Genomic DNA, 138459 nt, shown 5'->3' with positions numbered 1-138459 from the left:
ACAAGATTTGAAAGCCAAGCTGAGCGAGCATTTGGTTTGTTCCCCTTGCATTGCAGCTCCCACCCTTTCTCCTCCTCACTCATGAACCAAACAACAACCAAGGCTGGGTTGAACACCAGCACTGCTCCATTCAGCTCACTCCAGTCTCCACACTGGAGTACAAAATCCCCAAGTCAGCCTTCACATCCTGCCCTAAGGAATTTTGGTCAAGGTCTTGGAGTGCCAGGACAAGGGGGAATGGCTTCCCACTGCCAGAGGACAGGATTAGATGGGATATTGGGATAAATCCTTCTCTGTGACGGCAGGCAGGCCCTGGCACAGGGTGTCCAGAGCAGCTGTGGCTGCCCCCGGGTCCCTGGCAGTGTCCAAGGCCAGGTTGGACATTGGGGCTTGCAGAAACCTGGCATAGTGGAAGGTGTCCCTGTCCACAGGATGAGCTTTAAGCACCCTTCCAACCCAAACCAGAAGCCACTGAATTCTGTTCACTGCTGAAGCCTGATGACTTTTAACTCTGCTCAGTCTCCAAGGATGAGGCACGTATATGGATTTGCGAGCAATCCCATGGAACGTGGTAATGCTTTGTTTCCTGAATTAAAAGCGTCAGTCCTGAGCCTCGCACCTACACACGTTGCAGGGTGAGTAACGAGTGAGCTTCACTAATGCCTCTGCTCATCCCCAGGGGCAGAAGAGACCAGTGGGAACCTGCCTTCCCCTCACAGCCCGGGGCCTCCCAGTCGCTGAATGAAGCACTCCCGACCCAGCCTGCGCCAGCTTCCGGGACTCAGGCTCATCAATACCTCCATTGAACAGGGACAGCTGACTTGCTCTTTCTTTGGAGAGATGTGGGTGATGGTAGAGCATAAAAAATGGATATTTATAGCAGTTGAGAAGAAAAAAGAAAAAATTTGGGGTTCTCATCCCCCCCAAAAGCTTTTGAAATCCAGTAACTACTTAGTAAAAGGAGTAAACAGCACAGCCAGATACTCCTTAAGCACCTGAATTGTGGCTCCCTACCCCACTCCCTGCACTGATTTTGATATGAGGTCATGACAAATCATCTGTATCTCCACAGAATAAATCTCCATGTACCTATTTCCAAGGAAGTTCAGACTTTCAAAGGAAAAAAAACAACAATGTAAAGAGACCCCCAGAGGACAAATACCTGAAACAGAACCATGTGCATGAAAAGTACTGTGAAAATTACTAAGAGGGTGTAAAAAAGCAAGTTTGTACTTATTTTCCAGCAGGAGAGCTGAAGCTGAAAACACACTGATGGGAGGGGAAGTTAAGGAACAGAATGCAAGGACACAAACCAAAAGGAAAGTTTGGTCCAATTCCTTCAAAGCCCAGCAGCTGGGTGTGAATGCAGCGGCTCTCAGTACGAGCCCCACAGTAAAACAAAGGAGCAGCTCCTCTTACCACTCTCTGACTCATCTCCTGCATTCCACATCAGGGAAACAGAAAAACTTTCTCCAAGATCAGCCCAAATAGGAAAGGGACCATTGCCCCAGCTCCCGTGGAGTTTTCATCACCCCCCGAAGTCAAACAGACACATTTAATACACCGAGCTCTTCTGCTCCAGACGCCTCTGCGGGTGTGTTTGCCAGGTCAGCTAAGCCAGTATAATAGGCATGCAATTGGATTTTGTGTTTCTGGACAGCAAAGGCTTAAGGGACTGAAACACGGATTGTGCCTTCCCATGGCTGATGGAGGTACAAACTCATATAGTTTAGAGGATCAAGCATCACCCAAGAGTGGTCAAGACCCCTCCTAACTAAGCCGCATCAACCCCCTCCCAGCCATTCCTGAGCTGCTTCCCACCTCCACACTCTGACAACACTCCCACTGTAATTAATTATCTATGATTTAAGAGTTCCAGGCTGATGGTTCTGCATCACAAAAGTCTCTCTACTCAAATCTGATCAAACTTCTGTTTTAAGTCAAAAAACGCAGCCATGTCTGTCTGAGCACAGCACACACCTGTTGAAATCACCACAAATATGCAGCACTCCAATATCAAAGACAGGAAAAGAAGAGCAGTAAAAAGGGCACCCAAGGTCAAAGCCAACACCAGGGCTGCTAAACCCAAGGCTTTTATCAGAAGACACCTTCCTGAAACACTTGCAAATGAAGGTGGCAGATTTCCTCCCAAAAGAAAGAAAACCAAGATCTGAAAACCTGCATTTCAGCATCTAGAACAAAGCCATTGGGTGGATTGGTGCCACAGGTGATGCTGAAGCACACTGTGGTTTGGGTGGCTTTTGGGATAGAGGGGATGAGAAGCCCTGACTCAGTCAGGGCTATATGTGACAAAATCCAGCTCATTTGGTCCAGTCCCGAGGTCTAAACCCTCCACCACTGAATCAAGAAGTGTTTTACTCACTGAAGATGCCAAGGACACAATTTATTTTTACTTTGTTGGGTAAGTTTGGGCATAAATTTTAAAGAAACTATTAAGAAAGGACAATTTGAGTGCTGTCTCATGGACACATCTCACACATTTTAAGCAAAGCAAAGGCCCCAAGGGCTTCAGATTAATTTCCCTTTTGACTTACAACCCCCTACATTTATTAGCCTTCTAGACATGTGGTGAGGTACATCCTTTGTACAGGAAACTAGAAGGAATACAGTCAAGGCTTTAATTAAAGTTCACACTCCCCCTATTGGGCTCCACTGCCACACAGGGATTTTACCCCAGGCACTGACTTCCAAAGCTAAAAAAAACCCAAATAAACTAGAAGCAGGCCCTCTGATAAGAATAAGAAAATTAAGACAACCCTTACCAAGGCATGAGGAGTGTTTGCATTGTGTGGACAACCAGTTGTAAAGTTATTTCTGGATAAAGTAATCCCTTCTGAGTAATTAATGAAATATTAGTGCCTTTTTTGGTCACAGAATCCCAGAACAGTGTGGGTTGGAAGGGCTCTTAAAGCTCATCCCATTCCACCCCTGCCATGGGCAGGGACAGCTTCCACTGTCCCAGGCTGCTCCAAGCCCCATTCCACCTGGCCTTGGACACTTCCAGGGATGGGGAGTTTATTCCAGGATGGAGTACACTGCAATCAGACAGATCCACATCCCTCCAGACAGGCAGCAAAGAAACACCAACCCAGGGGGTTCTCCCACCTTCCATCCCCATGTTGCTGTATCTATCCAAAGCTGGTTTAATTTATTTAAGATTATGGATCTTCAAGCCTTCAAGTCCTTAAAAATAAGTGCATGCAAAGACGGGTACTTTCTATTGGTGAGGCACAAGCTGGCTGAGGGGGTGTGATGAGCAGTCATGTCTGGGGTTACTTTTTCCAGCTTGAAAGTGTATGCTCAGCAGCCATCTATTGAAAAGTTGAAGTCATTCTCCATTTGGTGAAAAAAGCCCATCATGCTCCCTTGACGAGGATTTGTTCTGTGACTCGCTCAGGTCCTTCCACATGTCTGAATGCTGGTTTTCTCCCCGTTTGTCACATATTCACTAGGGATGGCTCTGGTATCCTTTAAAAGTTGCAGAGATACAGCCTCACTTCTCCCAGCTCCACAATTCGTGCTCCAGTCAGGGCGATGGTAACCAAAGACAACACTGCTTTACATGCTATTAAAAATTGGTTTAGAATACCAAAACCCCAACTATTTCTAGAAAAAAAAACAGCTGCACTGAGGTGTTTTGATTCCTGCAACAGCCTTTTTGGTCATCTGTCAATTGCTGATGCTACCTTGTTTGCACAATCAAACTCATCCCTGTCCTGTTCTCCCAGTTCGTTTCACCCAACAGTGCACCTGATTTTGGGGCACAATCCCTCCAAAACCTGCCCACCTTCAAGATAAGAAACAACCATTCCCCCTCCATTCTCAACCCCAGCAGCATTTAGATTTATTTTTACATGCCTGCTACACACCAGTGGCTCTCCATCAGCTGCTTCCTAACAATTTATTTTCAGGAATTAATTCCACAGTGATATTTCATAACTGTTAGAGAGCACCTACCAGCACCTTTCAGGTTTATTAACGTGGAATTGGAAAAGTAGCTTTGTTTTTGGTCATCTCTATGGACTGGTAGGAAGTGCTGACCTAAGAGATTCTCCCACCTTCCATCCCCATGTCACTGTATCTATCTGAAGTTGGTTTAATTTATTTAAGACTATGGATCTTCAAGCCTTAGAGCCAATAAAATCACAACTCCCTTGCACAACAGAGTCAGTGTGGGGTGATGCCGATCAAGTCCCCAACTGGTGCACAGCACACCCCACCTCAGCACTGCCACTTAGAGCAGCTGTTTTAATAAGTGCTTACGTCTTCATCTGCCTAATGCAATAACAAAATAAACAGGACAACATGGAGCCTAATCCAGCGGGGTGGAGGAAAGACAGTTAATTGTTCTGGAAAGACTGTTAATTGTTAACAGCACTGGAACAAGGCACTGGGCTCCACGCGCAGGCGCTGCCACTGCCCGGCCACGCTCGGCTCTGGCATGGATTTGCCAGGATCTGTTTACATAATCCACTTTTCCCTGCGAAAGGCATGAAAGAAAATACTCTGCGGAGAATCTGAGAGGCAACATGTTCTCTCTGCAGCTTTTTGCAACTTTTCCTACAAACTGAGCAAACAAAATGAATTTAGATCTATCAGTGATGCTCTGGAGCTGCATTAACAATGAGCATGAGGCTGCCCGGACAGAAAGGGGGGACTGAGAGCATTAACAAAAGCCCAGAGCGCACTGGCTGTGGCCAAAGCAGAGCCTGAAAGGCTCCTTTGTCTCTCTGGTCAATGCAGACCCATTCAGTGGCCCACAGACAGCAGAAAGTGAGGGTGGGAGGAAAAAGAGTCCTGTCTCTTTAGGGGATGTCTCCTCAGCTGCCAGGCTGCCGAGGCAGAGCACGGACTTGCATGGACACAGAGTAGCGCTCCAAGCACCAGTAACCCCAGCAATGTGCCCAGTGAGGACATGCTCTGCTCACACACAACCTTCCCACAACCAGGAACTGGACATCTAGTCTCCAAAAAGCCTCCAAGTGCAATATAAATAGTAAGGTATAGAAAATAACCTCTTGTTTCTGAATCTGCTGGCTTTTCTGCAGTCTCTTCCTCCCAACAAAGAGCTACTGTTCCACTCCCTGGACTGAGGAAATGTTTGTGTTCATTCTCCAAGTCCTTTACATTTAGAGACCTGCTCCTCATTTCAGCATCATTCCCCACCATGCTAAAAGCACCCGGCCTTTCACAGTTCAGAAGAAAACACATTCAGTATTGACTCCACCAAAGAAAACTAACACCCTCTTCCTCATTTTCTTAGTGCTACCATAAAACTCAGAAGAGCTCGAGAGCAAATCAAAATATCCAGAAATGATCAAAGGAGAAGAGTCCCAGTTGGTACTGGTGTCCCATTTAAACATGGACATGTGCAACCACCATTCTGAAGTGCAGAGTGATAAAGGTGAGCACCATCTCCAAGGGTCTGATGTTTGCTGGGCATGTTTCTCCTCCCAGATGTTGAAAGAAGGGTACACACACTCCCCACCTCATCCACACAGCTACCAGCACCAGGAAGACAGATGAGGTAAGATCCCCCATGTGGTGGAAGACATGGCTGTCACAGACTTTTTTGTGGCCTCCATGTCCCAACAAACACAAACACTCTACTGTAAAAACCCAAAGCCATGAATTCATTCTGAGCTGCTCTTCTCTCCCAAACTGGGCTTTTGTTGCACACCAGAGCCTCTGGGCTAAAAGTTTGAACCATCTGTACTTCAGCAGAGCCAAGGTTTTGACACAAATACAGACTCTAGGAAAGAGAGTTCTGCAGAGTCTCACCCACGTACAAAAGAAACATTTAAGTGAGCAAAACCAACAATGTATCTATTTCCACTGCTTTCATATTTTTCCATCTCTCTACACCAGGATCACCCAATTATCTTGCCCTAACCATGCTCCACACACAGGACACACACATTGGCTCAAAGGAAACTGGCTCCCTTTTCCTTTAGCAGCCTGATCTGGGATAACCACACAACAGGCAAAGCTGGCTAAATCCTGTCCTTTTGCACCACCCCATGAGTTAATCCATACGCTGCATTTAAACACTTCACATTCAGGGACGCCAATCTATTTTTGGAGATGGCCAAGGGGCAAGATATTTCTTTATACAAAGAAGTAAGCTAATTTATTTTTGCCTAAAACACAAGGGTTTCTTAACTGCAATCACAGCAACAACTTCTGCAAGAACAGCTTGTAAAGATAAAAACTTTCTTCTCCCTGTGCTGCAGCTGAACTAAAAAGGAGGAAAACCCCACCATAACCAGATTTTAATTAAACTGACAGCCCATTCACACGGGCCACAGCTCGCACAGGATACCACTTCCTTTTGGGATTTTTCAATATAGAAAAGACTCCTGCTCTTCACTACTAAGATAAAGATAGTTTTAGAGGTGCCGATCTGTTGCTTCACTGGAAAATGAAGGAAGGTCTCATTAAAAACAGCCAGCTGTTCTTCAAGTATCCAAGGGGAAATCCACTCAGAGGGACCAAGTCTGGAGATGTATCCAAACACACACCTGGCAGCACAAAGAGGCATTTCAGACACACACACACTCACACATACCCTCCTGCCACTCTCTTCCTCCACTGCAGGAATATTTGTACCTCCTTTGTTTCCTCACAGGTGGGGAATAGCAATATAGAGTAGGCAGCTTGTAAAGCGGGGGAGAGGAACTTAAAAACCAAGTCCCTTGCACAGTGAACAGCCATGGACCCGTGGCTGCTGCAGAAGTGAGAATTTACAGCTGCTCTTGCAGCACATCTTTTATTTTTCCTTTTTTTTTGGTCAGGTCCAGTACTCTCAAATCCAATTATCAAATCACCCTCAAAGGTGAGAAAGAATACAAGAGCAGAGAAGAAAAAAGAAAGCTATCCTTCGGGTATAAAAGAAAGTGATTCCTGTGGTTGCCTTGTGCAGGGCCAACAGTTGGACTTGATAATTCTTGTGAGTCCCTTCAAACTCAGGATATTCCATGATGATCTGGCATGAAATCAGGTAATTCTTTGTGCACTCAAAACTCCCATGAAGGGAACAGCTGCTACAATACACAGGCTTGAAACCAAAGCCTAAAGAAATGTGGAAACAGAGAATAAACAAAGAAAAACTTCCTAAAACACCTATTACTGATTGGCAATGACTTGGGCTTCCACTGGCAACTCTGGCATGATGAACAGCAATGGGATATAAATAGCAAATTCATTTTCACCTTCCTAAGGTAGAGCTGCTGTGCTGGTCATTGAGAACAAACCCAGAGAGTCAGTTGTATTTATTTATATTTCAAATCATAACATGCACTACATAGCATTAAATAACAACTTCTTACTCCAACGCTTTAGTGTTTGCACCACAGATAAGAGAACATCAATAATCTGCAGCAAAGTACACCCTGTTTCCAGATAAAGCAAGATGCATTTGTTCTACTTAATTCTGCTTTGTACAGTCCAGATAATACATGATTTGAGATGCAATTATGAAATGCCAGCATTTAAAATCAATCTATGATAAACGTTAATGTAACAACCAAGGGGGAAAAAAAGCAGTTCTCAAACATGCTAATACATGGTGCAGAACAGCTCTGAGATGCTGCTTATACCTGAAAATTCAACTGGAACAAAATTAAGCCCTAAGAAAAGCCACACAAAAACCTTCTTAAGGTTATTAGGGCCACTAGAAGAGCTCCAAGTGCAGAAGCCACTGAGCAGGTGGATTTAAGTCCCAACTGTAGGGCTCTTTGCTACTTTCAGTACAAATATTGCAGCCAACACTCCAGGTATAAACAGGCTTAAAGGGACAAGTAACACAAGCAAAACGTGTCAACCAAGTGAGCTTCTTTAAAGCATCATCTATAGAAGTTTCCTGGTTTATGTTCTTTGCTTTGACTAAGTGGTAAACTGCAAAGAGGGTGATGCATATTTTGGGTACAGAGACACTACAATCTCTGTTCACTCATCTCACCTTATTTCACAGCTGCCTGAGGCAACTCTGAGATTGGGATGATGTTAAAATATCGTCCTGTCCCCTGGCACCATGCAAAGTGACCCCCAGAAACTGTCTTTTCCCATGGAAATGAAAGCCTGCCTTCTGATCCTACCTGCTCCTAATGCTTACAACAGGCAGCACACCTGAGGCCTCTCCAGAAGACTTTCTCTCATGGGTAACTTCACATCCTGACTGCTCCCACCCTGTAATTGCACTGACCCAGAAACCCAAACCTAATGGACATCCTGGGCATAGCAAAGACAAGCCCAGCCTGGGAATAATGCAGAAAAAAGTCACAATTCCAGGTGACAGATGAACAACTCCTTGCTTAAGGGCAGCATGTGATGAATCAAGCAAGCTTTGGCCTTTTCTGCCCACTAACACTGAAGGTTGCAAAGGGAAATCGATATTATTACTAGACACAACCAAAATTACAATATCAGGCAACACCTGCAGCTGATCTTTACTTTTCAGTTCCTAGAAAAACTATTTTGTTACAATTCCCTTGTATCTGAGAGGAATTTAGCAAGACAGCTGCTCTGATTCTCTCTACAGTCAGGACGTGTCAAGAAAGTGAGGAAGGCTTCTTTAAAATAATCCTGATTCATTTACCTCCCATGCAAGTGACCCCACTTTCTCCCACTCAATCCTTCTGCAACCTGGCTTCTCTGGAACAGCAACAAACAGCAAACAGCCTCAGCTGTTTCACAGAACCACAGATTGGTTTCGGCTGGGAGGGACCTTAAAGACCATCCAGTCCCAACACCCTGCCAGGGGCAGGGATGTTACTCCCCTGGTCTGTTTCCACCCCTCCTGGCCTATCACTGTCTCTTAGGTTTTAATCCAGATAAACTTTCTGACTTCTGGAGCTGAAGAAAGTTACAGAGAAGAAACAGCTTTGTTCTCGCCTTTAAGCAAGAGAAAATAAAATACTCAGTCAAACCTCAGTTCCACAGAACCTCAGCAATCCCCTGCAGGATGACAGAGGACAGTTCTGCAACACACCACAGAGGGCCAAGGCCTTGAGCTCAACAAGACCCACACCCCTTGAGGCACCCACTGAAAAAAACAACACGGACAAAAAGTTCAGGATATCACACTATGACACCAGTGGCAACGAGGGCAGAGCCTATACTAAGTGATCAAAAGGTGAGGTTTAGTACCTTACCAAATGTTTCTGAGAATCATGGAGCATCCTGAGCTGGAGGGACCCAAAAGGGCCCTGCAAAGACACCTCAACAATTCCACCCTGTCCATATGCTCCTGGAGTTCTGGCAACCTCGGGGCTATGCCCATTCCCTGGAGGAGCCTGGGCAGTGCCAGCACCCACTGGGGGAAGAGCCTTCCCTGATCTCCAATCCAAACCCTCTCCTGACACAGCTCTAGCCTTTCCCACAGTCCTGTCCCTGTGCACAGAGAACAGAGATGTGCCTCCAGTGCCCCTTGGGAGGAAGTCAAATACAAAAGGAGGTGAAGTCCCTCCATCAATACCAGCTTAATGTTTTTACTGATATATCTGAGCTGCATTTTGGGTGACAACCTTCAGTGCTGCAGTGGAACCCCCTTGCTCTGATTTGCCAGGCTTTGTCACTATGTGTTTACTATGGGATGTGTTAACAGGATGAAGCTGCCAGTACCAAACTGGAGCAGATCCACTCTGTCCAACAGCATTTGGATCAGTCTGCCTTCAGAGCCATGGTATGGACAACCTGGGGAGCAGCACATCCGAATCCCCACCTAAAAATAACTGTATTTGAAGAAGCGACAGTCAATTCTAACTCCATTACTCAATTTGATTAAAACTAACATTCAGCATATTTCTTAATCAACTTGCCTACAGTGACTACCTTGAGGTTAATCTCTTAAAGCCTTTTTCAGGGGAGAGAAGATTCTTCCACCATCTGAACACACCAAGGAGCAGGCAGAACATGAAAATTATTATCCACTGAGCTTGTTCTTTCCAAAAATATTGGCAAAGCACTGGGGTATTTTTTGTCTGTTTCATAAAAACACGATGTAAAACTAAGTTAAAACAAAGTCTCAAAAATGCCCTACAGCATTTAAAAAAGGATACAAATTCAGAGGAAAGAAAGCATTCTGAACATGGCATTTCCCAGCATGGCACAGCACAGAAAAAAGTCTTTTGGATACTTTTGACTGTATTTATTTTTACAATCAACTACAACAGAACGGAAAATAAATCCACTACATAACAGAGAGATATCTTTATACTGCTTTCCTTGATGAAGTTCTCCTAGAGCAGCCTTTGGCTTCCAAGCATTTGGCAAGTGTTAAAAACCATACTTATACATGGAACAGTTCAGCAGGGAAATGACATGCCAGCTCCCGGACCCCTAAGCATGCATGGAGGCACCTCTGCACACTGCAAACCTCACTCTGGAGGCCATGGAATGCAAAGGGGCTGCCAAAAAACCTTCCAGCTGCTCAGGAAGGCATTTCTGCCCCAGCTGATAGCATCCTACACAAAGCTAATCACACCCACCCCTGGCCTAGCAGCTCAAAAGTCCTCCCTGACCTGCCACAGGAAAATGATCCTTGCTTGAAACAGTTAAACATGGAGGTGAACGGAATCATGGAATCCCAGAATGGTTTCGGGGGGAAGCAATCCTGAAACTCATTCCAACCCCTGCCATGGGCAGGGACACCTTCCATTATCCCAGACTGCTCCAAGCCCCAATATCCAACCTGGCCTTGGACACTGCCAGGGACACAGGGGCAGCCACAGCTTCTCTGAGCATTACAGAAGGGTTGGCAGAAAAAGAGATGTACTAGGAAAAATTCCTGGGTCACTTTTTCAAGCAAAGCCACCAACCCTACTAATTTCAACTATCCCAGGGAAAATGAAAGATGCTCATCCCAGATGGTAGTCAGAACCATCTCACCCAGAGAATGAGAAGGAGTCTTCAGAGTGAACAAACTGCATTGTTCAAGAAATAAAGGAAAAACAGGAATCTGTAATAGGAGACATGCATTCAAAGAAAAACATGACATACATGAAACTCCCAGGCAGTGGCCAAGAAGAGCCAGGGGGGACAGAGGCAAATCTGACATAAGGCAATGTCAGAGCCAGAACTTGTGATGATCATTTCATTTACTGAATTTTCAAGCAGAAAAAAATAAAGTAACAGCAGTAGTCTCACACTGAACAGTAGCTAAACAAGGCTAAGACTAAGCAAAACTCCCAGTAAATGCTGTAAAAATATCCAAAGCAAGGCTGTGAGTAAACTGGCTTCATGGAGGTGACAAGGAGTGACTGGGAGGAGACCGCCATGGAGAACAAGGCTTTGATCTCCTGTCTGGCCAGACACACATACCAGCCTACTCCTTTCTCGAGTAACTTTGGCTCTTGGTCTGTTTCAAAAGGAACAGGAATGGTTCTTCATCTTTCCTTTGCACTTCTGGTTGCATCAGATGCTTGTGCACATCGAGTCTGGCAGAAAAAAAAGGGGTTTTTAAATAAAATGCCACAGAGCAGAAAACACAGCTGAAGCCACACCCCCTCCTCCACCTTTCCCATTATGAAATGCAGCTGCAGTTATTTTCAAATACTCCTGAATTTCAATCATTGAGCTTAAAACAATGTGAGATAGTAAGGCACTATCTCACACAAACTGAATCACAATCCAATAGAAACAGAGGTCCTCAAATTCAGCGTAGCTGTCTCCTGACTAACAGCTGAAACAGCAGTTTCTGGCCTGATACCAGCTCAGGGAGAGGCTCTGACCAGCTCATTCCCCATCTGTGAGGCAACCTGATAAACACACTCTGGGTCTGGGGTGGGAAGTGCAGAGCCACTGCTGCTGCAGCAGAGGACACCGACTGGGAAACACACTCCAGTCCCAACAGCCCCACCAAGAAAAGAAAAATGGGATTGTTTGGGGCTTCTTTCCTTCAGAACAGTTACTTAACACACACACACGGAGTTATTTCTATCCCAAGTTTGCCCTCCACATACATAACCAGGTAAGAGCATTAAAACCTCAAGAGCCAAAGCAGACAGGGCCAGGTGACATAACTAAAAAGGTACAAACAGAGGAAGGCAGGGCAGAGGAGGAAAAGGATCTCATTGCAGAGAAAGATTCCCAAGTTTTTATCCAGCCCTTACTCAGCTTACAGCTTGAAATAAACTTCTGTGTGGGTATGAGAGCCTACCTTCCCTCATACTGAATTCACAAAGTAATACCTCCCATCTCTGGCTTCCCTGCAGCACCAGCAGTTACTGCAGCTGGAGCATGTTGTTATACTACCACAGAAGAAAGTTTCCATCCACACACGAGCACTGCATGCTCATTCATGGCAACTTTCACCCAGGAGTCTCAATTTCTGTAAAGTACTAAAAAATAGCTGACTTTTTCCTTCCTTGCATGTCTTTAACACAGAACTGCCCCTGCCCACTCACATCACACTCTATGCCCTAAAATCACAAGTACATCACTCCAGCTTGCCAGGCTTTACCCCCTACATGTCTCTGCTCCACAGGGACAGCCCCTTGCTTGTGTCCTGGGGGCTGGAGACCCTGCAGCAGCATCCATCTATTTCTGAGCCAGGTTCTCCACCTGTATAACAAGCAGGAATATCCAACAGTCTGGTATTTCACCATCTCATCCACTCCGCTAAGTTTCCTGTGGTGTCTCCAGTACTTAACACTGCGACCTCATGAGGAAATGCAATGCTCTGCTGGTTACTCTGTTGTGGTGAGAGCAGTGTTGTCACCCAGAGTGATGGTCCTCCCATCAGCTGAGCAAGGAATTCCAGAAGGATGATTCTCCAGAGTGTTGATACTCATTTCCATTCCCAATTCTGTAACTCCTAGTGGTTTTCAGCCCACAGTCTTTATTTCAGCAGTTTATCAAAATGAAATGAAATCCTAAGTACCTTCTTTCCACATGCAGAGCTTATGACTTCCCCTGGGTGAAAAATTCTGTGTCATACAAAATGGAATCCTGGGAAAGCTGGAATTCAGGGAGAGCAGTGCAACACATCTTACACTGCTGCAGAAAAACCAAAGTTCACAGAGGACTGCAGGTAGGACAAGAGCCCTGAGTCTCCTCAGTTCAACCCTCTGCACCTCTAATTTCCCCTCATAAGGAATCTCAAGTGCACACTTCACACACACCTGTGCAGGGGAATCCAAGAAAGAGTAACGGCAATGATATATTCATCCCACCATGGTCTGAAGATGAGTAGTAAATTAGTCTCTGAGCATTTCCGACTAAAAGAATTCCTGGTTTACTTCCATTGGCTCTGCCTGTTGGATCCAAGGTCAGGTCAGATGGGGCTTGGAGTAACCTGGTCTAGTGGAAGGTATCCCTGCCCGTGGCAGGGGGTGGAACAGGATGAGCTTTAGAGTCCCTCCCAACCTAAACCATTCTGGGATTCTACAGATTCAAGCCACGAACAGGGATAAAACAGAGGGAAGGCTGCAGCTGCCACAGTGCTCTCTGAAGTGATGCCACACAGCTGAACCAACACACAGGTAGAAGTCAGTGAGGATTACCTGATGCATTATCCCAGACAGAAAAGGGAACTTCATGACCTGTTCCTGCCAGGCTGCTGAGGCCTATCTGCACCAACAGGACAACCATGCACCACCTCAGGCACCATGGTTCCTTTTCTGATGAGCATTAACCCCAGCTGTGCTGATTTCAGACTGCAACACCTCCACAGTCACAGCAGGGCTTTATGACTGAACTTTCCACCTACAAACACTGCCCAGACACTTGGATTTCACCACCACCACAGCCACAAGTGCCATTGCCACCTTAAGCATGGACAGGGAAGCTCTGAGGATTGTGCTAGTGACCAGTGCTATTTTAGCAGCCTTTTTTCAAATTAACCATAGTTAAGACCACCACTGTGTATGGGAGGAAGGGAAAAATAAGTATTTTTTCCCTTAAATGCTGATGTTTTGGAACACTGCAGAACAGGAACAGGCCAAATCAAACATTGCTGGTTATCCCTAGCACCTATGACATTATGAGGGGGTGCAGTGCAATTTGGTTCACCAAACTGGTTGAAACACACGTCACCTTCTTCCTTTTTCCCCACAGTCCAGAGACATTTCAGACCCACTCACACCCAATGTGGATGATACAGATGTGGATCTTTTGTCTCCCGTTCCTAAGCAGAAACACCATCTTAAGCACAACATCATAAAAGCAAGGATGGAGTTAGACCACAAGAAAAAGCAATCCAATCCTGCGGAGTGAATTCTCCTTTGAGGGAATATTTGCAAACCTCTCCTCCCATTGGTGGAAGTTCAGCAGACTTCTCCAAGAGCTTCCAAAACATCAGTGACCTTTAGGAGTTTTAGCTCAACCAGTGAGACCTCAGACTCCCTGATGGAGATCAAGAGTTATCCCTGCTTTCAACACTTCCAAGCCTGGCTGCATTCTTCCCCCAAAACTCCTTTCAAACAAGACAGAGCTGACCTGATAATAGAGAAGCAGCTCTTCCCACTCTCTGTTTTGTCCTGCTCCCTTGTTTTACTGCTGTGCTCCAGCTTCTTTCTCCACGCCCTTCCCAGGTTGATGAATACTCATCCTGGACTATCAGATGTCTGGTAATTCAAACTTTTACAGTGCTCCACACCATAACTCTCTTAAGGCTCACACATTTCACCAGAAAGCTTTTTGCTGAGTGCTCCCACTCCTGACATCCCACGCATTCAACAAGACATTCGGGACAGAGGTCCCAACTATAAAACTCATGTTCTTTGGCTGCCAGGATGGGAATTTGGTGACAGTACAATTCATTCATTTATTTTATAATCCTAGCATCAGCCTGAGTGGATGAACTCTGATTTGGCTGCAGCGAGGCAGGGAGGGGGCTGTGCCATAGGCCAATTTTTTTGGTGAATGCCAGCGATGCCAGGTACTGCTGCCACGGCCACCGCCTTGGGACGGTGTAGTTTGGGGCAAAATGGGAATCATTTCAAGTTAAACGTGGTGTACAACCTCACAACCAAATACTGAAATGCAAAGGAATTTATTTGTCCAGATTAACTTTTCCAAAATTAATAAACTGTTTGGGAATGAAATCAACTAAACTAAGGCAAACAGCTTAAACTCATCAAAACTTAGGCTTTGCGATATTTGCATATCAGCAAAAATTAGGTCTTTTTGTCTTTCTGGAGACAGACATAAAAGCACTTTGAAATCTACTTTAAAACACAACACGAAGGAAAACATAAAACTCAAGTTGGACTGGTTGACAGCAGAATTATTTGCATTCACAACTCTAAAATACAAAACACCAAGCCCAGAAAAACTTTATATTTGGAGAGTGCCCAGTGACTAGTATTTATAACTGTATGAGCACTAATGAGAAAGAGTGACACAAATTGAAGCTGGTTTTATATTATACAGCAAGTGGAACTCAAGATGTCTCACCAGCTCAAGAAATACTACACCCAAAAGCACCTTCCATAGGAGCCTTGCCATGCCAAAGCTGCTGAAATGCCCTTCCCAGCACACTCCAGAGTTCAAGGTGCACCATGAATTCCACATTAAAAGTCACAATAAACAGGCTTTAAGCTTTTTTTTTTTTTTCAGTTCTTGAATTCCCCCCAAATAAGTGGCATAGGTTGCTCACCCTCAGCTACAATAACCCTGCTCAGTTCCCTTGCCAATACAACATATTGAGTTAGACCAATGAGTCAGCTGCACGTTGCAAAACCAAGTGTCCAGTGTGGAGCCTGCACATCACCCCAAACGGGAATTCAAGACTTCCAGAAAGTTTTCAGGCCATATTTCAGCCTGAATTTCACAGCAGACCTGTCAGTTCTGTGGAAGATCTCATGGCAGCCCCATGACAGATGGGCTGGATCTCACCACTCAGTAGAAATGCACTTTTTTTTTTTAAAAGGTCCTTTCCTTAGGATGCCTAGGAGCCTTCCCAAGACAATCACTGAGTAAAAAAAGCTGAAAGTAGCATCACTAAAAAAAGTCTTTCCCTTTGACGCACATAGGAAGATCCTCCTGCTTGGTCTGAAAGACAAGACTTCTCTCAGTTTTGCCTTTTGGCAAGAGAACAAATTAAGGCCAGAAAGAGCCAGTTTCAAGGCACAGTAACTTCTACGACTTACTAAGAACACATAAAATGGAAATCAGTTTTCAGACCACCATTAGCAAAGTGATAGCACCAGCTCAAATAGATTTTCACCCATCATCAGTGATAAAGACACTGCAATAAGATTCCTCTGACTACTCTGAGTAACTCAGTAACTCAGACACCCTCACGTGTAAATCAAACCAAACACACGATCATCATCTGGCAACCCCAAACAGAGCAGCCCTGCAACATTTATTAGTTTCCACCTTCCAAAAGCTTTCCAAACTTAAGAAAATCTGTGTTATTTAAGACCTTTAACTGCATTAATTGCTCTTTCCTTGGCGTTTTCACAGCAACAAGAGCAAACTCCAAGCAGTGAAATTTCTGTTCCCACTATATTCAGTCTCCTCCCCTGCTAAAATCAGTGATGCTCTTTGCGCTTCCAACTTTTACAGCTATTCCTGTGTAGATACTCTTACCCCAGAGCATGGGAGCCTCATTCCTGCTGAGCTCAAGCACTTGGAAAGGAGCAGCTGCCCGCTGCACCTCGGCAATCCTCACCCATTTCAACACTCCATCAACAGACTTAAGAGAGCACTACCGGGATTGGTCAAGGACCGGATAAGTTTTATTTCCAAGACACGCATTCTGGAAGCCACTTGACTTTTTTTCCAAGCCTATCTAAAGCTCTAGAAATATTTTAACACTCATGTAGATAAAGAAAACACGAAGTTGTTACAACCGACAACTGAAACATCTTATTTTTGGTGACAGAATTTATTTAAACCTCATACAATCTTGGTGTAGGGAAACTTGTCCTTTTCTCTTCACCTCAACTACCCAGCAAACAAAGCTAAAAACAACTCCTTAGGTACAATCAAAATACCGAGCATGTAATTTTCCTTTCAGGAAAGAAAAAAATCATGCTGTCCCATTAACCTAGTTACATGCCCAGCAGCAATTTGACTCAAGTCCCATCAGCAACAGCATGCCATCACCTATACCAAAAAGAGGGAGCATGCCCTGGGACACCTTCCAAACGTAAAGAATAAACCAGAGGAATAACATGCACCATAAAATTTCACTAGCCTAAAACTTGATTTTGCTCTCCTCCCTTTGATCCTTTTCTTTTTTAAGAACACATTCTTTTTAATTCTTCCAGCTGTTCCATACCATCAGCTCCTATTAGGGAGGCAAAACAGAGTCCAGGGTTTGGGAAGAAAAGCTGTGCAGAGAAGTCCTTGAAATCACAGCAAGTGTAAAACACTGCACCCTGAGAGTCTCATCAAATGTATTCCCCTAAAAAACAAGAAAAATTAGTTCTCCTGGTTCCTCCAGACCACGGGGCACACAACTCCTCCCCCCACTTGTTCATGCCTTGGAACAAACACCAGCTTTCTCTTCCCCATTCATTCCAAAAAAGCTTTTGCAATTGCTAGAAACTACATTCAAGTCACAGATAAAGTTTCCTACCAAAGCAATGCAATGCCTGCAAAACAGTGATACTACTCATCTGTAAATTCCCAGAGAAAAAATTCCAGTAACTTTAATCATATTAGTGGATTTAAGCACAACTAAACTTGACAGGTGACTAGCCCTGAAATTTCTGTATTAGGAGAAAAAGAAAATACAGGTTACCTTTGCCTTCTAAAGGGAGATCACTGCTAACTCCTACCACCAAACAAAAGTGGAGTCAATGCACCAGTTGAACACATCCCAATGTTTGCTAAGGACACGGAAAAGCCTTTCAGCCTGAAAATTATGGACAAAATCCATTCACACACAGATAAAAATCCTTCTACATCCCAACAACTAAGAGGGAAGTTACTTATTCTGTGTCTCCTGCTACTCTCTCAACAACTTCTTACACAAACTCTGCTCCCAAATCAGAACTGCTCCTTAAATACAAATATATTTAAATGCATAAAGCAACCTTCTCTCACAGACCTGCCACAGAACATATACAGTCCTGTCCTTGGATGTGAGAAGAAAATAAGCCACTTGAAATCACATTTTTAGAATGGTTTTCTCCAAGAGATTTCACCACAAAAATCTTACAAAGCCGGTAAAGTGACATACCTGCGCTCTAACATGATTAGCTTTTGTCATTAAATAAATTAAAGCTATTGCTGCTTGAAAGAAAGATGTGCCAAGGCAGGGAAACAGCAACAGGGGAGATAGCAGAGAGGGCTTAAGGCACTTAATTTTTTGGCAACATGCTCCCCAACCCGTGCCCATTCCTCCCCTGCAGAGGAGCCACCACCATGGAGCAGCAGGAAGTCTCTTTTCCAAGCTCTTCTCCCGCTTGGACCCTCCCAAGATGTTTCATCTCCACAACTTCAACACTTCTAAAGAGAAACACTTCCCATGCAACACCTCTGCCCCATTCCCTTCATCCAGCCAAGAACAATCTCTCCTCAAGTCAGAAAAACAGAGAGCAAGGGACACCTCTGCTCTCAGCCTGGTCCCTCCTTGTTACCTCTCACCATGCGTTTCCTTTGGGGACCCTAAGGCTCCCAACACCCTCCTCACACGTGGCTGCCACTGGCACCTTGCAAGAGGATTCCCAGCTGTGCTCTGACAGATGGCAAGGCTGCACAGGGAGTGCCTCTCACACAGGGACTGCTTCTCATGAGAGCCACGGCCATGCTCTTCAAGCTGACTTTTGTGTCCAAGCAGCTTCCAAATGTCTTGTGCTCAACTTCAAAGTCATCAGACAGATGTCAACAGACAAACCCCAGACAGCACAGAGCTGCTCCCTCACATAGGCTGGGAAAACACGGCGTTGGCTCCAAACTTCCAGAGGGGATCACAGCAACCTAGAGACCCCAACTCTTCAGTGCACAATGCAGATTCTCTTCCGAGAAAAATTACTGGACACTTTCTCCTCCAGCTCAACTCTTTGTTCACAGAGAGACAGCAGAGAACCCCACACACCCAAATCCTCCTCAAGAATCTAGATTTAGCCAGATCTCTAAGGCAGGCCTAATCTGGCCTGGCCTGCATCCCAAAACTGGGCAAGCACTGCCAGGAACTCACCCCAACTTCTCACACAGCCTCAGATATTCCTGAACATCATCCTGTATTTCTTGCTGTCCTCGAAGGCTTTGGGAAAGCTGCTTGCATCCAGAAGATGCCACCCAACACAGCAGGAACCAGCACAGCACTTCCTGAAAGGGACTACAGCACAGTTAGCTGAACAATCCAGGAAAAGCCAAAACTAAATTACTGAGGCAATGTTAGCAAACACATTTCCTTGCACAGCAATGATGGAATTCATACAGAGATCAGTCTTCCAAACACTGACCCTTCCTCTCTGCTTCTCGGAAATGAAATTAACAAGGAGGAAGAGGAAAAAAAAATTAGTAACAGTCTATTGACACCCACCCTGAGCTTGCCACAACCTGCAATAGCCTGAGGAACACCCACTTTTTCAGAGTTGCCCAATCCCACACAAAAGCAGTCAAAGGGATAGATTAAAGTTTACTGGTACCGGCACACCAATAACCAGGAACTCCCTCCAAATGTAAGGAAGTTGGGAATAGAAAACAAAACCCTACCAACAGCAGCCCTGAGCAGCAGACAGCTCTGATTTGGCTCTGACTGAATGAACAGTGTCATATTAACCAGCAGCTAGGGGACCTCAACCCAGGTGCCATCCATCGACCTGGCTGTCCCTTACAGGCCGATGTTTGCCCATGTCTAGACTAGGAAGAAACCGGTGACCTGATAATATTGATTCACAAAATTTATTCACAGCACAGGGACTTTTGAAAGAACAGCTAATGTAACACACACAAAAAAATACCTCATTCCTAAGCCAGAGAGTAAAGAGCAGGGTGGAGAGCGACACATGTCAGAAGTGCCATTGAAGCAAAACCAAAAAGACCCACCGTGCCTTGCAGCACCTTTGTTACTGCACCTTTTTATGGAAGAAGTCTCACTCCAGACTTCACTGGAACTACTCCTGCAGAGTCAGTCTGGGAGTCAAAGACAAGGACAGCAGATTGGGATTTACTTTTTATAATATCCCTTCTGTGTGCCACTTCACCCTTGCTTGTCCTTTCAACCCAAATAAGGGTAAGATATCTGAAGGATTTATCCATACTGACAACTTTTGAGCACAATTACTGCCTGAAATCAGGTCTGGCTGAGTACTCACCACTACCAGAGCCACAAAATTATCCTAACTTACTTTTACACTTCTTGAGGCCCCTGTATTAAGGAAATTCCTCACAAGTCTGTCTTGTCTTAGAGTAGCACCAATACCTTCCTATTTAGCGTGAAACATAATGAATGTCACATCCAGACATTTCTGCTCTTCATGTCCATCCACCTTCTCTTTCTCTCAAAAGTATTATTTTCTAAAAAAATTCCTTCTTTCCCCTGTATTTTAATTCTCTCTCCCTCATGCCTCATTACATGCACAAGCTGAACACTTCTCTCTCACACAATTCTTATTTTTTTCTGATTACACAGGTATTGTTTAATTTCATGATATGTTAAGTCTGAAACCACAGGTATTTCCAAAGTTACAAAGTTCACTATTAAGAAACTGCATTGGTTTAAAAAGCTCAAGTCAGAGAAACCTGCAACTCTTTTATCTGCTGTGAGGTAACAGTGGCTTAACAGTTGTCTCAAAACACAGAGAAGAAAAAGAAACCAAAGAGGGCTAAAAATATGGCTGAACTCAGATGACTCCCTGTACTCTCCAGTAAATCAGGGATGAACTCTGCTCCCCAAGCCTCACTCAGAGCAGCACTGAGAGGTAACAGCTTTTGTTTATAATCAAATACAGGTTTTGGTGGAGAATAAAACAGCCAGGGCACCTGAATAAGCATCAAAAATAAAGCATTTGTATATATTCCAAGCACAGATCAGTAGTTTAGGAGTTAAGGAGAGATATTGGTCAAACACAATGCTTTAAAAACAGGCATGTCTAGAAATAAAAATGAAACTGTGCTATTTTAACCTCCCCACTTCTATAACACCAACTTGTCCTAGCTATATAACACTTCTTCCTCCCTCTGTCGCTCCTGCTCAGGGTGTCCAGGTGGGTCCCCAGGACGGGGACACACTGCCACAGACACTGCTCCTCCAGGAGCTTCCCCAGGCTTTCCAAGCCCTTTTGTTTTTAGGCTGTGTTCAGAGTAAACCCAAACTTCATCCCTCGTGTGCCTCATGCAACACTCACCAAAAGCAACAGCCACAACAGCACAGTCCCTCATCCGACCCACCAGGCTGCCTCTCAGCAACACCCAGAGAAGCACCCCAGGGAATAAAGTGCTTTGGAAAGCCGAGCACAGCCTCAGAGCCAGGCAAATTTCAGCCATCAAATGACAAGGCATCCAAGTGACACGTTCCCGATAAAAAAGCCCCATCCCAGACAAACCAGCACCTTGCTGGGAAAACCAGGTGGGCACAGCCTGTGCACACTGGCTGGCACTGCCACTCCAACACTTGCCACATCCCTCAAAACTGAAGCAAATTGTCCCTGAGCAACAGTTTTACTTACCACCACCCCACTGGCTCTACTGACAGCACCTTCCCACTTTTTTATTCCTAAAGCACCAGTTGGAATTACAGAATACCACAAATCAGGCAAAAATCAGCCAACAAAGAGAACGTCCAGGGATTTTCACTTGACCCAAACAAATCTGTAACATCAACAGTCTCGTGATTTAAGCAATTAATTTCTTGTCATGGCAGGGATGATTCTTGCTGGAAGCTCAAGAAAACAATGGACCCACTAAACTGATTATAGAAGGGCTGGGTTTTCCCACCTCCAAAATGAAAGTGAGAGCAGGAAAATGCTCATACACAGGGAACACAGTTCTGAGAGCACAGCCCCGGGCACGAAAACCCTGCACTTCCACCTTAAAATCCAACATACCACCAGACATGGATAGGAAAATACACTCCCGACTGTCCCTGCACCATTCCCGGATAACATAGCATTGAGGCATTTCACAAAGTGTGTTTTTCACTTCCAACTCCCCCCAAAACTCCAGGGAGGGGGGGAAGAGAACAGCCCAGTTTGCCACGGGATGCTGTCGGACGCTGGAAACAAAACCTCAGGCCGGCAGGCACTTTCCTGCTGATCCCTGCAGTATTTCCCTCCTGACTCGGGGCCTACTCGCAGCACAGAACCGAAGACCTTTAAAAAACACTCGCAGTCCCCGCCGGCCTCTCTTTGTAGCAGCGGCTGCTTTGGTGGGGGGATTTTGGGGAGTGGGAGCCTCCTCCTCCCCATCACGCGTGGCCTGGCAGGGAAAGCTGCTTAGTGAAACGTTCCACCTGAGATTTATTCTCACCAATCAAGTAGGAAAAATAAAATAAAATAAATCACATGAAAATCGTCCCCAGCTGTCAATAAAAATAAAATAAAAAAAACCCTGGGTTTAAATTCGCCTGGAAAATCAAAACCAAAGCACTTACCTGGGCAGGACCAGAAGCAAAACTGAAGAACGATTTATAATTAAAAGTTTACCCTTGGGGTCACCGCTGTTTTGGGGGAGGGGGAAAAAGGACCCCCCGGAAAGGGGTGAACCTCCAAACCAGTCCACTGGGGAGGTGGATGGCCCCCCTTTCTCTGCACCATCCCAGCAGGTGCAGCAGCCCTTTTTAGGGGGCCCCACACACGGACGCACAAAAAGGGACCGGGAACCCCTCAATAACCCCCACTTCACACCTCCCTGCCACTGCGGGGCCCCGCGACCCCCAATCCTCCCCAGGTCTGGACGGCCCCACGACACCTCACCCCCCACCGCCCCCAGGCCTGAGGGGTCCCCGCAGCCCTCACCACCCCCCTAGGCTCCGCTCACTGTGGGGAGGGGGTGTCACCCCCGAACCCCCGGGGGGCAAAGGATACTGCTGGGGCGGCTGTGGCGGCAAGGCCCTGATGCTGGGGTGGGGCGCCGGCGCCGGGTGAGGGGGAGCCGGGGGGGGAGGCGGCCCCGCCGTCGCCCCGCTCCCGGGGCCGGTCCCCGCCGCCGCCGCCGCCGCGCCGGGTTTCAAAGCCGCCTTCTGCGGTAAACTCATGGCCAAGCGCAGCCACCACCCCGCGGCGGGGAGCGGGGCCGGGGGAAGCCGCGGAGCGGGCCGGGGGAGAGCCGGGGCAGCGCGGCGGGCCGGCACCGGCGCCGGTCTCCGTGACAACGCGCCTCCCGGAGGGCTCGGGAGAGGGGCCGGCGGGGAGGGAGGGAGGGGAGGGAGGGAAGGGGGGGGCGGCTCAGGCCGCGCTGCTCATGAGCCGCCGGCGGCGGGGGGTCGCGGTCGCCCTCGCCGGGGGCAGCGGAGCCGTTCGCGGCGGCGGCTCGGGGGCGATGCCGGCGGATTATTCCTCACTGGAGTAGCGGAGCATCAAACATGGCGCTGCGGCCGCCTCCAGCTGTCCGGCCGGGCGGGCGCTCGGGTGCCTTCGGGCCGCTCCGGAGCCGCTCGGCCCAGAGCCGATCGGTAACCTTCGTCTCTTTCCGGAGCCGCTCGTCAGCCAGCACCGCTCGGCAAATCTCGGGTTCTTCCGGAGATACTTTCGCGGGCGCAAGCGCCCTGCCCTACTCCCCCTCCCTCCCCGCTCAGCCCAGCACCTCCCGTGACCCCCACTCTCGATGAGCTTCGGCTATTTCCGGAAGACGAGGCCGTGAGACAGTTCGGGAAGTTTCGGAGGAGCTCGGAAGAGGGATTCCCGCCCCGCTCGTAGCTCTCCGGAACTCCTCGGTAATCTTCGGAATCCGTCGGTATCGGCATGGACGCAGTTTCGGGCACACTCGGCTCGGCGAGACTTCGGCAACTCCTGGCGGTGAGAGATTGGTCCGAAGCTGTCAAGGGGCCCTGGGGTCCTAACAGCACCCACCCCACTGAGGGCTTCACCTCCCCGAAAACTCACCCCCAGCTCCAATTCCTGGCTTCTGGAGAGGCTGGAAAGGGCAGGGCCGCAGCCCCCCCGAGGCATCGTGAGGGCCGGCAGCCCTGAATGCGACATGGAAGCCTGAGACTCCTGGGACCCCATTGGCTGTGAGGGGTCCCGCAGAATCCACCCTTCCGCGGGCAGGAGGAAGGGGCTTACGTAAAAAATCTCAGCCCCAGCCCCAATTTCCAGCTCCTGGGGCAGCTGATGGGCCACACTGTGGCCCCTCATGAAGGGAGACAGGGTGGCTGTGAGGGACCCTGGGGACCTCCTGCCCACCTGTGGCAATGGGGCCCCTCCAGACCTGCCCTTGTGGGGTGAGGTGTCCACCTGACCCCATGGTCACATCAAGCCATCACCCCTCGAGGGTTGCCACATCACGACCATGTTCACCATTTCACACCTAGACTGCAGAACCCTCCCCCTGGCCACCACCTGAGCTTGGTAGCAGCCAAGGTGGTCTGTACCATCTCAGGGAGATAAAAAGAACCTCAAAACAGATTCCAGCAGCTGCCAGATTCTCCTGACTTGTCCTGCCTTGGCGCTGGCTGCCGAGGGTTCATTCCAAGCTGCTGGCACCTTCCAACGTTCCTGCCATACCCCACGTCCGAGGGAGACGCTCCCAGCACCTTCACTGTGCCCACGGGTATTGCTGCCCCAGTCATGTAGCCTGGGGTGCTGCTCTAGGAAACCTTCCCAGAGTTTGTTTGTGTCCTGTCTGCTGCCAATTCTGAGCAGCTGCAAGTTTAGGAGGAAGATAATGTTTTAATTCAATCACACATAAACCCTTAAACGTGAAAAGCTTCTTTTACTGATGTGAACAGCTCTCGTGGTGGTGTATTCAGGCAGTAACCAGAGAGTAGCTGGTACAACCACAAGATGAGAGAACAGGGCTTGTGCCCTAAAGAAAACCAACCTCAGGAGTCACATCTGTCTGTGCAATGGTCCTGTTTCTACAAAGAGAAGTAATTTTGAATTTTAAATATAAATCTGAAGGCAGAGAATCTGGACTGGGTGTTGTTCACTGGAGCAGAACTCAGCACAGTGAGCAAAAGATAATAGAAGGGTCTTCAGTACATTTTCCCTTTGGAGTCAGACTGAGTTATCAAACAATGGGGTTGTGCAGGGCAGGTGTAGGACACACAGGGATTGCAGTGTATCCAGAAGCTCTCCTTCCTCCAAGGTGTGGTCTCAGAAGGAAAGCTGGGAGCTGCCATGCAGGTTTCCATTATAAACAGCCCTGCAACTGGAATATTTTCTGACTTACTCGGGTGCTAACCCTGAGGGTACAGCCACCTCCTGACCTGCCAGCAGGCATCAGTGGGGCAGGGGAAGGTGACTCACATGCTGCTTAGTGTCCCTTTCTGTACCCTTTGTTCTGCACTGGGGTAAGGGAAATACCTGGGAGGAGTGAGCTCATACATACCTCACACTGCCTGCAGGAAATGGGGGAAATAGGAAACTGAGATTTCTTTTTGAAGGAAAAGAGCCCAACCAAGCCCTGCCAGCCTGTAAAAAGAAGTCCTGAGTGGGGAGTATTTCCATCTGAACCCAGGAACAAATATTTAGAGGGGGCTCTGGCTGTTTCTTTTTGAGTCAGTTTTCCTCAGCAGCCTTCAGCCTATCGTATTAACTGATTCTCCACCAGGAAAACTGAAGAGAGAAATAAGAATGACCTAAAAAAAAAAAAAAAAGGCCAAGTACTCCTCCATTCCTCAAAAATGGAAGACAAAGGAGGAACTTCTCTCATGGTATGGGATTTGCCCAAGGATTAACACATCTCCCAGCCTCCTAGCGAGCTGCTGTGTTCACAGCACACCTCTCCTGCTGGGAAGGTAATTCTCCCTCCACAGCTGGTAAAAACCTGGCTGTTACTACTTGGAGGGTGCAAGTAGAGCTGTGTGTTCTGGGGGGGCTGGCACCATTCCATGACCACCTTCTGGCACTGCCATTCTCTGGGTATCCCCTTTTGCATGGAAGGAAATGAATCTCAAAAGCAAATTGACGTCCATGGCTGCCTCCATTCTACAGAAATAGCTGCCTGTAAACACAGCTGCAAAAGAGCTGCTGAACTCCAGGATCTTTGGTCATAACCATTTTTTGCCTGTAAAAAAAATATGACATTTTAACCATATTATCTGCTGAAGCTCCCAAAACTTACTGGAAGGAACCAGGCTCCTGGCTCTGCCTTAAAACCCTTTCAGAGTCAATGTCTCCCAGGCCTTTTTTCCCCTTCTTTTTATTATTTCCTGAGAAGAAAACACAGATATGTCTTCCTTCTACCCTACATAGGATGATTTGGCCAACAAATCCTGCAGATTTTGGAGCCTGAGGGAGTTCCAGCTGGATTCACACCCTTCTTGCTGCCTCTCCATTTTGTTTTTCCTCCTTTTTCCTGCTAGCTTCATTAGCACCTGAGAACCAATGTTTCACTGTGGGCAGCTGGAGCCTACAGTGCTGAGCTCCTGTTTCAGAGCATCACCAGCCCTTTTTCCAGTCCCACCAGTCTCTCGTGTACCTGCCACAGCAGAGACTCAACCCTACAGCACAAAGTGCAGTAGGAATGCTGGAGCTGTTGGTAAATGTAGGAAAATACAGGACTGAGGTATTACTGGAAAATGGCTGTTTTCCTGAAGAGAAAACCGTAAAGTGAGAAAAGTGTAAAGCACAAAGGTCTTGGGAGTGAGTCAGGAGATACAGAACCTTCTTCTTGCTCAGCTCCAAGTGAAAACTCACAGTGATCAGAATGAGCAGATCCCAGCTGCAAGGTGGGATTTAGAAAACCTGCTCCCCACCTCCCACTCCCCATCCTCCTGCCTTTCAGGAAGGTATGGCTTGTTCAGGGAAGCTTCTTGCCCTAAAATCTGGTTGTCCCACTAGGTGACCTCAGCACTGTTGTGATGTGTCAGCAGTTAGATCCTCCCTGGAGGGAACAAAATGGGAAGGAGAAGGGCAGTTCAGATGGTTGGGTTCAGCCTCTCACCTCTCAACAGCTGTCTCGGCCCCACCAAACCTTTAAACAGCCCCCATTTCCAGCTCCCTTTGGAGGCTCCAGCATGCTCCAGGTGCCTGCTTTCACCCAGGAAAGTACAGCAGTACCTCCCTCTTTTGGCACTCCTGCTTTTCCAGCACAGATCCTCTTCCAAATACCTTCCAGACAAAAAAAGACACCCAACACTTAGGGAAAAAAAAAAAAAGAAGGGTCCTGCTTGGAACTTTCCCCATTCCTCCCCCTGCCCAGGCTCAGCCCTCAGCAAATGTCTCAGCCCTCCAGGGCACAGCTGAGCACAAAATAAAACAAATACCACCCAGGACCAGGCAAGCCCACACCAGGTGCTGGCACAGAGCAGGATGATTCACCTCCTTCCTGCTCTCCCTATGCCCAACAGCCTCCCAGGAAGGAAAACTCCCACCACTTGCTCCCAGCCCAGCATGGGCAGCTTTGACCACACTGTCCCCCACCACAACACAGCTGGTGGTCACCCTTGAAGTCCTTCCTGCCCTGGGGCTCTCCCTGCAACTAAGCCCCAGAGAGCCAAAGTATTTCCTTTTCGGATGGTTAAACCATTTCTAACAGCATCTCCATGTGACACCTGTTCTCCCTTCCCTGTTCCTTGCAGCTGGGAAAACACCCTCTTACCCCAGTCCCATTCTATTCCTCTTTGCCTTCCACCCAGGCTGCTCCTCTGTTTCCCTAGAAATGCAGGTATTCCACCACAATTTAAACATGTGGGGCCACATCCAGACCAAAACAGGAGGACTCTGGTAATGTCACTGGCTCCTGCCAGCCAAGTACTGAAGTGTGCAGGCAGCGATTTTCTCGGCTCCACTGCCCTCTGTGGGTTTGTGCCATTTCCAGGCAGATCTCAGGAAAAACAATGGCCACAGCCACTCTCCAGCACTGCAGGAAACCGACGGCCTCACACTGAGTCGTGCAAGCAGAAAGTGAGTGCTATTACTACATTTCTATTCCATCTGGGTGAGAAAACACTATAAAAACAGTCAGAGATGTATTTTAATGTCTTATTTATGCAACATCCATGTCCCCAGCTCACTGCTGGCTCAGTCCTGCCTGTGCCAGCAGCAGGGACACTCTGAATTCCCAAAAGTTTGCTACTAGAGGGCTGCAGCCTCCTAGTTTTGTCCCCAGTTCCAGCTTCCGATAACAATTCCAAGGCTAAACAGTAAAGAAGTACCCACTGCTTGATTAATGCCCATCAGCCTGCCAGGTGCTGGGGTGAGGCTTGCAGGGAGCCTGCAGTCCAGGTCCTGCCTTGCATTTTTTGGGCAAGCCTGATGAAGCCATGGAGCATCTGCTCAGAGTGAACATTGGCCTGTGTTACAGAGCTGGCAGCATCCCACCAGTATCACCAAACCATAAATAAGGGAGTTTGGAGAGAGACCTGTGTGGGGCCTGTGCTCCTGGATCCAACCATAGCCCAGCTGGCCAAAAACTCTCCTGGGAGGAAGGAAAAGCACCCAGGAAAGACCTCCTTGCTAAGGAGCTGTGTGGGGCCATGCCATAGAGATGGAAAGCAAAGAGCCACCTGCAGTGAGAGTGAGGTTTTTGGGAAAAAAACCCTGGATTTAGCCTCCAACAGAGGCGCCAATCACCAAGCACAGGCTGGGAAAAGCCTCCTTGGCTCAGTTTTGTCAGCATGGGACAGTCTCAGTGGTGTAGACAGGGAGAAGAGCACAAATAAAGGGAGGCACACCCTCCTGCTATAAGAAAAAAAAAAAAAAAAAAACTTTGAGTAGTGATCAGCTACAAATCCAGTAAAAAGTATTTATTATTTCAATTACAATAAGCCCCACACGTACAGTGAAAAAATAGTTACAAAAAACCAGCCCCTTCCATCCCTCCCTTTACATATAAATATTAAAAATCCCTCTATGTCTCTGCTTTGTCTAAAGCAAGACAAAGCACAGCACCTGAGCTCTTGTCAGTGCTTTCCCCTCACAACAAGTATTAAAAACATCCCTTTAAAAAGTCTCTCAGCCCCATCCTGATCACTTCTCATGCCAGTGCCAAACCAGCTGTGGAGGTACGGAGTTCTGGTGCCACGTGGTGCTTTTGGGGCTTGCAGTTTCCCAGGCAGAGAGCAGGCTTGCCATGAGAGAAGCAGTGGCAGGAACCGCCTGCACTTGTCTGGGAAGCTTTAGAGCCAGGAAATCCTGGCTGGGCTGGCTTCAGACGGGATAGGAGGGAGAACAGGATGCTTCATCCACCCCATAACCACCTTGGTTACATCAATTTTTCCCTTTACACTCTGAAATTAAAGCTAATCCCAGGAGCTGCAGCATCCCGGCACAGCCTGTGACTTGCAGCATCCTCCAGCCCTGTCCCCAGGCCTGCTGTCCCTAATTTTCTCATCAGCAACCTGTGAGGATAGTCCCTCTCAGAGAAACACAGGATCCAAGACTGAAAAGATATCCACAGCCCTACCCAGCTTCCCTGGCCAAGGGACTGTCACCAAAGGATACTGCACCTACAGCTTCACTAAGTAAAAAAAAAAAAAAAATAAATATACTAATCTTTTACTAAAAAAAGGCTTTTAAATGCATTTTCCCTGAAAATTTCCAGTGTATTCCACAACACATGAAAAAAATATATGTATTTCTCCCCCCGCCCCAAAAAAAAAAAATCTTAAAATATTTTCCACCCTTGTGTGCGCATCTTTGGAGAGAGGGTGGTACATCAGGTGTATTTAGACACACAGACCTGCCACTCTTGGGGGTTCCCTTTATCACCTTCAAACCAGAAGGGTTTTCTGGGCAATGGGTCAGGCTGGAGCACTGTGTGTGTAAATACAAGCAGTGCCCACGGATGCATGTGCCACAACACTTGGCCTGGTCACGGTGGGAAAGAAGAGACCATTTCAGAAGTCATTTCACCAACAAGCAGGGGGTGAGGAGTTTTCACAGTGGATTGAACCTTGGACAATGCCAGGGGTGCAGACACCGCTCTGGAGGAGGAGTCGGGCTCTCCGTGGCATGGAGAAGTGGTTTGAGCCTCAAAGGACTGGGGAAGCTCAGCTGTTGGCAGAGGACAGAGCAACCAGCCGCTGGTTCCCTTGGGCACTCGCCCATCACCAGACCTCACACTTCTTGATGGGGTTCATGGGGGAGCCTGGGGGGCAGCTGAAGTGCTCCGCAAACTCTGGGGAGTTGGAGACAGTGCCAATGACACGGAAACGCGAGGGGCTGTGGGGATCGGTGATGAGCCCTTCATGCGAGCTCTCTGGTGTCCGAACTGAGCACCACACCTACAAATGGAGCACAAGGGGCCCGAGTACTGACACCCATCACCACGGGGGCCAGCTCGCTGCTGAATCCAGCCCCTCTGCCTGGGTGATGGGGGTCAAGGCAGCTCAAGCTTCAGCTTTGTCTCCCTCTGTACCCAGCACCATATCAATCTCATTCTCCATCCACTACATCATTTCTGGAGGACTCCATTTTGCTATCACACCCTCCCAAGCCCATCTGAGCGTGCTCCACCCCCAAAAATCTACATGCCCATCCTCCTGCCTCCCAAGGTCACCATGTGACCTACCTGTGCAAAACCAACAAAGAAGAGCTGGTAGTTGGTGAGGCCGAGAGTTGGGAGTATTTCTTCATCCCCATTCTTTTTCAGCCAGTTTTGATATGCCTGAAAACCAGGCAGCACAGAGGACTCAGGAAACAACACAAACCCCCACCACAGCATGCCCCCCTTTGAATCTCCCCAGCCCCGTGGTCCTACCCGATAGGCAGCCTTGAGGCCCCCATTGTCAGCGATGTTCTCCCCAAGGGTGTGCTTGCCATTGACTGCCTCACCATTGACAGTGTAGTTGCCGTACTGTTCCACCATGCACGCTGTCTGATGCTTGAAGGCCTCCACTGAAGAGTTCTTCCACCAGGCACGCAGGTTGCCATCTTTGTCATATTCCCGGCCTGCAAAAACACAGTGGAATCTTTATCTCATACTGACCAGCCCTCCAGCTGTCCACCCACCTGGCTCTGGTCATACCTTGGTCATCAAAGGCATGTGTCAACTCATGGCCCACCACCACGCCAATCCCACCAAAATTCAGGGACCTGCAGGAGGGTATTGCAGAGGTTAAGAAAGCAGCCTCTGCTCTCTACAGCCATGAAACTTAGCCTAAGATTTGGATATAGGAAGAAAGCTGGGAAACCTGTCCTCTCTGTTTTCCCATGGCTCTTACTTGGGGGATGCACGGGTGTAAAAGGGAGCCTGGAGGATGCCAGCAGGGAAGACAATCTCATTCTTGGTGGGAGAGTAATAGGCATTGACCGTCGGAGGTGTCATGCTCCACCTGGAGGAACACAAACATGGCCAACATGGCAACATAAACCATCACCAGTATTTGCTCCAACATCCAATTTTGTTGCAAAGCGGTTGTCCTAAATTTATCTCCCCAAAACCAGCACATGCTGGTGGACACCAAGTCCCAGTGCTGCAGATATGCTGATATTCCCCACTGAGTATAACAGGGAAGTGGAGCAGAAGACTTACTGGTCCCGGTTTGGCGGTTTCCGGAGCTGGTCAGCCGTGACCCTGGCTGAGAAGTTGTAAAACTGCATGACGTTCTTGAAATAGAGGTCGGACACAGCCTCATACTGCAAAAAGAACAAGTCACGAGTGGTGTGTGGTGATTGCACCACACTCCCTCCCTTCACAGTCACATCTGAGCCCCCAGAGCCAGCAGAGTTACAGCTTCTCCTGTTTCTACTCCTCTCCAACATCTACGGAGTCTCTGGAGGGCACTGAAGCACTGTTATAGAAAATGGTTCCTTTTCCCAGGAAAGGATCCCAAGAGCCCCAGACACCCCAGGACTGGCCCACAGATCTTTGGGAAGTCTCTAGAGAAGGGCCAAGGACATCAGTGAGATCCTTCTGGAGGAAACCTGGGGTTCAAGGCTGCCCTGGTGATATGGACACATCCTGTAGAAAACCCAGGGGACGTACTGACCAACTGACCAACTCACATCATTAAAGACTTTATCCAGCTCCTTGGGGTCCATGATGAATTTAGGATAGCCGATCATGTTGTAGATGGCATCTGCCTGGAGGGTGACAAGGACCACAATGCTTTCAGTGCCAGAGATGGAGGACAGGCTCACACAGTTCCACCATACTCCACCCTCACCCTCTTCCCCAGCGCAGCCACCAGTGCCTCACCTTCTCTTTGGCTGATTTCCTCGTCTCTTCATCCATCCACTGCAGGGTCTCCAGGCTTTCCTCGAAGGCAGTTTTAATCTCCGCAATCATTTCCTCTGCCTAGACAAAACAAGGCAGCACAGTGTCAGTCGAGAGCTGGCTTCCTGTCCCAGAGAGGTCAGTGACCCTCACACCACAGGGAGGAAGAGGCTGGGAGGCCAAGACAACACATGGTGAAAAGCCCAGCACACAGAGATGCACAGTGAACACGAGGACAAAGAAACATTGTCTGCCTCGACAGTTCCAGCATTGTAAAGGCTTTCCCAGCACCAGGACTCACACACTCCTGTCTTGGGGACGTACCACCTGCTTGCTGTCCTCAGCAAAGGTGGCCTTGACAAACATGGCCCCCAGGGCGAAGCCCAGGTTGTTGTCTGTGTCACTGATGCAAAACTTCCAGCGCGGGAGGCAGCTCTGCATGGGACAGGAGGTGCTCATCAGTGGTGGCATGGAACACAGCCCTCCACATTTCCACCCCTTGCTCCACCTGGCCCATCCAAACTTCTGCACCCCAAAAGCTGCCCCCCATCTTTATTCTTTGGATGCCACACGACAGGGCCTTGACATAAAAAGCCATCGCCATTTTAATTCAGGGCACTGGGGACTTCACCCTCACCTTCTTTGTCCCATACATCACTTCCATGAATTTTTCCTCAGCATCCCGGAAGCGCTGGTCAAGGAGTGGGCTGGTTTTCCGCACCAGGTTCCAGATCATGTAGTTGTTGAGGAGACTATGGTGAGAGGTGGTGAGTAGGCAGCAGCACATTGCTGCCCACCCTGGGTACCCAGGTCTCCTTACAGGCTGCGGGTTCTCACCACTTATCCGTGGCCAGGATGAGGTCAGAGACCTGCTCCAGGTACTCCTTGGCATAGACCACAACAGGCTCTGACTCGTTGAGCTCCACGGGGTAGAAGACCGTGGAGAGGAAGGGCATCCAGTCCACAGCTGGTGCCAGCTCCTGCAAAAGCCACAGTGCTGTGATGGACTTAAAAACCATCGCACGGGGTAGAAGCTGCTTCTAGAGCTGGAATTGGCTGTATTGGTCCCCATTTCATGGATTCAACTGATTTTGCAGAGGCCAGTTCCCACAACAGCAACGTCCTTGAAAGGTTGGAGGGGAGTAAACAATTTCCTCCCACAAAGAAGGAAAAGAAAGTACGGTGGGTGTCAGAGATGTTGGCCATAAGTCATTAGAGGGCCTTTGGGAACACTGGGAAGTGACCGGGCTGACATCCAGGAGCAGCAGTGCTAGAAGGACATAAGTGCTGCAGTAGGATGGCTGCCAGCCCCAGTGGTGGTCCAGAGGCTGGGAGGAAGGGTCAGGGTAGGATTTCCCCAAGGAGGACATAGGCCAAGCTGTTGCACAAGAGCTTTCCAGGCTGTGTCAGCTGGTGTCAGGATTCCCAGAGGAGCTGTGTCACCTCCATCCGTCCACCCCACTTCCTAAACCACAGCAGAATGGGGAAGCTTGCCAGCTCCATTCCTACCTTTAGGTCTCCTGCTGTCATTTTATGGTAGATGACCTCCTCATCCCGGTGCTTCTCCTGCGGGATGGTGATGTTGGCCAAGGCTGTCTCAAACTCCAAGATGTGCTGCATCTGCTGCCGTGTTGACTCCTCATCGATGCCTCCCAAGAACATCCCCAGCTGCACCATGTAGTTCAGGTACCCGGTGAGCACCTGTGTGGTCAACAGGTGGGATCAGCATGGTGGGTGCCACCCACCCATGGCATCCCCCCAGCCAACCCACATTGCCCCCAACACCCTCACCTTCTCATTCTCTGTCTTGTTCAGATAGTAATCCCGTGATGGGAGGCCCAGCCCCGACTGATCCACCTGGATGACGTTGCTGTTGGAGTTCTTGGAGTCGGCACTGACATAGATGGAAAAGAAAGGCGAGGTGCGATAATGCGCCGTCACCTCCCGCAGCGTCTCGTTGAAATTGTCACCAGCACAGGTACCTGTGATGTTCCAGCCACCCAGCTGCAGACAGACAGCAACCAACTTTCGAGTAAGAAACAGCCACCTGAAATTGCTTCAATATCCCCTCAATATCCATCCCAGGGGGGAAACATCTTGCAAGGGGGCTAAAAAGCCCCATTACAGGATTATAAATGCCTGTCTCTGCCTGCCTGACCTGGGGGATGCTGTTCTGCAGGATGCACCAAGAATGGAGTATGGAGGGTGCTGGGACTGCCCATGACTGAACTTTTCTCCCCCACTTTGCAGAGGGAAGATGGCTTTTCCACAAGGACTAGGACATACCTTTTGGATGAGTTCTATGAGCGGGGTGGCACTCAGCTCCTCAATCTTGCTCTCATTCATGCAGGCTTGGTAATAGCGCTGTGCCTTGCGCTCTGCCTCGCTTGACACATTGGCCGTGGTGTTTTCTGTGGGAGGTACCCAGGGAGAATCACATGGGGCTCCAGGGATGGGCATCCACTGAAGCCAGAAGGATTCAGCCCCATTTTGGGCAAGGCTAGGCTCCAAAAAGGTGCCAAGGATTGTCCCAGTAGTCCCCACCATGCCCCCAAAGGCATCCCACTGGCCCCATTCCATCTTGGCCTCCTGCCCCCTGTCTCCTTTCCCACCCACAGTGACTGCTCCAACTCTTTGGGGACAAAAGATAAGGAAAAAACTAAAAGCATTTTTATTTTTCCAGCAGCTTTGATATTTCCAGCATCATCTAGCTCCGGGTGCTGCCCTCGCCTCTGTGCTGGTACCCCCCAGCCCAGTATTATTTATTCCTGCAAAAAGGAACAATAAATCCATTTTTCTTCTCTGCCTCCAAAACCTTCCTTTCATCTCCCCAGCTGAAAATCTGCTTCCCCAAAGGGCTTTTCGGGTTTTTAAAATTTATTTTCCTGATGACACAGCTTGCACCTTTGGCTTCCCAGCTGTGTGGTTTTATTAACTAAAGGTCCCTCAGCTACAAGGAATTCAAGGAAATGCCGAACGCGACCACTTGGCTGGAGGCCCAGTCTCTTCTCCCAGTAAAACCAGTGCCAGATTTCTGCTAGAAAAGCCGGGGACGAAGCTGTTCCCGCACCACCCCGTTTCTCTCAAAAGACAACACTCTTCCCAAACCTTCTCTTTCCAGATAATCAGCCTGGCCCAGTGTAAAGTGCTGATAAGGAGCCAGTTGTTTGCTCAAAACTTGAACAAACCGTCCCTGGTGGTTGATTGGATAAGGCGCTCTGCTTTGCTGCTCGCATGCAGAGGCTGAGCCCAGGACCCTCCCTTTGCCTGGGGAGTTTTGGCTCCCAAAAAATGGCCCTATGGGCAGCCAGCCCCCTCAAAAGGCTGCTCACAAAGCCTGGAAGTTATAGAACAGGAAAAATGTATATCCTTGGGGTGATAATGGGACATTAGTCTCTGGATGCAGTCTGGAGTGCAAATCCTGAGTTTCAGAGCTCCTGGGAATGCCACCATGGGGTTTACAGAGCAGAGGCCTTTTCCCTACTCAGCACCAAAGACTAGCAACAACACAGTCAAAAATCTCAGGACCATCTAGGAGAGCAAACACAGCCAGGATCTGTTTCTCAATGTCCTCACAGACTGGTGTGACACTGGAGTTCAATTCCAACCTCATATTCCCATGCATATGTTTTTTGTATCCCCTGCACCTAACAGGGCCCCTGGGCATTCTGGGGTCCCACTGCTCCCATGCACTCACCCAGCAGGTGCTTCATGATGGCCTGGTTGTGCTCCCAGAGGTTGTTGAAGGTACCCCAGCGCGAGTGACCATCCGGGAGGGGGTTGGCCTTGATCCAGCCCCCACAGGCATAGCTGAAGAAGTCCTCGCAGGGATTCACCGTGCGGTCCAGTGAGCTGAGGATGGAGCTGGTGATGGAGATGCAGGCTTCTGACAGACACACGGCAGGTGGCCCTGGGAGGGCAGGGACAGGTTCAGCTCCTCTGCTGCAGCAGGATGAGCGGCAGCACCACAGAGCATCTTGCCCTGAGCCAAAGGGTGCAGGCAGATACCCCACCTGGTGCCTGAGCATCCCACTTTGTACCTCACCACCCTGCTTTAGGGTAAGCAATACAGACTAGCATGCTGACCTATGTCTGAGCATCCTGCCCAATCATCCCACCCCAGGGCAAGCATCTCATCTTATGCCCAAAGATCCTGCCCAGTCGTCCACTCTGGGGTGAAGGATGAAGAGAAACAGTCCATCCTGTGCTCAGACATCAAGCATTAGGATAAAGGAACAGAGAAAACACTTTATCCCACATCTGAGCATCTCACCCTGGGGTTAAAGGGTGCAGGTGACCATCCTGTCTTGAGCCCGAACATCCCACTCCACGCCTGAACATCCCGTTTGATACCCAAGAACCCTGTCCTGGGGTGAGAGGCATAGGTAAGCATCCCACCTTGCACCAAATATCATGTACTGGGAACTCCCCAACAGCGCACCCCGGTCAAGGGGGCAGGATCCCTGTGCATTTGTTTGCTCAAAACTTGAACAAACCACCCCTGTCAGTTGCTCGGATAAGCTGCTCTGCCTCAGTGTTCACATGCAGAATATGAGCCCAGGATCCTCCCTTTCCTGGGGGAGCTTTGCCCCCAAAAAATGACCAAAGGACTTACTGGCTCTGTACTGGAAGATGAGTACAAGCAGACAGGTCATGAGCAGCACTGCCAGCGCTCCCACCAGCACCACCAGCTGCTTTTCAGCACGTGTCCGCTCTGCCCAGCACCCCCGGCTGCCCCGTGAGCTGCGGAAGTTCACCTGTGGGAAGAGCAGCGCCGTCTCCCCACTGGCAGAAAAACTCACTGATGGAACCCCCATTTTGCTTCCCACAGCCCAGGGCAGAAATTTGGCCCCAGCAAGGGATCAGTCATGGACTGGGCTGGGAAAGGCAGCAGCTGCCTTCCAGAAACCAGGCAGGAAGGGCGGCACAATGGCAGGAAAGGGAGTGGGACGAGTGCTTTGGAGGGCTCACCTGCTGTCCCGTGCCACCCTGAACCCCTCCTCAAGCACAGCATAACCCCATGGCTGTCCCCGTCCCCACTGCCGGCATTGGGACAGGGTGGGGGCTGCATCGGAAAGTGCTTTAACAGGATACTCCCATTCAGCCGACAAACGTCCCCAGGAAACATCTCAATGTGACGGCAAGTGGAGACAGCCCCGCCGGGAGAAGTAAAAACACATTTAGGGCAGAAACCACCGTTCTAGAGACTGATGGAGTTGTGATTGGGGCCAGGACAGAGAACATCTCTCCAGACCTGAACCTTTCCTGGTGAGGCCAGACACTGGCAGCCATGGAGCTTTTTCTTGCCACCCATGGCCCTCTTTAAGCTGCTTTCCCACTGCTTGGGAAGGAATTAACTTAATCTCCTTTTGTGTGTGGACAAAACTTCAGTGCTGTGATAATTGCTCACCCCAACCATGCTGGGAAGGGGTTTGGCAGCAGAAAAACTGGGAGGAGGGATGCTGAAACAGTGGAGGCAGGATATGGCCCTGCTGCCTTGCTGTGCCAGAACGGGAGCAAAGGGCAGCAGTGGCAGGAACCAACATGGCTCTGCCCACACTGGACTTTACCCTGCAAGCACTGGTCCGAGGTAGAAAACCCTTCTGCACCCCCTTTGCTGCTTGCCAGGACACAAAATCCCATTTTTCCTCCCTAAAAGACACATGAAGCTATACCTGAAAGCCATTGGGGTATCCATCACCTTCACCAAGGGAGTCCAGGGGGTCTTCATCATCCAGCGTTGCCCGCTTGTAGGTCGACATCTGCATGGGGAGATCAGCAACAGAGGTGCTCAGTGGCTGGGGTTGAAGAAGAGGATGAAGAACAAGGAAGGTTTACACACCTTCTAAAGCCACCTCCTCCTCCGGGGAGCAAAATCCCAAATGGCTCTGAGGCAGTAAAGCACTACACAAATGTCGGAGGATGGTTATGGAAAGTAAAGAGGGCCGGAGCCAAGAGCTGAGCAAAGCCCAAACCCGCCTCACTTTCCCCCGGGGCCGGGTTGTGCAACCTCCCCTTCAGCCTGGAATAAAGCCGATCCACCTCCTCCCCGCAGCGGGGAGAGGGACCCCCCTGTGCCAGGGAACCCCGGCGTGCCAGGCACCTGGGAAAGGCTGGCAGCAGTGAAAACGGCTTTTCACCCTGAAACTACCGGCTCGCTCGTGCTCTACGCCCTATCTGTGAACCCTACGCACCGTGAAACACCCGGAGACGTCCCTGCAAGCACCCAAAGTCGACAGCACCAGGAATTTCAGCTGTGGACGGGCTCCCTCCTGGCGCCGTGTCCTCCGGGCATTATCTTGTGCCTGTGCCCAGCTCTTATCTCATCCCCGGCAGAAAAACAAGGAAAACTGCACGGGTTGGCAGCCGGCCCTTAATCATGCCGCCGCCGCTGTTTCCTTCCCCCTGGCACTGCCCTGCCATTCAGCCGGATTGTCTCCCGACGGAGCAAACAATCCTCCACTCCCCACCGAGGGGCTGAGCACCCCAAACTCCACCCTGACCCTGCTACCGATGGCCCAAGCGGCACCACTTACAGCCCTTCATCCGCGATCAGCGCAGCGAGGGGATTTACACCCATCTGGATGTCCCTATCCCACTGCCATCAATCCCAAAGGGACTGATCCAAACCCCGCACAGCTGTGCCTCAGTTTCCCCTGGCAGAATGAAAGCACCGGTTCTCAGCCTTGTTTCCAATAGCAGCCTTCCCAAATCCTCCTTTGCACATTTAAAAACAAATCGCATCCTCTCCCTGGACCCCATCTCTTCCCCGAATCCCAAATCCCAGCCTCAGTTTAATTAACTACAAAACACACCTGGGGGGAAAAAAAAGGGTTAAAACGAAGAGGTGGTTTCCCTCCTTGGTTGTACCGAAATCTCTGTTTGCAACCCCAAAATCTCCCTTGTGCGCCCGCCTGGAGCCTGAGAACCGTGATGCGAAAGAGCCTCAACTGCAAGATTTTATCGCGGGAAAAATCTCTGTTTAGATCCTATTTTTTCCCAACCCCTTTCACTTTTTTCCACCTATTTTAGTACTTCGCACATGGCTGAAATCAGCAGCTCCAGGCACAAACAGCTCCCCACGCGGTGGGGGGGATCCATGAAGCCCCTATGCTCTGCAACATCAAATTCCTGAAATCCCAGCTCTCACTCCATTTCCTGAGGAAATGCAATTTTTTTTTTCCCTCGGCGATCCCCCACCCTGCCTACCCCAGCCTGAAAACAAAAGGAAAAAGACCAAAAAATAATCCCTTTCTGTTCTCCTTTCACAAGAGATATGTTAGTTCAACCCTCTACCAGCCATCACAGAATCCAAACTGAGCCCGAGCTACCCCAAAACACCGCTGAGAGGCACCGGGATCGATCCCCAGCATCCTTAATTTGAAGAGAAATCGGGTCCGGGAGGTATTTTTAACACCCATATCCTCCATATTTGGGACACTGTAGGACCTCTGGGTGCTCCCCACCCCTCTTCAGCACGTGAAGCAGGCGCACCCCTTTCCTGGGCGAAAAACTGGGTAGTTTTTTCGTACGCCTCCCCCTTCCAAAGCGTTATTTGCTTCAATGAGAATAAAAATGTCTTTTCCCAACTCCAACAGGGTGGGGGGTACCCAGGGGTGCACGGGGGAGGTGTGGGGCATCCAAACTTTAACCCCCACGCAAAGGATTTTCACTCTCTTTACAACTTATAAAAATCTCACCATTACCTTAAATGGCCTGGTTTTACCCCAAATCGCTCCTTCGCTTTATAAACAATAAGCCCCACGTGCTCGGAGCCCGCACACCCCCAGCAAGGCTCGGGGTGCCCCGGTACCGGCGAGGGGCTCCCCCGGCGGAGCAGAGCCGGGCGCTGGGGGCCCCTTGAGCCTCCACCGGATGCTTTCAATTCCCGTCCGGGCGCCATTTCGGAGCAACCATGGCCACGGTCGCGATGGCGATTGCTCGCCTCCTCGCAGCCCCTCCAACCCCCCCACCTCCACCCTGAGCCCCCATGTCATCCCCGCGCCCCCCAAAGCCCCGCCTTGCAAAGCGGTGCCCACCCGTCCCACCCCCAGCACCCATGGGTGCCCCCGCACCTCCACAGTTCGGAGTCAGCGCCCAGCGAGGCTCAGCCTACTAATTAGGATGTCCGGGGTAAATAGCAACTCTCGGTGTTAATTACGGGTTTGGGGGGGAGTCCCCAGTTTTGTAGGGTGTCCCGGCTGCAGATAAATTAGTTTTTAAAGAAAAGCTAAAAAAAAAGCAGCAAAGAAAGGGTTAAATAAAACAAAACGAAAAAGGAGGAGAGCAACCCAACAACCCAGTTTGGGGGTGTTCGAAAACAGCCGCACAAAAGTGGTTTCAGATGGGTGGAGGGTGCCCTGCTCCCTTTGCAGAGGGAAACACGGTGCAAACCCCCGCGAGTCTGGGTCAAAAGTAGATTTGGGGGCGGCGGGGGCGGGTTCAAGTGGAGCACCCACTTTGTGGTCCCCACCCACTGGCCACAAAGAAAACGCGGCGGAGGGTGCCCGAGTGGGGCACCTGGGGCTGCAGTGGGGGTCCCTTGGGATGCAATGGGGGATCCCTTAAGGGTCCAGTGAGGGTCTCATGGGAGTCCCTCGGGGCTGCAAAGGGGATCCCCTATGGGATTACAAAGAGCATCCCATCCCGGGAGATGCATCACCCGCCGCCCCGCTTCGGTCAAGCACCCCCTACTCAACCACGCCCAGATTTGGGATGTCGCTGCCCTCCCCCCCTCCCCCCCCACTCACCATGGCTGTCACCCCACTCCCACCGGCCCCGGCCCCGATGGGGCGAGCACCCTCTGAGCCCCGGCACCGCTGGTGACGCCGCCGCGGCCTAGCGAGGGTGGCGAGTAAAGGATGTACCTGGGATGGAAAACCAATGGGGCCGCGGAGGGACGGGCTTCCCGCACGCCTCCTTTAACTCTTTCGGGGGCCCCGAGCCCCGTTTGGGGGGCCCCACATGCCCCCTCGCTGCCGGCAGCATCCCCCCGAGGAAGCCCTGGCTCCCTGGCCGGGGTGGATGTGACGTCCCGGGGCGAGCGTGCAAGGCACGATCCCGGCGGCGGGCGCTTGTGCAAGCGCGAAAGCACGTGAGGCTGCAGGGCCGCGGGGGGAGCGCACGGAGCTGCGAGCGTGCGGCCGTGCAAGCCTTGCATTGCAAACACACGAGCGTGTGTATCTCAAAACCACGCGTGTGTGAGCGAGCGGTGCCACCAACAACCCGGCGCCCGCCTGTGAGACGGCACACGTGCAGTTGTGCAAGAGCGTGCGAGAGCTCGGGGCTGTGCTGCTTGCAAGCCTGCATCTGCATGCGAGAACACACACACACACTCGTGCATGCCTGCAGTTGAGCAACTGCCAGCCTCAGCTTCCCCACTGCACCAAAGGCTGCATTGCCGCGTTGTCAGGGATGGGAACACGCGGTGCCACCTCCCTGCCCCCCGCGGTGCCTCCACCCCTGCACTGCCCCGGCGGGCTGAGCACTGACACACTCATCACACCCACGGGGCTGCAAATCGCTTTTGCTGGGCTGCGAAAGTGCTGAGGGGTACAAAGGGGTGGAGAGAGAGGGGAAAGGGTTCCGGAGGGACTTGGAGGGTCCGCAAGACGCTGTGCATCGCGGCAGAGTTGGGGCTCCCTTGGTTGCGCCCCGAGGCTCCCGGGGAGCGGATTTTTGGGCTGAGACCGCCACCTTCTGAAAAGGGACGGGCGGCTTCTCAGGTCACGGAGCCCCCCGGGCTGGTCCCACCATGGGGAAATGGGCGCAGGGCTGCGAGTCACACGCAACGCATACACTCTCCGTCCTCGTCATCAAGCCGTGTTTATTATAGTACCTACGGTAACGCCGCGGGATCCCAGGAGGGATCTCTAGTGGGCTGCAGCAGGAGCCCGTGTGGGGAAACTGAGGCAGAGGGACGTCACTCATCTCCATTACCCCCACCCCAACCCCTCGCTGATGCTGCTAGCACGGTTTGGGTGAAATAATGCAAAATGCGGCAAAATACAATTTTACCCCACCACGAGGGACCCGAAACTCCCACGTGTGAAGCGGGGGAGGGCTGCTCAGCACTTACAGCCAGGCTTGGTGCACCCCAGTCCTCCCAGTATAACCCGGCAGAGGGCACCAGTACGCCCAGTTTATGGCCTTTTCTCCCCCCGCCCCCCCTCTTGCTGGCAGCAGGGGGAGGGTGGAGGAAGGGGAGGAGGAGGAGGAGGTGAAGGCCGGGTGTGGGGGGATTTAAGGGCTTGCGGTCCCCCCGGCCCGGCCTCCTCCCGCTGCCCAGAGGGACGTGGGTGTCGGGACCTAAGTTAGTGCGGGTACGTGTGTGACAGCCCCCATCCCCGGTAAGGACCCCCTGGGACCACCGCTGCCCTCCCGGGGGAGGGAGGGTCTCCGGGGAGCGAGAGCTGAGGGGGCGTGCAGCGAAGGGGAAGTGCCACGGGGATGTGGAGCTGATGGGGACAGGAGAGTGCCATGGGGACACAGGAGTGTGGTGGAGACGTGGGTGTGCAACAGGGGCACGGGTATGTGGTGGGGACACAGGGGTGTCATGGGGACATGGACATGTGATGGGAACGTGGGTGCACAACAGGGACACAGGCATGCCACGGGGATACAGATGTGGTAGGGACACGAGTGTGCGGCAGGGACATAGACATGCAGTAGGGACACGGGTATGCAACAGGGACATGAGCATGTGGCCCACGGGTGGGCACACAGACATGGGATAGGGCCAGCAGCAAGTACATGGATGTGTGATGGGACGTGGTCATGTGGGTGCACAGCAGGGATAGACATGCAACCGGGATACAGGTGTGTGATGGGGATCAGGACATAACGGGAACAGGCTGGGGATAGGGACATGGGGGTACCTTAGGGACATGGGGACGTGGTGAGGACACGGGTGTGTGATGGGATTGCATATGTGCTGTGGAGCCATGGGTATGGGATGGGTGCACAGACATGACAGGGACACATGATGGGGACACATGAGAGGTACACAAGCACATGATGGGGACATGGCCATGTGATGAGGACCTCACTGTGCCACAGGGGCCGTGCCGGCTTCCCCCAGCTCAGGTTGGTGAGAGTGAGGTGACGCCTCATGGGACTAATGGCCAGGGGAGGGAGGGGGGTGGTGCAGAGAGGTAATAGGGTTGGCATGTCCCCTGGGGGCTCACATCGGTGACTGTGCAGGGAGGGGATGTTTCTTTCCATCTTCGCTTGGCTGACCCCGGGGCAAAGGTCTCGGTGAGGAAACTGAGGCACGAGCAGGTGCCACCCACTCTGCAGTTCTCTTCTGGCAGCACCCGCTCAGCGCCACAGAATGAAGGCTCTGTTTGTTCTCCTCCTCGCTCAGCTCTGCTCGGCATCGCTGGTCCCAGGTGAGTGAGGTTTGGAGGGGCAGCACCCCAAAAGTGGGTGCTGTTGGGTGCTATGAGCCTGGTTCCCCTGCAGAGAGGGAGAAGGACCCCGAGTACTGGCGGCGGCAGGCACAGGAGACCCTACGGAACGCGCTGCAGCTCCAGCGCCTCAACCAGAATGTGGCCAAGAACCTCATCCTCTTCCTGGGGGATGGTGAGATGGGAGGGGAGCACCCACTCTGGAGCAGGGACAGCAGGGCTGGGGATAGAGGGGGGTGATGAAGTGGGTGCAATAAAGTGGCTCCTGTGATAAACTGGGGCTTTGGCACATTGGGTGTTGTGGAAAAATAGATGCTGTGGTGAGTTGTGTTCTGGGATAGACTGAGTGCTGGGATCAACTGGGGTTCCAGGAAGTTGGGTGCTGGGGTAAACTGGGTGGTGCAATTAACTGGATTTAAAAAAAAACAAAAACGTGTGCTATGGTAAATTGAGTTTACAACAAACTGGGTGCTGGATAAACTGGATTTGCAAAAAATATTGGTTGGTGCAATCAGTTTGGTTTGCATTAAGTTGGGCGCTGGGGTAAAGTGGGTGCTGGTATGAACTGCATTTAGCATAAATTATGTGCTGCAATAAATTTGGTTTGCAATGAAATTGGGTGCCGGGGCAAAGTGGGTTGCAATGAATTGGATGCTGGCATAAACTGGGTGCTGCAATGAACTGGGATCACAGTAAACATGGTGCAGGGATAAACTGGGTTGGCAAAGAACTGGGTGCTCAGGTAAATTGGTTTTGCCATAATTTGAATGCTGGGATAAACTGGGATTACAATGAAGTGGGTGCTGGGATAAATTTGGTTTGGGAAAAAGAATAGAGTGCTGGGATAAACTGTGTGCTGAAGTGAATTGGATTTAAAAAAAAAACGTTGGGTGTTGCAAAAAACTGGGTTCTATGATAAACTGGCTTTGCAATGAAAAGTGGCGGCTGGGATAAACTGGCTGCACAATGAACTGGGCTTTCAAAAAACTGGTTGCTACGCTAAAGTGAGTGATGGGATAAACTGGACCATGAGCTAAACTGGGTGTGCAGTAACCTGAGATGAGCGGGGTTTGCGTGGAGCGGGTTGTGCTGCCCGGTGCCGCCGGGCTGTCCATGTGCGGCTGACGCTTTCCCGCAGGAATGGGCGTCTCCACGGTCACTGCCGCCCGCATCCTCAAAGGGCAGCTGCAGCACGGGCAGGGTGAGGAGAGCCTGCTGGAGATGGACAAGTTCCCCTTCGTGGCCCTGGCCAAGGTGAGCCCCCCGGGGACATGACACCCACCTCATGGTCACGGGCGGGCGGCATCGACCGAGCCGAAATTAGGTCAGGGGCGGCCGAAGGGAGCTGGCTCCGGTTGCCGCTGGCCGTGCCAGGAGCCGGCCGTGGGAACGGGGGGGGGGGGGGGGGGGGGAGAGAGGGGGAGGGGGGCAGGAGGAACCCGCCGGCTGCGGGACACCACGGGACCCCCCCCCCCACACACACCCCCCCCCCCCCCTTCTCCTGAGGTAGTTTTGCTGAACAAAGCATTTTAAAATAATAATTAAATTTTATGTCAGCAGCTACCTCCATTCACCCCGTGGGGATGCCCATGGCAGTGGCTTCTATCTTCCTGCCAAAAGATGGACTGAAAAAAGGCTAAAAGTAGCAAAATGCAGGGAGGGGAAGATGTGCCACCACGGTGGAGGCAGCAGGGAATAAAGAGAAATAGAGAGGGGACACAGGTGGGATGGGGGTTTGGTGCAGCCAAACAGCACAGGGAGGGCAGCCCCAGGGTGGGAATGATGGTGCTGTCAGTGGCAGTGGTGGTGGTGGGTGATAACTATGGTTGTTTATCTATCTCCCACCTTCCAGACCTACAATACCAATGCCCAGGTGCCTGACAGTGCGGGCACGGCCACTGCCTACCTCTGCGGTGTCAAAGCCAATGAAGGGACACTGGGGGTAAGCGCTGGTGTCACCCGGGACCGCTGCAACACCACCAAAGGCCAGGAGGTGACCTCCATCCTTCGCTGGGCCAAGGAGGCAGGTGAGGGACTGAGGGACTCCTGGCAGGTGGTCAGGCGGGCGGTTTTGGGGGTGTTCTCACCACTGTCCCCTGAACTGGTGGTACAGGCAAGGCTGTGGGCATCGTCACCACCACGCGCGTAACCCATGCCACACCCAGCGCTGCCTACGCCCACTCTGCCAACCGTGACTGGTACTCAGATGGAGAGATGCCCCCAGATGCCCTGGAGGGTGGCTGCAAGGACATTGCCCGGCAGCTGGTGGAGAACATCCCTGAGATTGAGGTAGGTATGAGGAAGGATCACACCAGGAATGTGTCCTAGAGTCAGTGGGGCTGGTACCAGGACAGCCTGGGGTGGGGGTTGGAGCCACCCAAGGGTGGGGACAGGGCTGCGGATAGATGTGTGACCAGGACCACCAATGATTGAAGGACCAGGATTCCCAGGAGATGCTGGGCTGGAAACACAAGTGGTTGAAGAGCCACAGCTCCCAGGAGATGGTGGGCTGCAACCACCAAGGGGTGTAGGGTCAGGACTGTGTGTATAAATGTACACACCCCTGCAAATTTGAGGCTGAGGACCAGGATTGTGGATAGATATGGGGCCAGGACCACCAATGCATGAAGAGTTGGGACCCTGATGCAATGGTGGACTGGGACCACCCATAGGTGCAGAACCAGGACAACCCAATGGTGCAGAGTCAGAGCCCCCAGCAGATGGGGGATCAGGACCACCCATGGGTACAGAGTTGGGACCCTCATCAAATATGGGACCAGGACCACAATGAGTGAAGTATCAGCACTTTCAGGTGGGCATGGGACCAGAACACTCAAAAACAGGTCTGGGACCACAGGCACCTGTAGGACCAAGCCCCAGACCCACAAATCCATCTTAACCTCCACCCTTCCCATAATTCCCAAACTCAAAACTCTCCCTTTCCCCCCCCCCCAGTTCTGCTCCTTGCTGTGGATTTATGCAGAAATTCAGCACTGTAAATAAATCTTCCTCTGTCCTTCAAAATAACCCCAAAGCAAAACATCCCAGCCTATTATTTAGCTCTTTAATAGCCTCTTTTGCTGTTTTTTTCCCTTTAATATAATTTTAACTCTGTCCCAGGCTGGAAATAATTATATAGTGGGGAAAAGTCTTTTTTTCCCCCCCCTTTTTTAGTTAATAATTTTGGCATTGGTGTTTTGCAGCTTTATAATTCACCTTCTACGCAGAGAAAGGGAAAAAAACAAAACAAAACCATAAAATCTCTACTAGGTTATAAATAACAGAGGCTAAATAAATCATGTTCCAAAGCAAACAGGGATTACCACGGGATGGGGCTCCATCCCAGAGGGTTCATGTGGGGATCCCGATGTGGAGCATCCTTCTCACAGATGGGGAAAAAAGATGTTCAAAAAGCCAAATCCCTGCTGGAATTGGTTATTTTTGTCCTGTGTTTTAATTAATAGGAGGAAATTCAGGGTTATTTTGAGCGAGGTGAAATTCCTCGGATGTTTTTGCCCACAATGCCAGGGCTTTCCTGGACATCCCGCTCCACCCCTTCGGGGTCTTCCCCCATTAAACCCCAGCTGGAGGGGAAAGCTTAAAATTATTTTAAGTTATTTAAAACTACATTTACTCCCGTCTTTTGCAGGTGATCCTGGGTGGAGGGCGGAAATATATGTACCCCAAAAATGTCAGTGATGTGGAATATCCCCACGAGGAGAAGCATCGGGGCACCCGCCTGGATGGCAGGAACCTTGTCCAGGCATGGCGGGAGGCCAAGCCCCATGGCAAGGTGACAGGGACTCTCTGGGGGTGGGAGTACACACACATCTCCCCACTGTAACCCTACAGAGCCATTGCTGGGGATGGAATATTTGGGGGGTGTCTGCAGGGATGGCAGAGGCAATGGAAAGGTGACAATGCCTGTCCCCTGTCCCCAGGTTGCTGAGTACGTGTGGCACCGGCGAGGGCTGCTGGCACTCAACCTCAGCCGTGTCGACTTCCTGCTGGGTGAGTCCCTGCACGCAAGGGTGCATCAGCTGGGTGCTGTCCCACAGCAGGACCCCTGTCCTGTCCTGGGGTGCTGGGGCAGCTGCAGTGGCCAGTTATCCTCCCAAGGGTGCTGCTGCCTCCAAGGGATGGTGGTACCTGTCCTGGACATGCTGGTAGCACCCAAAGATGGTTCTATTTCTGTGGGGATGCTGGTGCCCCCCCAACAGATCCTGTTACCTCCCTTGGGATGCTGGTACCCCAAAGGGATGCTGTTACACCCCCAAGGGTGGTGCTACTGCTGCCCCCAGGGATGCTGGTACCTCCCAAAGAGGCTGCAATTTCCCTAGAAATGCTGGTGCCCCACCCTGGGTTTGCTGGTGTGCTCTCAAGGGTGCTGCTACTCCCACCCTGGGACACATTTCCCTCCTCGGGATGCAGTTCTTTTGTCAGCAGTGAAATTCCCATCCCATCTGGAATGTGGAATCCAGCTGGGCAGGAGGAAGGAAGGGTTGGGATTTTACCCCGGCTTCTATCTAATCTTCCTGGATCCAGTGGTGTGTGAAACACTTGAGTCAGCACGAGGAGCAGGATTTGGCCCCACCTTTTTCTTTTGGTGGGAAAAGGATGTCCCCAGCAGTGTCCCTGTCCCCAGGCCTCTTCGAGCCAGGGGACATGGTGTACGAGCTGGACAGGAACAACGAGACAGATCCATCCCTCAGCGAGATGGTGTCTGTGGCCATCAGGATGCTCCAGAAAAATCCCCGAGGGTTCTTCCTCCTGGTTGAAGGTGGGGGGTTCATGGGGGTGCAAAAAGGGGGGATAAAAGGGGGTGATGCAGTGCAAAAACCGGGGTGAATTCAATGAAAAGAAGGGTGCAAAAGGAGAATAAATGGGGTGATGGGGATACAAAAAGGGGAGGATAAAAGGGGGTGATGCAGTGCAAAAAGGTGGGGAATTGGATAAAAGGGAGGTACAAAAAGTGAGGACTGGAAGGTGCAAAAAGATGATAAAGGGAGTCATGGAAGAATAAAAACAGGGATTAAGGGTGATGGTGCAAAAAGAGGCTAATGGGGAGATGGGAGTGCAAAAAAGGGAATGACAGGGAGGAAGGATAAAGGGGTGATGGGGGATACACGAATGACAGATAAAGGGGATACTGGGGGTGCAAAAAGAGGGGTAACAGGCAAGGAAGGTGCAAAAAGGGAGGGATAAAAGGGGTGAAGGTGGAGTGCTGAAATGGATAAAGAGTAGGGGGATGAAAAGGAGGAATAAAGGGGCTGAAGGGGGTGCAAAAGGGAGGATGTGGGATGTAAGAACGGGGGAGTAATGGGATGATGGAGTTTGTAGAAAGGGAATAAAGGGGGGTGCAAGACTGGGAAGAGGAAGGCAATGCTGAACGGTGCCGGGTTCCACAGGCGGCCGCATTGACCATGGGCACCACGAGGGGAAGGCAAAGCAGGCACTGCACGAGGCAGTGGAGCTGGACAGGGCCATCGGGCTGGCCTCGCACCTCACATCCACCCAGGACACGCTCAGCGTTGTCACTGCCGACCATTCGCATGTCTTCACCTTCGGCGGCTACACCCCCCGCGGGAACCCCATCTTTGGTGAGCCCTGCCTGGCCACTGTGCCAGGGACAACCTGGGGACATCGGGGGGGGATTCCATCCAGCTGACTGTGCCACACCACCAGGTCTGGCCCCGATGCAGAGCGACGTGGACCGCAAACCCTTCACTTCCATCCTGTACGGCAACGGCCCCGGCTATAAAATTGTGGCTGGAGAGCGAGAAAATGTCTCTGCCGTGGATTTTGGTGAGTATGTTTCGGGCCAAAATTCTTTAAAATCATCCCAGGCTGGCTAAAATGAGCTGTGTTCTTAAACGATTCTCATTTATGCTGTTTTCCCCCAGCACACGCCAACTACCAGGCACAGTCAGCCGTGCCACTGCGGCAGGAGACCCACGGTGGTGAGGACGTGGCCGTGTTCGCCCGTGGGCCCATGGCCCACCTGCTGCATGGGGTCCACGAGCAGAACTACATCCCCCATGCCATGGCTTACGCTGCCTGCATCGGCTCCAACCGAGGCCACTGCAGCGCCGGCGCCCGCCCCGCCACCCCCCTGCTCCTGCCCTTTCTCGGCCTCCTCCTCCTCCTCTGCTAAAGTGCCTCTTGCAAATCACCGAGGGGGATTTATTTTTAATTCATCCCCCCTTTTTATTTTTTTTGTGGACAGCAGCGCCCGGGAAAGAGGAGAGAGAGAACAGAGAGAGTCAGTGGAGCAAAAGCAGCGGTGGTTTAGTGCTGGGAGCTGCCTCTGTAAATATATGGTTCCTTCCCTATAATTAGCAGCGTTCCCTGGCCTATCCCAAACCCACCGTGGGATCTGGGATGGCAGCTGGAGCCTCGGTGGATAAAACCCCCTCTTTGAGCGAAATGCGATGGGGCTGGGTCCCAAAATGCCTCTGCGGTCCCTTGGCTGAGGACTGGACTGGTGTCCAACTCATCACACGTGGGGGGAGCCAGAGACCACAAGAAGATGGGGAAAAAATTAACTCATCGCGTTAATTTGTCCCTAAAGTTGGGTTTTGTTGTCTCGTCAGTGATTTATTTTGCTTTAAAATTCTTCGGGTTAAAGTAATTTGCTGCCCCGAGAGGGATTGGGGAGGGGCTGGGTCTGGGATTATGGAAGGGGAGGGCAAAGGTAGCAAAGCGGGGATGTAAGGGGTGGGAGGTCCTGGGACACGTCCACTTCATTAGGGTGAGGTAATTAGGGGGGTAGTTAGGGGGTAGAAAGCGCTTGTGCAGCTGTAAGGGTGCTGGGAGCCTGAGGGTTGGGCAGGGAGAGCGACCCTGGGTGTGCAAAGGGTGGTGGGAGCAGGCAAATGTCACCGTGCAAGTGGGTACAGTGCCTTTGCACATGCAAATGTCACTGTGCCAGTGTCACTGTGCACTTGCAGACACTGCCTGAACTGAGCAAAAGGTGCCTTGAGTGTGCAAATGTCACAGAGATGTCATGGTGCGTAGTGCCTTGCATGTCCGGGTGTCACTGTGCTTGAATTCTGCTTTCCATGTACAAAAGTCACCGTGCACGTGTGACTGTCAGAATGAGTCACCACGCAGTGAAAATGTACACTGCAAACACGTTCAAAAATCACTGTGCTGGTGGAAATTACCCCTGGCACGTGCAGAAATTCCTGTGCACACCTGAAAGCCCCACAATGCCCATGAGTTCCTGTGCTTGTGCAAATGGCTGAGAAAATACTGTCCTGCCTTCCCCAAATCCCCCAGCTTCCTCCAAACCACCCCCCCCCCCCCAAGCCCCCCCACTCATGTTTTATTCATTCACCAATTTTATAACTACAAATCCAGTTCCTGATTAACCAGGATCCTTCAGAGCGGGTGCAGGTGGTGACCCCAGTAGGGCTGGATTTGGGGATGCTTTTTTCAGTGCCCTTTGTTCCTGCCCCCCCTCAGCAGACCAAGGCTGCTGGCACTTCCCAGAACTCCGGCAGCCCCGAGCTATGTTTAACCACTCCCGGGGTGCCATGTGGTTTTCAGGGGTTCATTGGGGTGGGAACCACTTTCCCTTGGCTGGGGGGTTGGCAGGATGCCGGTGGCCACTGAGGCTGTGGCCAAATGCTGCTCCTGATGCCAGGGTGACCAGCAGAGCCAAAAGACGCAATTTTCTGGGGGAGGCAAGGGCATCTCCTGCCATATTTTGGGGTATTTGCAGAACCCCAAAAATAGGGACTATCAAAGAAAGGCTTTGCTTGGGCTGGCTGCTATGAAACCCCAACATTTGGCTAAATTACCCCCCCAAAATGAGTGTTTTTACATTCCCCACTGATGTTTGGGGTTTTGGGGACCCCCTAGATATTGGAGATACCCCCCCCCCATAGCGATAAATAAACCTTTATTTTATACAGGACTCACAGGAAACACAAACACAGGTTGGGAGGGTGTGAAAAAATATTCCTCCCCCTCCCCCCAGTTCCAGCCTCTGGCTCATTCCAGAACTTTTTTCCCTTAAAATAAAGTGGGGGAGGGGAGCTCCACTTTGGGGTTAGCCTAGATTTGAGTCCCCTCTTTTTTTTGGGGGGGAGGGGATGAGGCTGGGGTTGAACCCTTTTAGGGTCATGGCAGAGGGGATCCCCTTCGTGATGCATCATCCCCTCACCCAAGGGGTTTTTGGGGTGACAGAGATTGTCTAGAGGGGGGCATATCCCAATATTTTTGGAGAGTCCCCCCAAATTCTGCACCGGGGATGATGGCTTCAGCTCCTGGCATGGGGGTGGCACACAGAGGGGACGAAGCAGTGACACCCCCACGGGTAAGGGGGGTGACTAGGAACCCTGTGGGAGGAACATCAGTGAGGGAACCCCAGTGGGGGCACCCCCATACTACACTGGTGGAGCGGGGCAAACAGCCTCACCGGATTATGGGAAGGCTGCTCCAGCTGGATTTTGATCTCAGGGTAGGGGGGGTCAGGTGGGCAGCGGCCTGAGGGAAGGGGGGGCGGCCATCAGCACCCCGAGAGGTCCCCCAGCTCCGCGCTGCCCCGAGCCGGGGGTGCTGGGCTACCTGGGGGGCTCTCGGGGGGATCATCCGGCCAGGGGGTGTCAGTGAAGGCGTCGCAGTGGCTCCCCGAGGGCGAGCGGCACTCCTGAGGGGGCGTGGAGGGATCAGAGGGGTGCTGCTCACCCCAGACTGCCCCCTTGGATCCCTGCCCGGACCCCCCGTACCCGTCCCGGGTCGCCGGGCTCCTCCGCAGCGCTGCCGAAGCTGCTGGAGCTGGAGGAGGACCGGGAGAAATCCGGCGGCTCCGGCTTCTCAGCCCTGCCAGGGACAGTCCCCAAGGCCACAACAGACTGGCACCGCGCCTCGTGGCCACCACCGTGGCCCGCTGCAATGCTGTGCTGGCCCCGGGACACCCTGTCCCCACACCACCCCGTCCAGGACACTGGATCCTCATGTCGCCCTATCCCTGGCATGCCCCAGCTCCATGCCACCCTGTCCCCAACCCACCCCACCCCATGAGGTCCCAGCCCCATGCAATCCTGTCATCATACCCACCTGTCCCCATGCCATGTGTCCCTGTGCCACCTATCTTCATGCCAACCTCCATCCAAGTCACCCAAGTGTCACTCTACAGCCCCCTGCCACCTTCTCCCTGGGACATACAGACCCTGTGCCACTCAGCCCCTGGGTGAACCTGTCCTTGTGACGCCCTGTCCCTCTGGTGTCTCATCTCCATGCTGCCCTGTGCCAGCCATCCTGGTGCCACCTTGTCCCGGCGTCATCCCATCCCTGTGCCACCCCATCCGGAAGTCACCCCGGCCCACTGCATTCCTTTGCCGTCCCATCCCTCCAGTCCCTGTGTCATTTTCACATCGCGACCCTGTTCTGGTGTCACCCTGTCCTTGAGCTACACCATCCCAGTGTCCTCCAGTTCCCATGTCACCTCATCTTGGAGTCACCCCATACCGGTGCCACCTTGTCCCCCTGCCACACCATGCCAGTGCCTTCCCGTCCCCATGTATTCCCACCCCAGTGCCACCCCACTTCAGTGCCCTCTTGTCCCCGATCCCGGTGCCAGCTGCGGGACCTGTCGGGGTTCCGGCGGCTCTCGGGGGAGCTGTGTGTGGAGCTAGAGCCGTCGGCGGTTGCGGGGCTGTCCCTGCGGGGAGGCGACGGCAATGAGGTGACAGCGGGAGGGGACAGCGGGAGGGGACTGCGGCGGCGCCGGTGCTCACCTGCCGGCCGGCGCCTCCTGGATGCTCTCGATGCCGATGGCGCTGGAGCGGCGGGAGCCAAGGGGGCCGGGCCGCCGCCGCGACGGGCTCTTCCCTGGCACCAGCAGCGCCTGCGGGGCGCCGTTAACCGGGGGGACACCGGGGAACGGGGAGACACCGAGGGGGGAGAGCGAGGTACCCACCTCTTCCACCGAGCCCAGCCCGATGGCGCTACCGCGGCGTCCCCGGCGGCTCCCGGGCACCAGCAGCGACTGGGGGCGGCAGCGCGTCACCGACCCGGACCACGGGAAGGGGAGAACCGGGCACGGGGGGAACCGGACAGCGGCGGGGGGGGGACCGGCCAGCGGGGAGGGAGGAGCTGGGCGGGAGGGCGGGGCCAAAGTGATAAGGGAGGGGCTTGTGGTAAGGGGCGGGATTTAATATGCGGGGCGCTGTCGCGACTTGGGCGGGGCTTATACCGACGAGGCGTGGCCTGGGGTGCAGTTTGTCGATAAAGGGGCGGGGCTTGCGGCCAAGGGGCCGGACAGGGCCGGGAGGGGGTGTGGCCTGGCCTGGGCCTCAGCCACACGCCCGCAGATCGGCTGCGCGCGCAGGGGGCGGAGCCATAAAAAGGGCGTGATTAGTGTTGAGGGGGCGTGTCCTGGGCGGGCACTCACGGGCGGTCGCGGGAAGGGGGCCCGGGTAGGCGAGGTGGCCCCGCAGGCCTCAGGGCAGGGCTGAGCCCCGTAGTGCTGCGTGCGGGACCCCCGCGCCCCACCTTGAAGGACTCGAAGAACCCCGGGGCGGCGCCGCCGTTGTCGGGGCGCTCGTCGTCGGGGCCGAGCCCCAGCATGGCTTGGCTGCGCGCCTGCAGCTCCTCGTGCAGTGTCTCCAGCAGCGCCGCCCGCGTCCGCTCCTGCGCACCAGCCCCGCCCTGCTGCGCCCACGCGAGACAGCCACCCCCGCACACACAGCCACCACACCCCCGCAGGACCAGCCCCCGCCCTGCTGCACCCACGCGACGCCGCCCACACCACTCCGCAGCCCTGCACCGCACCGCTGTCACGCACCCCGCGCCCATCCCACACCACACGGCGCCTCCCCTCGCTGCTGCCGGCCCACCTGAGCCCCACGATAGCCCCGACCTGGGGCAGCACCCGCCTGCCCAGCCCCCACGCTGTGTACAGCTCCCACAGTGGGCACAGCACCGGCGGCACCTGCGGCCACTGCCCCGTGTTGTTCCCCATGCCTTGCCCAGCCCCTGTGGGTGCCCCAGCACGCCGTGCCCGCCCCGCACCCGCCGTGCCCGCACCTCCAGCTTGGCGAACTTCTCGGCGCGGTAGCAGGCGTACTCGGCGTTGATGAGCTTTGTCAGCAGGAACTCCTGGAACTCGGGGCCCTGCGGGGTGGGGGCGGCCCTGGGTGGGTGCACGGGTGTCCCCAGGGACTCCCCGGCGGCACCCACGGGCACTCACCTTCCTGAAGATGGCGGGGTCGGGCAGCGGCGGGCCAAAGAAGGGCACGTCGTCCCGGGCAGTGACGGAGACCTGTGGCGGGTGGGGGGTGACGAACACCCCACGGGCCCCCCATGGGGACAGGGACACTGAGGCACGGTAGGGTACCTTGTAGAGGGTGCCCTGGGTGCCCCCCTGCTCCAGCTGCACCACCACGAAGGCGTGGAGGAAGTTGGAGGCAATCATGTCAGGGACAAATGGTGTGTTCTCATCCTGGAAGACGATGGCCACGATGTCATTGCCAATGTGACGCTTCCGCTGCAGCTGTGGGGACAGGTGGATGCAGAGGGACACAGGGGACACAGCAGGACACCAGAGACAGAGGGTAGTCACACCAGGAGCATCAAAAGGAATGAAAGCCCCTCTGCTGCACAGATGCACCCCAGCACCCATGGGTACCTCACCAGCACTCTGCATCCCAAAGATGTTTCCCCACACCTATGAGGGCCATGCCATCTCCTGGGCCCCACAGATGCCCACCACCACCCATGGATGACCCAGGAGTCTCCTCCTTTCCGTGGGACATCCCCAAAACCCCAACAGCCCTTCCACCCCATAGAAGTGCCCCAGCACCACCTCCAATTCCTGTTCTCAAGCACCCAAGTGTCCCGCTCTGTTCCCCCTCCTTACACCCCCCCAGGACCCATGGGTGCCCTTGCCCACCACAGACAGTCCCCAGCACCCATGGGTGCCCACCTGCTGGGCATCCCCCTCGGTGTAGGGCAGTTTGGTGGAGACGTGGAACATGATCTCCTTGTCACGGAAGTGGCAATAGACCGACTCGCTGCCTGTCTGCCCATGGGTCACATCCAGCCCCCCTCGGAACCTGCATGGGTGGTTGCGTGGATGGGTGGGATAGGCACCCTGACCTTGTGGGTCCTTCCCCCCCCCAGCATCCCCTCACGCACCCCTTGAAGTCCCGCAGCTGCACCCGCTGGCCCAGGACGTCGAGGAATTCGGTGAAGGCGGGGCTCTCCTCCGTGGTGCCGAAAAGCTCCTCCTCGGAGGTCTGCAGTGGGGTGGGGATTGGTGCCAGGACGTGCCCAGGGACTCCCCCTCTCCCCAACACCCACCCACCCCACCCCATACCTGCCCCAGTTTTTGGTAGATGACCCCAAATTTGAAGTGGTTGCTGAGCACGTGCTCATCAAAGGCGAGGATGAGGCGGGATGCCTGTGGGGTGGGGAGGGATCAGAAGCTGAGGAGGGGCACCCATGGGTGTCCATATGCCCCCTCCCTACACCCCGTTCACCTTGGGATAGAGCACGGGGTAGAAGCGATCCACATTGACGTCCTCACAGACCAGCTATGGGAAGTAGGGTTGTTGCCATGGGGGGGCTTGGGGCTGGGGGCACCCATGGGTGCTGCTGGGAGGCGGGGTTGCACCCACCTTAGCCATCTGCACCACGTTGGGGAATTCGGCCAGGCAGGAGATGGGCACCACATCATGTAGGGTGCGGGCACGGGTGCTGCGGAGCAAGGAGGGGGTCAGGGGGGCCCCCAGGCAGCTCCCATGGGTGCCTCCCACACCCCGCTCACCGCAGCAGCAGGTGGAGGTGCTCCTGCTCATCATATTTGAGGGAGAAGACGAGGTGTCCCAGCGCTGGGTCCAGGGAGTAGTAGTTGAAGTGCTCCTGTGGGAAGGAGCTGAGCAGCCATGGCCGAGGGTGCTCGTGCCATGGGACACCCAGGTCCATGAGCACCTGTATCTACAGGTACCACTTATGGGGCACCTACATTCAGTGAGCCACACAACCCTTGGAGCATCCAGGTCCTCTGAACACACAGACTTATGGAGCCCCCATGTCCATGAGCACCCATGCCAGGGACTCTCTTCCCCATGGAGACCCAGCACCCACCTCCTTGACCATGTACCCCATGGAGCACCCATGTCCACAAGCAGCCATGTGCCAAAGCACCTGGGTTTATGGGGTCTCCATGTCCTTCCAGTCCCATAGAGATTGCACCCTAAGCACCCTTGACATTGGGGCAGCCATGCCCCAGGATACGCACATCCATGAGCATCTGTGTCCATAAGCCATAGGGCTCCCATGTCCATGGATACACACACCCACATCCATGAGCATCCATGAATAGGAACACCCTTGCCATGGGGCTTCCATATGCATGGACACCACACCCACATCCATGAACACCTGAGCTTACATGGTCCCCATGCTCCTCCCCATGCATACCCATGGGATATCACCCCCCCACCCCAGATCCCACACCTGCAGCATCCCAGGGCCTCACCTTGCCCAGGAAGTGCTTGCGGTAAATTTTGGCTGTGTGGTTGCCCTCCAGCTTTGCCCGGGTGCCAGGTACCAGTGTGGGAGGCGAGTCAGGGGCCCCGCTTAGCTGGTGGTTGGTGCCCTCAATCCAGTAACCCCCAAACTGTGGCAGGAGGATGAGGGGGAACGGCCCCTTCCGGCCCAGCACCTGCGCCCACAGCTGCAGTGGGTGTTCTGGGCACCCACCCACCAATCAACCCAGCCACCAGTGGCTCCCACAGCCCTCTCTGGAGAGGGGTGAGTGCTCTACCTCATGCACGCTGGGGTAGGGGATGTAGTCCTCCTCTGTCTGCAAGACAACAAGGTGGTAACCCTGGCACCCATGGGTAGTGGGATGGGCGATACCCATGGTGGCACCCAAGGGTTCTGGTTGTGTGCTCCCCACCCCAACACCTACCTTGAGTGGTGGGGAAATGGCATGGCGCTGCTGGGCCATCCTGCTGCCCTGTGGAGAGAAGGGCTGTGGGTGCCTGTCTCCCTGCCTTGGGGTGGGCATCCTTGGGTGGAGGGGCATTCATGGGTGCTCACCTCGGGGTTGGGAGGTGCTGCTGGCTGGAGACGCGTCTAGGTGGTGTGAGTGGGTCCAGAGGGGCCCATAGCGCTTCCTGGGGGAGAGGAGAGGTCCCCCACAGCCCCTCTCCAGGCCACCCGGCCAGCAGCCTTACCTCTGAAGCCAGATGATGGCAGCAAGCCAAGTGACACCCTGCCGGTGCCAGGGGCCAGCGGGGCAGGAGTGGCGGGGCGGGGTCACTCCATGGGGGCTCCTGAGACCCTCCCAAACTCATCCCATCCCCACCCCCGGGCCGAAGGGCGCCCTCTGCCGGAGGGAGGCGGCGGCGCGGGGCAGCACCACGGACAGCGCCTGAACCCCGCAAGTGTCACCGACCTCCGTGTCACCGACACCGTGAGATGTGATCATGCCCACGCCAGTGTCACCGACCTCTCGCCAGTGCCATCCTCCCCATGAAACTGTCACCGACCCAGAGCCACTGCCACCAGCCCCGTGCCAGTGCCAACCCTGCCCGTGAAACTGTCACTGACGCCATGCAAGCACGATCATTTCGTGCCAATGTCACCAACCCTGTGCAAGTATGATCATTCCCGTGCCACTGTCACCAGCCCCGTGCAAATGTTGCTCTCCCCGTGGCAATGTGACCATTCCCGTGCAAACGCCACTGTCCCCATGCAAATGAGACTGTCCCCATCAAACACAGCCCTGGTGCAAATGCGACCCGGCCCTGTGCAGACACAACGACGTGCAAATGCATCCCTGGTGCAAAAGGGACCCTCGTGCAAATGTCACCATCCCTGTGCAAACACGACACTGGTGCAAATGAGCCCCGTCCCTGTGCAAAGACAACCCCAGTGCAGGTGTGACCCGTCCCTGTGCAAACACGGTGCTGTTGCAAACACAACCGCAGCCAAGCACAGCTCTGGTGCAGGTGTGACCCGTCCCCGTGCAAATACGAACCCGGTGTCCCCGTGCCAATGCGACATTGCCACGAGTCCCCGTGCAAACACGATCCTTCCCCGTGCATCCCCTGGGCCGTAGCGTGACCCTGCCGGGCGGGGGGTGACCCTGGGGGGCGTTCCCCTATCGCTCGCCACAGCCCCAGCATCCGAAGTGGGGGCTGTCCCGGGAGGGTGGGGGAGCACCGGGGCGGCGGGGGGGAGATGTTCTAGATGTGGGGGCCAGACTGGGGGGGCGGGGATGGGGAGATTGGGTTTGGGGGAACACGGGAGTCAGACTGGGGACACTGGAACAGGGGGAGCAGATGATAGGGGGGGGGCAGAAGAGGGGGGCAGGTTTTGAGACATCCGGGAAGGGGGGCAGGTTTGGTGGGGGGCAAGTTGTAGGGTGCAATTATGAAGAAGACATTGCAGGGGGACAGGCTGGGGAGCCAATGGGGGGCTCCTCCCCAGCTTCCCGCCCCAAGCCTGGTCTTTTTCCCCAGGCCCGGTGCATTTCCACCCCCCCCCTCCCCCCTGGTACCGGCAGTGCTGAAGGTCACGGGCGGACGGACCTCCGGTGCTGCGGCGGGGATGAGGGGACATCCCCAGAGGGGGGGTCTCCGGGGGGACCGCGGTGCCCGGTACCCGCAGGGCGGCACTTACCGGGGGCGGCGGGGCCGGTCGGTCCCGGAGCGGGGCCGGTACCGAGCAGAGCCGAGCGGGGCCCCGGCGCTCACTGCCACCGCGCAGCGTCACGTGCGGCGGGGCGGAGCGGCCCCTCCGGGGGCGGTGGGACCGGGCACCGGTACCGGGAAGCGGGCACCCCTCCAGGGAACGGCCACGGGCACCGGGAGCAGACCACTGGCACGGCACCGAGAAAACAGCACCGGGAACTGAGATCCGGAACTGGGGATCCCCCTCTCCATCCCTGATGTCACCCCCGGGACCGCCTGGGTGTCCCCTCCCTCCCCAGCGCCCGGGTCCCCGCAGAGCAGGGGACACCCCCAAACGTCTCCGTGTGCCCCAGGGACCCATCTCCATCCCCTGCCCGCGGCCGGTAGCCAGGTACCGCTCTGCCTATCAACCACATCTACCCCCCAAATTCGGCTCACGGGGTGCCCCCCACGTCTCTCCCTGGGACCCCGAGCTGGCTCCCCAGTTCCCCTCTTCTCACCACTCCGGTGGCTCCCGGCAGACCCTGTTCATCCATAACCCCCATCCCTGGTACTCAGGGACCCCCATCTCCATGCCTGGTGCCCAAGCCCCTGCTCTCACACCACTCCATCCCTGGTACCCCAGAAACCCAATCATCTGTAATTCCCTGGAGTACCCAGAGTACCCCCCAACCTTAACCCCTCCTTGTCTCACACCCAGGCTGGCCCCCATCCATACCTGGGACCCCCACCCATAACCCCCCCATACCTACAGCCCCCCAGCACCCACCCCATTCCTACCCCCTCCACAGTCTAATGCCCATACTCAGGCTTCCTCCCAAATTCCATCCCTCCCTGGCACCCAGGATCCCCTTATCCCCCAAGGCCTCTCTCCTTCCCCCATCTCCAGCACCTCTTTATCTCTTCCAGGGGCTCAGGGAGGCACCCTGGCACTGGCACACGGGAGGGGCAGGGACCTCCTCCAGGGACACACCAGGTGGGGACAGGGATGTATATGGCAGGGCCAGGGCCACCAAATGCAGTGCCCAGGCTCCACAAAACCGATTCCCTCGCTTTGCAAAGGAGTGGGGGACTCCTGCTCCAGCAGGGTCCCTCTTGCTCTCACCCCATCCCACAGTGCTCACATTCCTTTTTTGGGATAGCTCCAAGTAGGATTTATGGGATAATCACCTCCACCTTGCTCCAACACCCTCAAGCCCACACGTCTGCAGTGTAACGAGGCTGCCACAGCTCCAATGACAACTTTAATCCGATAATATTTGCAAATGACAGACAAAACAGGAATAGGGCCTTGGCTCACACCCTGTACCTGCATCCTCCGTAGGATCCGGCGCTGCCGGAACCGCCACAGCCCTGGAACACCACGCAGGATTCCTTCCCACAACAGTGTAAGCTCAAGGAAGAGACTTTTTTATATATAACATTAAAAAAATTAACAGCAACTTGAAAAGATGGAATTTCCAAGGAATATATACACAAGCGAGTGCTTCAGGTTGGGAAGAAAAGCCTCCTGTGGCTTTGGCATGGAATTAGCCATGTCTATACCTTAGGAAAGAATCCACGGGTTCAAACTGCCCCAAAAAAATCACTTCTTAGGAAATTTAGAGCTCCTCAAATGCTGCTGCTTCACCCCCAAACCCAGCAGGGACAAGGGAGGAAGGCACCGGGCAAAGAGCAGCTGGAATTCTTTGCATAAAACATCAGAAATAAAACACTGGAAATCAAAACTAGTGGGGTTTTGGGGATGGAATTTGTGGCCCCCACCCTCTTCTTGTATCCCAAATTCCTGCAAACCTTAAAAAACATAATGGATGTAATCTCTGCATTGTATTTTTCTGTGGAAACAAAGGAAAAGGTTGGAAAGGAAGAGAATCTCTAATAAAGAAATCCCTTGGCAGTGCCCAGTGTGAATCAGTCTGAAACTGGGATACTGTTTCCTGCTAAATATTAATGGAGAAAACTTTGCTGGAAGATGTTAAAAAAAAATTTAAAATTAGTGCATTGCTGAAAAATGAGGAGAGAGGAGTAAGAAAAACTCTTCCCATGGGAAACACAGCACCCACCTGCAGCCCCTTGCCAGGTCTGACTGCCCTGAGCCAGGAACACTCCCAGCAGCGCCAGACTGGAGGAAGATGTTCTCCAGAGTCATGAAAATATCCCAAATTTCTAAAAAGCCAGAGCACAGGATTGTCCAAGGTGTGGAAGTGATGGCAGAAGGATGCAGAGAGGGGGTGGCTCCCAGCCACTGGCAGGGCTTTGGAGAAATCCCAGCTTCCCTTTTGGGTTAACTAAATGAAGTTTTGTTGTCTGAAAGCGCTAGACTTTCCTCACAAACTCACAATTCCTGTACTTCCAATACTGGACAGAAAGTGTAAGAGCAGATCAAAGACAGGATTATCCTAAACAGTTACTGGAGAATGACCAGGATGGTCTGGATCTACTGGATCATGACCCCTCTGCGGCCAGATCGGAGGACACACAGGGCCACCCCTTGTCCGAAACACACCAACTGCTGCTCAACTTCCCAACCTTCCTGTTCTTAATTAAATAAACCCGGGAACGTTGTCCTGAAGCAGGATGTCCTTCAGTGCAATCTGCTTTGACATAAGGCATTTGTTTTGTTTTTTGGGGAGCAAACGTCTCATGATGGATTTTTGCCTTCCGGAAGAGTCACAAAGTACTGTATCCACCTGTTTCTATTCTTTTAATGCCCTAGCATGTGACAAATCCTCTTCCCTTCTGGTCGTCCCTCTTGGAAAACCATCAGTGGCCGAGTAAACCAGTCCCTGGGAAGGAAAGACACCACCAGGAGATGAGGAGGGAAATGAGATGGGAGTGATGTGAGGGGATACAAAGGGGGCAGAACACCTGGACTCACCTTTAAACCCCTCTTCAGGCATACAAACTGGGATGGAAAGGGAAGGAAGGCATTAGAAGTCACTCTGAGGATTCCACAGCCAGTAACAAGGAAGCGTCACAATCCCCATTTTCCACCTTCCCAACCCAAATCCTTGGCCACAAACCCAGGCCCAGCCCTTCCCCACCTCTCTCACCTTGCATAACATCGTCCATGGCAGCGTAATCTGCAATGGGCTCATCGGCCTGGAAAGGACATCGGAGCAGGGAATTAACAAGAGCAGGGAGCCGGGGGATGATTGCTCAGGAGAGGAGCAGGGAATGGGTCTCTTGCCCAAACATTGGGAACTCGATGGGACAACTCACTCCCTAAGTTAGTTGTGTTTTGGGTTGGTACCCACAGAACTCAGCAGCCAAATCAGCTACAAGGCACTCTTGGAAATAAAAAAAAAAAAAGGGGGGGGGTGTTTCTCTTCCAAAACAGAGATAAAAAGTATTTACCTCCTCCGAAAAAAATAAAATTAGGGGTATTCCTCCCCCAAAAGAAAAACAATGAGGATTTTCCTTCCCTAACACAAAAAAAATTAAGGCATTTCCTCCTTCAGAACAAAATACAAAAAAACCCCCTCAAATACCCAAGGATATTCCTCCTCTGAAACAAAATAAGGATTTTTCTTCTCCAAAACAAAAAACAATAAAGACTTTCCTCCCCTAAGACAAAAATACATTAAGGATTTTCCTTCCCTAAACCAAAAAAAATGAAGGATTCTTCTCCTCCAAGGAGCACAACAAGGAGCTTGTTCCATTTGTCCCCAGTGCCACACACAAGCCCATATAGTTGTCTTGGCTCTCACTGATCCTGCAGCATTCCCGAATCCCACCCTGCTGGTACCTTGAGCAGGATCACGGACTCAGGGATAACTCCAAGGCTGCCCAGCGTGGCTGTGTCATCACTCAGGATCCTCCCATCCAGGGACAGGTTCTGGTCAAAGGGGGCCACAGAGAAGGCGTGCATGATCTGGAGGCACACGGACACCTCATCCTGGGAACTGCGGCACCTCTCGCCCCAACACCCATCCCCACCTCCTGGGGGAGTCAGACCCTTCCCTGCACTCCCATGCTCCTCATTTTGTGTTTTCTGCCTCGTTCCTGGCAGGTGAGCTGGCCTCACCTGGATTTTCAACTCTTTCAGGGTCTGGTTGGCTGACACCAGCAGCGCTTTCTCCCCCCGGACTTTCCGGTGCCGTGTGCTTCTCCTGATTCCCTGCTTTTGGTAAGTGATGTAGCTCTGCTGGGAGAGCTTCTGGCGTTTTGTGCCGCCATTGGCCTGGAGGCAAAAAATGAGGAGATTGAGTTGTTTAGGGATAAACACAAGCTTCCCAGAACCCAGAGAGTGTTTTGGGCCAATTGGTCATGCGAGGGAAGGCAGGAAGCGATGGCAAACCTCTTGGAAAGCCAACTGAAGCATGCAAGTGTGGAGATGACCAAAGGATTTGCCTTCAAACCTCAGTTCCTAGTCCTAATGCCAGCATGGCGCAGATTTCCACATGCAGATGAATCCTTATGCATATTTAATCTCTCCAAACGCAGCACTGGTATGGTTTGACCATTCAAATGACAATTTAAGACACTTTTCCACTGCCAGTGAGATGCAGAGGAGGAGGGTGGTGATCCCGTCATGTTGACTCAAGAGGATGATACAAATATCAAGGAACCTGATGGGATTTTTTCATGTCTACCTGGTTAAAATCGGGATCTTGCTCCCCCTCTGGCTTGTTTTCCTCCCTTTCCTCTTCAGCTTCCGAGCTGCTCACATTGAGCTCTGGAGCCGCGTCCTTCATTACCTGGAGTCACAAAAATCATTCTCCGTAACCATCAGCATCCACATGGCCTGTCCCATCATGGCAAACAGCTCCAAGAGACCTCTGGGTGCCACTTCTACCCAGAGAGCCCAGGAATAACCCAGGGAGCTGCTCCATGAGCTCTGCAAAGGTTCCTCCACCCTCCCCACCCATTGTGGAACCTCAGTGGGATTCAGCTCAGGAGTCCCTCTCTGTGGAATTGCAGGTGCTTTCTGTCCTCCTCTCCAGGCAAAGAAAAGTCTCGCAAACCCTGGACTGATTCCCTTCCTATCAGCTGGTTGATCTAAGTGTATTACAAAAGCCTTGACATGGAGAAAGTATTTTCTGTGCATTAAGACATTTATCCACCCCTGTAGCAGCCTGGCAGGGGCACACAGCACCATTACTTATGGGCTGGAGGCTGTAAATAAATGAAATCTAAATAATTTACACAAATACAAAAATAAAAAGCATGTTCAGGCCAGTGAAAGCCACTCCAGGCACAGATTTGCCTGAATGTGAATTCCCAGCTATGCTGTGGCTGGAACTGAGCTTTGCAGGAGCTCAGGAGATCTGGATGCCAAGAGCTCTCTTCTCTATCAATGTATTTACAATTAATGATGCAATTCCAGCTCCCAAACGTTCCCTAGAGCCCTCTGAATTCCAGCAGTGCCACCCTACAATGATTTTATCTGGATGAGGCTTCCCTTTGCAGGACCATTCACCCCAAGGAAGAACCAGGTGGTGCAGAGGAGGGAGGAAAAAGGGTGAGGGGCTGAGAAACACCCCCTGATTTTGCAAAGCCCAGCAGGAAGGGCACAGTGGCTCCCAGTGCTGCCAATAGTGATCCTGGCCAGCATTCCTGCTGCTTCCCATCCTGCTGAGGCTGCCCTGTTACTGGGGGATCTCATGGGCCCATTCTCACTCCCTCTCTCCAGCTCCAGCTGTTCCACAAAGAATAGCTCCCTGTTTTTTTTGCCAGCCCCACGTGTGAGCACAGTCCTGTCCAGTGCCAGAAAAACACATCCACAACATCCACAACATCCAACCCTCTCGTGCACCCGAGCTAAGAGGGATTCAGGCTGAAAGCTCGTGGCTGATAGCTCCAGACGGTGCTGCGTAATCCACATCTCACAACCAAGGCAGGAACCCATCCAGTCTCTAGCACCCTGCGGTTCCCTGGCCTCCAGCGCCTCCCAGGGATTGGCAGGGATGTGGAAATCAAGAAAAGGCCAAAAAAAACCCCACCCCACACTCCAAAGGTGCAGAGACTGTCTTCATCTGAGCTTGCCCACCCTTGGCTTCCTTCTTAAGAGCCCTAAGGAGGGGGGTTTACCAGAACCAGCTTTGGGCACTTGGAGAAACAGTTCTAGAGCTGATCCTGACACTTAAGATCAGTGAAAAAAAAATTTGCAGCTTGAGGGGATCCAGAGAACCATCTCCGAGTTCACTGTCTCAACAGCACTGAGAGGAAGATCTCACTTCTATCCAGGAATAAAAATGTCACTTGAGCAACAAGAAAGGAAATGACAAATACTGGAGGGGGAGGAGAGCAGACAGAACCTGGGAACACAGCAAAGACAGAGAAAACAGCTGGGAGCATCCCTGAAAACACAAAGGATTTGGTTTGACAAAAAGGAAGCCTCAAGGAGATGGAATTTTCAAGAGCCAAAATGTCCTAATTTGCTGTTTTTGCCAAAACTGCCCAAAGCTGCACAGTGGGGGACTTCTGCCCTTACCACCACCATGGACCAGCAGGATCCCCACCAGTTCTGGGGACATGGGAGCCATGACAGCCCCCTCAGGGCATTCCTGGGATACCTACAGCCAGGCTGACCAGGAATGGGGGGAGTCCTTACCTTTTTATTATCCACCACTTTGTGGATGTAGATGGTGGCCTGGGTGTATTCGCGCAGGTCCCGCTGCTGCTGGCACAGGAGCCCTTCCCGGCATTCAGGGCACAGTTCTGGGCAAACACCAAGGGAAAAAACATTTAATTGCTCCAGCTTCTCAGAGACCCCAGTGCAGGGCCTCTCACTGCTAACTGAGAGTGAATCACATCAAATCCCTAAGTAGTTTTGGCTGGAAGAGACCTTTAGCATCCCATCCCACTCCCTGCCATGGACAGGGACACCTTCCACTATCCCAGGTTGCTCCAGGCCTTGGACACTTCCAGGGATGGGGCAGCCACAGCTTCTCTGGACACCCTGTGCCAGGGCCTTGCTGCCCCCACAGCCAGGAATTCCTTCCCAATATCCCATCTCTCCCTGCCCGCTAGCAGTGGGAAGCAATTTCCTGTGTCCTGTTCCTCCAGGTTCTTGTCCCAAGTCCTCCAGCTCTCTTGGAGCCCCTTTAGGCCCTGGAAGGCACTCTTAAGTTCTCTTTGGAGCCTTCTCTTCAGGCTGAACAACCCTAGCTCTCCCAGTCTGGCTCCACAGCAGAGGGACTCCAGCCCAGGAGCACCTCCATGGGCTCCTCTGGACTTGCTCCAGTGGCTCCACATCCTTCCTGATCCTTCCTGTGCTTAAGATTCCAGAGCTGGACACAGCACTGGGGGGGGGGGGATCTGCCAAGTTCTGCGTTTCCCACAGACCCCCTCAGACTGAAGTTTTTATCCCCAGGGAGCCGTTTCCAGGAGCAGAGGTCACTCACCGGGCTCAGAGGTGTAGTGGACGCTCTCAGGGCCGGCCCCACCTGCCTGTGTCCGGGTGATTTTGATGACATGATCCACGACAAAGAGCTTTTGGATCCTCTCCCACTCGCTGGGCCATATCAGAGCTATACTGTGCAAAGGAACAGGCAGGTACTTTATGACATGGAAGAACCAAGCTCAAAAAATCCTCCCTCTTTGGCTTGTTGGTCTGTCAATGAAAGAAAAACTGCAAAATCTATCCAAAACCCAGCTACACAGGAGGGCCTGTACTCCCAGAAAAAAACAGGCTGTCATTAGTGACACTTTTGTGCTCCTGTCGTGCCAGAGGGATGGATGGAGGAGGAAAGGAGTGGAAGATTTCCTACTTTTAGTGCTGCATCACTGCAGAAGCAAGGCTGTGGAGCATGAAGTCCAGCCCTGCAGCCAGCACTACAGGGGGGAAGGCTCAAATTGGAAGGAAGCAGGATGTTTCTGCATCCTGGCCGAATCCAGGATGCTTATTATCAGGAACAAACCAAGCTGAAGGAAGCTCTTTTTTCCTGACCCAGCATCCTTGGACAGTTTAAGTATTGCCTTGCAGGAAGGCTGAGGACACTTTGAGAAAGCCTCGGTGTTAATTTTGAGGGAACAAATTACTCCTCATCTTGCTGTAGCTCAGCAGCAAAGCATTCCCTTGGGAATGTTCTCCCGAGGCTCCTGGCAAAAGGAAAGTGTGTGAAGGGGAGAAACTCACTGTTTGGAGTCTTCTTTGGTCATGGAAGCAAAGGTGAACATAAGCCCCCCGTGGGGACAGAGCAGGACACTGTTTGCTATGGAGGACACGGGGCTGCAGCGCGTCGGCCTCCTGTAAAAGGGAAGAGGTTTGGAAAACTGGATCAGGTTATCCCACCAAAACCCCCACAATTCTTCAGGATGCCAGGAAGAAATTACAGGTGAGTATTTACACAAGGCATTCCAACAAGGAGTAGTAAATACTAGTGATGAGGAAATCAGATCTGCATTCCTCTGCAGTGCAGAATGACTCTGTCCAGCAGAGATTTCCATCTCCAGCCTGAGCAGTGACCTTTGGGATACAGCTCCAGACAGATGAAAAAACTAATCAGCTTACCGCTAATCCGACCATCTGGTTGAGACACAGCAAACAAAGAAATTCAGTGTCTTACAATTGATACAAGTCCTGCAAAAATCAGCTTCATTGTTTCCATGAGTTCACTGTGCTGGGAGTCAGAAGCAAAATATTATCTACGGTCCCCAAAATAAGAGATAAAAAACACCAAAACCCTCCAGCCAAGTTACCTGACAAATTTCCTCCATTCTTCTACAAAGAACTGCGAAACAACATACAGCTCATCTGTCTCCTGGGGGAAAAGGAGGAGGAAAAAGGATCTTTTTAATGAACCCAACAATGACTGTTCAGTTTTTAGGCAGCGCTCGCTCCCTTCAAGACCTCAGTGCTGGTTTACCATGACAACTCCATCCAAGTGGGCTGCAAAAGCCAAGAAAAATAATTCGGAATCAGGTACTAAGCACTGCCATTGCTAATCTTGTGTTTATTATGAAGTTACTTGAGCTTTTGATCCAATTACTTTTAATTCCCAGTGGGATGGGACATTTCCCTGGAGCAGCCAGGACTCCTCAGCGCCGTTTCTCTTTCTGGGGACTCAGCGTCCATCTGAAGCTGGTGAATCTCTGCACTCCCACAGGCATGGGGTGAGACCACTCCAACATCCCTCAATTGCTTCCAACATCAAAATCCACAAGTTTTTCCTTTTGGCAACAACAGGGATACAAAACCATAGCTGTGCACCAAATAAGAGAGCGTTTTTGGGATAATATGTGCTTTTTTTTGTCCCAGTCTTCCTTTAAATTGTTTGCTCCTGGACAAGAAACTGCACAGCCCCCAAGAGCTGGGTGACAAAATTACTCCATGCTCTCCTCTCCTTTATCCTTACCCCTTTTTTAAAGACAGATTTAAGGGCTTGCTCCGCCTTTCTGTAGGAAAACTCAGAACACCTAAGGAATATATATATACACATACATATATATACCCTTTTTAATTTCCCTTCATCTCTTGATTTCTGCTTGTTTTTCACTCTGCTTGCTTTCCTCCCCGAACCTCAACTTCTTTGCATGAGGAAAACTCCAAAGGCTTGAGAGGATGATCCTCAGCGCTCTGCTATGAGGCTCCCTTGGGAAATTCAAAGGGAAAGGATGATAAAAAGGGAAAGAAGGATGTAACCCTGCTGGTGGAGACCCTCCTATGTCTGACCCACAGTGATGAGCTCCCACTTTCCATTTTCCAGCTCCAAAAGCAAATCCAATCAGATAGAACCTTAACCACCACTGGCAGGACCTGGAGCTCTCCAGCTTGGAACAAAAAGAAAACTCCTTTTAAACCATTTTGTGTGTCTTTGTTTCTGAGCCATGGATCTGTGCTTCCTCAATTTTTATTCCCAGCATCGAGGAGCAGTGAGGGATGGAGGCAGACACCTGCCAATGCACCTTGGCAGGACTGTAGAGTCAACCATTAATCAGCACCATGAGACTCCCAGGAACCAAGGACTGGAATCAACAGATCATTCTGGGCACCTCAAATCCCCAGGAATTCCTGGAGAAGCTGCAAGTAGAGGGTTTGCACAGCCACTGCTGCTCTTTGGAGGGCTTCAGCATTTTAGGAAGCTCCCAGAGCTTTTGGGACATAGGACAATGCTGGAAAACACCTGAATTTTGCCCAAGCAGCAATAAAAGGTGTTGATGGAGAAAAATTCAGGTGTGGTCCAGCATTCCTCCTCCATGGGAAGGCTGATGGAAAGCTGAGGGAAGCAGCTGTGCTATTTCAGTCCTTCCAGGGAGGGATACAACTATGGCAGCAACATTGTCACTTCAGCCCAGTCACAGCTCCCTTGGCACACCAGCCATTCTGGTGGCTCTTCAGGGCCAGCACAGCTAATCCAGGGAAATCACACCTCAGCACAATACTGAGAGCTCTGCTGGCACACACTGAGTGAATGGTTATGGAATGGTTTGGCTTGGGATCCCCTTCCACGGCCAGGGACACCTTCCACTATCCCAGGTGCTCCAAGGCAAGTCGAACCTGGCCTTGGATGCCTCCAGGGATAGGGCAGCCACAGCTGCTCTGGGCAGGAGAGGGATTAAAGCCAATAAAAACCCTTCCCAAGCCTGGCTACATTTCCTGATCCCCCCCTTCCCTACCTGAGGCCAGCTGCCCAGGCAAGGTCTGCATTTATCATGGAACAGGTTCTGGAGAGAAGTCTTCTGCTCACTGGCCATCATTTTATGCAGAGCTTCATTTTCCTCCCCTTCACGCTCCAAAATCTGCAGGAAACAGTTAATTATGTCCCAGTTCCCATTCCCAGCTGCTACTAAAGGTGACTTTATTCTTCTCTGTGGCACAGGGTTGTATTAAAAAGGAAAACCAGAAATACAACTAGTATTTACATTCAACAAAAGGGGAGTATTTGGCAAATACCTTGCACTGGGAACAGCACTCTTTATTATTTGGGAATTCGGGGGCTTTTGGAAAATATTGCTTTAGTTTCTCCCAGGCTTCCTTGGAAACCACTCTCCGCTCATTTTCAGAGATGCACAAGTCACCTGCAGGGAGAGAATCAGAGAAAGACTAGGATCACAACATGCTCAGGGACATTTTGCAGCCCTTGATTTAAGAGATTACAAGGAACAAACATGGGGAAGAAATCCACATATTTATCAGCTAACACCAGTCAGCAAAAACCAGCAAAGTCACCTTCAACTCCTTCCTCGCTTTTTTTAGACAGAGAATAGTAACAATAACAACAACAACAACAACAACAATAACAACAATAATCATTTAATTCCTAAAAAAGCCCTTTAGATTTCCAAGATCATGGCCTAAGCAGCTGATCAAACACAAGCAGGGATGTGGGGAAAAGCCAGAGGGCACAGGACTACAGGTTTCTGATCCTGGCTATCCACAGCTACATCCTCATGGTGACTCCATTTGCTGAGCCTCAGGATAATAACGCTGTGTCCCATGAAACCACATGCCTTTCACATCCCTGCAAACCCCAAATTCCCACTGTAGAATCTCAACACAGTTTCATGTGCCCTATCCAAGCACCTGAAAATGTGGAAAGGACAGATTTTGCACCCTAAATCTGCTCTGGGGAATAACTGGATGTGAAGATACCAAGCAAGATTGACCAACTATCCCCCAGAACACTTATTTATCCATCAGGATTGTTTATCCTGATACCAGGATTATCCATTCCAATGTTCAGGCAGCTCCAAGACCCCAACAAGGATTTCTAGAAGCCATTTGTGCCTGTTGTCTCAGGGGTGGAAGCAGGAGGCACACCCAGGCACTGGGACACCATGTGCACGATGATGACATGTGCTGGCCGGATATACAAATCTTGAAAAAATAGGAGAAGGCTCTGGGATCCAACCTGCTGCCCACTTGCAGGGTTGCTGATGGCCAAGGGGAAAACACAACCACATTTCCCTCTGAGACAGCAGCTGGGAAGTCCCTGTGCAGGGAGAAACACGAGGAGCAGCTGTTGTGACACCAGGGTGCAAACCGGATTTGGGAATATCTGTGCCTCAGGGGGGACAGCACCAGCAAGAGGGAAGGAAAACAGCAACTGTGGTGTCCAAAGGGCACAATCCCTTATTATCTGCTTTTCTATAGCCTGGAGAGATGCAGAGAGAGAAGAGGGAGAGAAACTCCTTCCTTCCCACCCTCTGGCAGTTCTTTAACATGACAAGCAGCTCCTCAGGCCGAGGGACTCCCTCCAGCCGAGCCTGGACTTTGGCCAGCCCTGAAGAGGGAAAAATAGCAATGCTCCCCTCCTGCTTTCCCTCTAATAAACAAAGGTCAGGCCTCAACGCAGCACTCGTCCACTTGAGCTTCATCCAACAAGGCCAAGTGGCTCCGGAGGCTGGCCCAGAATGCTGCCCAGAGCCAGCGAAGATGGGGAAAAAGGGAGCTTGTACAGATAAGTGCCTTGATACATGATTAATGAAAACAGAATTAATATGGTGAATGAAAGAGGTGGAAAAATCAGCTCTGGGTGTGCAGGGCACAAGTGTTTTGCCATCTAGAAGATGAACCCAACCACTGCTGACCCTGCTTCCCACTCCCATCATCCAGGGATGTGTTTTGGGCATGGACAGCAAAGAAGGCTTAACTTGGTATCTTGAAAAAATTCACTGGGATCAGGCAGCTACTGGAGAGTGAAGAATTGCAGCAGGGATGCAAAAGGAGCTGTGAAGGGAATGCCCAGGTGGCATTCCTGGAGGCCAGCCAGCCCTCCCAGATACAGCACTGCCTTTTCCAGAGCCTACCATGGAGGCAGGAACCTCCTCCACCACAAAAATCAGGCCGTAGGAACAAGACTACAGATTTGCTGATCCACTCCAGAGAGTTTTTCAAGGTGGAAAGCTTGTTTTCCATCAGTAATCAGAGGTTAACTCAAAACAACAACAAAAAAAAACCTGTCCTGCCAGCAGACCCTTATTTAGTATTTATTTTGCTATGACCCCAAGTCACAGATCAACCAGCAATTTAACACCATACATTTTTCCAAAGGCCTACTGGCCTATTTTTTATCGTGTCTGGCTCCATATATGTTCCATCCCTATGCTCCATGCTTTTGTTGAACAGCAGCAGTCTCGAGGCAACAGGAAATGCAGAGTTTAAGGCACTGAGTAACAGCTAAAACAGTGACAAAGTGCTTAAACACCGTGCTTGAAAATGAGATTTCTCAAGCCTTCTCCAGGTTCTTGACTAGCCCAGATGACAGGAGGTGTGTAGCTCATCTATGCCATTTTTCCTTCTATTTGAGATAAGATGGAGCCTCCCCACAAACTGATGCTTACAAACAGGACCTTAAGTAAAAGCAACTGATACCTCACATAAACAGCTGCCAAAACACAGCACGTTGGGAAATCGATATCCAGGAGTGGTCCTGGCCCAGGTGCTGGGTGAGTGCTCCTGTTTTAATATAAACCAGGATACTAAACGGATACTCTCAGCTCTCACCCGGACTGATTTACACCACAACTTCCTCCTACTGCTTTTAGAGCTTCCAAATGGCTGCAGAGCTTTGGTGCTGCCCATGCAAGGAAGGGAAGCTCAGCATCTGACAGCTCTGCTTGGCTGAGTCCTTACAGAGTCTGCCTGCAAGGAAAACTTCTGAGTGCAAGAAACACTAGGAAAATGAGAACTCGGCACACTTTGGCAGTGACTCTTCAAGCTGGCCACAGTTGGAGCAAAGGCTACAAGGTTAATTTGTGCAGCAGTGGGCAACAAGGGAGATATTCAGCTCTATCCCCTGGAAAGACTCACCATGTGGGCAAACGATGTCTTCATTAAAATTTAACTCCTCTTCCTCCTCCCTCTTCTCTTCATTTGATTCATCTAATTAAAAAAAAAAAATAATAGTACAGGAAGATAGCGCAGAGTTCGTCTTCCAAGGGAAAAAAAAAAATCTTACAATGAAAGGAGCAAAGTTGCCTTTCAAATTACAGAAAACCCCCTCACCCAAGGGCAAATTTGGAAAAAAATTTGTTATTCTCTGATGTCTTGGCCTCTGGGCAGCCGGGATTACAGCCCGCAGGCCACATAGGAGGGCTTTGAAGTGCATGGAGCACAAGCCAAGCCTTTGTGAGATTACAAAGGATGCATTTGTTAGGGCTGGAACACCGCAGGGGTTCCCTTCTCCCAGACATCTCTGAGTTTAACCTAAACATAAGCCTAGGTAAGAGCAAAAGGAGCAGAATTCCTGGCAAAATTCCTGATCTAAACCAGATGCTGCAAAGCGAGGGGGAGCCTGCCAGGGGATGACAAGCCCTACATCAATCTCTAAATTAGTTAAAGTCAAGTGTTGCCTACTGAATGGAGCATCATCAAGACAATGATGTGTCAGCAAGAGCCTCTAACGAGCTGCCTAACGAGCAACTTGGCTTGTGAGTAATTCAAGTGCACTACTGGGAGTTGCAACCTGTTGTGAATCAGTCATCCCCCAAGGAACGATGAGTGGTAACTCAGGACTACCCTTTTCTCCGTGAGTGCTCCTCCTTATCAGGGGGGCTGAGGTGTCCTCCAGCCTTCGAGCCCAAGATCAGTGTCCTGAGTTATCATTCCCACTTTGATTCCAACGAGCTTCTTACCCAGTTCAAAGAAGCTCAGTAAGATTTTCAAACGTTTAAAGAGCAGAAGGCAAATAAAACATCCATGTATTCTCATGATATTGGAACAGAATGGAATGCAATTCATGATATTTGTTCCTAGGCTGCATTTTCCCAGTGCTGCTGCATCAGCTGTGCTATTTTATCCCTCAACCTTCACAATAAACATCATCATCATCCCTTTCCCAAGGTAATTTTCACGTTTCTTCCTTCCCTCTGCTCTCTCATTCAGAGAAAAGTAGATGAAAAGATCATGTGTCTGGGGTGGCAATTTCACACAGCATTGTAAAAGCACTTATCACCTCATCTCCCCCTCCAGCATGAGGATCACCCCGCAGTTTTTAAGCTTAGCAAAGAAAAAGCTCCTTAAATTAAGGCCCTTTTTTATTCGACTTATTATCCTTTCCTCCCTACTCATATAAGGGGAACAAAACAGCTACAGAAACCCCTAACATGTCTTTTGTTAGGAGGGATCAGGCAGAGCTGGTGAGTCTCTACAGCAGCAGAAATTAGGAACTCAGGAGTAAATACCTTTGTTTTGCGCATTTCCATTCATTTTTCCATTACTGTGCTCTGCATCTTCATCTTGCTCATTTAACTGCTCCAGAGCCAGCTGACGCCAGCTTCTCAAGGATGCCTTTCCAACCCAAAACCCGTCGTTCCTGCAGGGAGACAACAGCACTGGTACCTCCAAATCACAGCTCCCTTCTTCAGAGCCCAAACAGGGAAATCTTTAGGAAAAAGCTGCTTTAGCACTTCTAAAAAGCATCTTTGACAGCATTTGAGACTTCCATACCCCTTGATTGTCATCTTCAGCAGGTTGGTCACAGTTTTGTAGTCCTCGTTCAGCTGGTTCTTCAGCCGCAGGATTCGGCACCTTTCCACCACACAGTCCTTGCAAAGTGCTTTGACTGGGGGGGGGGGGGGGGGGGCGGGGGGACGGAAGAAACACAGTTTTTTACACTATTCATTGCATAATTTATTGCACAGGTGGTTTCCTGCTGGTTTGAAGGCCCTCAGACATGTGTGTACCAACTATCCTGCCTCAGGATGGGTGATTTCATGTGTAAATGATGAAATCCTTGGGGTTACAGCCACCTCAGGCCACGTTTAAAGCTTAAAGAAGCATAAAATACTTCAAACAAGGTGTGATCTGTTCCACTGCTTCACAGGTCCGCTCTCACAGCCCAGCACCCAGCCACAGGAGGAAATGCCAGGAAAACAAACACCTGTATTGTGGCACTTTGCCAGTTCCACCCAGAAAAACCACTCTCCTGCAAGGCTGCACTGGACAAAGGAAGTAGAAATCGCAGCTGGGTGTGTACTTAAGATTTTCAGCCTGGATCAAGAGGAGAAGGGAAGCTTCGTGTCCATCCTTTTACCCATCCCTCCCTCCCTGCCAGCCATACTCAATCCACAACCCTGCAGGCAATCTTCCACTTGACTAATAAACCTTGCCCTGTTTTTCCCCACAAAGGCCGCCTGCGTCACATGCAGTTTCTTCCCTAGAAGCTCCCAGTAGGAACTGAGCTAATTTGGTCTCAGTGGGAGTTACTGAGCAACTTCCTAAAAAGAATGAAACCTGGGGCTTGCTTGATGAGGGGATTCCAAAGCCTGGAGGAGTTGGGCTGACCCTGAAAAGCAGAATGTGTGGTAGATACTTCCACAGAAGCAGGCTAACAGGTAAGTGCTTCCTTGGATGAGGTGACAGACAGGAAGGGGTATTTCTGGCCTGAATACTCCATTAGACCCAGCCCACACAGGAGCTGTGGGTGCTGCAGGCACAGAAAATAATTGTCAAGAGTTTGGAGTGTTGCATGTCTAAGTTTTATTTTCTAGAATCACCTTCAAACCTTCCAAGTATTATGTTTCCTTAGCCAAGTGCCCCATTCCTCCACAGCAATTCCTCCAGGCACAGCCCTTCCCTGAGCAGAGCCCAGGGCCAAAGCAGACCCTGTGATCACCCTAAATGGGTTTGGGAAATGGTAACAGAATTAAGTGATATTAAAAAAATCTCCTGGAAATAAGGCAGCACTAAAGCCATGCACTGGAATATAGTTATGATGATAAAGGATGGCTGAAAACAGGGCTGGGACCAGAATAAGGCTCCAAACCACATCCCAGGAGGTGACTTGGAGAGGATGTTACCATTGAGCCGGGGCCCTCCTCCATATCGCCGGTAGAAGAAGTCGGCCACATATTCTGATATCCTCTTCATCAGGGATATTTTATCAGGATGGAGTTTGCCATGGGAGCACAGGCAGGCTGTGTTATCAATAGGTTTGGGAGGAGTGGACTCATCCAGCCACTTCTGCAGCCATTCCAGAGAGATGAAGTCATAGGGGGAACCTGGAAGGGAGAAACCATAAAGAGAAACAAGACCATATATGTCACCTCCAACACCAGGTGGTATTTAATAATTAGTCTTAAAAATGAACAGCAATCACTGTTGATTAAATCTCTGAGGTACAAGTTTTCAAAGGTCTGATCCAGTTTCTCCCACCCCATTCTGATCTCAGTGTCACAGATTTGGAAGACAGGAGCTACGTGAGATTAAGATATGCAGATCATTTTGGATTCAGCAATCAATATGCACCAGCTCCAAAGACGAATGGGAGTGCTGTCAAACCTTTTGGGGATTACTGGAGAGCAGTCAAGGAAAGGGGAAGGTTTTCCTATCATTCATCAAGGGACTGATATAATATTTAAATCATGATCATATATTACAGGCTTTTTCTACAACAGAGGGAGTTCACTGGGGCAATCTGAAAATTAAAGGCAACAATAGCAGAGACAAAGTCAGTGCTCCCCCTATCCTTTCAGCACCCAAATTTTCAGAGTCTCTTACAATTTTAGGTGAGAAAATGTTAAAATTTACACTGCAAATGGAAAACTTGCTTAGATTTTTTGCTGAAGCAGAGCAGCAGGCTTGCCCCTGTTTGCTGTAAGAGAAGTACAAAGCTGAGATTCAGGAGCAGGTCAGTGCTTGTATGAGCAGGTTGGGGTGAAACCCCTGTATCTCAATACTGAGGCACAGTATCACTACATAACGCTTCTGTGGTATGACTGGGAAATTAGGAAGAATTCAAACCCATTCTGTGCTGCCATAAGGGCAGCTTTGAAAGGGTGGGGAAATGCACCCGTTGGTGACATTTATAACTGAGCACAAACACTTCATGTTTCCTAGGGGGGAGCAACAGAGAAGTAAGAGGAAAATACAGAAGACAGGAAAACACTGTCTCCAGCTTGCACTGGAGCTCTGTGAAGCCTCTTTTCCTCCACAGCCTCAATGCACAGTGTTTTGATCTTATGCAATGCCCTCCGCAGCCGTGACCTCCAGAGAATTGCATCGCTGTCAGAACTGGTTTGCTAGTTTGGGATGAAACTGCCTCCCCGAGAAAGGAGGGTTTTCTGGGGCAGGCTCCACAGAACTGGCAGAAAACATGTCTGCACAGCTGCAGAAAGAGCCCCAAGCTCCAGAGAGATAGGACCAGAGCAGTGCTGGAATGATGCTCCCTCCAGCTGTGCTGGAAGTGCTGTGCCTGTGATGTGCCAGCAGCAAGCAGAGGGTGCCTCAGGGCAAACTTTTAGGTCCTGTCATCTCTAAATTGGGGCAGAAGAGCTTCACCTGCACTGATAAAAACTGTATTTTTTGAGATTTATTCCACTGTCACCTCAGAACTGCCAAGAGCAAACTCTTCTGTTCCTGCTGAGGAAAATCACACTGGAACTGTGCTACTGTTCCTTTTCACAGGTGACTTGCGGCAGGTATATCCCTCCAGCACAACTCTGATCTCACAATGACATCTGAGTGCTGCTCAGGCTCATGAGGAGCTGTAACAGTGCTCCAGAGTTAAGCACCTGCATTCCCAAACTGGAGAGGCAGAAGTTTACAGCAACAGGAGTTTGCTGTTGGGCTACTCCAATCTTGTGGTGGACTCTAAGCATCCAATAATAAAAGCTGAACAGTGAATTCTCTTACAGGCCACACAATTAAACCCACTTTCAAGTCTTCAGTTATAATTATGCAGCAGTTTTTAGGAGAGGTACATAGTGAAGACAAATTCCCTGGGCTGGATGGACAGAGCAAGTTTTGAGGGAGATCGGTGAGAAAAACAAGGTGAGAAATATAACTGTGTGCTGAGGCAACAGGACATAAGGAGGAAAAAAAGCTTAATCCCAGTCTCCCTACAAAACTGAGAGATGGAGCAGTGAAAGACTGTCAGGGATGGATCCAGTAATTTTCTGCTGGAGGTCAGGCATTCTCTTAGCCTGTTACCTGTTGATGAATTGGGCTCACCAGCTCCCAAACCTGCCTTGAGCTGGCAATTTGGGAGCAGGCAGTTATTCCACCTCGATGCTCCTAAGGAGCTAAGCTGCTCACCAGGCAGAAGAGAGTCACAAAGCTTGAGGCTGATGGATGGAGAAGGAGCAGGAGGGAATTAGCGATGCCAGAGGCCATCAGAATGAGAAAAGGAGAAAAATAGGTTAAGAAAGGAAAAGAAGCAAGGGAAAACAAATGTAAGCATGCATGAAGCTCTCCATTTGCAGAGGGCTGCAGGAATGCCTTCCAGCAAGGCCATAGGAGTTGGGAGTTAGTCACAAATCATTCCTAAGCTTAACAGCTCTACTACAGCAATACTCCACAATGTCTTACAGACCAGCTTCAGCGGGTAACCTTTGGTAGAGCTCCTTCACCTCCTCGTGTTTGATCTTGCCTCTGGCCACGCTCTGTTTGCGCATCTCAGCCATTTCGTTGCACCACTCCTCAAACTTGCAGTTATCCCGCTCTACCAGCTCCTGCAGAAAAGCTTGGGAAAGAAAACAAACCCAGGAATTGAAGGGAAAATGCCAGCTATGTTAATTACCATGGGTTATCTGGGGATAACGAACTTAAAAATTCCCTCCCATAGCCTTGCCCCTTGCCGGGCAAGGTCTTTCCCCAAGCCAAGCACACGGACATTGCTCTCTGATACTGACTGTTGCAGACGATTAAATGCAAAGTTTTGCACCCAAGAAAATAATTTACTCGGGGTTGGTTGCAATGTTAAGTGCAGCTCATCTGTCCTGCCTCATCATTCCTGAGGGGAGGGTGGAAAACAAAAGCTTTTTACCCTCTGGATACACCCAAAGCCTGTCATGACTTGTAAACCGTAGTTGCAAACCCAAGGGCAAAGAGCCCTCAGGAGATGGGAGATTAGCCAGGGCAGATCAACAGAAAGGTGAAGGAAATGGGGATTTTTGCTGCCACTGATGGAAAAACCGTGAACAAACCAAACCTCAGCAGGGAAAAAAGAAGATAAACCACTTCCCTCACAGGGCTGGTGGGAGGGAGTGGGGGGAACCTCTGCTTATCTGAGGCTTTTTCCTATTTGGAATTATTCTGAAGAGCTAAAATATCTCCAAAAAGATTAACTCTTGACCAAAATATCCACCTAGGGAGAATATTCAGTATTAAAAAATAACCAGCGTAACCTCCTTGAGATCAGATCCAAGTTATGTCTCTCCACTGTCCCAGAAAAGCCACTTTTCAACAGCATCAAAGCAAAATGCCTCAAAATTACAGTTCCATGAAACCTCCCCACAACCACAGAGTTCGACTGCTGCCCTTCACTCCCTGTTCCCTGGCACGATTCCACTGGAAACAAAGGCAACCGCGGGACTGTGCAGGAATCTGGAGTTGGGTGGGGAGTTTTATGTTGAGTTATTGTTTTGGGCAGAAGGGTAGGAGGAAAGGGAGAGCAAGAAAGCTCAGCAAACAGGCTGAAAATACAGATCCAGTTAGGAATAGTGCTAATTCCTGAAGTTTTATGTCTTGGAAGTTGTGTTTTAAACAGGGGGGGGGGCTTAGGAGAGGTTTGGGGTGTTATAAGGTGTATGATTTACCCCCTCTGCAGAGATCCAAAAGGACCTGTCACCTCTGCTGTCCCCACTCCACAGAAAAATGAGTGAAGGGGGAACACACCTCAGCACCAGGGGCCTAATTAGTATTTCTAATCAAGGAGAAGCCAAACAGGAAATATTAAATCCACACGTAAAGCCCACAGGGAGTTCTGGCACCCCCATAATTCTAAAGTACAACATGAAGGCACTTGGCCCAAACTCCCATTCGGGGCTTGAAGCCTCTTTATTTTCATGTCATTTATTCCTGATGTGGCAAGGCTGAAGCAATTGCAGAGGGAACCTGACATCTGTCAGGATTATTCACCTCCTCGTGCATTGCTGATGACATTTAACCACACTCTTCTCCCGCACCTTAGGAATCCAAGCAGGATTGCAGTGGAGAATCCCAGTGAGGTGATGTCCTCTTAACTCCTTCCCAGCTTGACCAGCTGGGTAAGAAAGCAATGTCTGAGTGGGATATGGGAAGGATTAGCAGTTTAATGTGACTTAAGTGCTGGGAAAATCCAGGGGTTTCACTGATCAAGACACCAAGGTGCCACACAGAACTTTTGGGGCTCATGGCAGTCAAAAATCATGGAATCCTGGAGGGGGTTTAGAGAGACCTTGAAGATCATTCTGTTTCATCCAGGCACACCTTCCACTAATCCCCACTGCTTCAAGCCCCATCCAACCTGACCTTGGACACTTCCAGGAATAGAGTAGCCACAGCTGCCTCTGGGCACCCTGTGCCAGGGCCTTACCAGCCTCACAGCCAGGAATTCCTTCCCAATATCCCATCTAACCCTGCCTCTTGCAGTGGGAAGACATTTCCTCTTGTCCTGTCACTCCATCTCTTGTCCCAGTTCCCTCTCCAGCTCTCTTGGAGCCCCTTTAGGCACTGGAAGGGGCTCTGAGATCTCCCTGGGGCTTTCTCCAGCTCTCCCAGCCTGGAATCAGAGCAGAGGGGCTCCAGCAACTTCCTAGCCCTAAACGGGGTTTCAAGCAAAATTCGTCCTCCTGGCCCACCAGCCCTAAACGGGGTTTCAAGCAAAATTCGTCCTCCTGGCCCACCTGCAGCACTGCAGGATGAGCTGGGTCCCTGGGGTCTCACCTGGCACTTGGACTGTGAGGGATTTCTCACGGGCTTGCAGCCTGTATACCAGCATGTAGGCATTGCGGGAGCAGTGTGTGCCCTTCCCACACTTGGGCTTACGGGTCTGGGATTTTGATGGCTCCGCTGTGGAAACAAAAGGCAAAATCTTAGCAGCACATGAGCTCCTTCCCTGATCGTCCATTAACAGGATGAGTTTGCCACCCAGCCAGCTTCCCTGTGCCAGGCCTCTGTGCCAAGCACTGGGCTTGGCATGACTCAAAATTGTATCCCAGAGAAAGCCCAAAATCTCTCCAGCCTTTCTTGGTAAATCAAAGGGACTAAATTTAGGAGCCTGCTCAGAACCTCCCTTCTCAAGAGCCCTTTTTTTCTCCCCAGTGGAACTTCTCTGAGCCAAAAGCCACTCTTGGAAAAACATCCTTTCTCTGTTTTGCCTCTTGTTCTGCTGTCCTGACTCCAAAGAAAAGAGTCAGGGAAAAGAATTGTATTTACAGGTGATTGTGGATATGAAAAAAAAAAAACCACAGCAAAGCTTGTAGAAAGCCAAGAGCCATGGAAAGGGTTATTTTTGAGCAGCTGTTAGGAGATGTAAAGTTGTGTTGTAAGAGCTGCTGTTTCCAGATGGATTCTCAGGCAAGGAAAACACTTCTCTGCAGCTGCAGCTTCAGAAATCAAACTATTAAAAAAAAAAAAAAAAGGAACAATGTTCCATAAGTCAAACTCTAAATGAACCATTAAGTTTCTTTTTCCCAAATTCTGAAAACGTTCTTTCCCCCCCCCCCCCACACACCATTCAGCGGACTTCCCAGACTATTTATCTGCATTTTATCCAAGAATTTTCCAAACTGTTCCCATCTCCACGGCCCACAGTCTCCCCGCCACAGACCTCCACGAGACCTTCAGTTTATGTTACCGACCTTCTCTTGATATTACATGTATTTGTAACAAAGAAAGGCCTCAGTTTTGCCTGGAACATGCAAATTACATCAAAACTTGATAAAAATATGGAGTTCTCAGCTTAAAGAGGCTCCTGAACACACTTTACTTCTATTATCAAAACAGCCTTGAATTGAAATATGAGAAATAAGAACATTTACTTGCAGTTAAGCTTAAAACTTTATAAAATTGAGGTCACAGCAGTTTATTTGCATCTCATTTTGTTGCACTGGGTGAGTGGAAAGGGTAAAAACAAAGGCTGAACTGCTCTTGGTGCCTTTGAGGGCTCAGTTTCCCTGTGCACCACTAGATGTCCGGCCAGCTCCAGCCTGGGCTGGCAGCAAGCAGAGGCAAGAGGAATGGGACAGAGCTGCTGGCACAGGCAGGATCATGGAATCTCTAAGGTTGGAAAAGCTCTCCAAGATGATCAAATCCAACCATTAACCCAGCACTGCCAGGTCCACCACCAACCCATTCACGTTTTTAACACCTCCAGAGACGATGACTCTACCAATGCCCTGCACAGCCTATTCCAATGCCTGACTACACCTTCTATGAAAGATTTTTCCCAATATCCAACCTAAACGTCCCTTGGCACACACATCCCTCTCCTCCTGTCCCTGTGCCCTGGAAGCAGAGCCCAACCCCACCCCCAGCTGCCCCCTCCTGTCAGGGAGTTGTGCAGAGCCAGAAGGTCCCCCCTGAGCTTCCTTTTCTCCAGGCTGAGCCCCCTCCACCTCCTTCAACTACTCTTCAGAATTCTCCAAACTCTTTTCCTTGTGCTCCAGACCCTTTCCCAGCTCCACTGCCCATCTCTGGACATATTCCAGCACCTCAAGAAGCATCATGCATGTGAGAACAAGGAAATGGGAGACGGCTGATGTTCCATTACACCAAACCAAAGCACCACTTGAATCTGCAGGTCTTTTTTTCTCTAAAGATGCCTTAAATAAACAACATTCCATAAATTCCAACCACAGCAAAGCATCCTGGTGGGTAAGAACTCCTGGGAGTGGACTGCTTGCACTGCAAGTAAATTTCTTAATTTCCCCAGTTTTCCCTGCCGTGAGCACCTGCACTACAGAACACTGAGCTACTACAAAAGCATTTCAACTCCAAATGAGCTGCTCTTATTTACTGACTGCAGAGTGAGAAATCCACAGGTCCAGCCTCAGCCCAAACTTTCCAAAGAATCTCCAAAAAATCCAGTGCAGGATCATGGTGATCTGGGCAGCACACAATGAGCCAGTAAAACAGAAAAGCACCAATAAAAAAGCTCAGAGTAAAAAGGCAGTTTTAGCTTCCAAGTTGTTATTTGGATAAAAATCCTTTTTACTGCTCCCAAGTAAAACACTCAGTGGAAAGAGAACCATAATGTGTTAAGGAAACTGAAAGCATTCTCCTTATCTGTTCCAAGGAAGTGGCATGCGCCTGTTGCTCCCTGATAGGAACCTGCTGCCCGTGTTATCAGCATCTTATCTGCCAGAGAAATACTAGAGCAGCTGATTATGAGGTGTAAACACTCACACCGGTCTGAAATGAAGCAAATCTGGCTGCGATCACCAGGACTGCTGTTTCCCAAGTCCCTCCAAGCCTGACAGGCCATGTAGGAGCGTTCTGGGGAGGAGCAGGAGGCTGCATCTGGGGATGCCCGTGGTTTTGGCAGAAAGAGTTATTTTAAAAGGGCACTCACAACTGAAAGGTTTTACCTAGATCTTCCTCAATCCCCAGCTGCAGTTTCTTCCCCTCCATCTTCTCGATGTCCTCATCGTTGAACTTGTACCACTCGCCTGTCTGCGGGTCCTTCACATGGGCAATGTAGTGCCCGGAGTAGGCACTTACTCCACGGTGTATGAGCACAGCGCTCAGCTCGTAAACGTACACACCGTCTGCAAGGGAAGAGCACTTACACACAGCTCTGCAGCCAGCAGACTCATCCTTCCTGTCCTTAAACTTTGAGTTTCCACAAGGCAGTAAAGCCTGCACTTGAACTCACTGCTCTTCAGGACATTGCTAAGAGGGTTGTGGCTTAATAACAAGGATGTTGTTTGAAATACAGGCTTCAAATAACTCTTGACAGAATTTTCAATCAAAAAGAGGATTCAGAGTAATCAAAGAACCCCAGAATGGTTTGAGTTGGAAGAGATTTTAAAGCCCATCTTGCTCCACCTCTGTGCCATGGGCAGGGACATTTTCCACTATCCCAAGTTGCTCCAAGCCCCATCCAACCTGGCCTTGGACACCTCTAGGAACGGGGCAGCTACAGCTTCTCTGGCACCCTGTGCAAGGACCTTACCACCCTCACAGGGAGGAATTTCCTCCTAAATAGAATTACAGAGGAGATCTGCCAAGAGGCAACGGGCAAAGATAACAAAAAAGTGCCCCGAACTCACTTTTTTGCTCCATGAAAGGCTCCATGTCCAGCAGCTCTGAGAAGCCGATGTAGGTGTTCAGCTTCTTCTTGTGGCCAGTTTGTCTGTGTGGAGGCAAAGCTTTGGCTTGGGGCACAAACAGCTCACACCCCAAAATACCTCCCTTGAACCCCTATGAGCATCCCCTGAGAGCCTCAGACACCCTGTCACCCCTCAAATTAAAGCAGGAAGAGCAAGGTAGGTGACTTCCCCAATAGTTTCCAGGTAGTTTCCACTCACCTGTCAAACACAAAGCGCATGAGCTGCAGGTTGAGGGTGCAAGGCAGGCTGAGCAGCCGGATCTTCCTTGTGGCATTTTGCTTGCTCTGACAAGTCTCACAAAAATAGCGATTGTCCCCTTCTAATTTTTCTTCCTAAGTGTGGAGAGGCAGAGGGAAGTGTCTTGAGAACATGTCAGCATTAAAAGGTCAATTGAGCTACACAACAGCTGGAGAATGAGAAGCACCAAAGTTATTTTAATTATTTCAGTCTCTTCTCAGTTGCTTCCCAAATTTTTCTGGGTTAAAGACACGCCAATGACTGTGCTTAATGGCAAGGTCATAGCAGGTCGCTCTCACTTTAAGGCAAATTTTAGACTGAATCAAGCCCCATTCCAAGTTCTCGGGTCTCTTACTCTTGCTTCTCGTTTGACTGAGTTGGTTTATACCAAAGAAAGTAATTAAATCGCCCCTTTTATGAGTTCACATGGACGCAGTTAATGTTAAGCCACATTTTAGCTTGGAAACTACAACCCTCTGTTCAGCTACCCAAAACCCTGCAGGAGTCACTCACTGCCTAAGCAGCTCCATGGGCAGGATTAGGCCAGAGGAAAATTCCAACCCCCCCCAAAAATGTCACAGGGTTGTTTTGTGTGAAGGAGGAGCAATCAAATGCCAAGTTCACCAATTCAGGAATTTAATCTGTACACCCAAACCAGATTTTTTTCACAGCAGACCTTCCAGGCAGAGCAACTGGTTTGCTGAGTGCACCAGAAAGAAATGAGCTCAGGGAAGCGGTTCAGGTTAGCTCTGTCCTAAATAGTTTGAGTGGAATCCACACCTTAGCATGCCAGAGCTGAACTTCAGATCCAGGCAAATTTTTAAAACTGAACTGAGAGCACTTCCAGCTGTTCCTGAAGCTATTCCCAGCACTCCCTGGTAGTTCTGAGAGCACATTTTTTAGCAGGGAATGTCTCCTGTTGCTATGCAGATGAGCACTGACACAGAAAACATGGAAAGCAGCCGTTCTCCCAGTGCCATCTGTGACAAAGCAGGCAGACGCTTTTCTCGTAACTTTCCTGGCAAAGTATTGTAACTAAAAATGCAACTTTAAAGTGCTTTTTAAAGCCATAACAGGAGCATGCAATATCACAGAGCCTTTCCTTGCTCTGTGCCTCAATCCTCATTTTTTGGGTCTAAAAAAAAAAAAAAAAAATTTCACTTGGATCCATCTCCCTGAGCCAAGTTGGTGGCTTTGCTCTGACACTGACCTCAAAGGCTGTGAATTGGAGGAAGGAATTGAAATTCCTTGCTAAAAATAGCAGGACTCCAACCCCAAAGAGCTCATACCTTGAGGAATTCTGTTATACAGTCTGTCAACTGCTTGTGTCCTTGGATGTTTAACTCCAGCTCGTAAAATTTAGACACCAGTTTAGATTCTCTGCCACACTGGTTGCAGCTGGGATAGGAAAGAAGACAAAAATATATCTGAGGACAGGCCAGGGCTCATGCGTTGGAGCTCCCAAGCCTTCAGTAAACTATTCCTTGAATAAAAATAGGACAAAAAGTGAAGTCAGGGCTAAGGAGATTCACACCTCCACACCATAAAACTCCAGGAGAAGTTTTAAGCAGCTTAACAGCACCCACCAGGACCTGCCACAACTTGCATGCACCATTTTATGTTATTTTTAAGGTGAAATTCACAGCTCTGAGAACACAGGAATGAAAATACAACACCCAGGATGCTGTTTTCTGGCTGCCGGACCTGTCACTCCATTAACTCACTTGCAGGTTTAGTTGGTAAATTTTCATTAAAGGAGTAAAAGCAGCTGGAGAACTGCCACAGCAACACCAAACACACAGGAAAATGAAAAGGTAAACATTTCTCAGAAAGTGTTTCTGCTGCAGCTTAACTGCCTGCTCTGGTTGTTAGGAGAGATCTTCCCCTCCCAAATCCTTCTAAAAATTTAAATATTTACAGAAAGGGTATTGCCAAAATTATTACTTACACTGTGACATAGGCATACTCTCCACAAAACTGCTTTTGCACAATGTTCCGGACATCTGGGTTTTTCTGTTTGGACAAAGTATCTTCCAGCAGGGACATGAACAGCTTGGAAAACTCCTGGGCATCCTAAAAGAGAAAACTAAGTTCATTAACAATCCACCACAGCACAGTCACAACTCTGGCACTAATTCATTGCTAATTATCCCAAGCCCTCCACACAGGCTACGCCAAGGCTCTGTGCACAGCATGGAGAACTAAGGAAAACAGAGGAATTTGGCTAAAAGGACCGTGAGGCCCTCTGTGTGGGAGCACAGCAGGAGCTGCCCTGGCTCCTGGCCAGCCCTGCTGGGGGCTTTGACTCCTGCCCTGCTCCTCCCAGGATTCTGGAAGGGATAAAAACCTTCCTGTGGAGTTTTCGAGCCCCTTGATCCTCATTTTCACAGCTGTCTCTGCTCAGATGAGAGGTGAGAAGAGAAATAAAAACACCCCAAAAATGAGAAGCTGCCTATTGTTGATCTTGGTGACGCTCCAGAGCTTCCCCACACCCAGCTCGGGGCCTTTCTCTCCCACCCTGGTTATCTTCTTCTAAAAACAAGGTTTTGGCCTCTCTTGTCTGCCCTCTGGTGTCCCTGGTCAGTTTCCTTACCCTCCTGACCCTCCCAAGGAAACACTGGCAGTGCTCTGGTTCTTCCTCCAAAACCTCCCATTATCTTTCGAAGTGGATTTCCAAGCCGTGCTCCTCTCCCACCAGCTCCTCTCCCAGCTCTCTCCAGCTGCAGCCCCACAGGGCCCTGTAGCACTCATCTCCCACATGCTCCCCTCAGATCTTGGCTGGCTCCTGGTGATCCACCTCACCCTGAGGATCTCCTCACCACCCAATCCCCTGGGAGGAGCAGCCCACGAAACACCTGCAGGATCCTCACCACAGCTCTGGCTCCCACCTGACCCCATCCCATCGTTCCTGGTCTTCATCCCACCACTCCCTTGGCTCCTCCCCATCTTCTGCACTCATCACTTCCAAGCCTCATTCCATTGCTCCCTGGGCTCCTCTTTATATCCCTGTACTCATCCCATTGTTTCATGTCCTAATCCCATCACCTCCTAGGCTCCTCCTGATTTCTCTGTCTCCATCCCACTGCCCCTGGGCTCCTCCTGATCTCTGCATCATCATCCCATTGTCCCATGTCCTGATCCCATAACTCTAAGGGCTCCTCCTTGTCTCCCTGTTCTCATCCCATCATTCCCTGGGCTCTTCCTCACCTCCCTGGCCCCATCCCATCACTCCGTGTTCTCATTCCCTCACTCCCTGGACTCCTCCTGATCTCCTTGGCCTCATTCCCTTGCCCCTTAGCCCCATCTATCATTCTTTGGGCTCCTCCTATCTTCCTGTCCTCATCCCATTCCTCCTTGGACTCCTCATCTCCCTGGCCCCATCCCATCATTCCCTGGGCTCTTCCTGATGCCTCTGCACTCCTGACATCCTGGTCCCCCCTCCTGCACTCTGGGAGGGGCCCAGAGCCCCACCTCCCCCTTCATGTGTGCACCCAGAAGCCAGACCCAGCTGGGAGCTGTCCAGTGACTGCCCAAGGGTGATTCCCAACTTCTGGAAGTGCCAGGAATCCCCTCCCACACACCTGCTGCTGCCCGGTGTCGAGCCCCAATGCTTTGACAAAGCCTGAAGGGTCGATGTAGCGCCGCTTGCTGTTCTGCAGCAGAGCAAACAGGTACTGCAGGTGCTCACAGATGGTCTGGGGCTCATAGTCTGGGAAAAATAAAAGGCACAGCAGGAATTCAGGGCAAGAACGGATCACTCCGAGTATTTCACCACCACTAAAAGCGACAGGGTTGGAAGGTGGTTTGAGTTGTCAGGAAAACTGAAGTCGATCATGTAGGTGATGACAGCAAATCCCAGCACAAGCCAAACAGAAAATAATTCAGGCTGGAAAAAGCCCTTGAGATCATCACATCCAAATGTAAATATTTACATTCTGCAACTTTCAGACAGGAGTCTCTGCTCCCAGAGAACAAGGGACAGGATGAGAGGAAATGAATTTGAGTTGCATGAGGGGAGGTCGATGTAGGATATTAGGGAAAATTCCTCAATGGAACGGATTGTCAGGTACTGGAACAGGCTGCTCAGGGCATAGGCGGACTCACCATCCCTGAAGTGCTCAAAAACTGTCTGGATGTGGCACCTGGGTACATGGGTTAATGGTGGGCTTGGCAGTGCTGGGGGAATAGTCAGACTGATGATCTTGGAGGAGTCTTCCAACCTTAGGGATTCCATTATTCTATCCTGCAGTGCCCAGCATGAGCTGTGAGTGGTTTACATGGCATGCACCAATGACCCCAAAACACAGCTTCTTCTTTAGCCCAGAAGGTGAAACATTATTTACAACTACCATGAAACCAACAGAGCTGAAGTGGCTGCATTGACCCAGAGCTTCCCCAGGGAAAGCACCCAGGAGCAGAAAAAACTAGGAGCCTTAATCCTCTCTGAGGCCCAAATTTCAGCCCTGTCATGGGGTAAGTGCAGCTCTGTGACAGCACAGACCAGCCCTGATCAACATGTTCCACCCCCAGCACCACCACTAGGCCACTTTGCGAAGCAAGACCAAACCAGATCATTATTTTCAACCAGCTCAGATCACTCTGATCTAAGACATCACTTGGATTAAGGTTGGTTCATTCCCAAAATCCAGATGATGGCTCCAAACTAACAGTGCAGGGATGGCATGTACGGCTGCAGCTTCACCCATGAATTCTCCTGATAAACCTTATCTCAAAGTGCAATTTTAGGAGGAAAGGAACAAATCCCTTTCTGCCATGCACCTGTGTCCTTGGGAACACCATCCCCGCAGGTGCTGGGGCACAGGTAGAGTGCCTGCCGCAGCTCCAGGTTCAGGAACCACATCTGCAGGAAGGTGTTGACGTAGCACGTGGCACCAAGGTTTGTCAGGCCCACAAACGCATTCTGGGGGGACAGAAAAAGGGTCAGGAAAGGTCACCTCCTCTGGTCCCCAGCATCTCCCTGGGCCCCGAGGTGGGGTTTGGGGGTACCTTCTTGCGGCGCTCACAGTTGGGGTCATCAATGTTGTGGAAGCTGTTCTCGTCGATCTCGCCCAGCCACACGTGCTCCCCGATGCCCACCAGGCAGTTGGGGTTCCCCCGGCAGTTTCTCCTGGGGAGCCAGATCCCAGCTGTCACCCCCATGTCCCTTGGGAGCTTGGAGGGGTAACAGTGGGGGATACGAAGAAGTACATAATGTCGAATGGGATGAGACATGGAACATTGCCCCCCCACAAAAAAACAGTGGCTATAGGTGAGGAACGAGGTGGAGAATTAGAGAGATCTTCAGATCAAAAAAGGGACCCTAGGGACAAGTACGGGACCAAAGAAACTTCCTTTATCTGGGAAGCCAGGCAGGAACAGGGCTTGCCCCAACTCCAGGGTGAGTGCCATACTTCCAGCCAAGGAGATGAGCTCCCTACAACCCACAGGGACCCCTGTAAGTAGGGAGCCAGGCAGAGGGATTCCTACAAACCTGAGGCGGGACCCGTTCCTTTAATCTGCGAAGCCCTATAAAAGGGGAGGGACAAGAAAGAACAGTGGCTCCCCACAACCCCATGGGTGCTCTCCTATATCTGAAGAGCCCAGCAACAACGGGTCCCCCACAATACTAGGGCAGTACCCTGTATCTGGTAAGCCAGGTTAGAAGGAGGCTCTGCCACTCCAGGGGAGTTCCCCTGCATCTGAGGAGGCAGAGAACGAGAGGGGTCCCCACAAGCCGGGGGAGGCGGTCGCCTATGTCTGAGAAGAGAGGCCAGAGGTTCCCCACCAGCCCAGGGGATTCCCCTGTATCTAGGCAGCCACACAAGGAGACTGCTGAGGGCCGCCCCAGCCCCGGGGAATGAGGGTCCCCCAGAAGGGAACAAGGGGGAGCCTCCACCGACCCCGTGGGACCTCGGCAGGGGCGGGGTATGCCCTGCGCCTCATAGCAGAATAGAACACGGGGAGACACCCCAGATCCCAAGCGTGCTGTCGGGGGGGTTCGGTGTTCGGCCCGGCCCCGCGGTACCGGCAGGCGCCGCGCTGGCAAGGCTCCAGCCGGACGCGATAGGCCGCCTCAATGTGCTCCTGCGCCACCGCCTCGGGCGGCACCGTCTCGGTCCAGCGCCACGCCGCCTTCTCCAGCTGCAGCCGCGGCGCCATCGCTCCTGCCGACACCCCGGGGCTGCCCTGCCCGGGTCCGGTTCTTGCCCCGGTCCGGTCACGATCTCTCCCGGCCCCTCCCACCGCCCTCAGGGCCGGTGACGCCACGAGCGCGACGCCGTGACGGCGCGAGGCGCTTACGTTCACAGGCCGCGACGCGCGGGGCTGGGGGCGGGGCTTCCGCCAAGGGGGCCTGGCTTGGGCGCGCCAGATACAGGCTCGTGCCTGTCGAGGGGAGGGTCTTGAACCCGTCAGGAGCGTGACTTCCGACCACCAGGGGCGTGGCTTGCACGAGCCGTCGGGGGTGTGGCCTGTTGCAATGGAGGCGGGGCTCGCTCGCCATGCGGGCGAGGCTGGTGCTCTGGGGGGGGCCTGCACGGCCGGTGGGCGGGGCCTGCGGCGCGGGGCCGCTCTGGGTCCCATCGACACCCCGTCATCTGCACCGCGCCCCCCAGAGACCCCCGCCAGACGCCACAACAGCGAGGAACCCCCTGAACTCCCACACCCCATACCGCATCCCCCCAGACCACACCCCCCGCACCCCAATACCATAACCCTTCCATATCACACCTCCCTGTACCATAACTTCCCGGGCCCCGTACACCCCTGCACCTCCACATCGTGCCCCTAAATCCTCTCACTATACTCCCTCTCCTATACCCTCATAGCACCCCTCAAACCATCTCGCTCATACCATAGCCCCTGCACCCCAATACCAAAGCCCCCCTATATCCCCACACCACACCCCAACCCTCATGCTCCCCATCCCATCGCTCCTGCACCCCCATATTGCCCCGGCACAGCCCCCAAATACGGCAGCCACACTGGTTGTCTCTCCTTTAATAGCTGTCCCTTCGGGGGGGGGGGGGGGTCCTACCAACACCCCGATTGTTCCTCGCGCCCCCACCCCGCCGTCACCCTGGGCCCGGCCACCCCGGCACAGTTTCGGGGGACCGGTGGAAGGGGGGTGTAAACATTTTTGGGGGTCCCGGCCTCCCCCCAGAGTCAACCCGGGGCAGGAAAGCACCATTTCCTCCTGGTGGCTTTTTTTTTTTTTTTTTTGAACAGAATAAAATTGACCAAATTCCCCCCAGACTTTGCTTCAGGGTGGGTTAGGAGGGGCAGGGGGGCACAGGGGAACCCCCCACAGCACCGTGCCGGAGGTCGATGGGGTGTTGGGGGATCCCGGCGGACTCCAGCACCAGTCCCCGCACGCAGCCTGAGATGCCAGAGCTGAACTTGCCCGCTGTGAGGGCGCGGGGGTTGGGGGCACCGCCTGCAGGGGGACACAGGAGGCACTGGGTGAGGGGCACCCACTGGGCCCACCCATATTCTGGCCTGCGACACCTGCCCATGTCTGTCCTGCGTCCCATCAGGTGTCCCCACCCCATGTTCCACCATGTGTCCCATCCTGCATCCATCCCACATGTCTGTGTGACCATCCCTGTGTCCCATCATCTATTCCACCCTGTCCCATCCCATGTCCATCCCATGTCCAATCTCATGTTCCACCTGGTGTCTTATCCCAAGTGTCATCTCATGTCCACCCTATGTCCCATTCTGTGTCCATGCCACATCCCACCCCATATCTGTGTCCCACCCCATGTCCATCCCCTGTGCCATACCATGCCTCACCCCGTCTATCCCACATGCACCTCATGTCCATTCCACGTCCATCCCACATCCACCCTATGTCCATCTGTGTCCCAACCCATCCTCCTCATGACCCTATGTCCCCCCCGTGTCCACATGTCCCACCGTACCCACGTAGATGCTGCCTTCAGTGTTGGCCATGATGTTGGATCCGGGTGATTCCCCACTCACTGGCTCCTCTCCATCCACCTGGAGCTGCCCATGCCGGCCCTCCCTGTGGGGCACTGTCAGCACCTGCACCCCAACCCTACCCCACCCACCCCACACCCAGACCCCTGCCCACCTCGTCACCATCACCCGGTGCCACTCGCCATCATTGATGGGGTCTTCAGAGGTGATGGTGGCTTCGCCACTGCCTAGCTGGTAACTGTGGGGGGGGGGGCATGGTGTCAGTGTGAAGGGCACCTCAGAAGGCACCTTGTGAGGTTCAAGAGACCCCTGGGTGCCACATGTCATGCCAGGGGACCCTGGCTGTCCCCTCACCTGAACAACAGGTGCCCATCCTTCAATCCAAGGCCAAGGAAATCTTTGGCTCTGCCACCCTCACCGGGCTCCTGCAGGCACAGCGAGGTGTGAGCGGGGGGGGCACCTGGACCCCCGCCCGAGGGTCTCTCAGCCCAGTGCCCTCCCTGTTACCCTGTCCCCTCTCTCACCGTGCCGTGCCACAACAGCAGCCCCTGGGCGCTGTGTGTCCGCAGCTCCAGCTCGATGGTCTCGGGAGCCTCGGGGGGGCTGTGAGGGGAGGACTTGGGTGGTGGGGAGCAGCACCATACAGAGTGTAATGCCATGGGGGGGCGTGCAGCACCCCAAAACGGGGGGGTGCCATGGCAGAGGTGCAGCACCCAGTTTGGGTGTCCTGCGCCACTCACCCACGAGGGAAGAGGTGCCCGGGAAGGGCCAGGTATGATCCCTCCTGGAATGAAGCGCTGAACTGCCCAGGGGCATCTGGGGGAAGATGGCGGATCAGGGGGGGATGGGAGGAGGGGACCCCACCCACAGTTTGGGGGGGAAAAGGGGAAACGGGTGCAGGGACCCACCGCCACCCCCACTGCCCTCCTGCCAGTCCAGCTCCAGCTCTGCCAGTGCTGAGCCTATGGGACAAGAGGGAGTAAAGGGGGGGGGCATGTATCCCCTTGCTGTTCCCAAGTGCCCCCCCACTATGTTCCTGGGTGTCTGCAGTTGTTCCAGGTTTCCCCAAGTATTCCCCAAGCACGTGTCCCTGCCATGTACCCAGGTGTTCCTCTGTATCCCCAGTCAATCCACAAGGGTCTCCAGGTGTCCCCAGGTGTTACCCCATGTCCCAGGTGTCTCCAAATGCTGTGAGACGTTCCCATGTATGTCCCCCCCATGTCTTCAAGTGTCCCTAAGTGACTTCCTCCCATGTCCCCAAGTGTCTCCCCATGTTCTCAAGTTTCCCAATGTCCCCACACATCCCAAACTGTCTCCAAGTGTCCCCAGGTATTTCCAAGTATCCCCAAGTGTGTGTGTGCCTTGTGTCCCTATGTGTTTCCTTTGTTCCCACCACATCCTTCAGAGAACTGAGATGTCCTTCTGTGTCTGCAAGTGTCCCCAGGTGTCCTCCCTTTTCCCTCCATGTGTTCCCCCCTCACTGTGCTGGCAGTGTCCCAGCATGCTCTCCTTGGCCCTAGGTGTCCCCAAGACCTCTCCCCATGTCCCTGTGCTGTCCCCTCACGGTGCTGGCAGTGGGCCCCGCTGTGTCCAGGGGGGCAGTGGCAGGAGCCATGGACACAGGAGCCACCGTGCAGGCAGGGCCGGGAGGGGTGACAGCCTTTGGCCTGCTCCTCCTCCTCCTCCTCCTCACAGTGCGGGCCTGGAGATAGGAGGACATGGTCACTGGGGGTGACGGGTGAGTGTGCACAGCACTCATGGGCACAGCCCCCACGGGCATGCTGGGCACAGGTGAGTGAACAGGTATTCAAACAGGTGTGCATTGTATGAGCACATGGCACAGGTGAGTGCAGTGAGCAGGTGTTCACTGTATGAGCACATAGCACAGGTGAGTGAACAGGTGCGCACTGCGTGTGTGTGCCCATAGAGCACAGACACACACAGTGCACATGCACACACACCTATGCACACACACACAAACGCACACGCAGTTCATACACGCGTGCAAACCGCCCCCATCCCCCCATCCCATCCCCGCTCTCACCCCGGGTCCCCAGCCGACACGGGGCGCGGTGGCCGCAGGGCCGCACCCCCCGGCTGCGCAGGAACCGCTCCCGCAGCTCCACCCGCTTCCCGCTGATGGACACCTGCGGGGACACCGCCCACCGTCACGGCCCTGTTGGCGGGGTCCCTTACCAGCCCGGACGCCAACGGGTTTCCCCCGCCCCCACCCCCGCCAAGGGGAAGCCAGTGAGGGCCACCTCTCCAACGAAGGGACATCAGCAAGGGGACACCAATGGCACCATCCCTCAGCCACGGGTGTCATTTCCAACCAAGCGGACACAAAGGAGAGGCGTCATCAACCCAGTGAGAGAACTTCAACAAGGGGATGTGAAGGGAAGTCACCTCCCCAACAATGGGAAGGGGACACCGCCAACGGGGTCATCTTCCCAAGGAGACACCAAGAGGTGTCACCCCCCCAACAAGGGGACATCAGTGGGGGTCACTTCCATCCCCACCAAGGGGATCATTCCCCCAATATGATGGAATCCCCTCCCCACCTGAGGGGGGTCACCTGCCCACCAAGGGGACACAAGGCGAAGGTCTCACCTCTCCAATGCAGCCATGGAAGGAGGCGTTGGTAGGTGGGCGCAGAGGGGGCTCGGTGCCCCCCAGGTACAGGGGGCTGCGCAGGTTGAGCCCCTGGCTCTTGCCAGGCGAGGAGCGCTTTACCGGGGCGGCATCATCCACCACCAGTGTCCCATCCTTGTGAACACGTTCAGCTGTCACCCAGTGCCACTGGCCCAGGGCCACCGGCTCTGCACTCCGCAGCACTGCTGGGCCTGTGGGGATGGGGGATGGTGTTATGGGGGGCGCTGGGGGATGACCAGGGATGTTCGCAGAGCTGAAATCTCCACAGTGCCCTGTGCCACCCACCTGAGCCCAGCTCATAGCGGAACTCGAGGTAGCCACCGATCATGGCCAAGGCTACGAAATCCTCAACAGGGGCAGCTTTGCCAGCACTGAAGAGCAGGAGCCCATCGGGTGCCAGCGGCAGGAACTCAACCTCCAGCCGCAGCTCATGGTGCACGTTGGTGAGGGGTGGGTATGAGATGAAGGCTCCCTCCTCATCGAATGATGGCACATTCACCACCTCACCTGCACACCCCAGTCAGTGCCCAGTGTGGGATCCCCCCATCCTCAGGGTGGGACCTCCAGCTCCATCCTCAGAGCAACATCCATCCACAGCCTTCATACCCAGGGTGGGACAGCCAGCCAGCCAGCCAGCCAGCCAGCCATCCATCCATCCATCCACACATCCACCCATCCACCCATCCATCCCAACCTTCATCCCCATGATGGGACCAAATAATCCATCCCAGCCTTTATCCCCAGCTTCCAACCCCACAGTGGGGCTTAATGTCCAACCCCCATGGTGAGACCCAACTAACATCCCCAGGATGGGACCCCAGCCTCCATCCCCATAATGCCCATCTTTCCAGGCTGCTCCTTATCTCTTGCCACTACCCCAGGGTGGTACCCAACCCCACCCCATCTTTATCCCCATGTCAACAGGGTAGTCCCAGCCTGTCCCTATCTCTCTGGAGTAGTCCCCAATCCTACACCCACTTCATCAAGGTAGTCCCAGCCATGTCACCATTTCCCTAGGTGGTCCCCATCCCCATGTCCCAGGTTGGTGCCAGATGTGTCACTGTGTCGCTCACCCTCCGTGCACCTCTCCCCAGTCTTGCCCAGGTGGCAGCGGCAGGTGTAGCCCTGCCCATCCAGCCAGTTGACACAGGTGGCATCAGGCCCACACGCCTCTGTAGGGTGAGAAGACATGAGTATCCATCCTGAGGGGACGCTGGGATGATGTCCTCATGGAGGGAGTGTTGTGACCTACCCGGGTGACAGTGCAAAGCCTGCGAGTACTCGCAGTTGCTGCCAGTGAAACCGTGGGGACATCGGCAGACGTAGGTGCCACTCTCATCGTCCTGGCACACGCCGCCGTTCTGGGTGAAGGGTGACATGGGTGTCAGCAGTGGGCAGGGATGAGAGGGTATTACCTCCTCCCCTCCATCCTCACCTGGCACGGCCGGTCCTGGCAGGTGGGACAATTGGTGACACCATGCGCCTGAAGGTCCATATCCCCAAAGGCCACCTCTTCCCCTTGGATGCGGAGCTGGCGCACACAGCCTGTGGGGTGGTGGAGATGGGCAGAACCGTCACATGATGCCCAATGTCCCCTCAGTCCGGTGCCCCCCTAAACCCCTCACTCACCCATGAAACCCCGGCTGAGCCCCGTCTTTGCCACAGCGCCAATGTCAGGGTACCCCCCCAGGTAGAGCTCCTCATTCAGATCCAGCCCTTGGAACTTCCCCTGCAGGCACAAGAGGGTGGGCACCACCTCTAGCACCCTTGACCCCCACCCTACACCCCACCCCAAAATGATACCTGGGAGGTGCCGTTCACAGTGGGGTGCCTGTCCAGGCCCAGTGAGCCCCAGGTGAGGTTGCGGAGCAGCCGCACAGTGTGATACTCGCCCAGCCGCAGTGCTGTGGGGTGACGGATGGTGGCCATGCCCGAACCAGCATCAAACCTGATTTTTTGGGGGTACAAGGGGTGTGGGTGGGTGCTGGCACCCATCTCCCACCTCTCCCATAGCACCCACTCATAGGCCTCACCTAAATTCGGGGCGTCCACCCACCAACCCGAAGGAGATGAAGTCGGCACCACTGTTCTTCCGCTGCCCGTTGTAGAGGAGAAGTCCTGAGGGGTGGCAGGGGATCAGATGGGACAGACCCCTCTTGAGGTGGGGGACATGTCCTAGGGAACCCCAAAAACCTCCCAAAATGGAGGAGAAACCCCCCATAAACTGGAGGTTCTCAGATAAATAGAGAACGGGAGATAAAGGAGGGGAGGGGGAAATGATGGATGGGACATGAAGGGGGACACAGAGGACACAATGGGGCCCACAGACTCACCATCGGCAGCATCAGGTCGGAAGGTAATGAGGATCTCAAACCTCTTGTAGGCGTCCTTGATGGTGGGCAGGGGGAGGAAGGAGCGGGGTGACAGTCCAAAATAGGGGACCACATGCTCTGCAGAGATGGGGGGGTAAGGAGGGGCAGGGCACATCACCCCCACTCCCATCCATCCATCTGTCCCTCTGTCTGTCCTCACCTTGGACCTTCAGCACGTAGTAAGCTGTCTGCTGGCCACGGTGGTTGGTGGCCACACAGGTGTAGACGCCAGCATCCTCGGGGCGCACGGCTGGCAGTGTCAGCACGTTCCCCTGCACCTTGGCACCCACCGGCAGCTCGCCCTCCAGCTGTGGCAGAGTGAAGGGGAGTCAGCTCTCCCACAACCCCTGCCACTCCCACCCTCCACCCCTCCATCGCACCTTGCTCCAGGTGATCTCTGGCACTGGGAAGCCAGATGCCAAGCACGGCAAAACAGCTGCTGATCCGAGGGACACCTCCTTCACCTCGGGCTGCCCGGCAATTTGAGGAGCGGCTAAGGATGCACGGAGGTGTCACCACCCTGCGGTGACACGGTGTGTATCCCCACCTCTGTGTCCCTCTGTTCACCTTGCACGTGGAAGATGACATGGGACTGGACAGTGCCCACAGCGTTGGTGGCGGTGCAGCGATACTGCCCGGCATCCGCCCGCTCCACCTGCTCGATGGTGAGGGTGCCAGCACGGACCAGCACCCCGGGGCGGATGTGGCCTCCCACTTTGCTCCAGGTGACATGGGGATGGGGTTCCCCCAAGCCCAGGCACTCCAGCTCCACTGTTGTCCCTGCCAGCACTGTCTGCACTGCAGTCCGGATGTTGATCAGGGCCCTGGGGAGAGCTTGGGGGACAGTGGGAATTTGGAGTGAACTCCTGACACAGGGAGGTATTGCAGTCTGGCACCCGAGTGGGAAACAGGGAGAAACGGGGTTCTTTAGGGCATGTGGGACAATCGGGGTGGCTCTGGGAATGGGGAATGGGGCAAGGTCAGACATGTTGGGAGTCCTTGTGAGCATAGGGAGACATGTGGTGGTCATGGGTGTGGGAAGAGATAGGGGGCTGGGGTGGGTGTGGAGAGAGACTGATTGTGTTGGGGTGTCCACAGTCATGGGGGAGGGTGGGGGGTATTGGGGTGCCTGCAGGTTTGAGGAGAGATTTGAGTCACCATGGGCATTGGGAGCTGTCAGGGTGCCTGGATGTATAGTGAAATGGAAAGTGTTGGGGTGACCCTTGGTGGGGGTACATGGGGGTCCCAGGATGCCCTTGGTGGTGGGGGACAGGTCAGGGGGTGGACATGTCCCCTGGTGCCAGGGTGATGCTCCTACCCTGAACAGTGAGGGTGGCCCGGTCCTCTGCCTGCCTGCCCAGGGCACTGGCCCGGCATACGTACACGCCCTGTGCCCCAGACGCCAGCTCCGGCATCCTGCAGGGACACAGCCAAGGTGAGGCACCCCACAGGGGACTGGTGTGGGGATCCCACCTCCCTGTCCCGTGTTCCTTACCGCAGCACCCCATCCCGCACGCTGTGGGTGGGGGGCAGCTCCCCACCTTCCTTCAGCCACTCCACATGGGCACGGGGGTCCCCGGAGACAGAGCAGGCGAATTCGGCAGTGCCACCCACCCCCTTGACGAGTCTCCCTGGTGTCACCCGTACCACCAAGGGACCACCAGTGATGTCCCCACCTTCACCAGCACCACCTGGAAGGGATGCAGAGCCCCAGTGGTACCCAGAGGCACTTGCATCATCCCTGTGAGATGCAGAGCCCCGGTGGTACCCAATGGCACCACCCAGGCAGGATGTGGAGCCCTAGGGGTACCTGCCAGGACCAGGACTGCCTGGACAAGATGCAGAGCTCTGAGGGCACCCGGCAGCACTGCCACCACCCAGTGCGGAGCACCAATGGTACCCAGGCCAGGGATGGGCTCACCATGAACAGCCACACGGGCAAAGGCCTCAGCGCTGCCGACGTGGTTGGTGACGAGGCAGCGGTAGGTGCCCGTGTCAGCAGGGGCTGCGGGGCTGAGGCGGAGGAGGCCAGCGCGCTGGGCCACGCGTGCCGAGAGGCTGCCGTTCACCTTGTCCCAGGTGTAGTGGAGTGGAGGGGTGCCATGGGCCAGGCACTGCACCTGCAACGTGTCACCTGCCCGCACCGCTGCGTCCTCCGGGAGGATGGTGGCATATGGAGGTGCTGCAGGATGGGTGGAGCTGTCAGCCGTGACAGGGCCAGGAATGGGTCAGTGGGGAAGGAGGGTGTCTGGTGAGGGATGTATGGGGTAATGGAGATGGGTGTGTGTTGGGATGGATGAGATAGATGATACACAAGAAGATGGATGCAGGAGTCAGGAAATGTAGAGTTGGATGTGAGCTGGAAAGATTGAATGATGGATGAATGTACTAGGAATGGGTGGATGGAAAAGGTGTGAGAGGAGATGGAGAGATGGCATGTGCTAAGATGGACAAGAGATGGGTGGATGCACAAGGATGGGATGCATGGAGGGGTATGAGAGGAAACAGACAGGAATGTCAGCTGGAGTGGATGAGCAATGGACGAGTCCACCAGGAAGGGATGGATGGAGGGGCATGAGAGGAGATGGAGAGATGGATGTGAGCTATGATGGATGAGAGATGGGTGAATTCACAAGGACGAAATGGATGGAAGAGTAAGGAGATGGGGAGATGGATGTGTGCTGGGATTGATGAATCCACAAGGGAAAGACAGATGGAGAGATGGACATCAACTGTGATGGATGAGTGATGGGTGAATCCACAAGAAAGAAAAGGATGTTAGAGTGAGGAGATAGAGAGATGGGTGTGTGCTGGGATGAATGAGATGGACCGATCCATGAGGAAGAGATGGAAGGAGAGATATGAGCAGAGATAGGGAGATGGGTTTGAGCTGGGATGGATGAGCCATGGATGAATCCATGATGGATAGATAGATGGATGGATGGATGGATGGATGGATGGATGGATGGATGGATGGATGAGAGAGCAGAAGTGGAGAGGGACATGCACAGGGATGGGACAAGAAGGTGGACACATACACAGGGTTGGTGATGGAGCTTGAGGAGAATGAGTGCAGCAATGGAGCAAGGATGGTCCCATGAGGAAGGGCTGGATGTAAGGGTGGAAGTGGTGATGGAGGTGGCCACATGCAGAGGAAGGACAGGTGATGGCCACAGTGGAGCTGGCAGCAGGAACCCAGCGGCATCCCAACCCCTTGCTGTCCCCTTCTTACTCTCCACATCAAGGGTGACAAAGATTTCGGTGGAACCGATGGGGCTGCTGGCATTGCAGATGTACTGGCCCGAGTCCTGCTGCGCTGCACGAGGGATGACCAGGCTGCCGTTCACCACGCGGTGCTGCCAGGGCAGGGGTGCCCGCAGCTTTGACCACTCAATCTGGGGCACTGGGTCACCTATGACCACACCATGCCCATCATTGTGGTGTCAGGTACTGCTCAGGACCTCCCTACTTCACCACTGTCATCCAGGCTCCCCATACCTCTGGCCACGCAGTGCAGTGTGGCGGTGTCCCCAGCCACCACGGTTACAGTAGATGGTGCGGTGACCTCGGGGGCCCCAGGGTGCTGCTGCGCTGACTCCACGCTGACATCCACTCGTGCCTGCGCTGAGCCCAGGGCACTATGCGCCGTGCACACGTAGGTCCCGGCGTGCTCCAGCTTGGCCGGTGAGAGCTGGAGGGGATGGGGTGGGGATGAGCACCGGGCATTCCTCAGTGCCCCATGGTGCCCCATAGTACCCCATGGTGCCCCCTCACCTGCAGGATGGCCTGGCTGTCCATGTGCAGCAGCGTCTGGTGCTCCACCTTCTGCCGGGAGCTCAGGCGGCTCCAACGCACCAGTGGCCGCGGCTCTCCCTGGCCCAGACACTCCAGGCTCAGGGATTTGCCCTCCTTCACTGTCACGGGGCCTGGTGGCATCACTGACACTGTGGGGGCACCTGGAGAAGGAGGAGGGCATTGGGGTGGGGATTGGGACACCACCATGAAGGGCACCTGGAAGGTGCCTGGCCATAGGGGCACCCATCACCCTGGGAACATTGGGAGCATGGGAGGAAATGAGCGTGAGTGTGGGGATGGGGACAAAACATCTCAGGAACATCCAAAACCCATGGAGAACATCTGCATGGGAATGGGGCACCACCACTCCAGGAGCACCTGAAGCATGGAAAGGAGATGGGGATAAGGCCACCATCACTCCAGTGGTACCTGAAGGACACCAGCATGGTGACAGGAAGACCACCCTGAGGGTACCTGGAGCACATGGAGACAGGGACAGGGCCATCCTGGCCACCTCATACCTTGCACCACAAGGTTGACAACGCTGCTGGCAACACCAAAGCGGTTGGAGGCCACGCAGTGGTAGGCGCCCTGGTTGCCCACATGGGCACCAGTGATAGAGATGACTGATCCGTTGGCACTGATCTTCACATTGTCTGGGCAAGGAGGAGCTATCAGCACCAGGGCCACCCTCAGGACCATGCCAGGGCCACCCTGGGGACTGCCATACCTTGGAGGTGTTGGCCAGGTCCCACCCGCCAAGTGATGTTGACAGGCTGGGCGCCATCATGGACACGGCACTTGAAGGTGGCACCTTCACCTGGTGCCACTGCCATGCTGTGTGGGTCGATGGAGATGATGGGGCTCTGCAGACCTGTGGGGGACAAAGGGACAGAGAGGCCACAAGGTCCCTCACATCACCCATCTCTCCTCAGCCTCCTCCCTCATCCTGTGACCACACTCACGGTAGCTGGAGCTGTCACGGGAGGTAACAGTGACAGAGACAATGGCCTCATGGGAGATGCTGCCAGTGTCAGCTCGACACACGTACTCTCCTGAATCAGCCACGGAGAGCTGTGACAGCCGCAGCTGGGACCCTGAAATCTGGGGACAAAATAACAGGAGGTGGTGGCATCACCCAGCCATGCACAGCAACCACCATCCCCCACCCCACCCTACTTACCTGGTGCTTGGCTGGGAGAGCCCCACCGCGCTTGTACCAGGTGATGGTGGCCTGTCCCTGGCTGGCCACCACGCAGTCCAGGTCCAGAGTCTGTCCCTCAGTGACAGAGGATGCTGAGGACTCAATGTGGATGGGTGGACTGATGCCGGTGGCTGCATGGGCAGGGTTGAGGGTGAATGGCCCCAGTGGTCCCTGACACCAGTAGGAACCTGTCCCCTGGAGGGTGGCACTCACAGTGGGATGGATTGTCTCCATCATCGATGGTGACAATGAGGGATGTCTCCTGTGTGATGCCACCTGATGTTACTCGGCACACGTACTCCCCTGAATCGGCTGCTGTCACCTGGGGGATACGCAGGCGGGTACCTGACACCTAGAGGGAACAATTAAGGGACAAGTCAGCGCCATAGAGCAGGGGATGGGACAAATTCAGAGTGACCCTCCCCTGGTCCCCTACCTGGTGGCCAACAGGCAGGGAGCCACCACGCTTGTACCACATCACAGTGGTGGGGCCAGACCCCGCCACCACGCAGTTGAGGTCCAGGGTTTGTCCCTCGGCGATGGCCGAGGACAAGGACTCGATGCGGAGGGGCTGGGAGATGCCAGAGGCTGGGGGAGGACAGGGAAAGGGAATGTTTATCACCAAGGTGGCACCCAACTGTTCCCAAGCACTGCTCTCTCTCAGACTCACTGTAATAGGTGTCAGCATTGCTGGGCACAGTGACAATGACAGATGCCTCCTGGGTGATGGTCCCCAGGGTCACCCGGCACACGTACTCCCCTGAGTCAGCTACTGCCACCTGGGCAAGGCGCAGGCGGGTCCCCAACACCTGGGGATGTGACAAGTTGGGGACACATCAGCACCTGATGCAGGGTTATGGCCTGCAGGGGAAAGCCACCTCTCCCATGTCCCACCTGGCTGTTTGGTGGCAGAGCCCCCCCACGCCGGTACCAGGTGACATGGGGATGACCCTGTCCTGCCACCATGCAGTTGAGGTCCAGTGTCTGTCCCTCAGTAACAGCAGCAGAGGAGGTCTCGATCCTCACTGGTGGCGTGACACCAACAGCTGGGGGTGGCAATAGGGTCCATAGGGTCACTACTGTGTCCTCACCACATCCCTATGCTACCTCTCACCCATCCCAGTACCATAAGAGGAGCCTGCGCCAGTCTGGATGGTGACGATGAGAGATGTCTCATGTGTGATACTGCCTGATGTCACCCGGCACACATACTCCCCTGAATCGGCTGCTGTCACCTGAGGGATGCGCAGGCGGGTGCCCGACACCTGGAGGGGTGACACACATGAGAATGGGGACATAGACCCCTCAACACCATCAAAAATCCCTTTTCCATCCCAAGACACTCCCCTACCTGGTGCTTGGCTGGGAGAGACCCCCCACGCTTGTACCAGGTGACAGTGGCCTGTCCCTGCCCGGCCACAATGCAGTTGAGGTCCAGCGTCTGTCCCTCGGCCACAGAGGAGGATGAGGACTCGATGCGCACCGGAGGGGTGACACCAGTGGCTGGAGACAGAGACAGAAGGGTCACCCCAAGGACTGCGGCACTGTCCCCCAGTCCTCAGTCACTTCCTCCCGTCCCCACTCACGGTATGTGCTGGCACTGCTGGGCTGGATGGCCACCATGATGGAGGTTTCCTTGGTGGTGTCCCCGCTGGTTACCTGGCACACATACTCGCCCGAGTCAGCCGCTGTCACCTGCAGCAGCCGCAGCCAGGAACCGGACACCTGTGGGGGACACAGGGGTCACATGGGCCACTAGCTCTGGCAAGGGGTCATCTGGGATTGCACTAGGCCACTTGAGCTTGCACAGAGCCACTCTGGGCTTATATGGGCCACCTGGGCTGATATGGGGTCATTTGGGCTTTCTTGGGGTCACTTGGTCTTCCATGAGGTCACTCAGGCTTCCCTAGTCATGGGGCCACCTGAGTCTGCACAGGACCAGCCAACCTTGCATGGGGTCGTCAGGATTTACATGGGTTCCCCAGGAATTACACAGGCCACCTGGTCTTGGCCAGAGCTGCACGTCATCCCTATCCTCCCACTTGGTGACATCCCCTCTCCATGTCCCCTACCTGGTGCTTGGCTGGGAGGGTCCCCCCGCGCCTGTACCAGGTGACAGTGGCCTGCGCAGGGTTGGCAATGACACAGTTGAGGTCCAGGGTCTGTCCCTCGGTCACAGGGGATGACAGGGACGAGGACTCGATGTGCAGCGGGGTCGTGCTGCCTGGGGCTGGGGACCAAGATGGGTTAGAGACTGTGACCACCACCATGTGTGTCACCCTCCCAGGGACACTGGGAGCCCCCATAGGTAATCTCCCATGTCCCCTGTCCCCACTCACAATAGGCTCCAGCACTGCTGGGCTGGATGGTCACCATGATGGAGGTTTCTTTGGTGGTGTCCCCGCTGGTGACCCGGCATACGTACTCGCCCGAGTCGGCCACTGTCACCTGCAGCAGCCGCAGCCGGGAACCAGACACCTGTGGAGAAGGGACATGGGGGTTACTGGGGACACTTGGGCTTCCACAGGGCCACATAAACTTGAATGGGACTACCAGGGCTTAAATGGGGACACCTGACCTTTCATGGGCCACCAGGGCTGGCATGGAATTTCCTGGTTTTGTATGGGGTTACCTGAGCTTACAGGGGCCACCTGGACTTCCATGGTACCATCTGCATTCACATAGGTCACCTGGGCTTGCCCAGGTACAGCTGGCCTTGCATAGGCCAGCAGGACTTGCATGGGCCACCTAGGCTTGCCCAGAGGCATTGGGCAACTGCACCCACCCCCTTTGGTGACATCCCCTCTCCATGTCCCCTACCTGGTGCTTGGCTGGGAGGGTTCCCCCACGCTTGTACCAGGTGACAGTGGCCTGTGCAGGGCTGGCAATGACACAGTTGAGGTCCAGGGTCTGTCCCTCAACCACGGCAGAGGACGGGGAGTCGATGCGCAGGGGAGTTGTGTTGCCTGGGGCTGGGGACCAAGACATGAGGGTGACACTAGTGACCACAGCAGGACCTCGCCAGTATGGGCACCTGAGCCACAGCTCAGTGCTGTGACACATGAGGACCCTCCACTGGCACTGCCACCCCCTGCCCCCACTCACAGTAGGCACCAGCACTGCTGGGCTGGATTGTCACCATGACCGCGCTCTCCTTAGCCATGGCCCCACTGGTCACCCGGCACACGTACTCGCCCGAGTCAGCTGCTGTCACCTGCAGCAGCTGCAGCCGGGAGCCAGACACCTGTGGAGAAGGGGACACAAGGGTCACCAGAGCCACCTGGGCTAGCACAGGGCTGTGCATCAACCCCAGCCACCCTTCGCATCATCACCCTGTGTCCCCCACCTGGTGCTTGACTGGGAGGGACCCCCCACGCTTGTACCAGGTGACAGTGGCCTGTCCCTGGCCGACCACAATGCAGTTGAGGTCCAGGGTCTGTCCCTCGGCCACGGTGGATGAGGATGCCTCGATCCGGACAGGGACACCTGAAGTTGGTGATCCTGCAGGGGAGGACAGAGCTGTGACCATCTGTTAGGAACCAACTTATTCCCTCCAGTGCTGCTGAGCCCAGCCTCACCATAGGATGAGCCTGATGTGGCCACAATGGTGACAATGACAGATGCCTCCCGGACAGTGGTCCCCAAGCTTGCCCGGCACACATACTCCCCTGAATCAGCTGCTGTGACATGGGGGACACGGAGCCGGGACCCTGAAACCTGCAGTTGGGAACATGCTTTGGTGTCACACAGCAGGCGACAGGGCAATGTTTGGGGTGCTGCCCACCCTGCAGTGCCCTACCTGGTGGCCAGCAGGTAGGGAGCCCCCACGCTTGTACCATGTCACGGTAGCAGAGCTGGGTCCTGCCACCACACAGTCGAGGTCCAGGGTCTGTCCCTCAGTGATGGATGGGGACGAGGATTCAATGCGGACAGGTGGCGCCACCCCTGTGTGAAGCAAAAGGGGCAACATGGGTGGGTTGTAGGCGCCCAAAACCATCCCCAAACACCATTGGTGTCCCCCATCCTCCTCACCTGGCACCACGGCCACCTCAATAGCAGCGCGGGCCATGCCAGTGGCGCTGGTGCCCACGCAGAGGTAGATGCCACTATCAGCTGCCGTCACAGCAGGGATTACGAGTGTGGCGATGTCACCATGCTCTGCACGGGACTGTGGCAAAAGGACAGGTGTCAGTGGCATCTGTGGTGCACGCACACCCCCTGGAGCACCCACGGGTGCCAGCACCCCTCTTACCTGCGGTGGCAGGGTGTCCCCCTGCTTCTCCCAGGTGATAGTGGCAGTGGGGGACCCCAAAACTCGGCAGTAGAGCCGTACCGTGGAGCCTTCCTGCACCTCCGTCCGCTCTGGGCTCACCTGCACCTGTGGGGTGCCTGCGCCTGCGGGGAGGGGGATCAGGGTGGTGCTGGGGGCAGTGGCAGGGTGGGGACAATGGGGGTGACATGAGTGATGCAGACGGTGAGGGTGAAGGGCACCATGGTATGATGGAGGTGATCAGGGACATGGATGATAAGGGTGATGAGAGCAATGGAATGATGGAGATGACAGTGATGATGGGAGTGATGAGGGTGTTGGGGGCAATGGGGACAATGGGAACAATGGGGTGGACAGAGATGATGGAGATTATGCAGATGATGAACATGATAAGGGTGATGGGAACAGTGGAAAGATCAGGGATGATGGAATGATGGAAATGAGAGGACAACAGGCCATGAAGGGGAAGAACAGTGGGGACAATGAGAGTGACAGGGATGGTGGGGACAATGAAGGGTGTGAATGGGAGGTGACAGACAATGGTGGAGGTGATGGGATGATGGGAACAAAGGGGATGATGAGATGATGGGATGTTGGGAATGAGGGGGATGGAGGATGGGAGGTGACAGGGATGATGAGGATGACAGGGATGATGCAGACCATGGAGACAATGGAGATGGACAATGGAGTTGATGGGGAGTGACAGAGATGATGGGCGATGTTGGGAGCAAGAGGGAAGATGGGGACAATAGGGGTGATGTATGTGACAGCAGTGATGTGAATGACTGGGGTAATGGAGATGATGGGGACAATGGGGTGACAGAGACAATCGAGATGATGGGGATGGGATGAAAGGGACAGCGGGGTGACAGGGATGATGGTGATGCTGCTCACCTTGCACATGGAGGAAGGCACGTGCCGTGTGCTGCCCGACACTGTTCCGTGCCCGGCACTCGTAATGCCCTGCGTCAGCAGGCTCAACAGTGCCAAAACGCAGTGTCCCACCCTGAACCACAGCCTGTGGTGGCAGAGCACCTGCAGGGACACGGCCTGCCATCACCCCTGTCCGCTGTGCTCTCACACCCGGTCCCACCGTTCCCCTGTCCCCAATGGGCACCTACCGAGCCACTCAAGGGTGGGCTGGGGGCTGCCGGTGACCACACAGCGGAACTCAGCCGGCTGCCCCGGTGCCACGCTCAGCTGCACCGGCTCCACGGTGGCGGTGGGGGCACTAGCGGTGCCGGCTGTGGTGAGACCCGGGGGGGCTTAGGGCTCACCAGGCCCCCCCCGGTGCTTTCCCCAGGCGGTGGGGCAGTGGGAAGCAGGGTGGTGTGGCACAGCCAGCAGAGGGGTGCATGTGGAGCCCCAGCATGCAGTGGGTGGGGGGAGTGTGAGGACCCCCCAGGAACCCTCCCCTGGTGACTTACCTGGTCTGTGCCCCTCCATGAACTCAACGGGTCCATAGAACATCTGAGTCTTCGAGGCAGCTGCAGGAGGGGGGTGGGTCTCAGGGGAGTGAGCCCATCACCCTGGAGTCCACAAACCAAACCTGCCCACCACACTGGTGTGCAGGCACCAAACCTACCCGTCACCTTGGCATCTAGGCACCCCATCTGCCCACCACCCCAGCATCTGGGCACCATCACCACAGAGCCAGGGTGCTGAGTGTGCCCATCACCTGAAAGACTGGGCAACAAGCAAACCCATCACCCTGGTATCCAGGCACTGAATGTGTTTATCACCCTGGTATCTGGGCATCGACATCCAAACAGCAAGTGTGCCCATCAAACCCAGCATCTGGGGGCCAAGTGCAACCACCACACCAGTGCGTTGGCACTGTGTGTGCCCATCACCCTGGTGTTGCCCAACACCCCAACCCCATGGGGTGAGCCACAGTGTCAGGGCTCACCCTGGACATAGAGCGTGGCGGTGCCCTGGTCCATGTCCAGCATGTTGGAGCCGGTGCAGACGTAGACTCCAGCATCCTGGGGCCGCACACCACGCAGCGTCAGGATCCCATTGAAGTCCACTGCGCCTGCCGGCAGCGTCCCATGGTTCTGCCGTGTCCACACCAGGGTGTAGGCAGGAGACTGGAGAGAACAGAGGTGGGGAGGCCTGAGGCCACTGGGATGGGCACATGGCAGGGGGGGCACATGCCCAGCTCTGCACTCATGGGGGAGAGGTGGACACCAGGGATGTCCTATAGAGCTATGTAAGGACCCAGGAGCGCTTGGGGGGGATCCATATGGGCACAGCTGTTCCCGAACCCTGGATGTCCCCATGAGTACATCCTTGGGTGTCCCTTTGGTCTGTGAGACCAGGTGAGCACCCAGGGGCATCTCCACACCCTGAGTGTCCCTGCACACACCTAGGGGTACCCTGCAGCACCCTTGCCATACTGTGCCCCCTTCCCCTCACCTTGCTCTTAGCTGTGCAGACGAAGGTGACATCGGCACCAGGCTGCACCTGCTGCACCCGCTTCTCCTCCACGGTGACAGTGATGGGCTTGTCAGGGGTCTCTGCACCACATAGAGAGGTGAGCCCTGCTCCTGCCTCCTCTCCGTGCATGTGCCCTCCCTCGGTGACAATGACTTACCGGTGACAATAACTTCGGCGCGGCTGGAGTTGCTGTGCTGGAGGTTGCGGCAAGAGCAGATGTAGACGCCGGCTTCCGAGGGCTGGATGCTGGGGAAGTGCAGCTCCTCACCTGGGGGGTGACGCAGGTGACACCCCACACCTTGGGAACACCCTGATGTCCCCCCTGGAGCCACCCAGTACCTTGTCGGCGGCTCTGGGCACCCTCGGGGAGGGGCCGCCCGTCCTCTCGCATCCAGTGGTAGTAGAGCGGGGGGTCCCCGGTGGCGTGGCAGCGCAGAGTGACAGCGCTGCCCTGTGGCACCGTGGTGCGCAGGGGGTGCACGCTCACGGCCAGCGCAGGCAAGGGCCCCGCAGGGACACAACCCTGCCCCCACACCGTGGGGTCACCTGTGTAACCCGGGGCGCAGCTGCGGGGAACAATGGGGGCACAGGGTTTGTGGGAGCACAGTGGGGTGCGAATGGGAGGACGTATGTTGGGGTGGGTGCTTTGGGGTGTGTATGGGGATGAGTATTTTGGTGTACACAGGGTGGGTATATTGGGGTACATAGGATGGGTATATTGGGGTGAGCACATCACGGTGAGAACATCAGGATGAGTTTAGTGGGGTGGTTACTGTATCAAGGCGGGTATAAGGGTGGGCACTTTGGGGTGTCTCTATTGGGATGAGGCCATCAGGTAGGTGCACTGTGTATTGGGGTGCATATGTCAAGCTTAGCCCTTTAGGATGCAAAATCTGGGGTGAGCTCATAAGGGTGAGTACATCAGGGTGGGTGGAGCAGGAGAACATTGGGGTGGTTATATTGGGGAGCACTTTGGGGTAGGTCCGTAAGAGGAAGGCCATCAGGGTGTGTATATCAGGGTGGGTAAACCAGAGTGCATAAACTGGCATGAGAATATTGGGGTGCATATGTCCGCGTGAGTATATAGATGCTCTTTAGAATGCATATATTGGGGTGAGCTCATAGGGGTCAGCACACTGTAGGAGTACATTGGGGTGGGTATGTGTGGGTGGACATTTGGGGGTGAGCCCATCAGGGTATGTGGGGGTGACGCAATGGAGGTGGGTTTTGGGGATATGTATATGGGTGGGGGGGTGGTTTGGGGTGGGTATATGGCAGTGAACCCATCAGGGCAGGTATAGCAGAGTGGGTATATGGGGGTGATCCCACGGGGTGGGTTTTTGGAGAGGTATAGCGGGATGGGGTTTGAAGGGGGTATACCAAGGTGAGCCTGTGTAGTGGGATTTTGGGACAGGTTTTGGGGTGTCAGCAGCCTCACCGCTCACAGTACTGCCCAATGTAGCCCGGCTCACAGGCTGTGCAGCGGTACCCGCCGCCTCCCAGACTCTCACAGGTCCTGGAAAACCTGTGGAGACAGAGCACATCTGAGGTGAGGGCACATCCCTTCCCTGGTGCCCCCAGCCCAGCACCCCTCCCCCCCTCCCACTGCAGGCACCCACTGGTTTTCAGGGTATGGGAGGGGACAGGCACAGGGCTGGCAGTCCTCTGGGGTCCCGGCGGTGGCGTCTCCGTAGAAGCCAGGGGCACACTGGTCACAGAAGTCCCCTGCCGTGTTGTGCAAGCATCCCTGGAGGATAGTGGGGGCACAAATTTGGGATGTCATGGCTAGGGTAACACCACAGCCCCCCCCCCAAAACGTTCGGAATCTGGGGCCTTACAGAGCAGGTGCCGCTCTCAGGATGGCAGCTCTCAGAGTGGCCGTTGCACTCACACAGCTCACAGTGCCCCAGGTACAGTCCCCCACTGGTGCGTGTGTACCCTGGGGCACAGTCCTGCAGGAAGGGACAGCCTTGGGATCCCCCATAGTGTGGGAAGTGGTGTGGGGAGGCGTGAAGAGGGGGCTTGGGGGACAGATGGGTGATGGGGGTGCTGGGGGGTGGTGAAGAGTGATGAGGGTGATGGGAACAGTGCTGGGGGGAGGATGGAGGACTGATGGTGATGATGGGGGGATGCTGATGGGATGATGGAGGATGATGGGGTGATACGGAAGGAGGATGGAGGGGTGATGGAGGGTGCTGAGGGTGATACTGACGTGATGGGTGGTCTGGGGACAGATGGGTGATGATGGGGGTGCTGGGGGGTGATGAAGAGTGATGGGGTGATATTGGGGGGATGCTGAAGGGATGATGAGGTTGATGGAGGGTGATGCGGGTGATCCTGGGGATGATGGGAGGATGCTGGGGATGCTGAAGAGTGATGAGGACATGAGGGAGGGGACTAGGGGACAGTTGGATGATGATGATGGGTGTGCTGAGGGGGTTGATGGAGGGTGCTGGGGTGATGCTGGGCAGGAATACGTAGGGGTGATGCTAGGGATGATGGAGAGGCTCATGTCAGGTCATGGGGGGGCGGGGGGGTGATGATAGGGTATGATATATGGGAGGTGATGGGATGCTGGGGATACCAGGGGGGGATGCTGGGGGCTGAGGAGCAATGATGGGACACCTGCTGGTTATGATGGTACAATGATGGAGGGGTGAGGGGGAAGTGCTGGGGGGATGATGGAAGGTGAGGCTGATGGGGTGATGATGGGTTTGGTAGGGGATGACATGATGGAGGGATGATGATGGGGGTGTGATGGAAGGCATGATGGGGGATGGAAGGTGATAGTGGGCATGATCAGGGGATGCTGGGGCTGGTGGTAGGATGCTGGGGGTTGTTTGGGGAGATGATGAGGGGATACTGGGGAGGAGGGTGGGGAGGTAATGGGGTGACACTGGGAGGGGTTGGGCTCACCTGGCAGGACAGCCCATGGTATCCAGGGGGACAGCGACATTCCTCCACCTCAGGGGCTGGGGGCAAGCCGGGCTGGGGGGGCACGGCTATGTCCATGGCCACATTGGCAATGGCAGCCATGGCTGTGCTCGTGGAGTAGGTGGCTCGGATGAGGATCTCATCCAGATCAGCCAGTGCCATCAGCAGGTGCTCCCGTGTTGCTGGCTGCCCGTCTGGCCGCTGCCAGTATTGCTGCAGGAACACAGGGGTTAGCAGGGGACACACTGTGGGAAAGGAGGACATCAGGGACAAAAGCTGCCCACCACCTCCTACCTCCCGAAAAATTATCTCGAAGGCCTGGGGGGTCTGCGGCGGCAGGTCAGGCTGGTAGGCCACCAGTGTGATGTCATTGCCCTGTGGACAAGGGGGCCAAGTGGGTCAGGGGGTCCTGGTGTCAAGCTGGTGTATTCCTGTCCCACCCCGGCCAGCACACCCTTACCGTGATCTGGACGTCGGCGTCGGGCAGGGGGGCTCCCTGTCCCCCCGGGGTGTAGGTCAGGGTGTAGCGGAGCCAACCGCCATAAGAGCCCACCTGCACCGGGAGACGAACAGGATTGGGATGGAAGTGGGAAAGGGAAGGGGTGGCATGGCATGGCATGGCATGGCATGGCATGGCATGGCATGGCATGGCATGGCATGGCATGGCATGGGCAGGGCAAAGGGAAGAGGATAGGCATGATGGGAACAGGGATGAGGATGGGGAAGGTGGTGACATGAAATAGGGATGAGGAAGAGGAGAGGGAAAAAGGAGAGGGGAAAAGGGAAAGGGAAAAGGGAAAGGGGAAAGAAAAAGGACAGGAGTGAAGAAGGGAAGAGGATGGGATGGGGAAAGAGGAGAAAAAAAACAATGGGGATGATGATGGGAACAGGGGATGGCACAGGACAGGGATGAAAAATGTGAAAAATATGAGAAAACGGGAAAAGGGAAAGGAGAAGGGGCAAAGGGGGAAAAGACAAGGTGAAAAGAGGAAAAAGAAGGAAAAGGGGAAAAGACAAGGTGAAAAGAGGAAAAAGGAAAAGGGGAAAAGGCCAAGGGGAAAAGGAAGAAGAACCACAGAGACAAGGAGGCTGTGCCCACCTTCCCCCCTTGACAGTGCCCAGGATGCCCACAGGGAGGGGGTGTAGCCTCTGGCAGGGCATTCCGGTGGCTCCCATGGGCACCCTTGTCCTCCTGGGGGTCGCCCTGTTACCTTGTCCCCCTGGTAGGGGGGTGGCAGCTGCCAGTAGTAGGAGTCAGGGGGAAGCTCCCCAAAGCGCTCGTAGGTCAGGTGGGACTGGTGGTGCCCCAGCTGCACCCCAAAGCCGCTGCCCACGCGGGTGCTGCGCTGACGGTTCACCAGGGCGAACCCCCGGGCATCCCCCGGGGCAAAGGACATCTGGATCTGCAGGATCAAGGGGTGAGAGGGGTCTGGGACATGTGGGGACACCCTGGGGACATGTGGGGACAGCAGGGTACACTCACGGTGCCACGGGCGTAGGCAGTACTGGTGCAGTGCTGAACGATGCCCATGCAGAAGCAGGGCAGGCACCCAGCTGGCTCATCCCCACTCAGGTGGAAGTGGTGGGGACGGCACGTGGCACAGTGGGGACCCTCCACATTGGCCTAGAAGGGGAGACAGCGTGGTGACATTGCCCTGTCACCCCTCCCAGGGTTGGGGACACACACACAAGGCTCACCTTGCAGTGACACTGCCCGTTGGCATCACAGCCCTCACCGGTGCTGCCACGTGGATCACACTGGCATTGCACACCGGGTACACCAGGCACTGAGGGGGTGACACACAGTCAGCCATAACGCCCCTTGGTGCCACCACTGGGGACACCACTTTGACCCGGCCCTGTGACACTCACCTTGGCACGGTTCTCCACGCAGCGGGTCCCCCACATACCCATGAGAGCACCTAGAGTGAGACAAACCAAAATGAGGCAGTGAGAGGAGCATTCACCCCAAAAACACCCCCCACCCCACCATGGCATCCCTGTCACCTTTCACAGAGGCGCCCGCTGTGCCCTGGGGCACAGCCACTGCACGTAGGCTGCCCGTCGGTGTCCTCAAAGCAGATCTTTGTCACCCTGTGGAGGGGACAAAGGGACAGGTGACACCCAGTCAGTGTCCTCAGGGATGTGAGAGACCACAGAATGGCACCTACTGGGTGTCCCCATGGGGACTGTGGCAGGGACAGGGCTGGCAGTCACCCGGCGTGCCCCGGGTGGCATCTCCATAGTAGCCAGGTTGGCACTTGTCACACTGGGGACCCTCCGTGTGATCCCGGCAGCCCTGGAAAGAAAGGGAGTGATGGCATTGGTGTCCCTGCCATGGGGGTCCCCAGGGTGTCCCCTGGCTGTCCCCAGCTGACCTGGCAGACGCCGGTGTCGGGGTGGCACTCGCTGGCATGGCCGTGGCACTGGCATGGCTCACAGATGCCCAGGTAGAGCCCAGCAGTGCTGCGGGTGTAGCCGGTGTCACAGTCCTAGAGGGGACACAGTGCCAGTGAGGTGGGACAGAGCTCAGTATCGCCATGGTAGCAGTGAGGGGACCTGAGGGTCTCACCTGGCATGAGGCCCCACGGTACCCAGGGGGGCAGGCGCAATCCTCCACTTCCAGTGCGGGCGGGAGGCCAGTGGCATGTGGCACTGCCACGTCCAGGGTGACATCAGCCAGTCTGCAGGGCCAGAGAGGAAGTCAGCACTGCCCTGCTACTCTGCTGTGTTCCCTCCTGACTCCACAAGGAACTCACCTGCTCTCCTCTGGCTGCTCCGAGTAGGATGCCCGGATCATGAACAAGTCCACATCAGCCAGGGCCATCAGGAGGTGCTCACGGGTGGCATCATGCCTGTCAGCGCGGCGCCAGGCGCCCTGTGCCACACCACAGTGACATGGGGGTTGCCATCCCCCACTGCACCCAGCCCAGCCCCTGGGGCATCCAGGGTGACCTCCCCATGGCACCCAGTCTGACCCCTGGGGCCCCCAGACCAACCCCTCCCCATCACCCAGTCTGACCCCCTACCTCCATGGCCCCTTTCACTGGGTGTCACACAGGGCCCCTCTCACCTCACGGATGGGGACAGAGACAGCAGTGGGGACACCAGCTGGGGGGGTGGCACTGGAGAAGTGCTCCAGGAGGATCCCATTGCCCTGAAGCAGGACATCAGGGTGCCGGGGGGGCAGGGGAGCGCCAGCCGGGGCCCAGTGTGTCACCGTGTACCGCAGCTCCCCGCCATAGGCTGTCACCTGTAGGGACACTCAGCATGGCTCGGGGTCACCCGCTCCCCAAACTGGGCAGTGGGGACATAAAGAGGCACAGAGGTGCCCCCAGAGCAGCTGTGTCACCTTGTCCCCGGTGAAGGGTGCAGGCAGCACCCAGTAGTGAACGCCCTGTGGAAGCTCTCGGAAGGCATCAAAGTGTAGCTGCCGTGGGGACACGAAGTGTGGCACAGCTCCCACCAACCGTGTGCCTGACAGGTTGGCCAGGGGCAGCGGCGCTGAGTCCTCAGAGCTGAGCAGCACCTGGGAGAGGGATTGTGGTGGGCATGGCATGACACTACATGACATTACGTAGCACTCATTGAATAGCATCACATAGCACAGCATGGCACTATATGACATGATGAGGCATGTGTATGTTTTATGACGTGGCACTACATGGCACGACATGGCATGGGTGACATGACATTATGGTACGGCACAGCACATGACGGTGCTCTATGGCATTACATGGCATGGCACATAGCACGTGACCTGCCATGCAACGACATGGTAACATGTATCATGACAGTACATGGCACGGCATGGCACCATATGGCATGAAATGACATATAATGGCACATCACTGCTTGACACAGCAAGACATGGCAAGACACGGCAAGACACAGCACAACATGGCATGGCATGACACAGTATGGCCCAGAACTTAATGGCATTTCATAGCATGGCAAGCCATGGAATGACACATCAAGACAACAACAAGACATGGCATGATGTGGTCCAGGATGGCACAGCCTGCCCCAGCCTGTCCTGTGCTGCAGGGTACCTGGTGGCGGTGCCAGGCAGAGCTGGCACAGGAGCGGGACAGGCCCATGCAGAAGCAGGGCAGGCAGCCCGCAGGGTTGGCAGCGCTCAGGTGGAAGGTGCCAGCGGCGCAGGAATCACAGAGCCGGCCACGGACGTTGGGCTGGGGGCACAGGGCAGGCATGGGTGAGCAGGGAAATGGGTGGGACTGTGTGCAGAGGGTGGGATGGAGGCTGGGGCGATTGGTGGGACTGGGTACCCAGGGAGCAAGCTGGGTGCCATGGGGGGTTGGACTGAGTGTTAAGGGGGACTGGAGCGGGTGCCATGGGGGGTGTTTTTATTGAAGCTAGGAGAATTGGACTGGGTGCCCCAGGAGTCAGACTGGGTGTTATGGGGGATTGGAGTGGGTCCTAGTGGGGGATTGGGCTGGGTGCCATGGGGCAGGGGGTGGGATTGGTGCTGGATGGATTGGTCTGGGTACCCCAGGGATTGGACTGCGTGCTATGGGCAGTGGGACTGGGTACTATGGGGGGTGGGACTGGTTGCCTCAGGGGATCTGACTGGGAGGTTGAGTGGGTACTATGGGATAAAGGTGGGATGGGTGCTAGGGCAGGGACTGGGTACCTGGGACCAGGCTGGTGCAGTGGGAGATGGCAACGCCCAGACCCCCATTGCCCTCCCATTGTCCCCACCAATATTGCCCCACTGTTCCCCCAGTCCCCTGCCATCACCTTGCAGCGACAAGTGCCACCCGCCTCATCCTGGCCCCCGCGGGTATCACACTTGACGAGCTCCTGGCCTGCAGGCAGTGAGGGTGAGGGTGGGGAGCACCCAAGGGTGCAGGGATCCCCCCAACCAGCACCCTCCACTCACCAATTGGGGTGCACTTGCCACCCGGCTGGATGGGGTCTCCCTCATAGCCTGGGGCACACCTATGGATGGGTGGGGGACAGGTGGGTGATAGGTGGGTGATGGGTGGTGGGGTCTCAGGTGGGAGGCTTATAGGGAGGGACCCCCCCCACCCACCTCTCACAGCGGCGGCCGGCATATCCAGGGGCACAGGCATCACAGGTGGCCTGGCCATCTGTGTCCAAAAAGCATGACTCTGAGAACCTGTGGGTGACAACGATGGTGATGCCAGGGCAGTGACATCAGGGGCTGGTCCCTGGGGTTGGCACCCACCTGCGAGACGGCTCAGTGTAGGGACAGGGACAAGGGTGACAGGCAGTGGCTGTGCCCTTGGTGGCATCGCCGAAGAAGCCAGGTTTGCACTTCTCGCACTGGGGACCCTCTGTGTTGTGCTGGCAGTTCTGGGAGGGGAGGACACATATCACAGGGGAGTGGCGATCCTGCGTTCTGTCCCTGTCCCTTTGTCACCTCGTCAACCCTTCACTCCTTACCAAACAGTGCCCAAAAACAGGATCACAGGTGCTGGAGTGGCCATGGCAGCCACAGCCAGAGCAGGTCCCCAGGTAGGGTCCCCTCGTCACCCGCTCAAAACGGGGGGCACAGCGTTGGCATGACAGCCCCATGTAGCCCACGGGGCACCTGGGAACAGAGCAGTGTGACAGTGGCATCACAGCAGCAGTGGTACTGAGCCTGTGACCTTGCTGCCAGTAGTCACCTGCACTCCTCAATGTCACCAGACGGCCCCAGGCCAGTGTCCGCAGTGCTGGTGATGTCCATGGCCACGTCGCTGAGCCCCACACTGGCCATGCGCCCATCGTAAACTGCCCGGATGAAGATGCCCTCCAGCCCCTGCAGCACCAGCAGCAGCTGCTCCCGGCTCACTGGGGTACCCTGCTCATCCTCCCAGTGGTCCTGTCAGGATGGTGACAGCAGTGTCACAGCAGGATTATAGTAATGCTGGCATTACCCACCTGCCATCACCTGCATCAGTGCCCATCACCAGCATCACTGCTACTAGAATCACCCAGCCACCACCAGTATCACCCTCCCTTCATCAGTATCTCCTTCCCATCACTGGATTCACAACCCACCCATCTCCACTGGCATCACCCACCCACCCACCACTATAACCAGCATCACCCGCCACTATGACCAGCATCACCCACCACCACCATCATAACCCACCCATCATCAGCATCACTCATCCATCACCACCAGTATCACCATCACCATCCCTTCTCACACCTACCTCAGTGAGGGGCACGTGCCGCCGGTTGAGAACATTTGGGTGGGTGTCACCAGCACGCGCCTGCAGCTGCCGCCCATGGCCCCACAGCAGCAGGTCGGGGTGGGTGGTGGGCTCAGGGGGTCCCCGGCCCAGCCGGTACCGCACCCCATAGCTCAGCGCTCCCCCGTAGGCATCCACCTGGCAGCATAATGGGCTGTCAGCAGCTGTGCCACTGGTGTGCCCAGCCCTGACCCCACCCCAGCATCACCTTGTCCCCAAGGAAGGGTTCTGGCAGTGCCCAGAAGGCGTCTAGTGCCAGGAAGCGGCGGGACAGGTCCAAGAGCTGGAATTCCTCAGTGCCCACATCCACATGGAGTTGGGTGGCTGAGAGCACTGGTGAGGATGGTGCTGCTGGCACTGTCACATTGACACCTGCAAGGAAATACTCAGCCCCTGGTGGGTCCCCTATCCCCCTCCCTTGTCCCCACAGCTCACCCTTGAAGTCATCGGGGCGGTTGAAGCGCAGGTGGAGGCGGTGGCGATGCCGGGTGGTGGCGCGGCAGGAGGTGGTGATGCCAAAGCAGAAGCAGGGCAGGCAGCGGGATGTCCCTGTTACCTGGAAGTGGCCCTCAGGACATGGTCCTGTGAAAGATGAAACAGCAGATGATGGTCACAGTACCACTGTGGGACTGGTGGCATGGAGGGGGGAGGGGATGCTCACCAGGGCGGGTGACAGTGAGGATGCTGTCAGGGATGCCAAACACCATGCCCAGGGTGTTGATAGCCTCACAGGTGTAGGTGCCTTGATCAGCTTCTTTCACGTCCCGGATAGTCAGGGTGCCCTGCCCAGCCTCGCTCACAATTGACACCCTGTTGGGCACATTTGCTACCCAGGGTCTGGCACAGGTGGAGCCTGGCATACCTGGGAGCCACACACACACACCACGGCCAGCACACACAGCACCTGACACACCTCTTGCTCAACACACCTGGTGCCCTGCCTACCGAGTACACCCAGTGCCTCCCACACCCAGTACACCCAGTGCCCCGCACACCCAGTGCCCAGCCCCTCACAAGCCTCTCCCATTGAACAAGCCCCGCCCACCACAGGCAGGTTTGGCTGTTAGCCACGCCTATCTGCCAAAACCCCACCCACACAGACCACACCCTGCACACTAGTCCCGCCACCAGTCTGGCCCCCACCATCTCAGCGCCCGAAGAAACCCCGCCCATACAGGCCCCACCCCAAAATAAAGCTCCTCCCATCACAGACCACACCAATTACAAGTTCCTCCCATGGAAAGCCACGCCCCCTTCCTCCAATCCGCAACCATCACCCCTTGAGCCCCGGCCCCGGTCCCGCCCACCTGTGGCTGCTGGGGGTGTGTCCCCAGTTCAGGCGCCAGGTGACGATTGGGGTGGGGACACCGGTGGCTACACAGGTGAAGGTGACGGTCTGGCCAGGCACTGCCCTCACCGACTCCCGCGGCAGCGTCACCACCTGTGGGGGCACTGCCACCGCCACCGCCACCCAGTCATTGTCACCACCACCGGCACCACCCGCACCACACAGCACCCCTGGGGGACAGGGACTCTGCCACTGCCACCCCATCGTCACTGCCACTACCACTGGCGCAGTCACCACCTGCCCCAGTTGTCACCCCTGTCATTCTGGACTGCCACTACCATTGGCACCACCTGCCCTGCTGGCACCCCAGAAAAACTGGGACACTGCCACTGCCACCCTGTTATTGTCACTGCCACTGGTACTGTCTGGTCTGTGCTGTACCACTGAAAAATGGGGACACTGTCACCGCCACCCCGGATCCACCCGGGGACATGTTCTTTGGCACTGCATCTCCAGATCAGCTTGAGGACAGGGTCCCCAGTGTGATATCCAGCCTGGTTCCGTGACATGTCCCCAGCACAGCACCACCTGGGGGCAAGCTCCCAACACAGGGTCCCCAGCCCGATGTCACAGCACAGGCTTCCCAGTGTGGCACTGCCTGGCAACAGGGTCCCCAGTGTGGCAGCCAGCACTGTGCCACAGCGCAGGGACCTGGACACAGCATCCCCAGTATGGTCCTGTGGCACTGGGCACAGCACAGAGTCCCCAGCCCAGTGCCATGGCACAATGTCCCCAGGCACAGTGTCAAGAGCCTGCTACCATGGCACAATGTCCCCAGCCCTCTGTTATGGCACAAGGCCCCCAGGCAGTGTCCCCAGCTTGGTGTCACAGCAAAGGGTCCCTGACACAGTTCAGACACAGTTCAGACACAGCCCTGTATCCCAAGGACAGCTTGGGCACAGTGTCCCCATCCTGCTGCCAAAGCACTACATGCCCCCAGCGGCACAGCATCCCTGGCACAGCATCCACAACCCAGCCTTGGTCCCCATGTCCCCTCCCTGAGGAGCTGTCCCCTCTGGAGTCACTCACCACATCCAACCTCATCACTGCGGTCGGGACAGTCGGGCTCCCTGTCACACTGGTAGCTGGCACGGATGCAGCTCCCACTGGACACACACTGAAATTCCGCTGGTCCACATGCCTCACCAGGCGCCTTGGTGGCTGCAGGGGGTTCCAGCACAGTATCAGCTGTGTCCCCACATCCTCACACGTGTCCCCAAGCCCCCATACTCACGGCAGTCACTCTCATCAGAGCCGTCACCGCAGTCATTCTCGCCATCGCAGAGCCAGAGCTTTAGGGCACAGTGCCCATTGTCACACTTGAACTCATTGGGCTCACAAGGGGACGGGGTGCCTGGGGAGCATGGGGCAAGTCAGCACCCAGAACCCCAGAATCAATTAGGTTGGAAAAGACCTTTGAGATCATTGATGGCCACACCATTCCTGATCCAGACCAGGTGCCATTGACCTTCTTGGCCACCTGGGTACACTGCTGGCTCATGTCCAGCCTGCTATCCATCAGTGCCCCCAAGTCCTTTTCTGCCTGGCCCCTCTCCAGCCACTCTGTCCCCAGCCTGGAGCACTGCAGGGGTTGTTGCGGCCAAAGTGCAGGACCTGGCACTCAGTCTTGTTAAACCTCACATCTATGGATTTATCCCTTGGATCCAGTCTGTCCAGGTGTCTCTGCAGAGCCCTCCTACCCTACCTCCAGCAGATCCACACTTGCACCCAACTTGGTGTGGATCTCAATGCCCTCACCCAGATCATCAATAAAGATACTGAACAGGACTGGACCCAACACTGATCCCTAGGGGACACATCTGGTGACCAGACACCAACTGCACCATCTCTCTGGGCCTGGCCAACAGCAAGTTCTTAGCCCAGCACAGGGTGAACCTCACCAAGCCATGGACTGCCAGATTTTCCAGGAGTTTGCCATGGGAGATAGTGTCCAAGGCTTTGCTGAAGTCCAGGTAGAGTCCCCCAAACCCTCACCATCCCCAGGACCCACCACAGGCATCCTCGTCAGAGCCGTCGGCACAGTCGCGCTCTCCGTCACACAGGTAATCCCGGGGGATGCAGCGCCCGTCCCTGCAGGCAGCCTCACCACCCTGGCATCCCTCAGCCGCTGGTTTTGGGGGACGTGGGGTGAAGGGGCGCAGGGGGGATGCTGGGGTGGTGCCCACGGGGACAGTGCTCAGCGGGCGTGTAGTGGCTGGGTGGGCGGTGCTGGGGGGTGGCCGTGGGGGGAACTCTGTGGGCAGATAAAAGGGGGTTATGGGAGGACTCAGGAGGGAATGGGGGTGAAGAGGGAGGATCTGGGTGGGGTTGGAGGGAGGGGTACAAAGGGGGTTTATGGAGGGGTGTAGGGGAAAAATGGGGCGCAGAGGGTTGTAGGGGGGAAAAAAGGGGTGTGAGGAGTGTTTATTGGGGCATAGGAATAAAATAGGTGTGCAAGGGCATTAAAGTGAGAAATGGGGATGCAGAGTGGTATAGAGGGGTATACTGGGCAAAAAGGGGTGTGAGAAGTGTTTATGGGGTGCAGGGGGCTTGGGGGAAATGAGGGCACAGTACAGTATAAGGGGATATATAGGAAAAAGGGGTTGCAGGGAATGTTTACAGGGGTGTAAGAGTAAAATGGGGGCCTAAATGGGGAAGTTGGGGTGCAGGAGAGTATAGGAGGAAAGAAGGTGCAGAGAGGGAGTGGCAGGGCCATGGGGTGGGGAATGGGAACCCGGGCGATTTTTGGGACAGAGGAGGTTCCAGGGGTGCTGAGCTGCCTCACCACATTCCTCCTCATCGGAGGCGTCGTGGCAGTCGGGCCGGCGGTCGCAGCGATATTCCACGGCCACGCACTCCCCGCTCCTACAGGAAAACTCTCCCACGGTGCAAGTGCGGGGCTGGGGGGTCACTGTGGCCGGGATGGGGGCACACAGTCAGGGGATCACCCCAGAACATCCCCCACCCAAATCTGGCCAAGGTCAATACACGCCAGGATGTGACAGCCAGCAGAGTAACACAGATTGGGATGTGGTGCTCTGACCCCCCCGGCCCCAAACCACTCCAGAGCACCCCAAAACCCCCTCAGGCTCCCCCCAAAGCCCCTCCCGGGCTCACCAGCTCCCAGGCGACGGAATTGGAAGCCGTGAGGGGATGTGAGGTAGGAGGCAATGGAGCCGCCGGCCAACAGGTCCCGCAGGATCCCCCCGAGCTGCGCCTCGTCCCCATTCCCCTCTGAGCCCACATCCAGCTCCACGAACACATCCCCATCCAGCTGCCTGGGGGACGAAGAGTCAAAACCCCAAAATAGCCACACTTCACCCCAAATCAACCCTCAGCCTCCAAAGTGTCCACACTGCACCCCAAGAAATCCTCATCACCTCCAATCCACCCCACCACCTCCAAATGTCTCCATCACCCCAAAAACTCCCTGCACATTCAAAAGCTCCTCACTGTACCCTGAAACATCTTCACTGCAACCCAAAAGGCCCTCCTTCCACCCCAAAACATTCCCATCACCTCCAATCCATCCTAACACCTGCAAAACCTCTCTGTCCTCCCAAAAGCCCCTCATTCCACCCCAAAACTTCACCATTGCACCCCAAAATCCCCCCAGATGACATCTTGCTCCTCCAGGCCCCCCTGCCCAACCTGTTCTCCTGACCTTCCAAAACTCTCTGGGCCCCCCAAACCCTCTAAGCCCTTCTAGACTCCCCCAAGCTCCCCAAAGCTCCCCAAGCCCCCCTACTCACTTGATGAAGACCACGTTGACCACTTGCTCCCCAGGCACTTTGTAATACTCTGACTCCAGCTGTTATGGGCAGGAAATGAGGGGTCAGGATGGTCCCTTGGGTGCCCCCCACCTCCAGCCCTCCTGAGTCCCCCCAGTCCTCACCGTATCCACCACAGCCTCGGAAATCTCCCGAAATTCCTCAGAATCAGGGTCCTCCAGCCGTGAGCTGTAGTCGATGCTGCGGGTGAAGTTCACCAGCGCCCGGAAATAAACTGGGGGCAAGGGGTGCCAAAGTTGGGGGATGGGGTGTCGAAACTGGGGGAGTGGAACCTGCACATCCAAAATATCCCCCCCTGTGACCCTCACCCAGCTATGACCCCCCCCATCCAGATGTTCCTCCTGCTCCCCAGCTGTGTCTCCCCCAGTGATTGGAATCCCACCCAATAAAGCACAGGAGAAAGAAAAGTCAGGGTGCAGCAAAGGGGGGTCCCCAAAAAGTGTCACTTACTGATCGGGGGGTCATCCTCGGGCTCGGCCACCAACATGCCCGCAGGCACAGGGTGGGGCCCGGGCGCTGCCCCCAAGGAAGAGGAGGAAGAGGAGGAGGAGGAGGAGGATGAAGAGGAGACAGAGGTTGAGAGCGGTGCCAGCAGAGACCAGCCCGGGGCCAGGTGCCTTCCACAGTGTCCCCTTACCGGTGGGTGCCAGCCCGCTGCTAGGAGCTGGGGCCATGACTGTCGGTGGCCAGGGAACACCACTGCCATCCTCCCCGCTGCCATCTGAGGTGGGCACAGTGTGAGGGTGGCACCTGCCCGTGGGGACCCCCACATGTGGGGACACCCACCCATGGTGACACCCACGCAGTCGTGGTGGCACCCAGTGCCACATATGCCACCAAATGCCACCAGATCCCAGTGCCATCCACGATGGGAACAATGTAGTGGCACTAAGTGCGACACACTCCCAGGGTGACACACACCCATGGTAGCAACCACCTGGTGACATTTTACTGCCAGATTCCACCAGGTCCTGGTGCCACCTGACCTGGGGACAACATGGGAGCACCCAGGGTAGTGACACTCACTCATGGTGACATTCACCTACGGTGATGCTCACCCACTCAATGACACCCTGTCTCCAGCTGCCACCAAATCCTGGTGGCATCTGTGATGAGGGCAACAGGAGTGGCACTTGCTCACAGTGACATCCACCTACTCAGTGTCACCTTATCACCAGATGCCACCAGGTGCAAGTAGCAACCACAAAGAGGACAGCAGCATACAGGGTGGCACTCACATACCTAATGCCACCTTAGCGCTGAGTGCCATCAGGTCCATTTCCCATCTGCAATGGGCACAGTTGAGTGAGTGGCACCGGTGGCACCAACTGATGGTAATACCCCCCCACCTGGTGACACCCACTCATGCCACACCCACCCACGGTGACATCCAGCTACAGTGACTCCCACTCCTGGTGGCACTGACCCACCCAGTGCCACCTTACCACCAGGTCCCAGTGCCATCCGCAGTGAGGACTGTGCAAGTAGCACCCAGGGTGGCATCAGGACCCACACACCCTGGTGCCCCCTGGTGTCCCCTCACCTCCAGAGGCCACCAGGTCCTCGTCATCTGACAGGTGCCGGTAGTAGCGCCGTCCCTGTGTGTCCCCGACGTGATCGGCCACTGTGTCTTCAGGGAAGGCGTCGACCCAGCCGCGGGCGCTGCCGGTGACCTGGGGGATGGGGGCACCATGGGATGGGGCCACCCGCGGGACACGACCTTGCGGGTACCCAGCCACGTCACCCCGGGGGGGGAATGGGGTGGAGGCGCGTGACTGTGCAGCGGCGTCACCGGGAAGAGGGAGCGGGGTGAGCTCATCACACACCCTCCGCATTCCTGCACCGACCAGCACCGGCAGTGGGATCACCGACACCGGGACGTCCATGTACGGGCACGGGGGCGTGTGCCAGGGAGCCCAGAGTGCACACGTGTGTGCAGCGACACAGGAAGTGTGTGCACACGTGTTTACACTGCTCCACATGTGCACTGACACGGGGACGGGTGTGTTCAGTGACATGGGGACACGTGCACGCTGCCACAGGCAGGAGTCAACACGGAGACGCGTGTGCATGTGGGTTTGCACCGCAATGTGCACGCACGGACACGGGAACAAGCATGCACAGTGACACCTGGCTGTGCACACCTTTGCACCCGTACAAGTGCACGCAGTGCCACACGCGTGGCCTGCCACGGGGGTGTGTGCACACTGACACGTGTCTGCACACACATTTGCACGCTTTGTGTATGCACCAACTCGAGGCCATTGCCACACCGGCCCGTGCACACGTGTTTGCAGCACCACACATGCGCACTGACGTGGGGATGGGTGTGAGCGCACACGCCACCGCAGTCACCAATGGCTGACTGTGCACAAACACTGACACCGCCACACGCGTGCTCTGACACACGCGTGTGCCCCAGCTGGGTGCGCCCTGGTGCCCACAGGTCCATGCACAAGCATGTGCGGCGCTGCGGGTGCCTCCCCCCCGGCCCCGGCAGGAATCCGTCGCAGCAGCACTTTGCTGTGCAAACAAGTGCCGGGGGATTAGGCAGGCACTAGAGGGGACAGGACACAGGGGGAACACGGGGCGACAAAGGGGGGGACACAGGGGAGGACACGGGGCCCGCGGCCACATGGATGGGAGGACCCAACACCCCAAGGGATCTGTCTGCGGAGGCCCCTCGTGGGTGTCAGCCCAGCCCCCATTCAAGGGGAAACTGAGGCACGAGGCCGCATGTGCTTGCGGGGGGGGGGGGGGGGGGGGCTCTGCTGCTCCCCACGTGTGCACTGAGCGTGTGGGTCCTCAGCCCCCACATCCCCACACGTGTACTCAGCGTGTGGGTGCCCTGTCATTGTCCCCACACACGTGGCTTCTCAGCCCCCACACCCTCAACGAGTGTGTGGGGCCTCTGCCACCACGTCCCCCACTCGTGCACCGAGCCCGTAGGTGCTCAGCCCCGGCGCCGCAGCCCCAGCCCGGCTGGCAGAATGGCAGCTGCCTGTCGGGTGTCCGGTGTCGTCCGAGCAGGGTAGGGGACAATCCCCCTCTCCGGTTACCGGAAGCCTCTCCCGCGCTGCGGGCCCGCACCCTCGGACGCCTGGGCCCCCCCCGGACACCCGGGTCCCCCCCGCTGCCGCCGGGGCACCGCGCCCGGCCGGACGCCACGGCCTCGCCGCCGCTCACATTTTCCACTCCCCGGCCCAAATCCTGCCCCGCACCCTGGGGAAAAGTGGGGGGGAGGGGGGCGAGGAAGAGAAGGTTGAGGAAGCACCACCCTGCTACCCTCCTGCTTCCAAACTGCACCCCAGATTTGGGGAACACTTCAACCCCCCCTTATTTGGGTGTCTCCCGCCAATTTGAATGTCCCCCGCCGCCGGTTTGGATGTTCCTCCACTAGAATACGGATGTAGCTCCCGAAATTTTGAAGTGGCCCACAAATCTGGATGAGCCCCCCCCCCCCCCCCCCCCCCCGCCAGTAATTCATCCGGGCGAGGAAGAGGAGGTGACGCAGCCCAAGAATAATAACCGGGGAGGGGGGGGGGGGCGTTATTAATAGCAGTCCCTCCCCGGCTTATTGTTCCCCCAAGGTCATGTTAAAAGGTGTTTCCCCCTGAAAAAACCCTCCTTCCCTCTCCAGTGGGTCCCCAAGGACTGAGCCACCCCCAGTTTGGGGGGATGGGGTCACCCCCAGGATTTGGGGGGCTGCCAGCACAGCTGGTGGGATGCTGGTCCCGGGGGGGGGGGGGGGGGGGGGGGGCAGAGGCAGCTGCTCTCTCCCCCCTACCCTGCCCTGCCGCCCCCGGGATTTGGGGGTGAAACAGCTGCGGGGTCAAAGCCACAGCAGGGCAGGCAGGAGGCCCCCAAATATGTGTTTCCCCTTCCCCCTCCCGCCCTGCATTCCTCCCTGCTGGCATTGCCTAATTTCTCCTGAAAAGACTTGGACGAGGGGGGCGATCTGGGCGTTTTTGGGGTAAATGGATTTCGGAAGGGAGACTTTGGGGGGAGGTGATTTTCTGGAGGGAGATTGGTGGGGGGTGATGGGTTTTTGGGGAGAGAGATGGGTTTTGGGGAATGGAGATCAGTTGTGGGGAGTTGATGGGTTTGGGGGGCGGGAAATGGTGTTTTGGGGAAAGGGATATGGGTTTTTTTGTGGGAAAATGGGTTGTGGGGGGAGATGGATATGGGGGTGGAGACGGGGTTTTTTGGGGGGGATAGACAGATTTTGAGCGGGATTTTTGGGGGGAGTAAATTTTTTAATGGGATAACAAGATCTTCTGTGGGACTGTCGGGTTTTGATGGTGAAGGGGAAACCCAGGAGTCCTGGCAAGGACCCAGCGTCTGAGCTGACCTTCCTCCCCCGCCTCCTCCTCCCCCTCCTCATCCCAGCCGGGCCATCTTTGGCGATGGGAAAGAGCCGAAGGCAAAAGGCCATGTGCGCTACGGCCCGGAAGGTCCCCAAGTGCCCCCGAGTACCCCCAGGCGGTCCCAAATGCCCCCAGGTAGCCCTAAATGCCCCTAGGTGTCCCCAAATGCCTCCATGTTCCCCCAGATGTGACACAAGCCTCCCCAGCACCGCGGGGCCCCCCAAAGCGGCCTTGGCCGTGTCCCCCCTCCATGCATGCCCCAGGCACACGAGTGTGCAAGAGCGCGCTTGCACGCGGGGTGGGTGTGCGTGGGGTGTCCTCCCCTTCCCCAGCCCTTCCCCTCGGGCAGAGTGATCTTATCGCACATTCCTGCTTCGCCCTCCCCTTCCCCCCCACCAAATTAACTCTTCACAGCCCTTGGGGGTGGCACCCCCATGCCCCACTCCACACCAACGCCCTCCGTGGGAGCACCCCCCGTGCTTGTAGGGGGCTGCACGGCCCAGCATCCCGGCCAGGGGCGTTACAGGGGTGCTCGGTCCCAACATTCCCCCATGTGCCTCAGCAGAATGGGGGGGTGGGGGATTGTAAAGTGGGGATCCCCCCCCTTTATCCCCACCAGCCTCCCCGGACGTGGGTGGAAGCCCCATGGAAAGCGGGGGGGCCGCGCTGCCAGCACGGCCCCGAGCACAAGGCCCCCTCTGTTCTCCACCCCGGGCACCCGCCCAACCCCAAACCACCCCCCTGCCCCCCCACCTCGCCATCATCTCCGCAACCCACCGAGGGATTCCCCCGTAAATCGGGAGTGCGCAGCCCCACGGCGCAAACCCCCCTGCACCCCCCCGGGATATCCAGAGGTGTCACCCCCTGCCCCACTGCTCCCTAGCAGGGTCGGAACCACCCCAGGGGCACCCCCAGATGCAGCGCCCCACCTCGGGGTATTTTGGGACGGTTATTTTTAGGGTGACCGGCGACACCATCACCCTTTAAATTTAGTTGGGGCGTGGGATGGGGTGGAGGTGCGGACGGGGCGAGGGGGCACCCCAAAAGCAGAATATAAGTGCCCCTATAAGTGACTCCCACCCACGGCAGAGGCTGGGGGCAAGGGGGGAGCTGGAACACCATGAGTGTTTTATGGGGTGACGGGAACCATCCCCACTTTGGGGTCACGGGGACCCCAATTCCCTGAAGGAACAGGGTGGGGTGACAGGGACCCCCCTGACTGGGGCCCCCACATGGGGGTCATGGGGACCCCAATTCCATAGGGGTATAGGGGTGGGTGACCCCATGCACCCCCAGTCCCTGGGGGACCTCAAGTACCATAGAGGACAGGCAGGTGGACCCCCCACACCCCATTCCCAGACGGGACAGGGCACGGGGAGAGAGATCCCACCTCTCCTTTGGGAGGGCACGGCAATTCCCAGATGGGACACGGTGAGGGCCCTGGGCTCCCCACGTGACTCCGGTACAAGGGGGGACCCTTCAGTCCCTTAGGGAGAGGAGCAGGGTGCCAGGGATCCCCTGGTACAGGGGGGACACTCCAATCCCTTAAGGAACAGGGACCCCCACATCTCCTTGGTGTCCTGGGGGACCCCAATTCCGTGATAACCCTGGGATCCCTGTGCCCCCTCTGCACATGTGGAGGGACACCCCAGTTCCCTGAGCGGCCAGAGCACCACGCTGGGAACTCCTGCGCTGAGGGGGGGGCCCGACTCTCTTCAGGCACAGCATAACTCCTCCAACTCCTTCAGGGGACCTCAACTCCCACTAGGAACCCCAAATAATTCAAGAGAGACAAACTCCATGGAGGACCCCACCTCCTACAAGGAACTTCAACTCCGGGGAGGGGGTCTTAACTCCTGTAGGGGACCCCAACTCCTTCAGGGGACCCCAGCTCCGTGGCACCCAAGTCTTTTAGGGGATCCCAAAATCGTGGGGACCCCAACTTCTTTAAGGGCCCCAAGTGCTTTAAGGGATCCCAAAACCACACGGGGCTCACAATTTATCTATGGAATTCCCACTCCGGGGACCCCAACTCCTGTGGGGAACCCCAACTCCTACGGGGAAGCCCAACCCCTACAAGGAATTCCAACTGCCGGGACCCTGACCCCTTTCGGGAATTCCAGCTCCGTGGGGGGACTCCAACTTCTACAAGTGACCTCAACTCCTTTAAGAGACCCCAAGTCCGCGGGTAGAAACCCCAGCTCCCTTCAGGTACCCCAAATCCTTTAGAAGTCCCCAAGTCCTTCGTGGGACCCCCAACTCCGCGGCCGCCAACTCCTTTACGGGACCTCCCAGTTCGGCGAGGGGACCCCAACCCCACACCCCCCGGCCCCACTCACCCCCAGGAGGGTCTCCAGCAGCAGGAGAGTCCCCAGCGCCGCCGGGCCTCGTCGCCCCATCGCCGCTCCGGCCCCTCTCCGGCCCCGCCGAGACCGCTCCGCTCGCTCGCTCCGGTGGCGCCGCCGCCCCGGGGCCGCCCCGCCCCCCTCCCCCCCCACCCCCGCCGCGGGGCGGGGCCGGGCCACGGAGCGCGCGCCCACGGGGGGACACAGTGGGGCACGGCTGGGAAACCTACCCTGGGACACAGGGACATGCGGGGACGTAGGGGCACTGGGGGACACCCCTGGGAACTTATACAGGCACACGAGAGGGGCACGGGAGCAGAGACGGGGGCGCAGGGACACCGTGGACATCCCTGGGAACTTGCACGGGGACTTGGGGACACCGCTGGGATCTTGCATTGGGACACGGACACACGTGAGACACGCTTGGGAACTTGCACTGGCATACGGGGATATGGGGGAGAGCCCTGGAAACGTTTGCAGGGACACGAGGGATACACGGGATACACGGGGGACGCAGGGACACCGTGGGACATCTGTGGGATCTTGCACTGGGACACAGTGGACATCCCTGGGAACGTTTATAGGGAGACGGGGAAGTTGCAGGGGCACACAAGGATCCACGCTGAGAATTTCTATTGGGACGTAGGGTGCGTGAGGACATAGGGTGACACCCCCTGGGAACTCTTGCAGGGACACCAGGGGGACACAGGGGGACACCCGGGGGCGCCGGGACACCGGGGAACTTTTGCAGGGACACGAGAGGAAACTCTGAGAACTTATACTGGGACACGGGTGTGTGGGGACGTGGGGGGACACCCCGGGAACATTCAGGAGGTCATGAGGGTGCGTGGGGACATGGGGGTACATGGGTGGTCACCTCTGGAAACCTATAGTGGGACACGTGGGTGCATGGGGGCACCCTGGGACACTCCTGGGAACTTTTCCTGGGGCATGGAGGTTCATGGGGACACCATGGGGCAGCTGTGGGAATTTGCACAAGGACACGGGGATGCATGGGGACACCGTGGGACACTCCTGGGAAATTTATGGGAACACAAGTGTGGGGAGAGAATGGGAGTGCATCTCTGGGAACTTTTACAGGGACATGGAGTGCAGGACATCATGGAGCACCTGTAGGAACATTTATGAGGACACAGGGGTGTGTGGGGACACTGTGGAGCACCTGCAAAAACTGTTATGGGGACAGGGGGCGACAGGGAGCTCACCTCTGGAAACTTTTACAAGGACAAGGGAGTGCATAGGAACACCTTGGGACACCACTGGGAACTTTTACAAGGACACAGCGGTCACGTCTGAGAACTTCTATAGTGTCATGGGGACACTGGAGGAGCATGGAGGACTACTGTGGGAACTTCTACGAGGGTTCTGGGGTGCGTGGAGAGCCCATAGCCCCCACACTCCCCAGTGCTCCAAGAGTTGTTATAACCCTCCATGTCTTCCATTGCTCCCAAACTTCCTGACGCACCTGGGGGGCTGTGGGACACAAGGGAATTATAGGAACTATGAAGGGACATGGGGGGAACTATGGGGGTACCAGAGTCTAAAACAGAGAGCTATGCGGGCACAGGAGTCTATTAGGGCTATGGGGGTACCAGGGGCAAGGGGCTATAGGGACACTGAGGTTTATAGGGTCTGTGGGGGGCACCAGGGACATAAAGTGATATGGGGGAGCTATAGGGGCACAGGGGGGCTGTGGGAGTTATTGGGTCACAGGACAGTATAGGGGGTATATGGGGAACACAAGGAGCATAGCAGATATAGAGGGGAAATGGGGGCACAGGGGTTTATAGGGTCTGGGGGGGGGGGGATTTTAAGGGCTATGGGTTCTGGGATGGGGTTATATATGAGGGCCAGGGGGGTCAGAGCAGGCTACCAGGGGCTTAGGGTATACGGGGGACACAGGAGCTATGGGCTCTGGGAGGGGGTGTACATGGGGGCCATAGAGGCTGTATGGGAACATGGGGGATATGGGGGGCACAAGGCTGGTTTGAAGGGACTATGGGGCAGTAGAGGTGATCGGGGGGGTGTGGGAGCACAGGGGGCTGTGGGGTAGTGGTAGGTGCTATGCTGTCTGGGAGGAGTGATATATGGAGCCATATAGTCCATGGGGGCTATAGGGGCCATTGGGGCCACATGGGGACTATGGAGGGCACCTGGGATGGTTGTAGGGGTTGTGGGGGTCCAGGAGGGGAGGATATATGGGGCACTGAGCCCATTAAGGCTATAGGAGATATATGGGCACACCAAAGACATGGAATATGTGGGAACAGGGGTGGTTATAGGGGCTTGGGGGCTCTAGAGTCCAGGGGGTGGCAAGGGAGATATGGGGGCCAGAGCAGCCTGAGGGGTCCACCAGGTGCACAGGGAATATGGGGACTATAGGGGGCACGAGGTGGTTATGGTGACTATGAGGGTACAGGGTGGTTGTAGGGGCCCATGGAGGTGACTGTGGGGGCTGTGGAGGGCACTGGGGTAGTTGTAAGGGCTATGGGGCACACAGAGAGGTATGGGGACTATGAGGGGCACAGGGGGTACAGAGGAAGTAGGGGGCAGCAGGGACAGGGGGCTTTGGGATCTGTGGGGTCCCCACTGGCCGGGTGCCAATGCATTTCTCCCCAAGGCCAAGGTTAATGTTTAAGCCCCTCCCACCAAGTCCCAGATGGGCACCAGGTGCCCATTCCCAGGGGTGCCCTTGGGTGCTCCTGATACCAGCAGGGATTTAAGGTTGTCGGGTGCCTGGGACAGCCACACTTGAGCCATGGCTGCGATACTGAGCCTCGTCCTGCTGCTGGTGGCCGGCGGTGAGGTATCCCCTGACCCCTCCGTGTCCCCAGGCTCAGGTGGGTGCCCGGTGGGTGACAGTGCCATGTACTGCAGGTGTCCACGCCGCGGTGCTGCCGGATTCCCGGGTGGTCAATGGGCAAGATGCGGAGCCCTACAGCTGGCCCTGGCAGGTGAGGGGACAGTGGGACAGGGGGACAGGGTGATGGGGCAGCAGCAGCCATGTGGGGGGACGGTGGCCCCCAGCAGTGTCTCCCCTCCCTCCCCCAGATCTCGCTGCAGTACAAGCGGGATGGAACCTTCCGCCACACCTGCGGGGGAACCTTGATCGCTGCCAACTGGGTGATGACAGCCGCACACTGCATCTCGTGAGGGCACCGGGCTGGGGGCTGCAAGAGGGCTTCAGGGATAGGTGCTGCGGTGCAGGGAATAGTGCAGAGAGATGCATGGAAGGGACACAGGGTGTAGAGATGGGTGTTGGATACAGGGGTGGGTGTGGGGTGCAGGAAACGGTGTAGGAAGGGTGCAGAAGGGTTTCAGTGTGCAGGGATGGGTGCATGGAGGGGTGCAGGTACAGTGCATGGGGAGAGTGCGGGTGGGTGCTGAGGTGCAGGAGGAGTGCAGAGGAATGCAGGAGTGCAGGTATGGGTGAATGGAGAGGGTTCATGGGGCTACAGGAGGGTCTTGGGTACAGGAGGGATGCAGTGGGATGCAGGGAGGGAGTCCTGAGTGCAAGAAGGGGTTCTGGGAGCAGGGAGAGAAGTTGCTACATACATGGAAGGAATGCATGGATGGGGTGAAAAGTGCAAGGTGGGCACAAGGATGATGTGCAGGGCAGGATGGGTGCAGGGAGAGGGCCTGACAGGGCAGGGGGGGTGAGTCTGGGAGCAGGGTGGGTGCAGGGAGAGGTCCAGGGAGGGGGTTCAGGGTTCAGGGCGGGGGATCTGTGTGCAGGAAGAGATTCAGGGTGCAGAGGAGGTGGGGTGCAGGATGCAGAGAGGTGAGTTTGGGTGCATATTTGGTCCATGGAGAGGTGCAGGGAGGGGATTTGGGGTGGAGGGCAGAGCGTTTGGGTGCTTGAAAGGGTCCCGGGTGTGGGAGGGATGCCGACGGAGGGCCGAACCCGCTGACCCTTACCCCCCTTTGCTGGTAGCAACACCCACACGTACCAGGTGGTGTTGGGTGAGTATGACATGAGCACTGGGGAGGGTCCCGAGCAGCGCATCCCTGTGAACTCCGACGACATCTTCGTGCACCCCAAGTGGCTCAGCTTCTGCGCGGCCTGCGGGTGAGCAGGGTCCATGGGGAGCTGAGGAGGCCATGCCCCCCCGCAGCCTCCCCTCTGACCCGTGTCCCCATGTGCAGCAATGACATCGCCCTGATGAAGCTGCAGCGCCCAGCCGTGCTCTCAGCAGAGGTGCAGGTGGGGCGGCTGCCGCCCGCTGGCTCCATCCTGCCCAACGGGTACCCCTGCGTGCTCAGCGGCTGGGGACGGCTCACCAGTGCGTCCGGGCACCGGGAGGGAGGGCAGGGACAGGAGGACATGGAGGGATGCATGGGGAGATGGGTGGAGGCTTGGAGGGATATATGGGGAAATGGATGGTAAGATGGAGGGAGAGATGAGGGATGGAGAAATGGGGAGATAGATGCGGGATGGATAGGGAGGTGGAGGGACAGCTGAGGAGATAGATGGCTGGGGAGGTGGATGTAGAGATGTATGGAGGGATGGTGAAGGGTTGGAGGGATAGATGTGGAAATGGCTGGGGAAATGGAGGGAGGGATGGCGGATGGACAAATGGGGAGATGCATGGGAATGGTTGGGGAGATGGAGGGAGGGATGAGAATTGTTTTGAGATAGTGGATGGATAAAGGATTTGATAGATGGGTGATGGATGGGGAGATGGAGGGAGGGATGGTTGGGGAGATGGTTGAAGGGATGGTGGGATGGGGAGGTAAGGGAGGGTTGGGTGAAGGGATAGAGGAACATATGGGGAGATGAATGAGGAGTTAGAGGGAGGGATGGATGGATGGATGGATGGATGGATGGATGGATGGATGGATGGATGGAGAGATGTTTAAGAAGCTGGTTGGAGGGATAGATGAGGCATGAGGGAATGGAGGGATGGAAAAGGGGTAGAGAAATGTATGGGGAGATGAAGGGAGGAATGGAAGCATGCAGGGTTGGAGGGAAGAGAGGAGGGCTGGAGGTCTTGAAAGATGCAGAGGTGGATGAATGTGGAATTAATGGAAAGAAGACGGATGGATGTAGGATGAAGAGAAGGAAGGTAGATGGAGGGATGGGTGATGGATGGATGATGGATGGATGGATGCATGCATGGATGCATGGATGGATGGATGGATGCATGCATGCATGATGGATGGATGGATGGATGGGTGGATGGATGGGTGGATGGATGGATGGATGGATGGATGGATGGATGGATGGATGGATGAATGGATGGATGATGGATGTGGGCAGGGATGGAGGGCGGTGGGCAGACTACGGGGTGCTCTGATCCCGTAGCTGGGGGGTCGCTGCCGGATCGGCTGCAGCAGGCAGAGCTGCCCGTGGTGGACTACGAGCACTGCACCCAGCCCGACTGGTGGGGAGCTGTGGCCATCCGCCAAACCATGATCTGTGCCGGCGGCGCCGAGAAGGCCGGATGCAATGTGGGTACCGCACTGTGGTGGAGGGAGGCACATCCCAGGCCCCTGTGGTGCTGACCCTGCCTCATGCCACAATCCCACATCTCAGGGTGACTCCGGGGGCCCCCTGAACTGCCAGGCTGAGGATGGGACCTGGGAGGTCCATGGCATCGCCAGCTTTGTGTCAGCCCTGGGCTGCAACGCTGCCAAGAAACCCACTGTGTTCACCCGCGTGTCTGCCTTCGAGGACTGGATTGCAGAGGTGGGCACAGGCTGTCAGGGTGCCAGGGAATGGGATACTGTGTTGTCAGGGTGCAAGGGTGCCAGAGAAGTGGGATATCATGGTGTCACGATGCCATGGAATTTGGGTATCATGGTGCTGGAGAATTGGGACGCCATATCAGGGTGCTGGGTGCTGGGGCAATGGGGTACCAGGGCTCTGGGGTGCTGGGGTACCAGGGCTCTGGGGTGCTGGGGTACCAGGGGGTAAAGGAACCAGTCTGCTGGGCTGCTGGGGTGCCATGGTGCCAGGGTATTGGTGTACCAGGTTGTTGGGGTACAGAGTGTCGGGGTGCTCTGATGCTGGGATACCAGAGGATGGGGCTGTCAGGGTGCCATGATGCTTGGGTACCAGGTGTCAAAGTGCCACAGTGCCAGCATAAAAGGGCTCTGCAGTACAACAGCATAAAAGGGCTCTAGGCTACTGGGGTGCTGGAGTGCCAGGGCACCAGGCTGCTGGGTGCCAGGGCAGTGGAGTGCCAAAATTCCAGGGCACAGATATGCCACAGCACTGGGGTGCTTGGGTATCATGGAGCTGAGGAAAAAGGGCTCTGATTTGCTGGGCTGCCAGAACAAGAGTTTGCCAGAGCTTTGGAATGATGGGGTATCAGGGTGCCAGGGAACTGAGGTATTAGAAGACTGGGGTGCCAGGATGCCATGGTGTAAGTGTACCAGGACTCAGGGATGCTGGGGCATTGGAGTGCTGGGGTGCCAGGGCAATGGGGTACCAGGGCTCTGGGTAGCTGAGGTGCTGGGCACTGGTGTGCCAGGCTCTTGAGGTGTTGGGATGCCATAGTGCTCAGGTGATGGGGTGCCAGGGTGTTGGAGTTTTAGAGTGTTGGGTGTTGGGGTACTGTCCTCCTGTCTTAAAAGCTTCTCCCTTCCAGACCATGAGAAACAACTGAGCGTGGCAGCATTCTTGTAATCAGCTTCCCGGCCTGGCACCAGGCAAATAAACCACCATCTGGCACCAGTGTGTCCCTGTGCTGGGGAGGGGTCTGGGGGCAGCAGGTGCTGCACCTTTACCGGTGGATAGTACTAGGAGCATCCATATGTGCCCAAGGTCATGGGGATGGACACCCAGAGATACTCAGACATAATGGGGATAGACACTGAGAGGTGCCCAGACACCACAGGGATGGGAACCCACAGGTGCCCAGATGCCTTGGAGATGGCACCTTCAGACACACAGATCCCACAGGGATGGGTGCCATGGGCATGGGCAGCCTCAGACACTCAGGCGACACAGCACCAAGCACCCCAAAGTGTCCTGTGCCATGGGCATGGGCACCCTGCTGCCAAAAGAACCCCAAGACACATCGGTGCAGTGGCTCTAGGTGCTCTGAGAAAACAGGGATGGCCCCAGTGCCACGGTGACAGGGACCCAGTGACACTCTGTCCCCTCATGGGGCTGGGCCCCCCCGAGGCAGCAGGACAATTCCCTTGGGGTGCCTCAGGGATAGACGCCCATGACCGTGGCCTTCTTGGCCTGGCCGTCACTTTGCAACTGCCAGCAGCAGCGCGTGACCAGTGAACAAAGAGCCCTTTCACCAGGGCCCCAGCCATGACCAGCACCCTGGGACCCCCCAGCGGAGCACCCCAGGGTCCTCTTCCCCCCACCCAGGGACCCCACAACCACAGGTGCTGCAGCACCCCCCAATTCCTGCTAGGATGTGGGTGGAAAATTCCAGCACCAGGGCTGTATAAGTTTTATGGGCCTCTTGTCACCATGTCCTCAGGGACCTTTGTTCTCCCGGTGGTGGCCCCGACATAGCCTGCCCCAGCAGCCCCTCACTATCACCAGCCCTTTGCTCCAGGGGAGGGGGAAGCCGAGCTCCCCCAACTCGTGACACACTTGCACGAGTTGGGGCCACCTGGCAGAGGCCCAGATTGGTGGAAAAGGTGACCCAGCACAGCACAGGGGGTGAGGGTGGGGGGCACAAGCCATGACCCCAGTGCCAGTGACATGAATTGTTGGTGGGATGGCACCAGGCAGTGACATCTTTTGGGTGCAATCACCCTGGGGTGACAGTGGGGTACAGGGACAGCAGCATGGCAGTCCCAGGGGCCTGGTGCAGGGCTGAGTATTGTGGGACTGGTGTGGGTGTCATGGGACTGGTATGGATGCTGTGAAGCTGCCATGGGTGCTATAAGCAAGGCACAAGTGTTGTGATACAGGTGGCCCACACCTGGCAGAGGCTCTGTGAGTCTGGCATGGGCTCTGTGAGAGTGGGATGGGTGCCGTGAGCCTGGCATGAGTGCTGTGAGCTGGATATGGGTGCTGCAAGTGAGGGATGGGTGCTGTGGGCAGGGGATGGGTGCTGTGAGACTGCCTTGGGCAGTACAAAACATGGTATGAGTACTGTGAACCTACCAGGGGTGCTGTGAGCAGGATATAGGTGCTGTGAGCCTGGCACAGATGGTGCAATCCTGGGATGGGCTCTGAGAGCCTGGCATGTGTTACATGAGCGCGGGATGGGTACTGGAGAGTGGGATGGGTGCCATGAGCTGGGTGTGGTGGTGCCAGCCTGCTGAAGGGGCCACAAGGCTGGCAAAGGTGCTGTGAGCATGGCATGGGTGGTCCACACCTGGAGAAGGTGAGGATTGACCCTGGAATTTGTGCTGTTGAGACTGA

General features: G+C 54.6%; 6 protein-coding genes across 12 annotated transcripts; 2 read left to right on the top strand and 4 right to left on the bottom strand.

Moving 5' to 3' along the window:
* Positions 1-28759: 28759 nt before the first annotated feature.
* Positions 28760-38487, bottom strand: ECE1 (endothelin converting enzyme 1). Of its 2 annotated transcripts, XM_062507449.1 has the most exons (18): positions 38382-38487; positions 37863-37949; positions 36799-36944; positions 35885-36129; positions 34474-34598; positions 33979-34191; positions 33697-33888; positions 33025-33167; positions 32825-32939; positions 32512-32622; positions 32170-32268; positions 31977-32054; positions 31504-31607; positions 31193-31303; positions 30997-31064; positions 30730-30920; positions 30541-30636; positions 28760-30253 (listed from the first exon to the last, which is right to left on the bottom strand). In XM_062507449.1, exons 2-18 carry the CDS (start codon positions 37947-37949, stop codon positions 30077-30079), a joined length of 2301 nt encoding a protein of 766 aa, XP_062363433.1. In that variant the 5' UTR covers positions 38382-38487; the 3' UTR covers positions 28760-30076. The 2 variants fall into 2 exon arrangements, with proteins under 2 accessions (XP_062363433.1, XP_062363434.1); XM_062507450.1 differs by lacking the exon at positions 38382-38487 and having other exon boundaries at positions 35885-36097; positions 36803-36944; positions 37863-37955.
* Positions 38488-43504: 5017 nt separating this feature from the next.
* On the top strand, positions 43505-49749 carry ALPL (alkaline phosphatase, biomineralization associated). The gene is made up of 11 exons (XM_062507645.1): positions 43505-43577; positions 43651-43770; positions 44734-44849; positions 45448-45622; positions 45709-45884; positions 47245-47388; positions 47537-47606; positions 48241-48375; positions 49004-49195; positions 49281-49400; positions 49499-49749. The coding sequence occupies exons 1-11, from the start codon at positions 43520-43522 to the stop codon at positions 49747-49749; spliced, it is 1557 nt and encodes a 518-aa protein (XP_062363629.1). The 5' UTR covers positions 43505-43519.
* Positions 49750-51484: 1735 nt separating this feature from the next.
* On the bottom strand, positions 51485-57735 carry RAP1GAP (RAP1 GTPase activating protein). 2 transcript variants are annotated; one of them, XM_062507492.1, is made up of 19 exons: positions 57523-57735; positions 57376-57414; positions 57088-57273; positions 56374-56468; positions 56225-56303; positions 56087-56140; positions 55924-56007; positions 55743-55843; positions 55531-55660; positions 54943-55098; positions 54796-54867; positions 54633-54719; positions 54099-54236; positions 53342-53592; positions 53194-53265; positions 52331-52424; positions 52170-52251; positions 52021-52088; positions 51485-51940 (listed from the first exon to the last, which is right to left on the bottom strand). In XM_062507492.1, the coding sequence occupies exons 1-19, from the start codon at positions 57637-57639 to the stop codon at positions 51932-51934; spliced, it is 1914 nt and encodes a 637-aa protein (XP_062363476.1). In that variant the 5' UTR covers positions 57640-57735; the 3' UTR covers positions 51485-51931. The 2 variants fall into 2 exon arrangements, with proteins under 2 accessions (XP_062363476.1, XP_062363475.1); XM_062507491.1 differs by having other exon boundaries at positions 51485-52088.
* A 2747-nt stretch (positions 57736-60482) lies between these two features.
* USP48 (ubiquitin specific peptidase 48) lies at positions 60483-90680 on the bottom strand. 5 transcript variants are annotated; one of them, XM_062507530.1, is made up of 27 exons: positions 90438-90677; positions 89420-89540; positions 89192-89333; positions 87994-88121; positions 86361-86485; positions 85702-85810; positions 84374-84507; positions 84116-84198; positions 83432-83611; positions 80787-80912; positions 78454-78603; positions 75941-76141; positions 74589-74703; positions 74324-74454; positions 72951-73022; positions 70092-70216; positions 69815-69937; positions 67898-67959; positions 67335-67445; positions 66601-66731; positions 65808-65914; positions 63847-63951; positions 63279-63434; positions 63000-63125; positions 62305-62353; positions 62130-62156; positions 60483-62037 (listed from the first exon to the last, which is right to left on the bottom strand). In XM_062507530.1, the coding sequence occupies exons 1-27, from the start codon at positions 90569-90571 to the stop codon at positions 62015-62017; spliced, it is 3096 nt and encodes a 1031-aa protein (XP_062363514.1). In that variant the 5' UTR covers positions 90572-90677; the 3' UTR covers positions 60483-62014. The 5 variants fall into 5 exon arrangements, with proteins under 5 accessions (XP_062363514.1, XP_062363515.1, XP_062363517.1 ...); XM_062507531.1 differs by having other exon boundaries at positions 89420-89584; positions 90438-90484; XM_062507533.1 differs by lacking the exon at positions 63279-63434 and having other exon boundaries at positions 90438-90680.
* Positions 90681-91558: 878 nt separating this feature from the next.
* HSPG2 (heparan sulfate proteoglycan 2) lies at positions 91559-130151 on the bottom strand. Its single transcript, XM_062507389.1, has 93 exons — positions 130092-130151; positions 124929-125058; positions 124023-124106; positions 123490-123599; positions 123347-123405; positions 122712-122872; positions 122380-122505; positions 121606-121848; positions 120829-120948; positions 120624-120755; positions 119554-119698; positions 118908-119056; positions 118682-118828; positions 118455-118618; positions 118208-118384; positions 117674-117870; positions 117450-117597; positions 117232-117359; positions 117076-117162; positions 116923-116981; positions 116781-116848; positions 116072-116212; positions 115372-115548; positions 115093-115272; positions 114779-114897; positions 114592-114703; positions 114398-114511; positions 114191-114318; positions 114027-114113; positions 113892-113941; positions 113718-113806; positions 113503-113643; positions 113231-113422; positions 112480-112572; positions 112314-112394; positions 112002-112232; positions 110924-111037; positions 110705-110832; positions 110524-110610; positions 109425-109651; positions 109243-109353; positions 109065-109165; positions 108556-108736; positions 108074-108133; positions 107768-107890; positions 107541-107681; positions 106629-106771; positions 106409-106544; positions 106176-106321; positions 105955-106093; positions 105723-105877; positions 105482-105620; positions 105197-105348; positions 104716-104854; positions 104449-104606; positions 103963-104101; positions 103728-103879; positions 103503-103641; positions 103271-103422; positions 103047-103185; positions 102813-102964; positions 102590-102728; positions 102356-102507; positions 102138-102276; positions 101903-102046; positions 101694-101828; positions 101152-101333; positions 100876-101068; positions 100610-100789; positions 99299-99559; positions 98873-99068; positions 98696-98793; positions 97945-98211; positions 97758-97870; positions 97538-97685; positions 97339-97455; positions 97039-97123; positions 96809-96953; positions 96635-96734; positions 96441-96550; positions 96258-96366; positions 96079-96177; positions 95291-95512; positions 94964-95196; positions 94398-94500; positions 93918-94055; positions 93262-93315; positions 93094-93169; positions 92878-92956; positions 92708-92778; positions 92508-92591; positions 92335-92438; positions 91559-91847 (listed from the first exon to the last, which is right to left on the bottom strand). Exons 1-93 carry the CDS (start codon positions 130149-130151, stop codon positions 91684-91686), a joined length of 12522 nt encoding a protein of 4173 aa, XP_062363373.1. The 3' UTR covers positions 91559-91683.
* A 2725-nt stretch (positions 130152-132876) lies between these two features.
* On the top strand, positions 132877-136729 carry LOC134052883 (proproteinase E-like). The gene is made up of 8 exons (XM_062507607.1): positions 132877-132919; positions 132996-133072; positions 133170-133267; positions 134053-134187; positions 134265-134401; positions 135424-135569; positions 135655-135807; positions 136712-136729. Exons 1-8 carry the CDS (start codon positions 132877-132879, stop codon positions 136727-136729), a joined length of 807 nt encoding a protein of 268 aa, XP_062363591.1.
* The last annotated feature ends 1730 nt before the right edge of the window (positions 136730-138459 follow it).

Source organism: Cinclus cinclus, chromosome 23 (genome assembly GCF_963662255.1).
Source record: "Cinclus cinclus chromosome 23, bCinCin1.1, whole genome shotgun sequence".
NCBI classification, from domain to species: Eukaryota; Metazoa; Chordata; class Aves; order Passeriformes; family Cinclidae; genus Cinclus; species Cinclus cinclus.
This window is presented reverse-complemented; position numbering and strand designations above follow the sequence as displayed.

Bases quoted from the DNA above. Each gene is read 5' to 3' on its own strand.
- ECE1 (XM_062507449.1), bottom strand. From the start codon at position 37,949: ATGTCGACCTACAAGCGGGCAACGCTGGATGATGAAGACCCCCTGGAC. The intron at 36,945-37,862 runs GTATAGCTTCAT...CTCTTCCCACAG, and splicing joins GATACCCCAATGGCTTTCAG to GTGAACTTCCGCAGCTCACG. The intron at 33,889-33,978 runs GTGAGGGTGTTG...TTGACCACACAG, and splicing joins ACAAGACAGAGAATGAGAAG to GTGCTCACCGGGTACCTGAA.
- ALPL (XM_062507645.1), top strand. From the start codon at position 43,520: ATGAAGGCTCTGTTTGTTCTCCTCCTCGCTCAGCTCTGCTCGGCATCG. The intron at 49,196-49,280 runs GTGAGCCCTGCC...CCACACCACCAG, and splicing joins CCGCGGGAACCCCATCTTTG to GTCTGGCCCCGATGCAGAGC. The intron at 49,401-49,498 runs GTGAGTATGTTT...GTTTTCCCCCAG, and splicing joins TGTCTCTGCCGTGGATTTTG to CACACGCCAACTACCAGGCA.
- RAP1GAP (XM_062507491.1), bottom strand. From the start codon at position 57,639: ATGCCCCTCCACCCAAGGATGCCCACCCCAAGGCAGGGAGACAGGCAC. The intron at 56,304-56,373 runs GTGAGCGGGGTG...CTTGCTCCGCAG, and splicing joins CACCTCCACCTGCTGCTGCG to CACCCGTGCCCGCACCCTAC. The intron at 53,593-54,098 runs GTGGGGCGCGGG...TGCCGCCCCCAG, and splicing joins GGTTCTTCGAGTCCTTCAAG to TCGCTGCTGGTGCCCGGGAG.
- USP48 (XM_062507530.1), bottom strand. From the start codon at position 90,571: ATGGCGCCGCGGCTGCAGCTGGAGAAGGCGGCGTGGCGCTGGACCGAG. The intron at 63,952-65,807 runs GTAAGGACTCCC...TTGTGACTCCAG, and splicing joins AAGTGGTGGATAATAAAAAG to GTAATGAAGGACGCGGCTCC. The intron at 63,126-63,278 runs GTGAGGCCAGCT...GTGTGCCTCCAG, and splicing joins TGAAAGAGTTGAAAATCCAG to ATCATGCACGCCTTCTCTGT.
- HSPG2 (XM_062507389.1), bottom strand. From the start codon at position 130,151: ATGGGGCGACGAGGCCCGGCGGCGCTGGGGACTCTCCTGCTGCTGGAG. The intron at 97,456-97,537 runs GTGAGGACAGAC...CCATCTCTGCAG, and splicing joins CTACGTGCTGAAGGTCCAAG to AGCATGTGGTCCCCTATTTT. The intron at 92,592-92,707 runs GTGAGGGGACAG...CCCCCCCCACAG, and splicing joins GATGGGCACCTGTTGTTCAG to TTACCAGCTAGGCAGTGGCG.
- LOC134052883 (XM_062507607.1), top strand. From the start codon at position 132,877: ATGGCTGCGATACTGAGCCTCGTCCTGCTGCTGGTGGCCGGCG. The intron at 133,268-134,052 runs GTGAGGGCACCG...CTTTGCTGGTAG, and splicing joins ACAGCCGCACACTGCATCTC to CAACACCCACACGTACCAGG. The intron at 134,188-134,264 runs GTGAGCAGGGTC...CCCCATGTGCAG, and splicing joins AGCTTCTGCGCGGCCTGCGG to CAATGACATCGCCCTGATGA.